The following is a 138,552-nucleotide window of genomic DNA, read 5'->3' as shown; positions in this document are numbered from 1 at the left end:
TTGGTTTCTGTGTCTTGGTCCGGCTTGCTTTGTGCTCTGTTTTCTCCATCTTTCAGATCGATTTGCGGCGAGACCGAGAAATATGTCTCGCAGGATGTAACGCTGTAACCTCTTTATGGAGGTTTGGTTTCTTCCTCCATCTTCTTCTTCAAGGCTCTGGTGTAATCTTACGCAGCTGTCAGATGCAGGAGAATATAGATTTTCATAGAGTTTTTTTTCTCAGTGCTAACAGTTTCCAGCTAAAAGCTTTTTATCTCAGAATTCATTATGTTGAGTCTTTTGAAATGTATGTATGTATGTATGTATGTATGTATGTATGTATTGTATTGCATTGCAGTTAATGAATGTAGCATATGTATACCGACTTGTGTTGCATAAAACTTAGGAACCAAGACAAAACATCCAAATCCAATCTGTTTCATGATGTTTTCATTTAATCTTTTTTAACCAAACCGCAGGCTGAAAAACATTTCCATTTGTCACCCACAAGAGAGTATTCAATGAGTTTAAATAGATTTAGCATACACATAAACAAAACATAATAAGTTCAGATTACATACTGTAGCTTTAAGAAAGATAAGTAAACAATAAACAGGAATAATAATAATAATATTCTTAACTTTTACATCAAATATGAATACATTCATAAGACTTGTCCATGTGCTTACTAAGTTTTCATTTTCCTTATTCTGTTTCACAAGTAGCACCTCCCCCAACACAACTGACTTTATTAACTAAGCCATGAATAGAAATCCAGTCCCGTCCTTCTTCTTCTTCTTCTTCCTCTCTCCTGGCTGTGTGACGGGCGGCCTCATGAAGACACTCTCCCTTTTTTTGTTTAGTTTTTCTTTCCTTCCCCTCTTGACTGGTGAGGTTGAGACGCTTTGATCTCAGGCACTTTCTGAAATCATGAGGTGGTCGACTGGCGAACACAAATGTAATACTTTACACATAATGTGGCCTGTTGTTGTCTATAGCCTTACACTACCTAAATACTGTACATCATAATGTAAAGGCAATCTCCCTTCTCTTATAACCTTTTAAAAGTTATTTGACAGCAATAAACATTTTGGGAAAGACTTTAAGTTGCTTTCTTGCTGAGAGTTTGCTGAAAAGACTGATATTGCTCTCGTTTAATATGAAGCTACAGCGAGGAGATGATGACTTTAAACATGATGCAAAACATTTAACTGTTGCACCTAAAAGAGTCAATTATAGAGGAGTTAACATAAATATAATGTGTACATAGCTCTAAGTTTAAAATGAACAGGTTATGGTTTTACAAGGTGTTATGTGCCAGACTATTTCTTGGCTGAGCACAATTACTTCTGACAGTCTCGTCATCACTGAGAGGTTTCCAGGTCACATTATTTCCCAAAATGTTGAACGATTCCTTTTATGCATTTTTAAATTAATCTATAAATGACATTACCAGAGAAGATTACAAGCAGATCATTTTGCAGGCCACTTGTACAAGAATAAATGAAAAACAGCAAGTTAATTTCAGTTGAGACTGTCACATGACCCAACCTGATTGGTACGAGCTGAAACATGCTAACGATCAACGTATGAGGAAATTATTATCACACTCTCTGAAAATGTTTTACCTTTAAGTACATAGATGTTGCCTTATTTCCAACCTAAATCAAATGTAGCTTATGTTTGAATCCTCTGCTAAAGAGACAAAGTCTAACAAATGACACATTGCAGTTAATTAGAGGGGAAAATAACAAAAGTTACTCAAAATATTCCTGTGATATTGTAAATTTCCCAACATCCACAGTGTGGTCCAGTGTGGCAAAACTCACTACTGTCTTACCCTATAGAGAAGGACAGAAATTAAGAAATGTTGGCCCAGGTCTGGAAATTATTCAAAGTCCACATTTCAGAGTCACAAATTAAGAACTTAAGAAAAGATTTTGCAGGGTACTTTAAGAAAATGACCCAGTAAATATTCTTTCATTAATAGAAACAGTATGACATTGGCATTTAATTATCTATACACACACACACACACACACACACACACACACACACACACACACACACACACACACACACACACAATATGCGAAACCTTTTACAAAGTAGTAATAACCTGATCATTAATACATCATGGAAATAGCCATTTCCTCATGTTTTAAGGCATACTGACATTATGCACAAATCTAAGTTTTGAATCAGTGGTGCAGAAACAGAGCTGGATGGCTGAAAAATGCAGTGTCCTAAATGATATGTACACTTATGGATAAAACGGTTGCAGTGTGATCACGCACAATGTGCATGTTGCTATTGTCCTGCATACTGAAATTCCTGGTAGAACTCAGTGTGAACCTTCGCAGCTGCATCTGGCTGAAACCTTTTTTTCTTAGTTCTTCTGAGAAGATGCTCCTCAGCTTCCACATCTTAGATTTTAACAAATATTCAAACAATTTCCCCATAAATGGATGCATCTTGTCTTGGTGTTGATGACCCCTCAAGTGACGCATTGAAAAAGGAGTAATATAATAATACATAGCCATTTTGTATTGTTTTGATCTCTCACCATTTTATGTCAAACAAAAATGTCAAGTGCTCCCATTTTAGCACTTCAAACTGACTTTATTCCCTTTCTGATGTTTGTTTCAATAAATGCACATTAAACAAATTGTGTGATTGTAACACCTGACATTGTCTCCAGGAGAATAAAACACCATCAAAAGTCAATTTTTACCGAAAACAGTGAGAAATACAGTATAAAAACAAACATTAGATCGAGCTGAATAACAATTGTCTTTACTATACTCTGTTTGAGTCTCATATGACTGTATGTTGTGTTTTACTGAGAGAATATTTGATTGCAGATACCTGTGTTTACCTTTTCTGTACATCCTCACATTTCATCCCATGGGAGAATTTCAGGTACTTTCCATTATTTCAGTTAATAAAAACATCTGAAACATATTTTCCCAGGAGTGTCCGCGTCCCTCTCTGAAGTCTTCAATGTCCACGTGGTTGAGAAAACTGCACCATCTGAGCATGTCTCGTCAGCGTCATGTATTTATGTACAAGTTAAACGTCACTAGGTATTCTGGATAATTCTACCCGTAAAGGAAAGAGGAAGTACATCGTCTCAGTTGTTTGAAGTGATGCAGGATGGATGCCACGCGGCGATCACATCGTCGTAGATCCAGTTCATCACTGAGGAGGTTCGGCCTTTTCCTTTCTCCTCCCGTCTTCCTCCAATCAGTCAACATATTTTTGCTGCAGCGACACAGATGAGCTCTGATCTGCCCGCTGATGAAGCAACGCGAGAGTTGGAGACCTACAAGGTGGTGTAGATATAGACGAAGATGATGACTACCAAGTTGAGAATGGTCCCAATGATGCCCAACATGGCCAAGATGCTCTCCTCCTTACTTTCCTTGTCTTGGATTCCCTTTTCCTCATCACTGTGGAGAGTGTTTACCATTTTCCCTGGAAAAGTCTGCAGTTTTCGTCTTAGACTAATCTGGAGTGAGCAGATAAGAGAGAAAAGAGAAACAATATGTAAGTTAGTTACTGCAACTGATTAACTGTCGTGCTTTTGAAGATGCTCTTTGCACTGTGCATGTTCCACAGCGATAATGCCAATTAAACAAAAACAAAATGTGTTGGTGAGGCAATAAAATATTTTAAAAGTAATTAACAAGGCTCATTTTTTCTTATTTCATCACTATGTTTATATGTGTTTAAAGAAAATACTTTGAACTTCAAATGTACTGCATTAATGCATGGTAAAAAAAACTACAAACACCAGTTTACTGTGGTTTTAATGACACAAAGGCCTTATAATACAGATTACCAGACTTATGAGCCAGTGATTGAAATGATAAATCAACAGCAGGGGTATATGATGCTTGTTGGTTTTTACCGAGTTCGGAGAAAGCTAGTGTTTGTGTGTGAAATACAGAAATGTGTTGTAATTCCAAGAAATATCTTAGTTTCGATGTAAAGTTCTGTTTCTGGTAAAATATTTAATGGGCAGATGTATCCCATATACACAAGCCACATACACACATAAGAATAATGTAAATATGTGAGTTTGCCTGTTCTGCTGCTCTCTGCACATTGCACCAAACGGCCGATACTTACGGTAATCTATTTTTCAGGTATAGTAGGCATTCTAAATTAGGATGTAAACCGTATACCCTGGATTATACTTCACATAAAACTTTACATGTGTCATGTAAACATGGCTGTGTTGTTCCTTTCTGCTTATTCTTATTAACACTAGTTTTCAAACATGCTGTTAACTTCATTTTATACCAGAATGTATGATGGCAAACATGAAAACAATCTAGGCCTACTTCCAAAAGCAGGCAGACGGAGGAATAGCTTTGGCAGCTCTTGGAGTAGAAAAACACAACAGAAATTCCTGCACTAGACTCTGTTGAGTCTCAGCTGTGTTACTTCTGCAACCGCTGCGTTCAAATTCAACTTTTGAGTGTGCTAGCTTGCGTGTGGGAGCGCGTGTGTGTGTGTGTGTGTGTGTGTGCGTGTATTGATTGGTGTAGCCCGGGGTGTATTATCAGAAACTAGCTGTATGTTTTCAGCCCGCGGGCGCAGCAGCTTGTGCAAGTTGGCCTCCAACTACCTCTCAGGAGAAAAGCGCTCCTTTTGCGGGTCAACGGTTTCATAAGCTGACTAGCAACAGCTTACATTAGCATGTAAGCTAATGCAGACTAAAAATAAACCTTACCAGGGAATTGTTCCTCTTAGTGAAAAGCAACGGCTTCTTTGACTTGTTTATAAAAAATACATACTACCTGGTTACACGGCATGCCTTTTTGGCTGATGTACTGACTTTCTGCAATACTAAAAAAACAAGCCTGCGCTGTCTTTTAAAGCTATAATGTCGTGACACTTCTCAGCTGGAACACCCTGCTAAAATGACAAGTCCAATGATAATCACTATTTGTTTGCTTTGGCATCGGCATTGCTTTCTGTTTACACACCTGAAGGGGACTCATCCATTAGGAAATGTGTGTCCACTCACATGATCCCAAATTCAAGTAAAAGAAAACATGAAATATTTGATTTTCCTGGCCATGAATCTAACTTCACACGGTTGTTTATAGTAATTAATCATGTGCTCATGTGCAGGCCGTCCTTTGCAATAATGGAAATGTATGTAACCTTTTGAAGGAGCTCTGCCAAAGTGGAGATTGTTACGTCTCCAGTTCGTTCTTTTGACTTGCTGATTATGTTCTTAGACAGTTTGGCAAAGAGGGGAAAGGTCTTCAGTTTCAGTGCATCAAAGTTTAGGTGTTGTCTGGTTTGGATGAATTAACAAAGATGGAGAATCTGAGAAGAATGAAGTCATCAATATCACAATAAGATGAAGCAAATCATTTCAATAAGCTCAACACAAGGCCATTGCCGCATTAAGTCCAAAAAATCCAGTCAACTTTAAAAAGACCACCAGCATATGTTTATGGATTCCTCTACATTTATATAAAAGGCCTTTCACGATGTTAAAGTCAAAGACCTTTTGTTCAGGCCCGTTTATATAAAGTTAAGAGCATGAAACTGATTGTCCTCACTGAAAGGCTAACATCCCACACGGTGACTCTGATTGATAGCACTGTCATATCACCAGCATGCATTGTACTCTTGACGCACATAAACACCCCATCAGGTTGTGTTTCTGTGTTAAAGTGCGCCCTCCTCCTCTGATCTGTGACTGTGGGCTTTGATTGCCTCTCCTGGGGAGCACTGTAGTCGGGGCTTCCCTCGACATGAATGGAGGTCCTTATGTGGCACGCTGGATGTGCCCTCATGCATGAAGACGCCTGCTCGGTGCTGATATAAACAAGCGCTCAGCGAAAAAAACAAACGGGGGGACATCCCTGTTGAGGGAGATGGAGAATGAGAAGGAGCAACGCTGGAAAATAACTAAGGACATTTACCGGACTAAGTACTGTACTGATGTACAGTTTAAAGGTATACTTGTACTTTACTTGAGTATTTCCATTTTCACCATGTTATACCGCTCCACTAACCTTACATGAAATAAATAGAGACGGGTTACTTTTCAAGATTTTGAATAAAACAGCAATGATGAGCATATCAAATAGTTTAAGATGAAGCCAGTTGTTCTCGACCTCTTATAAACCAACATGGTCAAGTTGGGGTCGCTTGTCATGCTTCAGAGAACACATGTACCCCTCCAAACATTTTTTTTTCTTTGTTTTTGATATATATCGTATTAAAAAATATAGTTTTTTCCTCTTACTTTTTCTCATTAATGTCTCAAGATGACTGAGATGTGTCTCTCGCTTGTGTAGATTGGCAACCACTGGACGAAACTTCCTAACTTCATACAAAGTAGTTACAACATTAAGACGCTCCTTACATATCAATGCATCCATAATAATGATCCAATAATATATCTTTACCGGAGAACATTTTACTGCAGAATAATCACCTTAACTTTTCATTTAACTACATATTACTGATCATATTTAGAAGAAGTATTTTAACCTTTCATGGAGTATGTCACCATTATTATTACACGAGAAGATGGAGGATGGGGGAGTAGGAAGGTCCAGGCTCTTCCAAAAACCTGGGTGCCTGGAAAACATCTCTACCACAGAGCTGTGCGTCACACAGCGAACCTTCTGGGCGCCTTCCAGTGCCTCCTCAACCAACGTCTCCAGTGCTCAACACAGAGCGTTTCCAAGTGGCAGCCGGTGCTGGCATCCTGCGATGTGCCATAATCGTTAACCGCCCATAATGACTCCCTGTGTCTGTGTAACACTCAGGACGAGCTGAGAGGAAAGTCACAAGAATATACTCACATACAGTGTGGCGTATCAATTGAAAGGCGTATTCATCCAGTCAAGATATAGTACACAGTCTCCACTTATCCACCTTTTTATTGATTAGTAATCTGACTGTGTGCTATTCTGTGGGATTTAGTTCTCTCAGTGTTGAGCTGTCACTCGAGAGCTCATTTCCAACACTTCTACGACTTAACTTCCTTGTCCTTGATAAATCTGAGCAGGTCAGGGCCACTCATGATCCAAATATGATACATGCAGCATCTCTGGACCAACAATTTCTCATTCAATTCTTTTTTAAAAAGCATCTCCTTGAGACGTTTTTCCTGGACAAGGCGAGCTCACACCTGGCTCTTTGCCAACAGCCAGAAGCGTATTCGTGTAAAAAGAGCAGACAGCGAGCGAAAAGGAGCAGTAGAAAAGGGGGCGATGCCATACCTGGGAAAACAAATCCGGACACTCCTGCTACACCTAGCAGAAGCTCACGTCCTCGGATCAGATCATTGGAGAGTGAAACCTTTTGCCACTTGAATAATCCTGAGCATGTCAAACGACATGTAGACGCTAACAGAGTATGACAGACCGGAGTCGCTTTTGGCATTGTTATAACATGGAATATAAGCAAACAGCTCCCTCCTGAGTGTTTACTCACACACACACACACACACACACACACAGCTGTGAACCACACGTTGACAAACACACTCACATATTGTGTAGTAACAATTCATATATTTAGAGAAATCCAAAAAAAAGAAGAAGAGGAAGAGAAGAAGTCTCATGAATTCACAGTTTCGTTGTGGAATCGGATGAGATTCTGCCAATTTTGAGTGTGACCCATTTTCCGTAACCTGAACTCATTGTTCTGTGAGTGAGACGGAAGTGACAGATCTATTTTGGATGGGACACGAATTGCATTCGCAGAGAACTTTGATCAAAACGATCCTGGTAAAGACTCCACAGAGAAGTTCAGACATGCAGGAATCTGCAGCTTGAATTGACGAACAAGGAATTTTAAATTTGACAAAAAAGGTTTACATTATATTAAAAAAATGTATCCATATGTTCCAAATGAGGATCGTGTAATAAGTCCATCAAAAAAGCTTTAATTGGAATTCAATTGAACTGTATATACAACACAATATATTGTATAATATATGCATCTTGCTGTTACATGAGAAGCATTTAAACTAGTTAGCAACATGCATGAGGAGCAACTCCCAGAGGGCCATGTGGATGTTTCTTTTCTGGACAAACACAGTATGCTAAGAATAAAGCAGGAAAGACACAAAGTGAATGGTTTGATTCAGGGTGTCTCTGCTGCCTTAATCAATGATTCACACAAAGACAACCGAGCCTGAACATATCCCACATTTATAAAGAATACATCACCATGTATAATACATTCATAGCTGCACTTTGTCATGACATTTTAAAAATATGTCAATATAATGTGTTGACACTGTCCAGCTGATCTTCAGATGGATAATGGATAATGGATTTAAGGAGGAAAAACGAAAGAAGAAAAAAAAAGCTCTGGATGTGTGATGACAGTATACAGACCTACCTTGCAAAGCATCAGGAATAACATAACATTGGACATGCTGGAGCGGGGCGCCTTTCCGTAGTGCACAGACATCCCTGGCAACTAAGGTGAAAGTCGACCCCTCTCATCCTTCGGCTGCGGAGGGGCACAGGGTCCAGAGAGGGCAGGCTCGGCTTCGAGGCGGTCCAATGTCAGGGCTCTCGTTGGATGTCGTACCCTGCAGCGCTCCAGCGTCTCCTCCCCGAATGTCATCTCACTATAGTGGCCAAGTTCGAGCTGCCGTCACTTTCTCCTCCTCAGTCTTGTGAGAGCTGAATCTGTGCTGCTGCTGCCCACCTCCTCTCGGCTCTTCCTCCTCTTCCTCTGTTTTCTTTTGCCTCGCCACCTCTTCTTCTCTGTTCTCCTCTTCTTCTCCTTCTGCTTCTTGTCTGCGAGGAGGAAGGACGGTGTCAAGTTGAAGAAATAAGTCAGCTGATGGGCATATTGGGGGCGGGAGGGTAACAAAGCGGTTTCATGTGAACATTTACCTCCTATTTTGTCTTTATTCCGCAAAGCTGAAGGAAAAAAAAAGTGATTTCAGTCTTGCCTCCTCCGCCAAGACATCCGTGTCAAAGCCTTAATAAAGGCTTCTATCCTCTTTTAAACTTGTATACATGCTCTGCAATGTAAAACATGTTGAGTTGATGTCTTGGCTTTTAAATATTTCATGCTGGAATAAAACAAAAATGCAATAAAAAAAAAGACGCCCCTGCTGAAGTGGTGGACGCTGCTTGCTCCACCGTGATGTCTAACCTGACGCACCTTTGCTTGCGCTCAAGTGGATGAGCGCGTGTCTCTAACGAATTGAGCAGAGAGAGAGAGAGAGAGAGAGAGAGAGAGAGAGAGAGAGAGAGAGAGAGAGAGAGAGGGGGGGGGGGGGGGGACCCGTCGCCTCACGCTGTCGCTCCACAGGGAAGAGGTAAAGAGGTATTTCCCCCGCTCTCTCTTTCTCCCGCGCATATTAATGCGGCCAACAGACACAGGTGAGTCACACAGAGCCTGACGACAAGAGGCCAGGAGGAGGGGCGAGGGTCTCCTCAGTTATAGCGTGCGTGTGCGTGTGCGTGTGTGTGTGTGAGAGAGAGAGAGAGAGAGAGAGAGAGAGAGAGAGAGAGAGAGAGAGAGAGAGAGAGAGAGAGAGAGAGTTTTTGAGTTGCTTTGTCTGTCTGGGTGCAGGTGAACTTTGACCTGCAAATCCACTCGATTGACCAATAAAAACTGTCTTGACAGTGTTTACTTTTCGGGGTCCATAAGGGAGGAAGCTTACGAGAGCTGTGTTGGACTGTTCACTTTTTAGTTTCTTTCTATGACAGTAAGACATATTCCACAAAATAAGCAATAGTTTGCTCACAGTTATGAGAGGAGTCAACTGCACAAATACATCCTGATCTCTGAGAGCAGAGAGCATTGTTTCCCTTCTTTAATACCAATTTATTGAACAAAAGGGTGTACAATGATTAACAAAGTGTCAGGGGCGAGGAAATAGAGCGATTAAGAGTATAGAAAAGCTTAGAACAGGCACAATGCCAGGATATCAATTTTGGATGGGAAAAAGTATTTATGGTTGCATGCGCCTTGTAATTACTGAAGTTAGTACTGTTTGAGTTCCTTTGTGCTAACGAGAACCCTGGAGGGTCTTTGACTCGTCCCAAAGTTTCACCCAAAGGTTCAACAGAGAACGCTTTCACCCAAAATCTTCTCTGAAGGTTCTATGAAGAACATGTCCACCTTCTAAGGGGGCAACCGAGATCCGCCAGGAAGCAAGGGTGCTATGTAGAACTGACTATGGGTTCCTTGCGAGGTAATACACTGACAAGGCTCTCTGGATCTTCACTGTCGTAGAGCGGCTGCCTCTTATGGTCCTACATGGATACCAGGCATCATGACAAACCTTATTAAAGAAAGGACATCGTATCACAGGTTGTACAGGTTATAAGAAGAAACAACACACCATAATAGAAGATAAAAAAGACAGATATGGGTTGTGATCAGTTTTATTGCTGCTGAATGAATCTCAGCATGAAGGTGTAATCAAATACGGCTTTAACTGCAGTCTGAGCTCTGAGGGGAGGAGAAGGAGGAGGAGGAGGAGGAGAAGAGATCAGTGCCGTCAGCAACAGCCTCTCCTCCTTCTCATCTTCCTCCTCCTTTTACTTCCCATTGACGATCAGTCTGATTTGCAAAACTTTTCAAGGACAGGTTCCCAATTATCTCAAGTCTGTCTTAAGACAATATTCAGGCGCTAATAGGAACATTGAAACAGGTTTTACTTCCTGTCATCACTCCTGCTGTTCATAATGGACTAAGCATCTCACGACGTTGTGACGACTAAGCTGATGGCTGATGGAGCTATTGATGCTAACAGCGCTAACAGTGGAAACAATGGCAACATGACTGCAATATGTATTTACATGGGCGATGTTTGTTTGGTGAGATATTAATGCTGTACACATCCAGTACAGATTAGCAGTGTGTTTTGTTTGTAAAATCTTAATCTGTAAAGTAACTGTCAAATAAATGTCCCTCTAAAATGTAACATAAAAAACAGCATGTTTTTTTTTCATACATTTTTTATTGATTTTCTGCATTAAGTGACAGTGATGGCCAGGGCAAAAAAAGGACAATGTCCACACAACCCTTTCTCGTTCCAGTGCGCACACAGGGAGAGATGAAGGGATTAATACACAAATCTGTCATTTATTCATCGCAACACCATCACAGCTCCATCCAGAAGGAGGATTAATCATCATAAATATCACAAGCCCAGTCAGAAGCGTAATGGGTGATGAATGTTGCCTTTTACTTGTCTTGTGTATTTGGTGAATTGAAAATATAATGTATTGATACATCTTCTCTCCGTGATTTTAGGAAGGGCCAGTTCAACAAGTGGCTAGTGGAGTTATGTCGATCTGAAGGAAGTCGCTCTTTCTCTGTGTGTGTTGTGATCCGTGCTTCTCCGTGCTGTGTTCACATTGGTGGGCCGGCTGCAGGTGTTTGTACGTGCACGTCAGTGCATGTGTGCGTGCCCTATTAGTAAGCCCACGGCTGCTGCTCCGCACTGAGTGCCGTCTCGAGTGAAGAAGTGTAGCACCCATCCTCCAGTTCCCCCTCAGGTAAACACTGTCAGTATCGTCTGCCACGTTGCTGCCGTTAGGGCTGCTAGCACATTCTTACAAACTGCGTTTCCTCGTCATGCACATTCATACACAGTACAGACCTTCTTTCTCTCTTGCTCAGAAATGTCTCACCCTGCAGTCCGGACCACATATAGTTGATCAAATGTGAATAACCTTCACAATATTTACTCTGCAATCCGGCACCAGGGCAAACCTTCCCCGAGTCAACCGTCCTGTCTCGGTCCTTTCCCTCCGATTCAGTGTTCTCACTTCACCTCTACCAGAGGGAAGGACGCAAGCTTTCAGTGTTTGAACTGCGAGCGAGAGACTTATCTCTCTGTCTTTTAGAAGAAATGACTCACCCAGGTCATGCCACCCATTTCTCATTTTTTTTTAAAAAAAGAAGCAGTTTCACTACTTGAATATTTATAGTTATTCATCAGTTGGGACTTTGGCTTTCTGCAAGGGATACATCTCTCTCATAAAGAGGACAGAATAAATGTTGCATCTTTAAATGTTTTGTTATGACTTTTGAGAGACCAGTTTTCTTGGGATTGCGTGAATGCGGACAATGAAAATGTTTTAGGTTCCTGTGTTTCTGTCAGCGTCTTTCAAGTCACTGATCCTTGACGAAATACATACAAAACTAGTGGGATTTCATGTTTAATGCTGAATGATGAGGTGTATATTAAAGCCATGCGCGGTGATTCTGTATAAGAGGTTTGGGAATTTAAATAAAACAGTTTGGAAATAGATTTTCCTAAACAATATTTAATTACGTGGATGGGTTCGGTTGCTGATGTAAATGTTTACAATGTGTAACAGCTGCCAACAAATTAGTTTAGGCTTAATGTTGCTTTGCACACGAAATGACCTGGAATAGACAGCAATAAAAATGGAAATGTAAAGGAAACATTCCCTTCGAAGTGAAACCACCGGTGTGCATAATTTTATTGCAGACTACCCATTCCTCTCTGCCTCAAGATTAACTAACTTGGACTGTTGCTGCCTGCGCGAGCATTTATAACAATTAATCAGGGTGTCCATTAAATGTATTCTGGTCATCTGGTAACCAAATCACAGAGTGTTTCCTCTTCTGCATGGTGATCATCCTTTAGCTCACATCAATTTCCATTCAATAAGCTCACATCAGTCTCAGAAGGCTCAGGCACTCGTATGCTCATCTCAATTGTTATCAAGCAAAGTGTGTCTTTACTCTTTATACTGACCACGGAGTGAACTGTGCTTTTCCCTACACTCACTTGAAGTCCCATAATTAAAACTGCACTCGATATTTATTATGTTAACAATAGATCAACAGACCATCTGAAAGGGGGCGTTTATAGTGACGAACGTGAAGAGAATTATCACTGTGCAGGTTTTACATCTACAAAACATATTATTTCAACCAATTGTTATAGTTCTACAACCCTGTATGTGTAACCAGCTTTTAGCTACACGTTAGCCAAGACTACTGACAAGAGGATGTTAATGTCAAACAATAATACACTTGTAGTTTTCAAGTTACACGACAAGATGATCAGTGTTTCAAGAGCAGAAAACCCCCTACACCATTTTCTCATGTTAAAACAACTGTGCAACTCTATTAAAAGTTTAACGTTTGACGTAATTATTGGTGTGTCTACTTATTACAAAAAGTCTTTCTGTATCTGTCACTCTCAAAATATATTTAAATAAATATAACACTAATTTATAACACAGTGGTCTAAGTGCCCACTTGAAATATTATGATGTTATGTGTAAAGCTCTAAATAAGTAATGTTAGAAATTTCTAAATATACTAGTTTCTGTTCATGGACCAGAGGCCCAAATAAAATATTGCGATGTAAAAGTAAAGATCCAAAACTGCAAATCTAATAAGAAGATGCGACAAACACAACAGACCGAAATGGTAAAATACTGGTTTCTGTGCCGAGATACTAATACAGAGAAAACTTCACAAAATGTTGTAAACATCCAGAATTTAAACTAGGGTGTGCAAGGTCCATGCAGTGCAATTTATTTAAAATGATGATCCAGTTCATAAAAAATGAAAAATAAACTTAGGGGGCCATTTAAAATACATTGAGCGGGCAGCAGTTGGCCCGCAGGCCATAGTTTGGCACCCCAAGGTTTACAGTTCGCTCCGCTGCTCCCTTTAAACATTTAAACAATCATGTAATTCAGTTTCAGCCTTGGTTTCAAAACACCTTGAGGTGAACTTGACAGAGGTCATTACAGAAATATATTTCTGAAGTCAAATTAAGATTTTTTAAGGAGCGCTGAGAAGGTGTCAGGTTTCAAATCTGAAAGCATTGAGTTTACTTTAATTAATTTCAAAGGGAAAGCTGCACGAGCACAGCTTTCATGAGGTACATCTAAGGACACAAAGGCGTTTACTGCAAATTGGTGTGAGAGAAAATCTCATCCACACAAATGCCAGGTATTAGTGTTTTGTTTTAGATTCAAGGGTAAAGCTAATGGAATCCGAGGGTCTTAGCGAAGAAGTAATCGTCAATTAATGCCTCTGGTTTTCCTCATCACATCTGCTCTCCGTAGTGTGTTTGTATTCGCTCGTTCAACCTGTGCTTTCTAATTTGTCCTTCAGAGAACGCAGCTCAGTAATGCCACCTCATTAATTATCGAGAAGCCAGAGAGTCGTGCCCCATACGATCAGAGTTAAACAAACACTGCACTCACCACGCTGGATACCGGCATCAAGGCTCGGGACTTCTGTTGGTTTCCGAAGAAACGTATGAAGTTGTGTCCGCTAAACCTTCTATTGGTGTCAGGAAACCTTGAAGAAACATCAAACACTGACCACAAAGTGTTGGTCTTGAAAGAAAGCTGTCTAGAAACATCCACAAGGCTTCAATCTCCACACAGGCGTTTTTCTTTCATTTTCTTTTTTTGTAGGGAAAAGAGACTTGTCTGAAAGTTAAGTGGGATCCTAAGAGAGGTTGTATGATGCTAAGGAGTAAGGCAGTGTCATGGCCGCCATTAATCCTGATTAGCAGAGAACATGACAGCAGCATATGGGTGTCCTCCAGTCAGAGCGCCAGGAGGCTACTCTCCCAATCCTGTTCCTGTCTCTAAGAGAGATGCCAAGACAAGGGAAATAAAAAAATTCAAACTTTGAAAGATGTTTTATTCTTTTCATTTCATTCTATCTGGGAAAGATGGATGTGTGAGGAGCAGAGGCTGGACAATGTAAAAGCATTCCTGTTGATCCTGTAGTAATGGGATCCTGTATAATCTAAAATTGGTGCTGTGTGTGTGGGCTCAATAATGTTTTCAAAAAAACAAACAAGAAAAGCTATTGAAGATTGATTTAAAAGTTTTGTTTCTGCAGCAGTGCTCTTGTGGCTTGAGGTCTGACAAAATAAAAAAAAATAAAAACGCTTGACCTACAGAAAAGGCAAAATCACTTCTGAAAAATAGTTGCAGTAATGCTTTTAGGCTTGATTGGTCAAAGCCTGTTGCGGGCCAACATAAGCCTTGGCTTCATATCGGCATTTTCATTCAATTATTTCATTGTGGATCTTCATAATCAAATAAGATACTATATGTTCATTGGAAGTCTGATTTGACCCCGACTTCAAGATTTTAGCAGTCTTCCATGTATGGCCTTGAAGAGATGTATGTATTCCATTCAAGATGATGGATGGGAGATAAATTGGTGGTCATATTGTGATTAAGAATGTAATTTTTCAAAATGAATGAAAGATTAATGTTTGAGCTGGAAGGCTGCCATAAAGTTAATGTATTTAGTTATTCCATGCATTTACATATTCAAATTGTGTTTTTGTCATAGATGTGGTTGCGGAGGGGGCAGGGTAAGATACTTTTAACATGTAATTTGGGATTTGAAGACATTTCTTCCCAGATAACTAGACGTAACAATAGTTATGTTAAGAGCCAGCACTATGGATAGACATTCTAGCCAAATGCTAGGAGCACCATCCATCCATCCATCCATCCATCCATATATCCATACATCAATACATCCAAAGGTGTGCCCCAAATTAGAGAAAAAAATATATTTTTAGTATTTCTTTTGCTAATACTGTACTAATACTGCCAACAACACCTGCAGCGCTTCTCATTGGATAAACAGTTTTAATTAGCACTTAGTTTCGAAAGCTGTTTTGGAGCTTTCGATGGGATCACATGATCTTTCTCAGTGAAATGAAAATCTGGAAATGGCATCAGTCAAGAAAGACTGACGTGATATTATCAAAAGCTTCACAAAAACTACATGATATAGTTTTCCCATTGTTACATTGTTGACAATTACAAAGGTCAAGATTTCCTTCTGCACGTGTGAGAATGGAGGGGATGACAGGAATTGAGCATATAAGTCTTATCTCTCAGAGAATGAAGCTTCTGAGGTACTCAGACTCGCTCTCTCTATTGTCTATTTCAGGGGAAGAGCCAAAAAAAGCAGCTTGCGAGAATACTAATGAGAGCTTTTAACACGAAGCGTTTGATTGTTCCCTATCTGTGGCAGAGAAGCTGTTTCTAAACTACACATCTCAAAGGATATCGTCTTTAAAAACATCAGACACCTGACACTCACACATTTATTTTCATTTCTCCTCCTCTTCTCTTTCTCTAAAGGCCAGCCCAGTATCCTCCGAGCCTAATCTCAGACTCTGCTACTTACATCAAAAGCCTGTCAGCCTGAGCATATGAAAGCCTATTTTTTTTTTTGAGAGTGGCTAGTTGTCCAACTGGAACACTCCACGCAGCTTTAATTTCCATCCCCCGAACAGTCCACAGAGAAGCGTATTGTGGGCGTCCATCCGGAGACGTCTGTGGGTCAGCACACATATAGTACACTTTATAAGTGCTTTCTTTCAAGGGAGGACATTCAAATGTATTCCTGTTTACATTGCTCCCGCCGCGTAAACTAGAAGGTCTAAACTTCTGCATCACAAACAAAGCCTCATCATCGGGAAGGCTGAAACTCGGGATAAAAAGGCGTGAGGCAATCAGCTTTGATGTTGAGCTCGTTCAATATTACTGTCACTTCCAAAGTCAGCTGTGCGGGCCATCTTTGTCTGCCAGCATGCATAGGATGCGTCTACACTCTGACTTCAATAGATACAGTAAACAACATCTTGCTTTGTAGGACTTTTTCACTTGACATTAATGCATTTGTGAAATATTGCACACATCTACTGACACAATACAAATTGATGTAGATTGTGCAATAAACAGCTTACTGAATCTTGTGGCTTGTGTTTGTTTTTGAGTATAAATGACATGAATAAATGGATGAGTGCATCAACATGATACAATTTTACATTTCCAGCATGCTGCAGGTAGAAAATAGCCTGCAAATTAATCAGACTCATCATTTTAAGCAGTTGATTAATAGAAAAAAAAAACTTGAAGAAAAGCAGTTTAAGTTTGCTGATGAGAGTTTCTCTAATAGCACGCTGTCTTCGGAGGATGATGGTATCACAGAAGGTGCAGTAATAAATCATGTGTTTCTTAGAAAAGCATCATAATAGCTCATTGGTGACTCAATATTGAGATGTCGACGTCTGAATCAGAATGTAGAGAACAGCCTTCAGTCTTCTCCCTCTGGTCTTTCCACACCATTTTTTTTGCACCTCTATTCGTCAACAAATGCATAGTGTTGCTCAATACAGCACTAACATATATAAATGCAATAATATTCTCCTCCTGAAGAAATGTAGCCTTAAGCTATTAAATAATAAGGGTGATAATCAAGGCCAAAGCAGCATTAGCAAGGCTAAGAAGCATCTTCTACATCAAATGATTATTTTTCTCTCCAACTTAGATAAGTAGGCTAAGTAGGACACGGTGGAACTGAAAAATAGATCATTATCTGGCTGGAAAAAAAGTATGTGTTGAGAAATGATTCTGGCAATTCAAACATACAAAAGCCTCTGTTATGTTTGGTCTTCTGGGTGGTGACAATGTAACGTTCATCCTCCACTGTGCAACCATCTTTTATGCTCCCAGAAAAATCTGGGGTAACTCACTGCTCCTGCTTATAATGCATTCTCTGTTCTCCCGATACACAAATATACGGATTTACTGTTGTATCGATGGTGAGTCGAGTGTCGAAAAACACACAGAGATTTAAAAAAAGGGCTGTTGATACATCTGTCTTTTCTGAAACGGTTGCAAGCCCATCTGCCAAGTCTGTCTGACGAATGATCCATTTGGTGGGAAACATTAACATATTGAACATGGGGAATATCGAGCCAAGGGATTACGGCAACACAATCCTGGATGGATCCGATCTGAAGGTATTAAAAATGAAATAAGAAATCTTGCAGCATCAGGCTGCTCTGTTCTGCTCCGCTCAATGCCGGTGATTTAGGAGGTTTAACAATAGTACTGATCCTGCTGGAAGATAAGTCTTCCTCTCTCTGACCGCTTTCTCTTCTTCACGTACATGCACACAAAGAAACACCAGCTCTCACTCAGACGTGAGAGATTACTGGTCGTACTTTTGGACTGAGTTCAAGCCTATTGCTGAGAACTTATTTTCTCTGAGGTGTCATATGTGACCGGGCTTGCTGCGTTTTGCCAGAGAATGTGAGGATGAGTCTGAGTGTTCAATTTATGGTTTGTAAATGATGCAGTTGGATGAGTCTCTGTCTTGTAAAGCGAAAGAAATAAACACGTTCCTCTCAGTGTTTCTCTAAATTCTCTCGAATAAAACAAGGAAAAAACACAAGTTTGATACATGACATTCATTTGAAAATCAAAGTATCGAAAGCAATAAAATCAGTGCATCTTACAACAGCTGCAGACTGTATTCTACTATATTGTAGGCTCATAGTAAGTGGCAATAGTTTCATTTTTTTTGCATTATTATATGACCATGATGTAAATGTCGAATACACAATCAACACTGCTTTCGTCACTTTCCTAATGAGGACAGTACATGCAGTAGCATGTAGATCTGAACACTAATTCATCCCCTTTAGCCTAAGAGGACCACTTTCTCACTACTAAAAACTCCCCCTGCATCCAAACTGTTCCTTAGTCATTAAGCTCTCAAGATGTATTATAAATTCTCAACGACTGCTGATAGCCGTGTTATTTCAGTTTCTTCACGAGAGGCGAAAAGCGAGCTCACCATTTGTTGGGCGCTCAGTGAAAAGGGCTGATATGGAACATGTCATTTCATAGATGATAAACTTGTTTAATTCCACTGTACTTGACACAGCGCGGAGAATATGCATGAGTGAGTATGCATTATTAAAACGGCCTGTTCAGGCAGTCCTGACGCAAGAAGGAGAGGGGTCCTCCGTGTTAATATTACAGCCGCTCCCTGCTGCTGACTGTACGTGTATCAAAAGTTGGAAGGCCATGTTCCAGGTCTTATTTCATAATCATGTGCAGCATTTGCATATTTTACAGAAGATTTTAGAAGAGGGGGAATCTCTCTCTCTCTCTTTCTCTCTTGCTCTCTATTTTTATATCCGTACATCTATAAAAGTGTTCATGACATTTTGGTTTGCGCGATGAACAGGAAATAAGTGCAATTCGATGCTAATGAGAAATTATGTTGAAGCGAAAATACAAAAAATTAGATACCGGTCACATCTAATGTCACATCACTTACACTGTTGAGTGAACGTCCACATAGTTTTGCAATATGGTAATGTATAAGTTCACGCAAACAGCAAATACATAAAGTTTGTCCAGCAGAGTGTAACAATTGAGATACAGTTTCATAAACATTAACATTAGTAAATCTGTATACTACCCCATTAGTTTTACAATATCAACAGCAGTGTCAGACAGGAAATGTAAAATTGAAATTGCAAACTATATCTTCTCTCCTTCTTGTGTTAAGTCTTGAGGCACTGCACGTTTTTAATGCGAAATAGATTTCATCAGCATATTTAGAGAATTTATAAGAATCAGTGAGAAACTTTGACTGTCAACGCCATCTCCAACAATTTTATAAAACCACATTAGAGGACTTTTTTTAATCTATTCCCCGCTTCAAGCTTGATTTATAATTCACTACGTTTTGATAGGAGCAACCTATTTCTGTGTCTGCTTCATTTATGTATTTGCTGTTATGGATGATGTTTCTTTTTTTTTTCACACGCAGAAAAGGGAAGTATGCTTAAAACTCAGGCGAGCACATTTTGATTTGTGAGATTAAGACTCTTTGTCATCCCAAGTGTGTTCATCAATCTTTTAACATCCACTGGAAATAGACTTACCACAGGCAAACGTGGACATCACAAAATGCCCCTGATAAACATTTATCTGAATTGCGATTGTCACCCCTCGTTAGTCGTCATTTCATTCAGCGAGCAGCTCAGTGTCAGCTTATCTCCACTTGCTGGAGCCACGGCACAGGCCCTCGTGTGGCCCCGGAGCCAGTCGAAGGAGCTGAAGAAAGCACCTGTCAATAACAGTAAGCCAATTAAAATCACTCTTCATTTAAGCTGTGATCTCTATCGATTTGCCTTTCAATTGTCATCCGTCAGACCAGAGGACTGCCCTGATGGATTGGAGGGATAGACTGTCTGACTGACTCCGTCTCTCAGCTTCCACTGTACCAACGACCAGCAGCTTTTCAGAAAAAAAAACACAAGGCAGGCTGGTTACATAAGCTACACAGAGCTTTTGGATTTGATTCTGACTAAAACGTCGACTGCATATCAAAGCAAACATGAGACACACAGTGAACCGAAATAATCTGAAATCAATATGGGCCCAGGTTATAAAACTGGACGTGAACTCAGGACCTTGTAGAGTGTAAAACCTAAACTGGAGGATGTGTGTGTGTGTGTGTGTGTGTGTGTGTGTGTGTGTGTGTGTGTGTGTGTGTGTGTGTGTGTGTGTGTGTGTGTGTGTGTGTGTGTGTGTGTGTGTGTGTGTGGGAGAAGGGTGGGGGTTAAGAGCAAATAAAAAAAGGTGTATTGCAGCACATTGTTAGTCAATGGCAGCTAATCTAGTGTTTAGTATGTCAAAAAGAATACAGCATTAGTTCAGGCAGAGCACTGATGTTGTGCTTTCGTTACTTAATTGCCGTCAGCTGTGTCACTCAAGCTGCGCAGTAATTGGCTCATTCAGCGTCTGTGTGGTTATCAGATAACTTCTAACATGCAGGTGTTTCTCATTGGTTCACTCGTTCTGAAGCTCCTTGTTGCCGCAGCTCCCTTCTCCAGAACCCTTTCTTTACGTGCTGTCTTTTGGTGTTGGTTCAAATAAGTATTTCTGGTCCCAGGAAAATGTGTCACCTCCTGGCTTTAGTCCACTGAATTTAGTGAATGCAACTTTTCTGAGACACCAAAGTACAAATTCACATGGCCACTCGAAGGCCTTGTCAGGTGACCATAAACGTAGGTGTTTTCAGGTATTTGAATAAACAGATGATGCTGTCTGTGATAATAATATCTCTATCTGTAGCTTTTACTAATCATTATCAACTGACACTTGTGTTTATTCTGGAAGCAAAGTCTCGCGGATTAATGATAAAACAACACAGTTAATTGCATCATTGTCCACCTCTGTTTAGATGAGCTCCGAACATGTTCTTTAATCGTGTCAAAAACCTGTTAAAGACCGTCTGCTTGATTATCAGCACTGGGTGAAGTCAAACAGAGGATGTGCATTGGCCCAGAGGCTCTTTTCTTCTTTTTGTTTCTTCCTCTGACACCGTCTCTCTCTCCCTCTCCAAAAGGCCTCGGGGGTCAAACAGCAGGGTGGAGCTGGTGACTTGACATGAATAAAAGTGTGGATGCGAGCGTCCATCTACATAGCATTGCTTCAGCCTCTCTAGTCTTTTCTCTTTTTTTTGCTTACTGTGATTTAATACTGTCTTGTAAGCATACCTAAATGTTAATAATTCCAGTGCTTGCAGATGCATTTCTACCGAGCGCCGTGTTTTCTTGCAGACTCAAAGGCCTTGAACTGTCAGTGTCTTCCCCCTCGAGCACAAACAGCACACTGTATAAACTTTCTGGTTCAGCAGCTTTGATAATAATCTGACCTCACCTGTTTGGTTGACTTGGGGAGTTATGATTTTCATTCTGTATGCTGTGTGAACACCGCAAAGTAGGAGGGAGTATTCATCGTGCCGCCTCAACCCTCCTTTTATTTTTCAAAGGTTATTTTGTGACAACAGACCTCCTCTAATGCAATGTCGTCTGAAGCAGCTTTGTCCTGGACTGAGGCCATTTTTTTTCACAAATCACTGCCAATTAACATTAAAAGCTGGCAAGCGATGGCGCCTCCATTTTCATTACTGTCCCCTGAAAAAAGTACCCACAAGAACACACAAGAACACGTTAAAAGGTCACTGTGACAAGGTGACAGGCCAGCGATAACTGTGAAAACAAAAGCTGAATGGATGTTGCTCTCAATTTAATGCAAAATTTGGGTGAAAAACTGGGCCTAAAAGCCCTATACGTTACATCTAACTCCAGAGCGAGGTTGCTCTTATGCTTTGGATTGATTCATGTCGGCGTTTCAGAGAATGTGTGTACAGCTGACAGACCTGAAGTAGGTTACTCTTACACTTAATACATCCGGAAATTCTGGGACACATCTGGTTTTCTTTCAGCCTTATTTCCTACCTGCAGGCTGTGTTTCCTTATCATGCCTTGTACACTATGTTTTACTGCCCTGACAATGCACTAGACAAGAGCTTGGAGTATTTGTTTGTTGTTGTTTTTTGACAAATTCTACTTTTTCTTCACCAGATTTGAAAAGAAGAAGAATTCCTCAGTATATTTTTCGTAGTTGACAACATGTACTTTTTATTCATATTTGTAGAATAATACTTATGCACAAAGAGAATTTTATTGATTAATATCCGTAGTTTGCCAAGAAAAGCGCAAATAACCTTCCATATTTTCCCAAACACAGGTCATTTTAGAATATTAGTCATGTGCGAGTTGGTAACTCTGTGATTTTAGCTTGGTATTTTCCCTGCCTCTTTCCCAAGAATTATGGAGGCTGCGTTGGTAACTATAAATGCAAGTTTTGACAGCATTTTGGTTGCAAATTCAGGCTCATCTCTCTAAACAGTATGAAGACCCATTCGCACAGGCACCAGAGTAAAGAGGCCTTTGCAAACGGTATCTTAACCTTGATAGGCTTATATTGTAATATTATGTATTTATTATCTAATATATATTCAATATGTTTGTATATATTTTAAATACAATTAATTATAATATTACATTTAATAGATCATCATATCTGGGGAATAATGTCAGTAATTTTGAGTTAATTGCATTGGTTTCAACATAGTCATTTCCATATAGTATAAATTATTTTAATTTCATTTACAGAAAACTTCTTCTTCATCTGAGAACTTCAGCACAAGTCTCCAAGCTGCAACAAAGATAACATTATGTATTATTAAATCTTGCAACATAATATCAGTAAACTGGATGTGGAATGTGGATTTCTTGAAAATACTTTCACAAGAGTTGTAGAATCCAGGAGTTAAAAACCTAAAGTATCAAGCGTTCCCATGAAAATAATGGTGTATTATTAGAATATTTGTCTAAGCCTTATCCTTCCAAGCTCTCCTCTTGTCATGGTTCACAATTTGTTAATCAGTGTTTTTGAAAAATGTTTTTCAGTTCCGGTTTCTGCCATTATTCGTGCAGTCGCGAGCAGTGAGTGTGAGAGTCTCGACCCTGCTCGCAGGTTCGAGTTACAGGTTGTGATGCCAACAGATGTCACAGTGGGATGATGTTCCCCGATGCTGCTGAGGCTTTGCCATGGCAACGGCTTTGCCTATCGCACCCTGCCGTGTGCCAACGAGTCCCCTGGCGGCACCCTCTCCCCTCCTCGGCACCGTGGCGGCCCCGGTGTTCCAGGCCACCACATTGTTTCGGCGATGATTAATTACCGCCCTGATGAAATGTGAAGGCTCTGGAAATGTCACAGGGATGACATGGGCTTGTCAGCGTGGGCCAGCAGGGAGGAGCGTGTTGCACACGGACATCTGGAACGACGTGGAGCACCAGCCGCACCGCACGCTGCCTTTTCAAGGGAAGAAGATGAGATAAGATAGAAAACTTTATTAATCCCCAGTGCGAGAAGTCATTTGCCAGGAGACAAAAACACAATACAAAACATTTACAAACCGAAACACACGAGTACTAAAAACACAGTTGACAAAGGGGACGGCGCCACAAAACACATCACACATTTAATAATTTGTTCGTCCTGCATTATATAACTTTTTTTTTTGGAACAACGTGTGCTCCTTGATTTCAAGCTGATATCTATTCTGATTAAATTAAATGTAAACCCAATTAAAGTCAAACCAATTTATCTTTGCAGTGTCAGAAAATGTGTTTACTCTCCTAACTCAACAATCGATAGCTCTCAAGTAAATGAGCAGTAAACACCTGATAATACAAATTAAAACCATCTGACCTCCGTACATGCTCTTATCTCTCCTCCTCTACGGTGTCAGCACACAATCACATCTTACACAGATGTGCTGTAGATTCAATATGTCTGCACGGAAAGTTTTTAATCCATTTGTGTTTGGGAAAATAGAGGGGGAAGGTATCGCTTGATGAAAAACACAAATGACATACCAAATTTCCCTGATGAATTGGTCCATTTACTGAAATAAATTGAATTGATGCAAAGGATCCCAGAGGAGCAGAAACTTGTTCCGCTATGGATGAAAACCCTCTTGGAGCTGCGGCACCTACAAGCAGCCACGCTTATTTGTATTACACATAAGACCCCTGTTTATCCCACTTAATATGAACACGTGTTGTATACTAATTAACTTGGGACAAAAACGGGAACAAACGCAATTATTTAAACGAAGGAATCTGATTTGCTTGCGTTATTACATGAAAGAGGCATGTGTTGAAATCTTATCGTTAAGTTTTCATTTACAGAATGGAGATTCTCTATTTCTTTACCTGTTATTTTTAGCCCATCTCTACGAGGTAAACCCTGTAGTAAAACATCAGGTGTCCATATGGTAAAGCAGATTGTTTCTTCATGTCTGGGCAGACATCAGTTCCTGATAAACTGTATGTTAAAAAATGATCAAGATGCAATTTCATGCTCTTTCATAGTTAAGTTTGAGCCTTTCAAAGTCACATTTGTAGATCTTTTTCTCCCCCGGTCACATATGTTCAAGACTATCATCAGAATCCATGGATTTTAATCTCATGTTGTATCATTTTGGCAATAGATCATCACGCATCCATCTCTCGACATCACTGCTTTAAGGTTGCAGAACATATGGCGAAATCAATAGACTGGCTGTGTGAGCAGATGTTATTGGTTAATTGAAATGCATTTGATCTTGAATGATTAGTGTCCATCGGAGCATTTCCTTGTTTGGTGTCCTAATGATTGGGCTGCTGTGACAGCGTGTTTCCTCATTCTGGTTTTATGGGCAACTTATCCACACACCATTACCAGTTCCAGATCACTGATGTCAGCGCTGTAGGTCAATTTATAATGTGTAGTGGGGTATTATCAACTCATCTGGATGCACAGAGAACAACATCATTAATTCAGCAACATTAGTATATACATCTTGTGTTTTACTGGATAGTAAACGGATGTATCTCACCAGATAGTTCAAACAAAAAGAAGAATCTGATTTATACAGTAGATATTTGTAACTGTTTGAATACAGTGCACACTCTCACCTTTCCTTGATCTACTCCTGTGCCCGCGGAGAAAATCAAAGGTCAGAGAGTTGAATTCCTTGGACCGAGATTGTCTCCTGAACCATCATAAAAGCCTCTGTTCATGCATGTTCATTGGTGAGCAGCAGTACAGTGTTTTAAAGCAGTACACTGAGGACTTTTTTTAATTCATATTTGATCTAATATGTGGAGACGCTGGCAGTAAATTCATCTCTGAGACTGACTGACTGTTTGTGAACTAGTCTGTTAAAATCAAAGACAAATCTGAACTTGCTCGGCTTGTGAAGGGAAAAATGTAACTTTGAAGATATATGGAAAGTCTTGACTGAATAAGCAAGATTTTTAAGTGGTGTTTATTCAGTCTCAACAGGAAGTTACAGAAATTAGATATATGCAGTCTTGGCTCATGAAGATTGAAATGTAGTTTTTAAATTGTTAAATCTGCACGCTAGCAAAAAAAACCCTAGCGAACTTCTTTCATTTGCATTCTCAGATTCAATAATACTAACATGAGGCAAAAGTTATTTCATTGTGCACAGCTGGATAACTAATCACAGACTTATTATTTTTATAAAGTTTCTGTTTCTCCATGCTGGATTACAAAGCTTCTAAAGGTGACACAATTCGCACTGGAGTTCTCGTTGGAAAGCTCCGATGGTGAAAGACTCTGTCTGGTGTAGGATTTGCTCATTAAGCCATTTATACATAAACAGCTTTCATGTGTTTTTTCTTCTTGCAAAGTTAGAAAGCAAAAATCGGTAATATATAATGTACAATAATAACAATTATTAGTCACAATCAACCTGTTAGGCTTGTTCGTCAAATATTTCCAATGAAAGTATGGACAGTAGCTTCACAATAAACAGTTTAAGTTATTCCTGCATGGAAGTCCTGCTTACAGCGCATAGCTGTAACATTTTAATCACTCTTACTTCAAACCCTTTCCCAACATCAAAGACGGTGTTTGGGGCAGAAGTCAGACAGTTACCCACCGATCACAATAATGTGAGCGCTGATTTACTGGAGAAATATTCCTGAATGGTAATTTGTTTTTTCAGCCCCGTATTGGCAGTGACCCTTTCTGCCTCCTGTGCTTTTGAAATGCTCGTCTGATCAGGAAGTCCATGCAGAAAGAAGCACAAATAGGGAACAAGCTCTTCAGAACACACACACGATTAAACCAGCTTCTTGTTTCATCTGCAAATGAGAGGGCTCACAGCGGAGTGTGGACGAGTTAACGTTTTCATTTAGACTACATTGTTTCTTTAAAAAAAGAGTTCAAACTGATCAAAATGATGACCACTGAATCACAGTGGTCATCAGCGCTTTGCTCATACTCACCTTGCATTTCTACATTGTGCGCTTAAAAAAAACATGTTGTAAACATAAAATTCCGACATGGTAGAATTCACAATAGAGTGCACCGCTAAAATGCATGAATAAGCAAACATCAACAAAGTTGCCTAAACAAAACCAACACCAATAGTCCTTGGGCTCGGTTCAGGCCGGGCAGAGGGGCAACCTAAAGACTCAGAAAGTGTGGAATGAGGATTTTACTACTCATGGGAACTGGAGGAAAACAGTGGTCCGCTGCCCTGGTGGCTTGTGCCGGGGATCAATGGTCATTAATCTTTCTGGAGAGGCTCCGGCTGCACTTTTTTAGGGGGTAGAAGTATTGCTGACCCAAGTACAGGACGTCTTTCTGGGTCCAACAGGCAAGGTTTTCTGTGTTTGGACGCCACAGCACTTCTCTGACGTTTTTTTTTCGAGCTCCGAGCAGAGCTCACTGGAGGTGGAGACTCAAGTGAAGAGCAGACACAAATCATTAAGCCGCAGCTTACACACTTGCGATTCTGCTGGAAAAGATTTAGTAAACTACTTTTGTCAGTGTTGGTGGAAGTACTCAGATCCTCTAGCTGAGTACAAGTACCCACACAGGAACGAAAAAGCTGCAAAAAAATGTATAAATGTATACTTAATGTCATACTGTCACACTTGCTTATGTGCTTATATAGAGTTGTACAAATTGGATGACAAGCTTTTTATGGGTTACAAGCTAAATCTGAGGTGTCATGAGACCTACACATGTTCCTGTGGGTTGGGGAAAAAAAATTTCTGCTCCACAAATTTCTATTGACTTTGTGGAATTTTCTTTACAGCCATCACAACCACCAGTACACACACTGCTGAGTACATTTTAGTTGCTGCTCTGCGGCTCACTCCTATTGTTTTTTTTTAAAGCATTTAAATACTGATAGTTTCTGTTAGATGCAATCACACCACACTGATATTTTCCTGATGTAAGGTAGGAAAGTTGCCCAATAAACCTATGGGCAAGGAAAGAGCAGACCTCCCTTCTGCTGTGATGAGGAGTTGGAGGGTACCTTTCACTCATGTGAAGTCATGAAACCTAATGCCATGAGTGTATGGTCGAATAGTTTAATGAACCTGCACATATAAACCTTGTGTGATTCTGCTGCCCACACAAAACATTCACCCAGAAGCTAATGTGGCGTTATAAAGAATTATAGGCCGTAGAGCTGTCTGTCATCACAAAAGATGTCATAACAATATTTCAAAGAGTCCTACCAATATTAATGCAATGTAACGTAGTGTATTATACTCATTGTACCATTAAAGTCAGCAGGCGGCCACATTCCTTTTCTTAATGTAAAAGCTACCTAAAAATATATATATTATAATTGTTGAGTACATCACTTTCTCACGCAGTCAACACAGTTTGAATAACTGAATATCATCCAGTCATGGAGGAGTTGGTATCATTCGTGCGCTGTGTAGAGCTGTGTTTTAGGAGCACAGACTGTAAATGCAACCGGGACTTCACCAGCAGGCACAGTGCTGCTTGACTGAAGTCAAGTGCACTTAGTGACATGATACTAATAGAGGTTGGCACATAGACAAAAAAAAGTACAAACACATTTTGAAAGGGCTTCAAGGATCTCATAGGGCAAAGTCATAACTCTTTACTCTCCAACAACAGCAGCAGAGCTTTTAAGGAAAAATATATTTTCAAAAGGAGCAATTCATCTTTGCATTTTACATCTTTTTCTTCTTCAATTGCGGTGCCCATTATGGTAAACTACTACTGTCTGCTATGCAGGACAGTACTACACACCAATCATCCTAATACAGCGGTTAATGCTTTTATCATTTTATACTCACAAAAAAATAACATTGTGTGACATTGGATGTCAATCATACTGCAACCTTGGAAAGATACTGCCGCTCAAATGCAAATTTTCTAAAATTGAACACTTTTTGCTTTTTCTGCTGTTTTTTTTTGTTGTCGGCCTCTTCCTTGGTTTCAGCCACATGGTGAAGTCCCAACATTGTTAATGTCAGCATGCTGACATTAACAAAGATACTGATGTTCAGCAGGCATAACATTCATCAGTTTCACTATCTTAGTTTAGCAGATGAGCACGATAACATTTAGCAATTCGCATTGTGCGTAAAGTACACCTGAGGCGGACCGGGAATGTCACTAAACTTGCAGGTATTTGGTTGTAAACCAAAGTATTGGATAGTATCTGATGATGGTGCTCAATAAAAAGTGAAGTGATCACCAGCGTTATGAATTCATCCTGAGAGGGACATGAATGTGTTTCTTGAGATAGTTCAGTCTGGAAAAAAAAGTGGTGTTGAAGTTCTTGAATTTCTGTCTCTTGTGGCTCTCAGCAGCCCCCAAGCGTCATGTTTCCATCTTTTTGTCTCTTTCTCCAGTCATTAAATACAAAGCAGGGGGCAGTTAAATGCCCCCTTGCATTCATTTTTGACACACTGGCAGATGGTGGTCCTGGTTATAGAACAGAGCTGACAAAAAAAAAAAAAAGTGAAAAAGCTAGAATGCCCATAAATCCCATCAATCGGACCGAATGGGAGATTAAAAAAAAAGGTTATTACAGCACATACAGGTGAACTTTTGACCCCTAAACTACGTGGTACGTGCATCACTACCTTTCCTTATCCAGTCCATTTATTTTTACTGTCTTCCTGCCAACATTTCTTTCCCTTTTGGTCAGTATGGCACCAAGAAAATATTTTATACATTCGTCTCATTATTCACTACGTCTAATTAATGCGAAACTCGAAAAAGGGAAAATGCAATTTTGCATCTCCTGCCTGTCCCAAGGGGAATCCATTTAGGTGCAATGTAAAATCCTCCCTTTGAAGTAGAAATATGTTTTCATTGGTTCTCAGAACTGTTGACAACAGCTGACCCTCTGTTTTATATCCCAAAAGGAATTAATTTTGCTGCAGCCCCTGTAGCTAGTCACGCTTTAAAATTTCAATTTCATTATATTTTTCTTGGGATTCATTGAATTTGTTTGCATCTGCTCTATCATGCATTCACTTACTCTTGTACCAGTTAATATACTGTATGTCTTGCATGGTGGAAAAATAAAGGATCCACTATTAGGAATAATAAAGCAATGTTTTGATAAAAAATTATATATATATATATATATTCAATTTCACTTCACATTTTTATGTTCAATGTCAGCTGATGCATCCTCTCTTCAGAAAAAAAGAGTATTGCAGTTTTTCAATTAGTGTCTTTTTTTCAAACGTATGAGCAAAAATAATAATAGAAAAATTAAGCTCTCCACTGCAAGATGAGGATAAGTAAGCATCCTTCTTGTTATTGCAAGAGCACAGCTTCGCCCCGCAGCAGGCTGTGGTGGTTTAATATTTAATGATCTTCTCTGAGTCCAGGAGCAAACCTTGGCAAACCACTTCTTTACTGTGAAGAACCTCCAATCATATTTATAAATGCAACGCAGTTTCAAACTGGACTCCTTTTTAAAAACTGTGTCACATGTAAGAAGTCGATATGAAGTAGTTCTTCGAGGTTAACAGCTGTTTCACATTCAAATTACAGATTGTGGGTTTTGAGTTTTTCTTTCCTGGCCCTCAGCCGTCCTGTGAAACACCCAGATGACCCAGATGAGGGCCAGTCGAGCTGAGCAGAACGCAAGGAATCTCATCTGTTTTCCAATGTTGACACATGAAGGACCTCAGCTGGCTCTGAGTTTACCACAGCATGCAATCACAGGATGGCCAAATACACTAAATAGTTACATAAAGAGTGACTTTCCCAAACTAGAGATCCACCATCATACAAAGCATTGTTTACTTTTTCAAAACGATGGTTGGCATCAAAGCAGGACACCCCGTGGAGGCGAGTAGCATCAGCAGATGTCTGCTGTCTACAGAAAAGTTAGATTTGTAAATGTGAGAATTTAATCAGCAGGTTATTGGCTGTACAATAGCAGAAAATGCAGGAAAGTGTGTGTGTGTGTGTGTGTGTGTGTGTGTGTGTGTGTGTGTGTGTGTGTGTGTGTGTGTGTGTGTGTGTGTGTGTGTGTGTGTAAGTAGATTGGTTGAGCCTTTGACTCTGTATATATGTATTTATGAGAATGAATTAGCATGTCTTAGGCTTTACAGTCTGTAAAATAGAGTTGATTTGTTGCCAGAATAACTTGGGTACATCTGCATTTTCTTGTATGGATGACTGTTTTGCTGTCATTTTGCTCTCCAAGAGAGTTAAAAAATCCCATTAAATCTCTTTCAACATCCTTTATGTTAATGTCTATGCCATATTGTAGGTCCTGCCCTAAATTCCTGACAGGCACTATTCCCAGTAATTAGGCTGACGCCAGCTCGGCTTTTCGAGATTCCCTGTGACAGAGTGGGAAAGAGTGTCAGGTATAAATTATATTTACAATAAACAAGCATTGGACCGTGTTTCTACCGCGTGCCTGCCCTTCAAACAACATCATTTAATGTTTCCTATGACTCAGAGCCACATGCAGCATCACCAAAGAAATGTTTTTTTTTTTGTTATTTTGTGTTTTTCAGCCGACATATCCTGACTTGAGCTTGTAGAAATGTGTCCACTAAAAGCAACTATAGTACCGACATACCTTAAATATTAGTATTAGTATGCTGAGACTTCTATTCCTGTCATTTTATTTGCAGTCTACTTGTTTTTTTGTTTGTATGGGTGCAGCAATTGAACTTTACCCTTGGTCACCAATAGGTAAAGCCTTAACGTCCCTGGATCCAATGTCGCCTGGTTGAACTCTGTGTTCTCAAGCAGAATAAAGAAGAATATATAGAACAAAGCATCTGAGAGCTGTCTCTTTCAAAACATTTGTCATCCAAACTAATCGTGGCGAGGCAGCTACATTCATTATCTCGCCTCAGATTTGTGCCCACTGGTATGCAGACTTCAAGCTCCATTATTGTTACGGGATAGCTCAGTGACATTTGGCTACCACTATGAATATTCATAATGCCCAGAGTGAGCTGTGAATGATCAGCAGGCCCGACATGCTCAATGTACCAACATCAATTGTGACTGTGGACTGAATTTGTGAACTTGAGTAAATCTTATTTTAGAATACCAAAGCATGTTGTTATTTCTAAAAGACTTTAACGATAGATGGTGTCTAATGGAGGTTCCCAGACGTTTTGTCTTGTGAGCCCTTACGCCAATGCTGGTCGCCACTCATCACTGGAACATGTGTCTGAATATCATGCAGCAAGATAGTTTTGGTTAATGGAGATAGGTAAAATTCACTCACTTTTTCACTTATGTTAAGAGATGTTCGAGACTGTTGCGTTATTTTGTATGCAATCACACAATAAAAGCTGTAGTTCACATTTTCTAAAAATGGAGGAGATGCTCGTCAGTCCAGACATGTTTCTCAGAGGATGACTTTCTAAATACTGCAGAATGTTTTGATGTAGGTGGGAAGTTGGAAAACAACAACTCCCCCCTGTTCTTGTTGTGAAGATGAAAGTAAGTGTCTCTGTCAAAATAAGAAGAGCGAGCCTGACGGTTTTCTTAATAAGAATAACTACAGGCGAGAGGCAAAAGATTAATGAGAGGACCCTGTCTGGAACGAATCAGTCAAGTTAAAGCTCAGTAATCACAGAAAGAATTTTACTGTTTTTCCTTTCAACACAACAGAGAAGAAGACAGACCCAATATTCAACGCAAACTACATGGCACAAGAATATACTGTACAAAACACGGGCCAAGACCTCATGATGTAACCTTGCATGCAATCAAATCATTGTGTGGTGATCGGTGTCATCCTGTGAAGTGACAGCAAAAGGTCAACCATGAAAGTACAAGACAGCATGCAATACTAAAAGGCTGCAATCACCTTCAGGCAGTGGCATTCTGGGAAGAGGAGAGTCGCGTTGTGATGTGGGGGTAATTGAAACACAGTGCTGTAATTAGTGGAGGTTCTTATTCGTGACTTCGTGACTTTCATAGTGAAAGGTCATAACAAAGCCAGGGTATTTCATTTTGATCTTGTGTCTTGCACTGCTGTCGCGCGCACTGTTGGCACAGGGGACAAAGACGGCCACAGAACAAGCTTAGATGAATGTAGTAGCCAATGAACCTATTTTTGAACATAAAATGAAACATCCATTATCACTTGAATTATCGCAGCAAATGTTTTTTCAAACCTTCGTGCTATCACAGTTTGAAGGATCAGCAGTTCACCGCTCGCTCCTTATCAAGCCATAATCGAATGCGGTCTGACTACACTGGTTCTTCTTCCCTCATGTCTTTTTGTAAGTATTCGCTTGTCCAGAGGCGAACACTATGAAATAAGATTAAAATGAAGGCAGAACCGTTTGCATTTTTTAGAAGGAGACACATTAGAAGTCTGAGATCAAATTATTCCAACTGTGAGCATTTGTTAGTGTTAGTCAATTAAAAGCTTGAATTAATGTGTGAACTTGCTGATGAGTAGATGATGTCTCATTTAGCCACTTTTTCTTTTTCAGGCATCCAACCAAAAACACATTTTTTAAAAATCCACAAACTTTGAGATGAGGTAACCGGAAATACTAAAAGCTAAAAAGTGAACTAGTTTGCTAACTGAACATTAGAGAGCTTGAAGAACTTAGGCATTATTTCAAAAGTCTACCAAGTGATCAGTTGTTACTTGGTCTGAATAAGTAGAGAGTAAAGTGTAGAATAAATCTCTTCACAGATATTTAGTACATGTTGTGTGACTGTCATTGAAATGGAAGTAAACTCTAACAAAATGTCCCAGTAATGCCAGACATACAATTTGATTGATGGTATCTTTTTTTGACATGACGGATATCAACCTTGCCCAAAACAATCTCACGATCAATGTTGAGGTTGCGACCTCTGCTTGAAAACACAACATTAGATTTTGGCCTAAAGAACAAAGACAGATGTTTTGTTTTTTTTGTCATTGTTAAATGTCCAACCAGAGAAATCTATACAAATCAAAGTCCAGATGAGTTGAACTACAACAGAAGGCCAGCTCGCTCTATTGCTGCTGCCGCTCGGGGTAATTGCCCTGCTCCAGTGCTGAAATGTCACGGCTGCTCTTATCCCAGGTGGGCTATTCCATCAACTAATAATTGCCATTGGCCCTCTCCCAGCACCGAAGAACCATAACATGATACGGCACAACACTTATAAAAATCAGTGGATGACGCACACCTCACAGCAGATGTAATTAGCAGCAGTTATCAACTCTAATTTGCCCGTCGCTAACGTTGGAACTTATTTTTAATGTGACGGGTGTTTTAGTGCTCTTCGTAATCTGATGGCTTTAAGGGCATTAACAGGATTGTAAATACGGCCGTTTACAAATGTTAATGTCTTCATTTGCTCGCTGCATGTTTCATTAAGAATATCGTTCAGGAAAATCTTGCAATAGACAGACGTTTAAGTAAACAACCACAATTGATTTCTGCCTGTTTATCACATGTTTCAACAAAGATGATGTTGCATAAAGAAGTGTAATTGTTTGGAGAAAAAAAAAAACATTAATTCAGGCAATCCAAGTCAATCTACTGTAAGACATAATTTCCTTCCACATGCAGACAAGCTGTCTCCAGCGCAGGACTATTTGGTAGTTGCTGGTTGAAATTAAAGCCAAAGACCTTATCTCATTTATATGGTAATAACACCTCTGAAGTCCGCTCCGGCTGTGCCGATCACGAGCTAAGCAGCGATGGCCTTTTATAGCCGGGGCTTGTTCACTTCATTCACCTGACTGCACCGAGCAGCAAAGGGAGGTCGGTGTCTGAGGCGATCAAGCCGCAGCTCCAGCCTTTGTGCGAGGAAAATTTAATTTACTGTGACATATTGTTGGGAGAACTTACAGAGTCATTTGTTTTGGGAGTAGCTTGACCTTCAGCTGGGTTTATTAGCAACAGGGATGTTGTTGTCCATTATGGCAAAACAACAGTGAAAATGACCAGTAAACCACAACAGACAAATGCTAAAAGTTGACAAAAGAAATTACACAATATTGGAATTGTTTTGTGATTCCTGAGGCATGAATGAAACCATACTTTCAATAGAGTGCTGCAGGGATGGCGCACAAATGTTTACAATACTTGCATGTTTTCTTCAGCAAGATAATCTTCACAGATGAACACCACCTTTATTTTACTTTCACTTTTGAGGTTCTTGTTAGAATGAGCATGCTTGGAACATTTAAAAGCCATGAGATGAGGTTTTCAGTCAAATCATGGCTCATTACAAGCTGTTAAAATCTGACGGTGACAGTTGTGGTTTCAGTTGTCTGTCATTTTGTTTTTGTTGGTCTGAAATCCATGAACGAATGATTAAAAAAATGACTATGAATTTCGAGTGGGGAATCTCAATTGTGAGCTTTACAGGCATAAAAACAGTAACGAAGGGGGGCGGGACTTGATCAACAACCCGTTCCTAATGTCGTCAATTAAAAAAGGAATGTCTTAAACATGTTTCTTATATGAACGTGAAAACTAAAAACATCACAGAAATCTACCATCTTGAAAGTCTGGCAGAAGGACGTTGATTACTCAGTTGATTACTAATTTCTCACTTCTAATCAGTATTCCATAAAAACATCTTGCAAGTGTTTTAGGAAAGAGTTTTTTTGGCAAATGAGGAGATAATTCTTTTCATTTTTGCCCCAAAGGGATTAACAGAAACTTGGCAGGGGGGGCACTCTGCATCTGAGGTGTGATCTGAATATTGACTTGAAGCAGAGATATCCATGTCAGACTGTGATAGCTGTTGCTGATGGAAGGTCAGCCAGAGGTTATTAAAAGGAAGTAGGACATGTGCCACAAACATGAGAGGTGAAAGGAATGAGATTGCCGAAATATATCTAAAAAACAAACTCAGTTTCTTAAACTTGTAGGTTAAAATAGCTCCTTTAAAAGGGGGAAATAATAAAGAATTGTTCCTCCTGTTATGTTTTTGTGGCAATATAGTGTTAGTGTTATTTACAGCAATAACATTGTTTTCTCTCCCGACTGCACGGACCTCTAATACTGACACCGAGTGCTCTCTCATTCCTTCAGTGTTCCCTGCATGTGGAAAGATCTGACCTGTCTTCTACACAGCAGTAGGACGACATTAATAAGAAGCACCATATTGATTTTCAATGAAAACACTGCACTGCTTTGTTGCGTTTCTTTAACCTTGCCTTCCCTGAACCGGAGGCTGCCCAATTCAATTTTTCTTAGTTGGATTTTTCATCTCCATCTCCCTCTCTCTCAAGGGGACATTTAATGTACTCTTTATTCCAGCGCTTGGCATCTGTTGCTCCACCCTTAGTTTACTTTAAAAAGGAAAACATGGGAAAAAAATCTATCTATTTTTTTTTTTTTTTATCAAACGGAAGTGCAATGCGTTTAGTAATACTTGCTTTTACAAATTTCAAAAAGGTTGTGTTCCAAAACATGATTATGTCTGTACTGTCACCTCTCAACAACTCTTGAATCTGGCGCTCGTGATGAGCAGACTCACTCACTCGCAGATCAACAGCCGGTGTTTCACGCTGCATTTTAAGCTGGTTTGGCCTCAACAGTATCGGCAGGTCAGAGAAGAGCTATGAGCACCGTCGGGCTTGTCACTGAGCTGAGCTTTCAGATGTTGGTGGTCTGCCTAACAGGCGTAACATTTCTCCTTGTCAGCCCGGCAGGTGGTTGAGCTAACACTGTGCCTCTGGAAGGAGCTCAAAGTTAAGTCCTGCTTGACTTCTGCAGCTGTGACTGTCATCTTTAGAATGATACTGATAGCGGAGGGCAAACCCCAAACATGTATTTAGAGCTCAATACATTTCAACTTTAAAATCCAAGACTGTCAACGGCTGATCTTGTGGAGTGGAGTTGCTGTTGTTTTTTTTAGACCAGGGTTTAGCCGAGGCGACAGGTCTGCGAGTCTCCAGCCCCCTGCCCAACCTGTAAACTCCTGACGTAAACTAGGTCGGTGCAATGAGTGAGTGAGAGAGGTTCTTTTGGGAGCGTTGAATTATTCAGTCTCGTCCGCTGAGCTCTGATAACACAAGCAGAACAACAGCAGCGGATAGCGCTGTGCAAGACCGCCAGAAAGCCAAATCAGATCTTTGGGGCAATATCTCGCACCCTGACTTGGCTTCATTCACTTTTTTAAATAGGAGATCTATGAAAAGAAGAAATGGCTGAGCATTTTGGTAGGTTGCATCGACTCTTGTGCTTTAAAAAATTTACCACCTTTGTGGGCAAGTTTGTTATAAAATCATATAAACATTTTTCTCCCCACATATTTCACAACAAATGCACTCTGTTACAAGCTTCCTCGCAGATTTACAGATAAGAGAATGTCGTAAAGTGAAGAAATGCTGAAATGTCAATCCCCTCCTGCTTCCCCCTCATCTAACCCCCATCGTAAGGCTTTGATCAGCATAACCCGCCATATGTCAGAGTATGTTTACTGCGTTTCTATTATATGCAGAGGTTGTTAACTTTTACAACCTTCTTTTGAATGACGGGGTAAGTGCATACGTCTTCACAAAAAATTGTTGAGGAAATCTCCTTTTTTTCCCCCATCATGGTCTTTCTGCCGTGTCTGCCAGATTCAAGTGAATTAGATGTGGATGCAGGCGTGCTCATAAATCTTACAAACACTGAGGTAACGTGTTTCAGACTTGCTTACCAGGTGTAATTTGTCAAGAACTGAGGATCTCTATTCACAAAGAGCCGAGCCTTCTGCTTCAGTAGCTCCCTGAAGCCGTTAGGGTTTGGTGTTCAGTGTGGCATCACTACATCAGGCCGTGACAGAATTGTTATCGAAATCGAGACAAGACAACACAAGATGTCTTCACTCAGAACCAACGCCAGTATTTTGTGTTATAATATCATGATCCTTGGAATCTGTACAATTTTACACCCGAATCCTAAACTTCAACTGTCTATTCCACAATACATACAGTATGCTTTCTATTGTAAACAGCTGACAGTGGCGGATTTAAATATATTTGTAACATTTTTACTTGTACTTGACTTGAGTATTCACATTGTAATCTTTTTTCTCTTCATACTGTACTATTGTACTTTCTACTCCACATTTGTTTGACAACTGTACTTTGTGAATCCATATTTAAATAGAAAATCTTATGAAGTGGAATATAAATATAGGTAAAAGTAAAATACATTAGATTTGCTTTACCTTGATAAGAATATATATTGTGGCTGTGATTTTTATGTATATAATATATGTAAAATTTATACATTCGATACTTCCATTAAGGAGAAGATTGGCTATTTATTCTTAATGCTAATTTTCCTGTCTGCCAAGGGAATACAGATGCAAATTAACTCAGAAAGTCTAATTTTATGTGGCAATGTTTCATTACAATCTGGAAAGTTTAAGATGGAATTATGTAATTATGTAAAGAACCCATGACCATAAGCAGCACTTCTATGTCCTTCACGCACTATAAATCAATTAGGAGACAAATAACTACCTAATATAACTCTGATCCTGTAATCAACACACCTTGCTAGCAACATTTTAGATATCTTATCTATAAAAATGTATTTCTTTTGACTGTATGGATGTTTGCCAGCTTGTCAAGGATATTGGAAATGTGCTGGGAGAAATCATCAGGGCTTATGGAGGCTGCAAATGAAAAGTAGGTCTTACTATTGACTTTAACTGCATATTAATTAGGGGAAACATGTATACAATAATGCTGCTCTAATCACACTTGAGTAGATTCCCTCCCGGGAGTCTGATCTGTAAGTAAGAGACACTTCTGAGGGAACAGAAGATAGCGCCACTTTAAACAAGGCATTGCACATCACAGCCAGATGCTGCTCTCTGATAGTAAACAGTGTGGAGTCGTGAGCTCCATGAGGTGGCTGAAGGCGCTGTGCCCATCTTAATATTTCAAGATGGGGCCTCATCAAAATGCAGAAGGAGCTTCATTGTATTGCAGAGTGAAGCTACGCTCGAGTATTATATTACAGTATTAAGAATAAGAATGCAATTGAAATGGTATTTAAGACTATACTATACTACTATAGAAGATATTATATTACTATAGAGGAACTTAATGGAGGTTTGATTTAACCCCTGAACAAGTTAGCCAATGATATTACTTAGGGAGCTTTACAGTTTATGCTCGAGCAGGCATACACAATCACTTTTTTGTCTCATGTTTCTGCTTTTGTAAAAGGCAAAGTCATGAGATACCGAGAATCGCTCTCATGCACTATGCATATCACTTCAAAATGTGGAGAAATCAGAAGCTTGACAGTTATGGTTTCAATGCCATGACTTGTTAATCAGGGGATGTTTAGGGGAGGGATTGGCACTCATAACGTTAACCTGCATGAAACTGTGTATGTCACATAATTAGCAGAAGATGAACCACAGTTTGAGGAAATATGCTGCAGAAAAGTGAAGTTTTCTTTGCAGGTGGCCCTTTGCAGCTGAGGTACCTTCACCTCCTCCGCTCCTCACCTCTGCCACTACTGCCTCAACACACACACACACACACACACACACACACACACACACACACACACACACACACAGACCCACACAACTCTCTTCTTTTCTTTCTACACGTTCTGGATCTTTCCTCCTCGGCCGCCCTCTCTGTCACACTGGCTGTGGACTGTCATAGAAACAGCGTGTGATCCAAACCCCTCTCCTGTTCCTTTCAGTTACATAAATGCCACATACTGTTGGAGTCCTAAAACATATTTTTAGACTGGCATGGACGGGGCCGATAATGATGCCAGCCATCAACAGTCCCATTATGTAACACAGAGAGGGGGGTGTGCACATACATGGCACTTTTTTGAACTGCACACTATACTTATTTCCATATCTGGCAGGCAGGTACAATCATTCACATACACAGTAAACACTGAGCTGTGTTTCTGGATGTCATGCAGTGCATCCATACTTGTTTTTGGAGGAAGAAGTACACTTTTTACAGCCCACCACATGCTCTGCTACAACAAAACCACTCCCGTATGGTTTGCATGAAATCCTTGGCGTACCCCAGGACTTTATCAATCAAATAATGAGGTATTTAGCACAATTGTCTATTCAGTGCCATCTGTGGCCTGTCAGCACCATGGACAGAATCGAAGTGGTGTCGCTTCTTCTTTTGGCCGCTCTGTATTTTCCTCCCCTTCAAAGGTTTTTGGAACCGAAATACCTAGAGAAGGTATCCGATCAAGTCTCATGTGCTTTGTGTTGTTCTGACAGTGTTCAGCAGCTGTTTGTCAGAGTAAAAACAGTAACCTTGCAGAAAAGTTTCTTACTTGGCCATATTTTGAGGACTTGCTGGCTTACTATATAACATGTTTTAACAGTTAGATGTATAGTGTATAGCTGGTAAAGTTAAGTTATTAAAAGCTTGTCTATTGCAATTTACCATGCTATCAACTAGGACAAAATTACTGTAGCGTTAATAATATTATTGTTGATCTGAAAGTAATGCTGAGGCTGATGGGAATGTAATTTGTTTTGCAGGTATTTGATCTATAAACAATTTTAGAAATGTTACATTTGACCTGATGCTGATACAGGAAGAGTGAATAACCAAAGGGGGCCATAAATGTACTAAATGTAATGGCAACACACAGTGTAATTGTTGCTATTGCTGGTGGCACTACAGGAAAAGACGGGTTCACTAAAGTCGGTAGGATTCATCTTCTGGGGATCATGACTCTTCAGGCCAATCCATTCAACAGGTGTTTTCACATTTCAGTCTGAACCAAAGTGATGAACTGACCAATACGTTCACTGAAATAAGCAAAACCTTCCAAAGCAAGTATATTTATCTGCTTAGTATGGACTTTGTGAGACTTCATGAAACTCTTCCTATCCACCCTTTAAGGCTTGGTTTTCCAAACTACTTTTAACACACAATTTAAAATGCACAAAGACCCACAATGCAACCTGGAAGAACACAACACAAAGGATTTCTGAGAAACAGCTGCAGTTTTACCTCGGTGTATTCTTTCCACATCAACATCGCTGGACTTGACTGAGCCAATGCTTCACACCAACTTGCTCTCATCGACATGACGTGTTTGCCAGAGGAGTTATTCTTGAGTAGAGGTAAATAACAAAAACCCACTAAACAAAAGGGAGCTATTTAAAATACTTGGTTGTGGAGGCAGAACCAGGTTTGTATGAGCCTGGGAGCAAACGGATAAAATGAGCTTATGGAATAAACCAGGACATACTTTACAAAGTATATCAGGTCAAAAGTTTACAGTGGAGTAGGTAAGAAGAGGAACATTTTAAATTAAATAAATGCAAGAAAGTGATATTGAAATAAAATGTAATTGAACTAAACCGACCTAACATGCTGACAAACAAGTCAAGTATGATGCAGAGATTGATTTCTGTGAGGTCATCTCCAAATAAAGCCTCTTTCTTAGTAGGTAATTAGTGAGCAGATGCTGGTATTGAGTGTTTTGAGCGCCTAAGAGAAGCAGTAATTGTTTTCTGTTGATTACATGGCCTTTTGAAAGAAAAGGGGTCACTGTCGTAGTGACAACAGACGATACTGGTGTGAGCAGACTACACGCTGTACAGAAGCATGGGAGAGTGAGTGGAAATCCAACCCCCCCAAAAAAGCTGTTTGTTTTATTTATTTATAATGTTTGTACATCCAAAACACAGAGTTGCATTTGTGCTAAAAAAAAAAAAAATGTAACGGATATTTTTCAAATGACAATGTGAAACAATATGAAAAGTGTCCTCCGTAGTAATAAACCTTCAGATAATTAACTGAATCCACAGTTCCCTTCTGCTTTCAGAGTTTCAGTTCATTGTTTAACTGCCCACAACTTTACTGTTTTGGTTCACTGCCCTCATAGCGGCCGTTTTAGCCACAGCAGGCAGCTATTTTTAGTGAAAAGGCTCTGCAAACCGACTGTACACTTCCTGCTCCACACCAAACAGCAGACAGACCCTGTTAGCGATTAGCTGTTGAACATTGTGGAGCATTTAGCAGCTAAATAGAGACCGATATTTCCCTCTGGAGTTTTAGAGACCATAGCAGATCTTAATAAGTGAATATTGGACTGACATTCATCAGGTCGGCAGGAACACAACTCCAATTTGCTTCGAAGAAACCTCATTTTGATTCGTAACTGCTGGTGATGAGCTTTGAACTCAATGCTGATATAGTACATTTTAAGTTGACACAAAGGTGTTGCTTGTTTCTGTTGCCCCCAAGTGGCCCAAACATTTTTTTTTGTAGTGACAACAATCAACTTTTGTTAAAAAAGTTAAATGCCACTCTTCCCCATGCACATTTAAGATTGAATTAATGATTAATCAAACACACCGTTGCTTAATTAATACAATCCAGGTTTGGCTGGTGTAGCCTCTCTGGTGTGACTGTGAGTTATGTTGGCACATGTTTTCTAAGGTTAGCAAACTTTAGATAGATACTGCTCTATAATAAACATTGCTTACTCTTTTCATGACTTAATGACTCTTCTCTACTTCCTGTTATTGTTATTTTGGTTACATACGCTGCATTCAAAATAAAATACTATGCATAGGATATTCATGCGGAAACAGAGTCTAATCTTTGCATACTGTAATAAATCACTAGAAACAGTCTTCGATTTGTGTACTATTGGTTTCATATGGTTTAAGACATGCCAGAAAATCTCATGAACTGTTTTAGTGTACGACATCGATATTAGTATGGAATTTCAGGAGCGAGTCACTTTAACATGTATAGTGCTTTGTTTGCCTCTAGTTTCACATTTTTCTCCTTGTCTTGATTGCCAGTTCTCAGTGGCAGCAGTTACAATGTTCTTCTTTTTAGAATATTGCTATCATGAATGAGTCCTTCTCTTGAACAAAGTCATGGAAAAAACATTTAACCTAAAGTTTTTCTTGCGTTACAATTCAAAATACTGACAAATTTGGGGCTCAAAATGTGTTGACAGTTTTGTTTCCTTTTCTTGATAAAATTCAAACCGACTCATTAAAGTTGTCCTTGCAGAGGCAGTGCCAGCCACCACAGTTCACCGAGCCTTCAGTGTCTTCACTGGTGGGACTCAGCAGAGGTAAACATGTGGTTTGCGTTTCCTGAACGCTGGCTCCATCTGCTGGTTATGAGCGTAACACTCTTTTCCCAATGTGCTGTTTGGGCTACGAGAACGGACCCTCTCTCCCACAGCACGCTGTCAACGAGAATGACACTGGCTGGCTAATTGTGTTGACTGGGAGGAAAAGATTTGCAAAGTGCAATGAAAAAGTTTCCCCGCAAACCTCCTGCAGAGGTCATAAATTCATCTCTGTGACGTACTTTCAGTGTCAACACAACGGCAAAAGCCTTCATTTACATTTGTGATTCAGACAATTAAGAGGGATTGCTCAAAGTTAAACAGGACGGCCCCCAGCTCTTTTACTGCAGTTGAACTGCATTGACTGTTGCTCTGACAACCTCATGTCACTGTGTCAGTACAATGTCCCTGTGTTGCAGCTTTGCTCATCAGTTCAGTTGATTATGTCTGTGCAGCGTCTCAATGGAAATAAGACGCTGTGGGAAATAAATACACATTTTGTTATATCATTTGAAAATAGTGACATAATGTCTGTAAAGAGGGAGGACATTTGCGATGAAGTTATTGAGGAAAGTTTTACATCTTCGGGTTTTGGTCTGAGTGGAGCCTCATGATATGCTGGTAAACAGGAGACCCTCTGAAATATATTGCTCCAGGATGTGGTGAGTGTTTATGTTGGTATTGAGTTGTTCTTGACCCTGACATGTTCATGTTTGTGTACCTGGCAGGGGGAAAAAGGCCCAGACCATTTTACGGGCATATCAGCAGGCAGCTGGCTTGTTAAATGCTCTCCAGAGATTTGGTTTCATCAGACATATGGCAGAGATTTGTCTTTGACTAAAACAAGACAACAAGAACTTTAAAGTTGAATTTGTTGCCCATCAAATGGAGCATTGGACTCACACTAATTGAAATTTCTGACACATTCTTTTTTGCTGTTGGAAGAGAGCAAAGAGCTTTTGTATATGTTAGAGTTGCAAAACACATTGTTTCGTTGCAGTCACAAAACCTTTTCAATTCACGCAGTTTTGGAAGATTCGAGACACAAAGCTGTGCAATTTCCAGAACAAGAGTTTCACAAAGGCTCAACATGCACTACTTCAAGTCATGGTCCATGGGAGGAGTATTCTCGAATGTCGGAGAAGTCAGAGAAGCCACAGTTATGCAGCGAGCAGGGCTGTGGCTTCCTTCTTGTGGCAGATCCTCCCCCTCGTCTGGAAGCTGTTGAGTTCTCTTCCAGATGTGGCCGCCTAATCTTTTTAATGATACACGGGTACAGGCAGAGCGTAACAGAAATAAAGGTTTCACCAACAAGGCTCCAAGAGATGCAGGGGTGTAAGTGTACAAACAAAAATTGGGACTTCTACTTTCACGTATGTCAATTTTCTTTGACTTTTGAAAAGCAAGAACTATAGTTTACATTTGTGCAGTCGTTGCACGATCAGAAGGATGATCCAGCTGAAGTGAAGCTCTTTCCCTTATAAGACAATCTCTGAGAAAATGTCAAATGCACAGCGATGGAGAAATGGTTTCAGATAGAAATTCATATTGAAATGGTTATAATCAGGATACCACAACGTGCCTTTCATGGAGACATTAACTGCTAGTGAGACAAGTCTTCAAACAAGCTACATGTCTACATCTTTCAGTAACATTTAAGTGAAGGAGCAACAGTAGATATTTCCCCAACAGCTTACATATGTTCCCTGAACAAAATCCAAAAGTAAAGTAGTCGATCGGACATCTGGTACATGCAGGAAGATTTGAATTTTTTTCTTCTCCTTCTCACATTCACAGTTTAGAAATACCAGTTGTTTAAAAGCAGGTGTCTTTGACTTGGTCATCCTCCAGAGAGAACAGGTTGCACAGCTGTCTGGCACACAAACACATATGTACACTGCGCACACAAGCAAGGAAAGAGAGAGAAAGAGACACTTAATGAAAGATAGCAAACAACTCCTTTACTCGGGTGAACTCTGGGTTCTCGTTGGACAGCTCTGGCTTGGGAGATGCTCCTGCTGTGTCTTTTGTATGTACAAGTGGATCAAACAAAAGCGTATTGAGGAATCTCTGGGAAGCCCAAGCTGTCGGAAAGGAATGCCCTCTTTTCTTGAGGCTCAGTGCTGAAGTCTTAATCAGTCACCAGAGGGGCTGTTGAGCTGGGGCCTCCTGGACACGGCGGGCGGACAGGAACTCACTCACTACTGACCTCACTTGCAGCAATAAAATCTATTAGCTGAACACAGGCGGGCCAAAGACTGGCCATTGTTGCAGTTGTGATGCATGTAAATCAAACTTCTGTTCGCCTGTTCAAATCCTTGTGAAGCGTCTTTCTGAACTTTGTCTAAGTTTTTTTTTTTTTTTTTTTTTTAATTTTTAGATGAAAAAGAAATTTCAAGTAGTTCTAGAGGTTCTGGAGTAAACGCGGAAGTTACTTTGGTCCAGTACAAATAATGGAAACATAAAGGGTGTGTGTTTGCCTCTACAAGAAGGCGGAGTTTTCTCCCTGGGGTCCTGAGCCAAACTGGGGTTACGTAACTGATACACAGCTCCTCATCCTGATGTGGACTTACAGAAGGTTTACAGGCAGCGCGTCTGTGAGCTTGCAGATTGGTGGCGGGGCATTTTTAAGAAAATGAGCCTTTTTTTATAGCTGTTTGTTAGCCAAATAAGTGTCCTACAGTCGTAAACCTAATTGAGAACTGACCGTAAACACTGCCAGGATCTTTGGTTGCTTAATGTTCAACTCTTGAAGCGACATGGTGTGCGTGGGGAATTTGGAAATGGGACTTTGCATTTAGGCTTTTGAAAGCAGAAGGACGGTCATGGGCAGCGGGACAAGCAGAGGGAAGAAAGTTGCACCTGCGTGTGTCAGCGAGTTGAACGTGACCAAAACAACTGCCGGTGTCACTTCCCCCAAACAGGACAGCCGTCCATTCAAGCCTCTCCAAATCCATACAGTGTTGCGCAACACGCGCAACCGTGCGCCACCGGACTGCCACAGCGAGGGACACGACTCTGACTTTTCGAGGGAGGACGATGACATCGAAGGAGAGATGGATACCTTTCAAACAGATTGCAAACAGCGAGGGGGAGCTCCCGGGAAGACGCATCGTCCGAAGAAGACGGTCATCCGATCCAAAACATACGGACTGTGTCATTTCACACAGGAGGAAGACGACGATCTCAGCTCAGCGACCGAGGAGCCACGTGGCTCTCACGGGGGACCAAGAGATGTAAACAAGAAGAGCGGGGACGCGTTAACACCTGCCTGCCCCAGTCAGCGCACCGTAAGGACTTTTACGTTGTACTATTTGATCATTATTGTTGATGGCGCAAGATTTATCTGTTGTTTTCAACAGTTTGGGATCGATCATTAACAGCGTCATTCTATTTGAATAACACAGAGTTAACCCATGAGTCCCGTTCTCTGTCCTCTGGTTTATGTCAGTCCTCCTCTCAGGGCTTTTTGACAAGAGGGGCTTTCTTGGAAGCTGTTCCCACATCAGAAAAACAATCGTAAGTGCACAGCTGTAATAAATAATGGATTTCCGAGCTCAGTGGAGTAGTAAAAACCGAGCAGGGCCAGATCAAATTCACCTAAAAGAGATCGAAATACCAACCTATTATTCCCAGGGCAGCTCAGAGTAGTCAGACGTCTGCAAGCAGGACAGAAACAAACAAGTGTCTGTCCGTCCCTGCTTTGTTTAAGGTTTGTGTGAAAACCAGTAGCTCGCCTAAAAACAACATATTTCCATAACATGCCTAAAGCACAACTTGACTGATATATTTCATACTGGCCCTTGAAGGCCTTTTGGTGAATCATATATTGGAAATCCATCAGTTGATTGTATGATGTTGTTGTGGCTTGATTTAATAATCTAGTGTGAAAATAACATGTTGAAAATATGAAGCATCGCCTGGAATTCCTGTTTTTATTATGTTTGTTGACACGTCTCTCCACTCTCCTCAGGACTTTTGGCAGCGGCCATAGCTCCTCTCTCACCACGCCAGTCATCCTGTACGATGGATCAGAAGAAGAGCTGATGGACACTATTGAAAAAGAGTTTAGTTGACCCCCAGCTGAGAGTGCAGCAGCAAAGCTGTCTTCCTTTGCAGCTGAACTCATGAAATACAGCAGTTTGCGAAGAAAATAATAAAAAAGAAATAGAAAAGGGAAGCCAGGTTTCTTTTGACAACATCCTGCTACTAAGGAAGGCTATGTTTATTGTATTTAAGCAGGATTTCCAATGTAATATGGTTTGTATTGAACACGAACTGCTGCAGTTAATGCCTCTGCATTTACCCAAGTCTTATTTACCAACGTGAAGCAGTGTAATCGCAGAGTTAAAACACCAACTTGAACAGGTGCCAGGAGGTCTTCCTCACAGGCCAGGTCTGACAGAAGCCTCCTCGGTTTGTTATCTGCAGTGGCACGGTGTCACTGTCACCCCCCCGCTGCATGGCCTCCCACAGAGAACACACACTTATTTGTTACCTATTACTTACTTGAACTTGGCTGTTAATAAGTTAAGGAGAGAGCACAGACATCTCCCTGGTTTCTAAAACTGAAATAGCAGTGGACGTACATTCTTGTGGCCATACTTTAACATTTTCCACCAGCAGTTTTGTGCATTTTGCGAAATGTATAGGGTATAGTTTTTCATAAGTGGACACCCTGCAAAGGTATGAGCCGGGGTCTATTTATTTAAGGTTTCCTTCCTGACCACAGTTCCTGCACTTTTCCACTCTTAAGAAGAAGGAATGCGTGAAACAGAAACGCTCTGTCAGGCTGTTTGGCCCAGCTGCGTTTCGTCCACATTCACTTAAAGGCTGCTGCCACTTAGTGGTGGAACATGGAAGTTGTGTATGAACACAGACTTGACCATTGATGTGGTTATTATATGTGTCAACAATCTGCATTTGTCACTGTTTAAGGGTAAATCCCAATGAAAAAGGTCAAAGACAAGTTTTGTAATTTTGTTTTATATTGGAAATAAAAATGTATTATTGCTGTATGTTTGATGATGTGTGAATTGCTGTGTGTTACCTTAGTTTAATGATACTTTAAATACCTCTCTAGTTCAATAATCCACATCAGGCAAAAACTGTTTTTCAGTGTGCCATTTTTATTCATTACTATCATCACAGGTTGTAAGTGTATCCAGCAGGCAGACTGTCCAAAATAAAAACTGCATCTCTAAAACCATAAAATAAAACACCATCAATATGTTTGAACAATATATTTAAAAAATGAAAACGCTGCCCCACAATGTGACTGGAATGTTCACACTGAAAGAAGTACAGTACTTAAATAAGAAATTGCATGATATTGCATTGTTTTTGGCTATAGCAATATTTGAACTATTCTTTCTTTGAAGGCCTGTAGAAAGTCATCCTCGTCTGTACTGCCGTCAGAAGTTTGGGAGGAAGGAGAGGAAGCTGATATCTGAGTGTCTCACAGTTCGTCAAATTCATTGCAATGTAATCCTCACAAATCCTGTCAGAAGAAAAAAGCCTTGAGTCATTTTCTCACTTCTATTTTAGGAAAAAGATCACATAAAAAAAGCAAAATGTAACCCTTGAATGAATTACAATCATACATCTAAAGGGATTTATCTTGATACAATATATCTATATTCAAAACATGACTTTAAAAAAAGGCAGATATTTTTAATAACCAGAACAGGAGAAGCACACATGAATCTAATATCGTTATTGATGACTACAATCTGTAAACCAACATGTAGATTATTGAGCTAACACACCTACATGTAATACATCCATCATTTAGTCCGAATGTCTATTTCTGCTATAAAATTATTAGAATGTTCTTTCTGTGGTTTGTATCTTATACTTTCAATACATACAGTTTCTTACCTGAAAAGAGGATATGGCTGCGTCTGGAAAACAAGTGCATCATTGCAGTGACCCTAAAAAGAAATATGCAAGATTTGTAAGAGTCCATTTTGAATATCATGCAGGTTTTCTGATGTTTTATTCCGTACAGGGACACTAAACAGCACCTGAACACATCTTCATTATGGAGCTGCTGAGAGTTACTTTACATGTCTCTACAGGTAGTTTCAGAGTTGCATCTGTGTGAATGTTAAATTACGATGCTTTTAGAGATTTGGTTCGTCATGTGATGATTTTGGGTCTGTAGAATTTGAATTTCACATCTCTTTTTCAACTTCTGCAATGTCTCTGTGATACTTACGGTATCAACAAGGAGGATATAATCACAGCTTCCACCAAACACAACGACATCTGAGTCTTTGCCTGCACTCGCTGTGTGCCACAATCTTGGACAGGGGGAAATCATTCTATTTAAAATATGTTTACAATATACAGTAACCCTGTTTAACTCTAACACAGAATAACAAATTAAAAACGGGTAATTTTTGGTTAAACATCTTATAAGCATTCATAAATTGCTACCTTGGCTTATTTTTAAAAGGATGCTCAATTTCTCTCCATTTCTTTGTTCCAACATCAAGCAACCACCCATCACCTGATTGAGAAAGCCATGTTATTGACCAAAAACAAACAATGAAAGAACCTAAATTGACCAAAGGAGAATAAAAGTGAAGACATGAGTACACTTTCTCACTCATTGGTTTGCAGTCTACACTGAGACCTCCAAACAGGAACAATGCGTCTGACACAGCTGTGAGCGTATGCCACGATCTGCCCACTGGAGAGGTGGATGCTGGGATTCTGTAAAACCGATTTTGCACAAAGATGTCAAAGACAAACCTATCAACAGATTATCCTGCCTTAAAATATAAATGCCAATGTTGAGATAGAAGTCTTGTGGGCACTTGTAGTCTCACATACGTACATTTCTGACCACGTCCATGTTTGAAAGTCCAGGCAGTGAACGTCATTCGTCCTGGTTTCCTGCATTTAAAAGAGGAGGCGATGAAGTTACTCATGCAGACTTTGATTTGACTTTCCGTGCTTGCTGCTACTGCTGACTTTTTGTTGATATGAATATATGAGAAAAACTAAATAGCATGTAAAACTCTCACCATGACTCTGCCTCCACAAACGTATCCTCTACAGCCGATTGCTGCACTGGCGTGGGCGGCCCTGGGGGCTGGAGCACGGCCCTGCACACAAAAACTGTCACTGCAAAATCATCTGAGAATTTTGAAATTGTCTCAATACTGCTACACATCCGTTATCGCTTGAATCTCACATCACTTTTCAGAATCTAGTCATTGCACTGACTGCATAAAAGCACAAATCCCACTCTGATTCCCGCGCTCACATGGGTCTGTGGTTCAATCCAACTGGCTTTCTTGGTGTCAAATATATGAACCTCATTGTTCCAGCCCCAGAAGACATCTTCCATCTGAAAACAAGTGTTTAGGATACAATTATTTGTATTTATATGAGGGTGTTTATAAGTATTATTGGTCAGTTGTGTGACAGGATGCTGAAATGTATCTCTTTCTGGCCTGACACATTTTAGAACAAAATCTTGTGAAACTAACAAAAGAAAACAGACCTTCAAATAAGTGATATCCTCGTTAAATTATTTTCACTGCCTGCCCTGTGCTGTTGGCATAGCACATGTGGAAACCAGTGACAGATTTATAGTCAATAAATATATTACCCATGATGCTTCATCAACAATGAAGCTTCTGTTGCTGTTATCTACATTAGTCAGCAGTTTGCGACCATATCCTCCAAAGTAGATGATCCTGGAGGACATTAATCAAAGATGAGCACAATTACTATCATGCAAGCACAGATTCTGGGTTCAGTTGGTAACGAAGTGATCAAAATCTCAAACAAGTAGCTCTTATTTCCATTTTACCATATAATTAGACCGTAAAGGCAAAAGGTATGCAGGTGGATGTTTAAGACAAAATAAGCTAAAAAAAGAGGGTTAAAATGATGTATTGTAAACTTACTGATAGTAAAATATATGATATTAAAATAACCCCAATGGGGTGCACGTCCCAACCCAGACAAAAACAGCAATAGAGGGGAAGGTGAGGCTGTCTGCACACTGCCATTTTCAAGCTCCTATGTTTTTATTAGTGCAATGTTTTGACTTGCAACAGCTCCAACTTCAGAGTTAATATGTATATGTTTATGGTTTCAAGGCGTACCTTTCATTGTAAACCCAGCAGGACAGTTTGTCTCGAGGTGAAGGAGCAGAACCCATCTCATGCATGATCTTCTTCCACATGTATTGACCATCTGTCAGGTTGACACAATAAATCTGTTTGAAGGCAAACAGTGGTCACTTCTTCATGTCAACTTGGCTCAGCCTAAAATGTGACATTTGAGTGATTCATTGTGTCAGTGTATTCACACCATAAAGGTGATTTTACACATAACATACTGTATGCAAAGCAATCCATATTTAAGGTGTCTTCAACTGTGTGGAGTATTAGTCATCAGCCTCACCTCATTGGTTTGTCCATTGTCATCACAACCTCCAAATATGTACAAGTGTCCATTCAGAGAGCAGCCGCAGGTCCCCGACATAGCGGGAGGGACTTCCCCGGGCATGTGAAATACCTCCCTTCAAAATAAGTGAAAAAGAATGTGGATAAACTACTTAAATTACGACAAATTCTTTCAACAACAGCAGACAGCGAATCATTCCAGGCAAGCGCTTATTATTCCAAACACATAATGTTATAATTGTGACATGCTTGTGCAGTATCAAAAAGAGGGAGAGAATAAGTGAATATTATTATTGTTTTGACCACTAAACAGCCACATTTTAATTTGTTTTGTATTCTTACCATGCACCTCGTTCTAAGTCGTATACCCAGATTTCATCGCTGGGGAGGAAAACTTCCTCATCAGCAATTGACTGTAGAGAATACAACATGTATTCATCACATAAATAGGTTCAGTGGAGATATGTCAATGCAATGATATCATCAATGTATAGTGAAAATAATTATGTGGAACGCGAAAGCAAGTAAGTTGTATTGTGTACTCAAAAGTCTAAACCATATTAGCATGCTGGTTTGCTCAATAAATATTTATTGTATAGAGTATGTGTGGATACTGTGGACGAAGTTGTCAGATCCTTCAATTGAGTCAATACTACATTATAAAAAATACTCTATGACAAAGGTTCTACATTTAAAATGTTTGAGTAAAAGCAAACATACATTAGTATTTTCTACAGAATATGATTAAAGTATAAACAAAAAAACTGTTACGCATGCAGTCTCAGTCATTTCACAATGTTATATTCTTACATCTATTACATTTTTTAATTATTATTATTGTATTATTAATTGTGCACCAACATGAAAACAGCATCTTAGCTGTAGTTTTATCTGAATCTATATGTCACAAGCTGATCATGTGCTGAAAAGTAAAACAGAGGAGGCAGGTGCTCACCTCATTCCATGTTGGAACAACTGGGAGGCCTACGACTAACTTCTGTGTGAGGTGTTTTATGCCGTCACGTTTGAATGTATGTGACATTTATTGTTTTCATGTACTTCAGACCTGCTTCCCTGCTGGGGTTGAAGGCAGTCGGTAGTGAAATAGATCAGTGTGTATTTCAATATTAGGTAATAATGTGGTTTTAATATTGTTATTATGTATTTATCTGCAGAGCACGGGTTGTCTGCCTGCCCCCCTCAGACAGATTGACAATAAACAATGATGTGCAAGTGGAGCTCTGGCACTGCTCTGTTAATACAGCTGGGACGTACACAGTGAACGGCTTAAGGTGGGAGAATATGAATTGCAAAGCTCGACATCTGTCATAAAAGCATCTTACTCTTTACCTCCTAAAGTGTCTTGTCATATGCTCGTAGTGGCTTGCAGTGGGACAGGGGCAATGACCCTGAACCTAAACATGCATTGAATATGACGCAGAACAAGCTGAAACGTGTTTGGTTTTGTTTTACTCACCATATAGCCCCCCCACACATAGAGCAGGTCCCCCTCCACCACAGCCGTGTGTCCGCTCCTCTCCCGGGCCACCAGCTCGGAGCAGTGCCTCTCAAAGGCGGCGTCCATGGCTGGCTGCTATTAATAGAAAGAGAAGCCTTTTGAGAAACATAGTTCTGTCTAAATATGTTATCTGTGTCAGGTTGTCAGCTGAGGTTGTAATAGTCAGGGAAGTAACGCCGAGCAGAGGCAGACAGACCAGGCTCCTCATGTTGTTCTCCTCGGTTTAAGATAACACGAGTTGGTTTACGTGGTATTTGTACAACATTGGAAGGAATTATGTCCGAAGGTCTATCCTTACATAATGGTGGGTAAAACAACAAACAAAATAAATTATATTTATGAAATATAATGGCCTATTTTTATGTTTTTTTCTCCGCACAATCGCTTGTAAACATACTCACACGCTACAGTTCGCTTTTAGTTGTCGTGACGTTTCTTCCTCATCTTGTGAAAAACACCCTCAGTCCAAAAACACAAATGTCTCGTTGCACTCCCATAAGCTGCGTCAAAACAGTTACAGAGTTAATGCATAGCTTCCGGTCTGTATGTACATGTCAAAATAAAAGCTTTCTGTTTGGGTCTCTGAATTCAAACTACGGTTTTGCAATGTTTACATGGTCGAGTTACACTGAGCTTCAGTCACAGCCTTTCGATGTGATTGCTGTTGTGTTTAACTACTTATATACACTTCATAGACACTACACTGCACATACTTTGCGTTTTTTGCACTTCTTCTATTAGTTTTATACGCTCTGTTTTGGTGTAATATATGGTCAGTTAAAATATGCAAAAGTCCCAGATATTACTTTCCATTGTGAATGTGAATCCTGCAATACAGTTTGACTTTGGGTGAGAAAGCAGAACTGATCTCACGTGTGATGCATGCATAAACGTAAGAGTGTATTTGGCGCCTATCAGGTAGAAACAATAGATCAGTTTGAAGTTAAACACTGATAACTTCAAGTCAACTTTGCTCAGTGATAGACTATCAACACTCAACAGTTTCACAGGTCATGATACCTTCACTGACCTCCTGAACTCAGTAAATGCAATAACCATTACTTTTATCTGGATCAACTTCTTCCTGTCACCGCGACAACACGTACAAGAAAAAATACCACTTCCGGTCTTTTTTTCTCCCCAAAATAAAAGTAGTTTATAATGACCGTTATAATTGTTATTCTTCTACAACACGCCAATAAATAATAATTGTGATGGTGTACATGTCAAATAAGGCAACATAAACTCAAAATGATGACACCTAATTGTAATAGTGAAACAGGAAACACCGTTTTAGTAAATTAGATGAGCAATACACAGATAAACATGAGATTCGAAACTCCGAAATGAAAAAAATACATATAGAAGGAGAGTTGAAAGCTTTACATTGAAGTAATTGAAGCTAAACATTTTATATATTTTTTTTAAAAACTCTCTCTCTTGCTAGTAGCGCGTGATTCTTCAGCGGAAGTGATGAAATACATGCGGAAGTTGATATTTAGCGCCAAATCTTGAGTTGGACAACAACAACCATGGATGTCCCTCGCCAAATCAAGACAAAAGTGTCCGCTGGCTTCAAGATGCGAGGACTTATGCTACGACCGTATGTATTTTAATAATAGCTGACCGTTGTTGTGATGTGTTTGCTCTTACTGGGCCGTTACTGCCCTTCACGAAGCAAGGAAAGATAAGACACCTCCAAAAGCGACAGTCCCGACGCGGTCCATACTTTCATCTTAAGTGAATGATAGCGCATGAAATAAGCAATAGTAAGCTAAGTTTGCAACATGAAGCAGATTGTGGTTTTCTGTTTTTAATGTTTGTTTTTGTATTTAATGTTGTCCAGTAGGTGCCTTTTAATCGCTTAACGTTATACATTATATGTCTATGGAACTGCTTTTAATCTCGCTCGCACTTTTAGTTTAAATGCCTGCAGTAAGGATCTGTTTTTATAGCCGTTTGACTATTAGAAATTGTGAAGTTATGAATATCAATATGTCATTGAAGCTGACTTCGAAGTCACTTTTCTCTGAAACTGTACAGTAAATTCTCATGGCCATGTACATGTGCATGGCAGAGTTCAACATGAACAAGTCTGCATTGTAAGGTTACTTTACAAATGTAAGGATCTATTTTTATAGCCGTTTGAATGTTGGAAATTGTGATATTATGAATATCATTATGTCATTGAAGCTAATTTTGAAGTCACTTTTCTCCAAAACTGTACAGTAAATACAAATTTAAGGATCTGTTTTATAGCTGTTTGAATATTGAGATATTGGGAAATTACCTTTGAATTACGTTTTTTGTGCTATGCGGCTCACTCGGATGAGGGCTCACTTGACCGTAGTAAACTAGCTATAACCAATTTCAGCACGAAAACATCACCTGGTTCCAGGGATTAACTGAAATTGCTTTTACTCCCTACACATACACTGAATTCTCAACTATTTCCAACTGAAAAAAAACATCAATGTAAATATGTAATATATAACAAACAAACAATGAACATTTGAAAAATGTTTTCGCCTGTTAGTTTCTCAAGTGTAAATATTAAAGATTACGTGTGAAATGTTTCCAGGGCATTTTTTAACATTGAAGCACACACAGGCGTCAAAAAGAAGAAAGTATAACAACATGCACATTTTCTTGTTTTGTCCCCCAGTGAGGCCAGCAGACACCTTGTTGAGGTCCTGGAGTCTGTCAATGCCTCTGAACTGGATGATATTATCGAAAAGGTTTTGGATGCAGTGGAGAAGCAACCATGTAAGAACAGTACTGTCTCTACGGATCACTGTTTAGTGCACAATCAGCTGTATGCAGGGCTTACTGAGTTTTCCTGAAGCGTGCTTGCAGGTTGTGACCACAGTGTGTTCTCCAACAGTGTCCTCTAATATGATAGAGCTGTGTGTGGTGGAGACTGCAGTTCAGGATTGCACTCAGTCTTGTGATGAAACCATGTAAGTGCAACCATAAAAACCATAGACTGTGCACCAAATTCTGCAAAATTAAATTATCTTAAGCTAAAAGTTGTCCAACTTTCTTCCAGAGATAATGTTTTTAACATTATTGGAGCCTTTGATGTGCCAAGATACATTTACAGCGTGGAGCGGAAGAAATTTGTACCGTGAGTGAAAGGACCATTTCTCGTTTTGTGTCAAAATCAACCGCAAATGATGTAAATTAGTATTGTTTTATTTTTGTTGGCGTTCTTCTATCAGCATTACCATGACGAGCCATTCAGTACCCAGTCTGTGTGGTTTGGCCAAAGACAAAGCTGAACTCTTCAGGGAGCGCTATACCATCTTACAACAGGTCAGTGACTTTCTGGTCGTTATTGAACGTCCAGACGGTTGGGGCTGATCCACTCCCTTCGCTGCTATTTACCAAATATGTAGCTTGTACTTACACAGACATGTTTTTTTGTAGCGTACCCATCGGCACCAGCTCTTCACCCCACCTGCAATAGGAGCTGCTGTTGACGAGGGTCAAAACAAATTTCAGGTAACAAATATTAAAACACTAATTGAAAACAAAATGCATCTTACTGTTTTTCAACACTAACAGATTGTTTTTTATTCATCTTTTTTTGTGTGTGTTTTCTAGCTCAAGACAATTGAAGCACTGCTTGGTAGCACATCTAAACTGGGAGAAGTGATTGTACTCGGGATGATCACACAGATGAAAGAGGTGAGTTAGTGAAGTTCTCGGAAGCTTTCCTGTATTTCACTCAATGTATTATCTAGTATCTGAAACGTATGTTAATTTTTGGTTTAGGGTAAATTTTACCTGGAGGACCCAAGTGGAACAGTACAGCTTGAAATGTCCAAAGCAATATCCTTTCATATGTTTGTGTGAGCTGGTCATCAAAAACTACTTTATATCATACAATACGTTGTTGCTTGTATATTGGATGTATTCCTTAACAAGGTTTTTACCAGTTTCATAATGGCCTGTACACAGAATCCTGCTTTGTACTAGCAGAGGGTAAGATAACTACAAATACTACTGCAGTAAAGATTTTTTTTTAAATGTAGTAAGATCATAACAAAGTATTATTACACATATATATATATTATTACAGTGACGGTTTTGTCCTGCAGGTTGGTACGAGGACTCTGTTTTCCACGTTAATGGCTTCGGGTTTCCACCAACAGAGTCGTCATCGGCCACAAGGTTCGTGGATTGGAAGAAAAGTGTTGAGACACATTTTCAAGCCAAAGTAGTGAAGCGTCAGTGTAGCGATAGATACAACCTGACATTAGAAATTGGAGGAAGTAAAATAGAGCAAAGATTTAGGTGGAATCTATTTTCATATGAAGTTTTTTTTAACTTTGTTGATGATATGCAAAGAACATATCATTGAAGTAAGATCCATGCAAATACCATCAGAGTATCAAGACTGTCTCCAATTTCAATATAGCATATTCATTTAAAAATATGATTTATTTCAGCTATAAGTTCAGCATTAAGTTACCTTTCCAGAAGGCTTAACTCTTGTATAGTGTGTACTGTATGAAGGACACAGTGACTGGCTGACGCGCCTTGCTTCATTGCCAGGGCATACTACGGCAATCTGAACTTCTTTGGTGGTCCATCCACCACTTCGGTGAAGGCTTCAGTCAAGCTGAAGCAGCTGGAGGAGGAGAATGAAGATGCCATGTTCGTAATTGTTTCTGACGTTTGGCTGGACAATGTTGAAGTGATGGAAAAGCTCAACACTATGTTCTCAGGTCTGGTATTAGATTTGGTGTATCTTTTATTGGTTCAGATTATGCATGATATGAGACACAAATCTCTTAAACTTTGCTTTGTTTCTTCTTGCAGGCTATGCATCGATGCCTCCTACCTGTTTCATTTTGTGTGGAAACTTCTCTTCTGCCCCGTATGGAAAAACACAGATCAAATCACTCAAAGGTGACACTTTGGGGTCCTCATCACTCATGACCTACTTTAGATTTTGAGATCTGTGTGTGTATTAGATGGATAAATGGACCGCATTTCAGACTCTAATAATTTGTTCTCCTTTTAGATTCATTGAAGGCACTTGCTGATGTTATATGTGCATACCCCAGCATTCACAGCAGGTAGGATCTGTTAGTTGTTACTGTAGTCTGTTTTATTCTTAAGGGTTCCCTGCTGATTGTTTCCCCTCTGGTAGCACTCTGGCGCTCCTGTTTTGTTTACTTAGCACGTGTGTGCATGCAGGTGACACAATACACTGCTGCCAATGGTTTCACATTCCACTGACCTGTGTGTAGCAGTAACGTACCAAGAAATATTGCAATGCTGGATTTAAAATACTTGAAATTTGTTTTGCAAATGTGGAAGCAAATGCATTGAACATGTTTGTTTGTGCTAAAGTGTTGAGCCACACTGAATGTCAATATTAGTTTTGTTTGTTAGTCAGGATACACCACAGGGCACCTTGAACTATTCGATATCAATGTATTTGACCTAAATGTGTTCACCCTTATCCTGCAGTTGTCGCTTTGTGTTTGTTCCTGGCCCCGAAGACCCCGGTCCAGGCACCATACTGCCACGGTAAACATTCAGAGACGAGTGCTTTTCAACATCATTTTGTGGGTTTAGTTTAAAAGTTATGACATATTTGAATTAATATGTTTTCCTTAGGCCTCCTTTGGCAGATCATATCACAGAGGAGTTCAGACAGAAGGTGCCATTTTCCGTGTTCACGACTAACCCATGCAGGTAAAACGTATGAGGCATTTAAAAAAGTATCACAAAGTATTTGTTTTGTAGAGTTATCAGAGTTCTGGTGTTTCGGCAGTGTTTCTGTTTTAGAAACTAAAAGTGACCTGCTTTGTTTTCCCTTTCAGGATCCAGTACTGCAGCCAAGAGATTGTCATTATCAGGGAAGACCTGGTCAACAAGATGTGCAGGAACTGTGTCCGGTTGCCCAATAACAATCTTGACATTCCAAACCATGTAAGTTTCAGCTTCTCTGAACAAACCTTCGTAATGGGGGAAATTCTTCTCACTAAACACATGTACAGCATTATTACTTGAGTTGTCAGAGATTTGAATTTCCTTTGTATGTAGTCATTTACGTTTTGGGCATTAATTCAAAGTGCTCCTTAATAGGCATGGGACAATATTAATATTACGATTCATGATGTTATCCAGATAATCATTCAAATGTGCCAAAAAAAATTTAAAAAAAAGTTTATTCCGCAATACACTCCTATATCGTCCCATACCTACTCCTTAAGCAATGAGTTTTTGCTGCAAAACTGTTTGGAAAATACTCAGCCTTGGTCTCACTCATGAAAAAACACAATTTGAAATGTCCTCCTCTTCTTCCCAGTTTGTTAAGACCATCTTATCCCAGGGTCACTTGACTCCACTACCTCTGTATGTCTGTCCTGTATTCTGGGCATACGACTACTCCCTGGGTGTCTACCCCGTCCCTGATGTCATAATCTTCGCAGACAAATATGACCCATTCAACATTAAAAACACAGACTGTCTCTGTGTCAACCCGGTAAGAAACAGAAGCCTAACATTTTTCTTAAAAAGAAATAAATCATTGTTTTTAATTTTCTGTCAAAGTTATATCATTGTCTTGTCTGAATATGCACTAATTTTGTATTTGTCTGTAATTTATTTTTACAGGGCTCATTCCCCAAAAGTGGCTTCACATTTAAGGTGTATTACCCATCCAGCAGAACTGTTGAGGACAGGTGAGATGTGTTCTTCAGGTTTCACTTTTCTCTCCACGTCATTCACTACAGATAACTGTAGTTTCAAATGTCATACTAATCAGTTATGTGTTTGTGTTTGCAGCAAACTTCAAGGACTCTAAAGAAAATCAAGGATCAAAAAGTGGATCCATGTCAATTGTTTTGTACATTGCTTATGTATGATACCGAATGTAAATATTGATTTGTAATCAAATTGCTGTTGTGGTTTATTTTTGTATGTCTCTATATCATGTATGTCTGTCGTGAATAATAAAGGTTTTATTCATTTCCAGAACATTCTGACGTTTGTGTATACACAACTATCAGCCCTTTATTGAGCAATCTTTGAAACGGTATAGTCTACCTTGTATTGCTTAAATGATAATCTATAGTTTTACTTTTGACTGGCATTTTGAATGTGGGTGGTTTTCTGTCTACCCATTTGTTGTTATTTTATTCAAGCAATGTGTGAACTAGGGTTGCACTCAGCATGAAAGTAGGATATTTTATTTTTCATATCTGCAAGCAATAGTCTATTAATGTAAACAAGGGTATTAATCAAGTCTGTTTGACAAAGGATTTTCAAAGTAAAGGTCATTTTTCGGAGGAGTCTTTGTGGAACACTTTACTGTGTAACTTAAACGTGTTCAATATAAGCACCGACGACCTGAGAGGCGTTAACCCCTTGAGCTAGAAAGGTAGATTACCACTCTGCTGTGTTTTTTTTTGATGAGGTTTACTTTTTGTTTTGCTCCGACCTCACCAAGATGGCGGATTTAGAAGGTCGACAACTTCCGGTCATGCACATTGAACGCTTCTTGTGATGACCTCAAACAAATGGCGTAGAATACTCTTTTTCAAATTTGCAGGAAAACCGAACATTTGACAACACAAGGTAACAACGGGTGCAATTCGTCTTTAACCCAATAACTGTAGCTAATTATACGCAGGTTATCTTCGACACCAACGCGACGAATATAATTGTAGAGAAATCCTTCCGCCGACTCGTTGGACTTCTTTGTAGAGTTCACAAACGTTGTGCAGCTAACGGCTTCAACCGAAGTAGTTTAGAGCACTTTAAATAATAGATACCAGTTAGTCTGGGCCTTCAGTGAGACGACGTCTGAACATCAAAGCGAAGCTAAGCAGTAACATTGATATAGTAAGCTAAATATTTAAGCAATTAAAGTAGGTCAGCAGCAGTCGTTATGCTAGCTAGCGATAGCTGTCGCGAATAAAGTGACTAAATAAAGGTGGAGCACAAAGTTAAAGGTGAGGATCTGATGTCTGTAGAAACTCTGTAACTTAGACACAAAGAACATTGTTTATTCTCATAAACTAACAGCTGACAAGTAAGCTCCTGCTATTTAAAGCTAGCGTTTTGAATGTGGGTGGTTTTCTGTTAACCCATTTGTTATTTTATTAGAGCAATCTGAACTGGGGTTTTATCGCCAACAACCAAAAAGATTCACTCTTGTTGTATTGTCCTGGCAGGAGACAAGAGAGACTGATATGGACAATAGAATGGAGGAGCCGGACGAAGATGAAGATGAGCGACTGTTTGGTTGGTTGGTCAATAACGAGATGGAGGAGGAGGAGGAGGAAGATGAGGAGGAGGAAGAGGTCGAGGATGAACAGCCCTTGGACACCGAAGCGTTAGAGTCGTTTGAGTTGGATACCCCAGCTGAGCGCAGCGGTCATATAGCAGTGATTGACAGAAACACCATGTATGTTTGGGGTGGATATAAGGTAAGCCTGTTTATTAGATACATGTCCAAAACTCGGCAATTGTCGCCATATATAATACTGCAATCTGCACATTTCCTTAAAAATACATTCTCCCTCTGCACAAGAATGCTCAAAACCACGGATTATTTGACTTGTATCTGCCGAGAAATGAGATCTGGATGTACAACATGGAGTCTGGAGTATGGTAATAGCTGTTATGTTTAAGTTGCATATTGATGCCATTGTTTTCAGCACTGGATTCACGGGATTTACATGCAAAGTAGACAACTTAAAACAAACACCTGAATGTTCACAGGACAAAGCATGTAGCTGGAGGCAACCTGCACACATCCATGTCAGGCAGCTGTGGGGTGTGTGTCGATGGAGTTCTCTACTTATTTGGAGGTCATCACGCCAGGGGAAACACTAACAGGGTACAGTCACCGTAAACACCTTTCTTTACACCCTCTGTTTTTCTTTTTTTCTAACATGATTGTTTCATATTTATGTCTCAGACCTTACAGACTTACTTTTTGCGATTTATATTTCAGAACGCCTGTGTTTTGTGTTGTGCTTTTCCAGATCTATCGCCTGCCCCTGAGAGCTCCCAGCCTTGTTTGGGAGGAAATGAGGGATCTTAAAGGACTTCCTCCATCCTGCAAGGACAAGCTTGGGTGCTGGGTTCAGAAAAATAGGTGAGGGATTGACAACCTGTTTTTCCCTGTGGATTTTGATGTTAAGTTATTATGTAAACATCATGCACACTTTTATCCCATCTCGGTATGGTCAGAGCATGTTAATGGGACTGTTAAGTTTAAGCCATTCGATCACACTAACCATAACATGGGTATAAATAAATGCACAAGAGTAGTCACTGACTTTTAGTCAGAATTGTCTGTATTGTTTCCACAGACTTATATTCTTCGGAGGCTACGGCGATGCCGCACAAGGAACTCATCAAGGGACTTTTGAATATGATGAATCGTCTTCACTTGTGGTCTGTAAACAAAAACTTGCATCGTTTGTCAGTGTTTATTTATAATCTTTTTTAGTTAAAATATAAGTATCTCCTTGGAAGTTAGACAAAAGAAAGCTGGAGTGTCTTATTTCCTGTAAAGACATGATGATGTATTTTTGTTTGCTGCTGCAGTGGGACAGCCCAGGACGTGGCTGGAACAACCACATCCACGTCCTGGACCTAGAGACATCTACATGGAGCCAGCCCACCACCAAGGTGAACGCATGCAAAACGCTAACAATTTCACCTCACGTAGCTTAAGCACGTTCTTATCATTATCCAGTCATAAGCTTTTTGCTTGAGGATGATTAGAATGAACACACCAACAATGTTTTGAAATGATCTATTCTCTCTCTGGTATGGTCGGATGTAGGGAAACACCCCGTCACCCAGAGCAGCTCATGCTTGCGCCACAGTTGGTAACAGAGGCTATGTGTTTGGGGGGCGGTACAAGGTAAGAAAATAAAAACTAGGATTTCAAGATATGGGTGTCATATGGTTGATATTACCTACCTGTTCACTGTGAAATGAATAAGTCCAACTCCCATCTCCTTTGGTCCACAGAACTACAGACTAAACGACCTGTACTACATTGACCTAGACACATGGGAGTGGCATGAAATGTAAGTGGTGTTTTTTTTTTTTACATCTTTCCTCTACCTGTTCTTTTTGAACATGCTCACCTTTGACCCTGTCGTAGGAGCGTTCCCCAGCAGGGTCCGGTAGGCCGTTCTTGGCACTCCTTCACTCCTGTGTCACCAGACCACATCTTCTTATTTGGAGGTTTCACCACAGACAGAGAGACACTGAGTGAGTCGGACACTTGTTAAGCAGTATCAAAAATAATCCCTCGCCACCTCAAAATAATGGCTTGTCTAACAGATTTCTGTTTTTCAGGTGATGCTTGGCTCTACTATGTGAGCAAAAATGAATGGAAGCATTTTAAACACAGTCACACAGAGAGCCCGAGGTAATCACATCTTAATCTACATGCAAACAAACATTAGTTTTTACGATAAGTTTCAGCGAAATGACCCTGGGGATGACCAGTCATTTGTGAGGAAACGTATTGTATGTGGACCATTCTTGACATTGTGCTGTGTGTATTTCAGACTGTGGCACACAGCGTGCTCTGGTCCTGATGGAGAGGTGTTTGTCTTTGGAGGCTGTGCCAACAACCTGTTATCTCATCACAGAGCTGTAAGCTGCAAGTCCTATCTTAATATATCACATACAGTAAATGTTTTTTTTTTACTGAATTGAACTAAACTTATTTTATTTGACAGGCTCACAGCAACGAGTTACTGGTTTTCAACGTTCAGCCCAAATCACTAGTTCGGTGAGTATGAATTTATTTTAAATCTGAAGCTGAGATGGTTTTCTTTCTTTGAACGATTTTGTTCTCATATTTTCCTTTCTCCATCTGCCAGTTTCTGTATGGAGGCCGTTTTGCAGCACAGGGAGCGTTTGTCTAGTTACTGGGACTGCTTGCCTAAACACCTCCTGCACAGCCTCAAACAGAGAATGGCACGCGTCAACACCCTGGGCTCTTAGACGTAGAGGAGGCCGTCAGTCTTGTCCAGAAGTTGACAGGAGAATATGTATGTATGTAAAGATGGTGTGAGTTTTGCTCTCAAAGCTGGTAGTCCTACTGAAGCATTAGTTTCATGTGTGTGTGGACCCATAAACAAAAATTTCGACGCTATAGTGAACAGCTGTGTGGCTGTTGGAAATGGGTCCTGACTTATAGTTGATCCTCAAAGGTGTTAATTTGTCATTTTATTAACTTACAGGCATCAAACTCTTGCAAAGCAAGTAGAACCTTTCATGGAGTGGCAGTGAGTTTGGGTTGGTTCATGTTCAGATTTCCTTGCTAAAATATTTTTTTAAGCAGGACTTCTTTCATTATTCCTTCTGAAAAGTTTAAATATAATATTTTTTTGGAATATCTGTGTTCTAAGATAAATTGATTCCTACTTCTGTACGGAATCAATTTATCTTACGTGCGACCAGATTCTACACACTGGACCTTTTTAGTGCCCACAACTATATAATAAATTTCATCTTTATTTCAGACAGTGCGCTAGCCAGTGCATTAGTATAAACCTGCTCAGAATATGGATAGAAAACCCCACTCACGATCAGCTTTGCATGACGACCACTGAAGGAAACCCTGTGAACATACAGTCTGGAAAGGGGACAGGGCTTCCTATTTCAAGTTTAAAGCACATCCCGTATAGTCCTTTAAAACAAACATATGGCACATATTTCACTTCTTGGAATTGTGGTTTTCATTGGTCATCTTCAAAAATGTATAAAATGAAGTCTAATGTCTTAACACTAAACACAGTGGTGCGAGGCTGAAACAGATTTCTTTTGTTAGGGTGCCTGTTACTGCAACGACTGCTATAACCTACGTTTGGCATGTTGTTTAATGCAGGTGTTTGCTAAATCGTCTATAGTAAAGTCCTCACAGACCTAAAACTAGTGCTTTGTTGCTTAGACTATCTCCTCTGAAGCTACAGAAATGTTAATTTGTATTTATATAAAATGTATTTATATATTTGTGGAAATGTGGGTTCTTTACTCTGAAAGAGGCTTTTGAAGCCTTTTAAAACTGTCATGAGTGGCTCCGGTAGCATTTTAATTTTGATTAATCAATAACTTAAATACGCCGAGTGTATTGGATGTTGAGCCACATTGCACTGAGATGCCTAATGTCGGTGGGCTTTGTTTGTATTTGCCTGGTTTGCACAATGTTCCCTTGGTGTTTTTTATTGTAGAATACAATGCATCATTTTCATTCTTACTCAAAGAATAAACACGTACCGTGAGTTCTGTTCAGTTAATGTTGTTCTGTTGTTAATTTACATGTTTTCATCTCAAACTAATTCAAGACCCACTAAGAGACAATCAATATTGATATCCTGACAAGGGAACTGTACTGTGATGATCAGATTTCTCATGCTGGAAATGTAGGTAAAGTCATCAAAGTCCCAGAGTTGTGTTAATTCATCTCTTATTTCTTTTTGGCAGCCAGCAGGTTTGGAGCAGACACTTTAACTTTGCCTGGCATGTTTCTGGATAGATCCGTGTCCTGCAACACAGAGTGACAGAGGGGAAACCGTTTGAATTGTAAAATAAAGAGAAACAAACTGAGTGACTTATTTTATCCAACACCCAAAGCTATTTTACATGCACTCACACAAAAGCTACAAATACATACATTTAATAAGCAAATAATCTTTTGATTAGCAAAAGTACAGATTCTTTTTTTAATTGTAAATCCACCAATAATTTCAGCATTTCCAATACTTGTTAACACTCAAATGAGAAATATCATGTAAAATGTATTTATAAAAACCGGTATGAGGGTTATACTAAACTTTTAAGAAAAAAAAAACATGCTATACTGTGAATTACATAAGAGATCGTAGTATAGTACTATGTGTCGTAAAGAATTGCAGTGAACTTCTTTACCTTGACACTGCGGAACAGGTCTTTCTCTCTAGTTGAGGAATCTCTGGCTTTCATGAAGCTAAAAACTGCAGTTCGTGCAGCTGGTACAAACAAAGAAAAATACATATTTTTTAAAAACAATTTCCCATGTAAAAAAACATTTAGCAAAAGCTTTCTGAATATTCGAATGGATCACTATTCTTACCTTTTCCTTTCTTCTGAGAACCTGGTGTCAACTTCACCTTATGTCTGTTAACAAGAAAACATTATTTAGCCCCTGCAAGGTTTCCTTTGTCTCCTGATCACTAGAAGATGAATTGCACATACTTGTAGTTGGTCAGGGCAGTGTACGGAGCACAGACTGGCACAGCGAACAACAGCACATCTTCAGGATGAGGCTGGCCCGACAGAGAGGTGAGCAGATTCTCTGCTTCCTGGGGCAGCACAAAGGCAAACCAAAGTTGAACTAATGCAGTCATAAACCTACTGGTGTATTAAAAAAACTGTGTAGCATTTTGGGGGATCTATTTGCAGGAATTGAATATCATATTCATAAATATGTTCACATCCTAACCACCTGAAACAAATGTGTTTTTGTTGCTTGAAAATGACCCCTTCTCATCGACATAGGGAGTGGCTCTTCAGAGTCTGCCGTGTTGCAGCATCTTGTTTAGATCAGAATAGACAAACCTAACATGTATGTTACCTTCAGGGCTCATAGTTCTCCAACACAAATGTGAGACTACTACAAATGTGAGCCGGTGTATTAACAGCAGCCATCTAAATTTGCATTCGGTGGCTCATGCTACCGCAGACTTGGAACGGGAGGAGGGCGCGAAGGGCTATTTGGCTGGTTGCAATGTACAACCACACCACCAGATACCACCAAATCCTGCACACTGTCCCTTAACTAACACTCATTAATCCCTCAAATGTTCTTTGAATTATTAAAATACTGTCCATACATGTTTCTTTCTATTAACTATAAGAATTATTTATCAAAGTTCACATTAAGAACCCACCTCTGCTCCGGGGTTGTCCTGGTCCACCTCATCTTCCTGAAGAAGAGAAGACCATTCAAGACATAGGAAACAAAGATGGCAGGCATCGCCACACACATAGTACATTTCAGACACTGGTATTGGCTCTTCATTGTGTCTCGTACCTTGTCCTCCTGTTCAGCAGGACCTCCCTCGCCAGGCGGTCTCTCCTCATCGCCCTCCACTGCTACTGCCTGCTCTGGTTTCTGTGCTGCAATCTCCTCAATACGAGGTTTCTGGGGTTGTTTCTGAGGGGCTGGTTTCCTGGCAGGTTCGTCTTTCCCCTTCCCTTTCCCCTTCTTTCCTTTCTTCCCCTTATCCTTCTCTTCCTTTGCGGAACCAGCTGACTACGGAAGGAAAGCGTTTTCACCATTATTCATTGTGTCAGTCTCCAGGACTGTGCACATGACAACTGTGTTGACTCGAGTTGCAGTTACTACTAAAATTGTTGCACTGGACAGAACATTGTAAAGATTGCACAGAGGGTAGTTTTCTACTCATCCTCACCCCAAGCAGCTGCATCCTCAGCTCCCTGTCCTCTTCATCCTGGTCTTTGTACTTCTCTTTGATCTTCTTTAACTTGTTCTGCAGTGACAACAAGGTAAGAATACGCACAAAAACGACACGGATTGAAGTATTTGATCAGTCACAGTTCAAAATTGAGTCACCAAATGAAAACACTGACATGCATCACAATAGGTACAGTGTGTTTTTAAAGAACTGATCACTGTCCCTTGTATCCCTTTTAAATGTATGTGTTAGTCTTTAAGTGTAATTTTCTCTTCTATGGTAAATTGCATCTCCATTGGAAAGACTTGCAAATTCATACTTGCTTTGTTGGAGTTGTATTACTTTGTTTTACATTTGATCCTAAGAACAGAACATCTTATCTTATCAAACTCCTCCCTTACCTTTTGACCTCTCTTCGGTGGCTGCTGGGAGGCAACTCCTCCACCTTTGGACCCCGGATCAGCTGCTGGTCCAGTAGACGAAATCTCAGTCTTCTCTTCAGTGTCGCAATCTTCCCTTTTCGGCTTCTTGTCTTCTCTAGTGGGAAAGACGAAAACACCTGACTGTATCACTGACTGGAAAATTACAGACATAGTAATTAAATAAAGTATTTTACATAACACAAGTTACATTTTCTTTCATAAACCAACCAATTGTCTTAACACTACCTGTTAATGAAAACTTTTCAAGTTAGTGGGAGAAGCTTAACATGAAGAAGTACATGTTGAATGTAAGATTGTCTTTTATTCCGTTCAATTACCTTCTTTGCTTGGCAGTCACGTGTTTCCTCCCCTGTGAGTCTACCTCAACCTGAAAAGAAATCAATTAATCAACACGAGTATGAACAAAACCCTGTACAATGGTTCAACCAGACAAAGATCCCTCTGAGCAACAGAAGAAATAAGGGGAAAAAGTATTACCACAAAACTGTTGGAGTCTGGATTATACTCATTTTGTTTTTTGTTAAATAGTCATTGAAAGAAAGAAGAAAAACCTCAATATAACAGATAGTCCCAAACTCATTGTGGCTAAGCCACAAATTACCTGAGTGCTCGGATCCTTTTTGAAACCAGGGTTCTGAGTATTTCTAGAAATAAGGAGAGACTCATTCAGTACCATCCATTGTTCTGTGCAATGATTGAACCATTAGGTTTGTAGAAAGGTGGGCAAGACCGCGTCATTTTTACAGTGTCAGCATTGAAGCGGTAACATTACCTGCTGGGCTGTAAATGAGACAGGGAGATGGTTGTATCTGGAAAGCTAAATTCTTCGCTCTCCTCATTTTTCATCTCCTTTTCCTCCCCGCTCTTCTCTGCCTCCATGTTGTCCTCTTCAGGAACAGCGGCCAGTTCTCCACTCGCACCATCCTCCCCCTCAAGCACCTTTCTAGTCATCTTTTTCATCCCTCCATCTCCTGCCGGTCTATCCTCCTCCGGATCTTCATTACTGCTGTCATCACCTGCGAGGCAACAGAGTTAGCTCCAACACCCGGTTGTAGTTGTTGCATATGCAGTGAATTAAGTCATTCCTTTTGTGTCTGCTACCTATCAGCTCTTCTTCCTCCTCCAACAGCTCGGCAGCTCTCGATGCGACGTCCTCCATGTCCTCCTCTATGGTCTTCACTTTTCTCTCCCCTCGGTGCCGAAACACACTCTGCTCATCGACCTGCACAGAGACGAGCGTGAAACCAAAATGTTTGAAGGCGAAGGATCAAACGTGTACTCACAGCTCAAGATGGTATTTACCTTGAAGAGAAATCCGAAGCCCATAATCAAATACGAAGGCGGCAGGAAGTTTTTCTTTCCTGGAGAGCAATATGTCGAATGTTAGGTCCTCCGTTAGATGCCGCCATTAGCAGTTACACTTCTTATATGTTCCTCTGGGGCTTCAGAAAATCTAGACACTTTAAATTTGCATATCATACCTCTGATCATGAAACTTCCAGTGGTCAGGTACTCTCCAGTGGGAGCCGTCTTAGACACCTAAACAAAGATAAAAGATATTACCGCTAATTAATGTAAAATAATGCCAACCGTTCTACTATATCAATGTTATGATTTAAGCATGTCGCTGCTTGTAGTCTATTTTAATCTCCCATGTCTGATAACACACTTTATAGCTGTAATGCAACTCTGCCCTGTGGAGTTTTTGCCACTAGTGTATGAACACCATAAGGAATGCAACAATAGACCATCAAAAGTAGGGAAAAAGATTACTTTTAAGGTTAAGGTGAGTCATGTTGCACATGTATTAAATATATTACAGAATAATTACAGTTTTACAATATGATGATTATAAAGAAACAGCAAACACATGAAAATATACTTCTGCTCTTGGCTTGTTAGCAGAAAACATGCTACTTTGTATGGAACATGTGATGGTAGAGTACATAATTCCCCATACATCATTTAATGATAATTGTATGAATGAACATTGTCACCTGATGGTGATGAACCCACCAAGCACTGGTGATGATCTTGGCATCCCAAGCCGCACTGTAGCACACAGACATAGTGCCAGCTTCTGTCAGGGTACGAGGAGGGATGGGGACACCTGCAGCCGGAAGATAGGAGGGCAGAGACAAAGTGGAAAAAGTGAAATCAAGTATGTTCACAAACTGAAAGCATAAGGTCAAATAGTGGATGGAAATGTGCAGGTTGACCTGAGGGGTTTTTGATGACACAGCTAGTCGCTCCATGGAGGTCGGCATGAACATAGATATCACCTGACACAGTAAAGGCACAAATGAGGGGATAAAACAGTTCTATTTTAAAAAGGAACTTACTTTTTCAAGGTAAGATAATGTATTATAAGTTTATGCATTACCTGCACGGAGGTAGCGTTTGACAATGATCTCGTTCTGCTGCTGATCTCTTCCTGCGATGATGAGATAATTCTCTGAGCTGATGAACCACAAAAACTTCTCAAACCTGCCAAGTGGGGAGAAATGGTTGACAGGATGAAAGGCTCCTCTGATACAGTATTTTATATATCTGAATATGTATTCGGCACATATGGTTGTATGTGTCTCACCAGTAGACTTTCCTGGCCTTCTGAATGGTGGTCACAGTCTGCACCTCTTTCAGTGTTTGCTGTGTTTTTTTCTCTGCAGATTTCATAGCCTTGAATGACAATGAAAGTAGAAGAACATTTAACAGTATACAAAAGTATGATGACTTACAAGTGGTTATAAATGATCTTTAGAAACACAAATACTTGTTTTGCTCTTAATGTGATGTTTTATGAGGTGATGCTTTGATCTGATGTTCCTTGCTGTCGCCATAACTTTTAAACTGCAATAAATCTTGAGTTTAAATAAAACAGCTGTCTTACCTTGCCTGCTGCTTCTATGGTTTTATGTTCTTTCTTTTCAGCACTGCGTTTGAAGTCATAGTACCTAAAAATCACAGTGACAGGGCCCATCAGTTATAAAAAACACCACCACATGAATGCTTAATTCTATGTCTAAAGGAATACATGTCCACTTACTTTTTGGCATTGGCATAAGCCGACAGGCCGAGATCCACATCTACTAACGTCGGCTTGTTCTTCTGCAACTTTTTCTGTCCTTTGTCTTTATTTTTGTTTTTCTTCCCCTTCTCCTCCACTACATCTTTTTTCTCTTCCTCTCCCTGGTCTTCCTCAGAAATATATGGATTCCTAGATAATAATAAAAAAAGACACACATGAGCCAAATGGTGAAACAATAATCAGAGCTGTGGGCGTTTAAGTTTCTGTCTCAGAAGTTCTCACTTTAAAAGCATGGTGATATGGTTGGTCTGCAGCTTCAGCTCCTTGATGGCGCAGGCCACCGGGTCACCAGCCACCTGTGCCTCTTTGACGATAGTGCCAATCTCAGTCCAGTCCACCTGATTGGCCAGTGCACTGCGCACCACCTGCAGCGCCCTCTCTACCACAGGCAGGTTCATCTCCACCAGCTCACCCTTTATTCTGTCCACCTCCTGCAATACATTACACAATACCTTATGAATTTCAGCAATGTGGAGATGAAATGGCTGAATGTCCTATTGCACATTTCTGTGTATTCTTAACACCAATATTCATGTTGCACAAATACATACAAATGGGTGAGTAGAAGTCATTCTGTGAAGCATTTACATCGGAAAAATGTTACGATTGGAAGTAATACTGACCTGTGTTTGGTGCAAGGCCACCAGCCTCTGCTCGTGGTCCCTCTTCACATTTTCCAACTTCTTCATAGCGTGTTTCTCCTGCTGCAAGGCCTTCATGTCAATCCTCTGACTCTCCATCTTAGAAAAGAACTCATCCACTGCCTGAGTGATAGGACAGCATTGGATTCAGATAATATTCGAGCCAGAAGTGTGAATTCACATACATAAATAAATAATAAATGAGCTGCCATGCCAATGTGTACCTTATCAAAAGTATCAAACTCCAAATACGGGTTCTTTGAATGCTGGGCAAAGAGGAATGGGTGGAATTCATCATATCTGAAAGTAGACATCACTGATGTAAATGACTACACAAATGGGTGGGTATAGGTACAAATTGTGCATTAAAAAAAACTAGACATACGTGAGCAGTTCTTCACTGGGTTTGTCAGGAGTTAGGCTTGGTTTCTTCTCACTCTTTTGAATGATGTATCCCTTGAATTATACAGAGCAGAGAGTTTGTAAATATAACCAATCTATTACAGAATTTCAAAGAACTAAAGAATGCTAATGTAAGATCCCTTACTTTGCCACTGAAGTTTTCTGTTTTTTCCATATAGGTTTCTGCAATCTGCAGGGCTTCCAGGATTTTAGGGGCAACTGAAAAAGCAGTCAGAAGAAATACTGTATTAAGAAAATCCATTACAAATTAAAGCAATCTATATCTACTGGTATGTTACGGCATTTAACCATAAACCAGTAACTTTTATTTCTCTACGTTACCTGCATCAACTTGACCATCAACTTTGACAGAGCCCGACAGTCCCACCTCTATCAAACTGTGTTCGATCAGAGTTGCTCCATACGCTGGTGGGGTGTTTGGAAAGGACACAAAACAAAGTTCAGTTTGTTTGTTTACATGGTGAAATAAATATAATACATTTAACCTCAAGTCTGTCTGCTTCAGTTTAACATTTCAGAACTGTTGCCTTGCAACTTACGAAGGTGAGGGTTCAGAACCCTTTTGACTTGATCTCCATTTGATGCTTTGCTGAGGATTTCAGTCAGTCTGCAAAAAAAGTTACAGGATATAATTATTTTTTTCACCGGTTAAGAGTGACACATGTTTATTGAATTCTGATGGAAGTCCACAAACACAACAAGTACAGGTAAAGCTGCTGTTACCGGTCTAAACTGAAGAGAGGTTCAGCGGGTCGGGCGTTCTCCACAGGGTACCGCTCTCTGACGGCAATCTTAACGTCTTCTGCGTCTGCTGTACGAAACCTCAGTAGGTTCAGGATGGTGTACTCAAAGTCTGTGAGAATGACGTTACCCTGAAGATGGATATGGACAAAACAGCAAAAGCACACATGTACACAAACACATGTATTAATGTCACGGCTCTGGGTCCAGGCTGAGAAGATTATAAGTTTGATATACAGATTTCACAATGTTTTCTTACCCTGTCATACAGTTCAATAATCAAGTGGTAGGCAGCCTCATCTGAGCCAAACTGGATGTCAACAACCCTGTCAATCCCGAGCTGCTTAACCTGGGTCAACCGCCGTGACTTCAGGTGTTTTCGACACTAAGGAGAAAGTTGCTTTAAACATTCAGTGTTATTACAACCAACACAGAAATACGTAAATACATGGAAATCACAATAACAAGAACCGTGTTCCGATATTGGCATATCACATTGGTTTATGGATATGAAAAAAAAACTGTAAAACTGTCTGGTTCATCACACTGGACTTCAAGGAAACAATAGTGTGTATGGGATCATCAGTGAAATCTGGACTTGAATCATGAAAGTCAAATTATACACAGTAATGATTTTTTAAAGTCTTACTTTCATTGCAAAGCCCGAAGGCATCATGTTTTTGGGCCATTCAAAGTCTGTGGAGTGAATCCGAGTCCCAGATTCTATCAGGAGAATAGCTTTGCTGTCTGGCCTGGGACAAAGATGTGACACAGAGTTATACAAAGTGACTGAAAGTGGTGGAATGTAATGAAGTAGAATTTTTGAGTTAATTTTTTAATTTGGAGGTGCTGTACTTCCGTTTCATGTCACATGATACTTCGCCTCCACCACATTACATTTATATGACAGCTATTGTTTAATTACATATGTAGAACAAAGCATATGGTTAGCTTATAAATGACTGGGCCACACTGCTACTTGCTTACTTAAAAGTGTGTTTTCAAAGAAATCCCAAACTTCAGGCCGTTTTTATATATGTAATAATGTGTATTTATAACGTGACAGTGCTACTTTACTGAAGAGCGTTAAGCCATTGGAAACACCATGACACTGAAACTTGTGGAGAAAGTTTTTCAAACTGTCCTTACTTTTGCAGACGGATGAGATACGTCTTGGTGTCGATATCATACACGTTGTTTACTCTCATGCCAATGTAGCTGTGAAAGAACAAACGCAAGATCAACATTTGTGGACACATCCATACTAACGGTGGTTAGCTTAGCCACTCGGCTAAGAGTAATAACACGTATCACCTACTTTGCAGTGATCTCGGCAATAACTGCCCTGATATCTACGGTGGTGAATCTTGTTTTCATGCTGACCAAAAGGTTGATTAGAATTAGAAACACTGGGGAATTCACATTTCTAGCAGCTACGCTACTTCAGCAGGGAAGACACGCAAGGGACTACTGAAAATGCGTACGAGTGACGAGTTTGTACGGAAGCCGAGGTGGAACAAAAATGTAAGCAGGTCCACGCCTTTTCCACACATCAGAAATGAGCGAATAGAATTCATTGATTGTGAATGGGAGACACTGGTGCTTGGTAACGCTGCGCTATGACATGAACGCAGTGGACCGGTGGACCGTTTCTACATTTCTTTACGCTCATGGTCGGCTTTTCAGCATTTAAAGTGCACGAATGATGCACTACTCAAACTGGCTTATTAGCCTGAAAAACAGGGCAAGCATACGAAATGCATGCAAAACACCACCTAACATCGATCGGAACAAAAGGGGCCCGCTAAATGTTGATATGCAGAACAACAATCCGCAGTCTAACGAAAAGACATCCGACCTGACGACCACGACCCACCTCTGGAAGAAAGGTAAGGCGGTAAATTGTGAAACTGTTAGAAACACCGTCGCCTCAAATATGTGGGCCTGCAGCGAATAAAAAGGCTTGATTGGCTTTATTTTTTTTTGTCATACATGGCAGGGCATTTTGTGATACGTTGTTGCTTTCTAACTTCCATTGCTTTAAGCGCTGTGACTGGAGAGAGTCAAACGTTCAACCGGAGTTTCCCGTTTCCTCCTCGGGTCAAAGCGGAGGGCGAAGGCGTGCTCCGTTACCAAGGCGACGGTCAGCTAACAGGGCTAGCCTAACAGCGCGAGGCTAGCGGAGCTAAGCTAGCACCCGGACGGAGAGTTTTGGGTCGTTTTTGACTCTTCGCTGCGCAAAAAAACCCCTAAAAATCCCTTGACATGTGCTGTCCAGATGCGCGTTGTGTGAATATACGACGTGCACGCAGCGGCTGAGACACAAAGGAATGAATTGTAAGTTGTGACTTAACGCGACCTATTCGGGGCGGAGGAGGCGATGGGCTGTCACACGTCAGACATCAAACCCACGTTGAGCTTTCTCTCCAAAGAGTTTCCTCTCGTGTTGTTTAACCTCTGGAGTCGCGAGCTGTGACTTAATTGTGTCTCTTAACCAAGGAACTGAAAACATACGTGGTTTTGACCATTGTCGTTGTGACCTTTGTTTTATGTTGTTGTTTTGCGCTTACTTTTTTCCATACTATTTTGCCGAAAATGGTTAACATGATCAACCATATGTCATAAATGTTAGCTTTGGCTTCTTGGAAAACAAGATAGTCATTTATTCATTATTTTATGACATTTTGAAGAGACTAAACAATCGATAAAATAGACACCAGATATTCAATATTAACATTTTAACTGCGTTTTCGGGCCTAATTTCACCATTGATCAGTCTGTTCACATTGTTTTATTCCTGCAGGCTACAAAACAGTCAAGAAAATTGGGGAAGGCACATTTTCAGAGGTGTTGAAAACTCAGAGCCTAAAAGATGGGAAGTACTATGCATGTAAAACCATGAAGCAGACTATTAACAGGTATGTATTCTGAAACTAAAAAACAACCTGTCCTGTGCATAGGCACTTATTGGTGCACTTGACCATACTCTATTGGACACATGTAACATGAGTCAGAAGATTAACTCTCGCTTAGTCTTAAGTATTCTACTAGATGACTTACTCCGCCTTTGAACTTGTAGTGATGCTGTAACAATAGATGTTTCTTAATGAAATTTGAGTTGTCGGTGCAATGGTTTTTAACATTATATTTTTCCTTTTAAAATAAGCTATGTATCTTATGTACGTTGTTACACTGTCCATTTACAGTACAGCAGTGATGCAATTATTTTACTATACTTTTAACAATAATACATGTTGATGCCTGTCAAATTAAAAGTGCAAATGTCATCTGTCATCAAGTCTAGAGCAGGCCAACAATCTGCAGGAAGTCCAGGCAATGAAGAGACTGAGCCCACATGCAAATATCATCCAGCTACATGAACTGATTTTGTGAGTACTCAAGTGTTGTCTATTATGAAGTTATTGTATTGCCTCTACCAAGTTTCATGTGGCGCGTTATATTAATCTAACACAATGTTTCAGTGACAAAGAAACTGGAACTGTGTCTTTGATTTGTGAGCTGATGGAGATGAACATCTATGAGTTCATACAAGGTAAGTCTGCCAATATCACATTGCAAGCATGTAATAAATAATAATAGGGATGAATGGCAACGTGAAGGTGTACAGTGGTCTTTCTAGAAACCTTTGGGTGAATGATGGTCTCATATCGCTTCGTTCTTTACAGGAAGACGCACGCCGCTGCCTGATAATACAGTGAAGAACTACATGTACCAGCTTTGCAAGTCACTTGAACACATGCATAGGTAGTTACAAAAACACCTTGGGTCACACGAAACAGTAAACAAAAAACAAATGAACTGTGTTGAGATCGTTTTTCTTTTCTTGTTTTTACAGCTGTGGGATCTTTCATAGAGATGTGAAGCCAGAAAACATTCTCATCAAAGTGAGCTGCATCATTATTACAATTTGCTTTGACATTGACCAAAAAAAAAGTTCATAAAAAAAAAATATTTGTACAAATTGCAGCATAACAGTCTGAAGCTTGGCGACTTTGGTTCATGTCGGAGCGTGTACTCCAAGCCTCCGCATACGGAGTACATCTCCACGCGCTGGTACAGAGCCCCTGAGTGCCTCCTCACTGATGGGTACTATGGCTTAAAGATGGACATGTGGAGTGCTGGTTGTGTCTTCTTTGAGATCATGAGGTACTTCTGCAAGGAAAGGGCACAACATCACATCTGTAACACGCATAGGTTTATGAGTTAATACCAATGAGGTCATACACATTCATCTCACAGAGTTGTCTTTGATCACATGCGCAAATACAATGTTACCAATGTCTGCATTCAGTTTTACTTCGCTTCATTTGATCGATCATGTCTGCTGACACAGGCTTAAACAAATGACAAACAAATGCTATGCAAATGAGTTTGTTGTGGCAGTCAGATACTTGTCTGTTTCAGTTTGAGGCCTCTCTTCCCTGGAACCAATGAGTTGGACCAGGTTGCCAAGATCCATGACGTTTTGGGGACACCAGATCCAAGTATTCTCCAAAAGTTAAAGCAGTAGGTGTTCATCTGAAATGGGTCGTTTGAAGGGTGTGCATCTTTGTGACAGGAATTGTGAAAAATATATATATATATATATACATATATATATATACATATATATATATATATATACATATATATATATATACATATATATATATATATATATAAATATAAATATATATAAATATAAATATAAATATATATATATATATATAAATATAAATATATATATATATATATATATATACATTTTCGCCCCACGAGTCTAAAACAGGTTAAGCAGTTTGGATAATGGAATAAAATATTTTCTATATATTTTTTATGTGCTTAGAAAAAAACAAAACTTTTCATGGTTTCTTGTTGTCTGTCAGGTCTCGAGCGATGCGTTTCAACTTCCCCCCTAAAAAAGGCAGCGGTATCTCAAAGTTGGTGCCTCACTGCCCGCCTCCAGCTCTGTCACTGCTCTATCAGATGCTCGCCTACGACCCAGATGAACGCATTACTGCTGAAACAGCTCTGCGGCACACATACTTTAGGGAAACCAGGTACACTTTGCAAAGAACAATCTCCTTGCGACATATTAAATCAAATGTAGATGATACAATTGCCATGTCTGCTGGTTAGACTAACTGGAGACAAAGAACTGTCATTTGTAATAGAAATCTTGCGTTTTTCCCCTCCCCCACCAGACAGGCAGAGAAGAAAGCCGAGATTTTACAGAGAGCATCTGAAACTATGGATGAAGAAGAGAGTGGCGGGACGCAGAACTCCTTAGACCACATCTGGCGCCCAGCCAGACTCGGCAAACAGCTGAGAGGAAGACACACAAGGCAAACCCCTTTAATAAACGTAAGTTAATGTTCTAGTCAACTGAAGTGAAATGTCTGAAGACAATAAGTCTGTATTAATCTGAATACAACTCGTTCCATCCGACTTTCTCCCTCTCCAGCACAACATGAAACATGTAGTGGAGCCCCTCATCCGACGTAACGTCATTCATAATCCAACAGAGCTACCCAAGCTCAATATGGTTGTGCCCGGATCACAGATGTCCTTCCCAGTCTCCACTATGCCGGCCTTTACCCACCGAGGCACTCTGCCGGCCTTTACCCATCGAGGCACTCTGCCGGCCTTTACCCACCGAGGCACTCTGCCAACCATCACGTCGAAAAAGTGCCAGTCACGATTGGCGAAGGTAAACACAGGAGCGCTACGCAGACGTCAGGCTTTTTACATGTTTGAATCATTTAGTCATTTAGGTCGAGTCACATCTGTCAAGGACATTGGGAAAGTTAAGTTAAAACAAAACTCAGGTTTGTCTTGCATATCAGATGTTTTAAAAAATGCAAAAGAAACACCACATTAATATAACTAAACAAGTGCTTTCATTCAGGGATTTGATTTGTCATTCAGGAGACTTTTCCTCTCTTCACAGCCCCGGGATGAGTCACACCGGGCAGCTTTCAAGACCTTCTACATTCCACCTCTGGATAGGAAACGGGGAGGCTTCTGAGAATCAAAAACACTTCCAACGTATTAATAAAAAAAGTCCTCCTAAAACTGGATAGACCTATACTGTTAAACAAATTGTGGGGAGGACAATGTTTGGACAGGCCAGATGTTGAAATCTATGAAGCAACACAAACATGACGAAAAATGCAACAAAGACCTCCATGCCTGTCATATACCCAGTTCTGACTGCTCACATCAAGCTGTTCAATGTACAATTCAATGTAATATCTTCACAAACAATATTAGTCTGTAATATTACAATGGATTGAGAATGTGTAGTTTAGTTATGACCTCAGTTTTACTTGACCTAGTCAGGTGTTACATGTTTACAAGTGTTAAGAAATATACTTCAATCTGAGCCTATTAGACAAGCTAAGCAATAAGATATGACACGTGAAGAGCCATTTACATGGGTGAATGGCATTTGGTATTGAAACAGATTAATCCACAGTTTTAATCCTGTTAGATATTTCTTTGATCCAGCACCCATTCTACCGGACACTGAATGTGTTTGTCTTTTTAAAAAAAATTCTGAATGAAATAGTGTAATATATTTGATGAGTAACTTGGTCAACTTGCTGTAAAATGGGGGACCTTTAGAAAGTTGTCACAAACCACGGACCTATTCCGGTTGTCTTGTTTTACAGCCTTGAACCACAAATGATCAAATAAATTAATAAATGATAAAAACATGACTACAAATGACACATTCAATTATGTGCTACTGTAAAACAGATGCTTGACAGCAGGTTTAAATAAATAACAATTTACAATAGCAATAAACATAAAAAACCAGGGGTGGGGTTGAATACTTTTTATAGGCATTGTATACTTGCGATAGTCTCTTTTCAAATGCTGCGATTTAACTCCTCGGGACAAAGGGCTTCAGATTTATTCTAAGCCACAACATTTCCTTTGGAGAAAAATATTTTAAAGGCACATTGAACTGTAATGTAAATAAATAGCCCCGTAGGGGCAGCAAGACAGAACAGTCAACAAAAAAAACAAACTTTTAGATCAATTATGTATGTGATCTTTAATGTATATGGCCTTAAGAAAGTCCTACATATTTGTATTTTATGTTTTGAATGTAGCTCCGCCAGTAGCTCTAATTGAAGCAATGTGGCTTAAATAAGTACAATTTAATTCAGAGCTGAGAACGAAAAAAAGAAAACCGGACTGTGACTCAGTCTGCACTGTATTATGTTGGTTATTGTGACACATTACCAGATTAAAGAAGTTACGGGTCATTTGTATGATGTCATTGTTAAGGTGCAACAGCCTCCTGATAAACATGTAAAGAGGAAAAGATTGATGAGAATCATGATTTCTTTTCTACAAACAATAAAGTGGAACATGTGAACTGGTATCCACTATAAAAACACATTTGCTTCACTAACTTACTGTCCGGCGTAAATGGTCACTAAAGTCTTCAAGGCATAACAAAATAATGGTCGTCACACAAAAAAGTATGTCTCAAATGGGAAAGACTCATTGACGTTTATCTGAATTCTTTCATTTTGCTTATTCTTAAATTTCTTTAAAGAAGGTCTGAGGCCTAATGCAAGCTTGTATCAAGTATTTTGAGATTCAATTGTTGTCATCCAGAGCTTCAAAGATGACATACTTGTCAGCTCCTTCCTTGCAGCTGTAGCACTTTTATGACAATGTAAGCAATTTCCAAGCCAGAAGCATTACAGTTTTGTTATGTAAATACAGTACATGTGGGTGAACGACAAAAAGGAACAGAAAACGGTGTATTCAAGATTATTTTAATATTATTAATATGTATACTTTAGGCTTTAGAAATATAACTATCAATGACAAAGCTTCCACTGGAGTAATGGTACTTTGCTTAGGGCCCCATCAAATCAATTAATTACAATATGCACATTATGATACAAAGCAGATTTTAAATCTGAAATAATATTAAAATAAATGCTCAAAAGATAAACTTTTAAATTTTTTTCTTTAATCATTTTTCTTTACCTATTGTTATTAGCCATCTGTGAGTTCTGAGCACACCCAAAATGTAAAGCCATTTGCTTCTAATAAACTAAATTAAGTGCAAACATATTTTTCTTTAAAAAGACTGATTGCAGCATCCAACTTTATAGTTTCAGAATTAAAGACTGAGGATGATAACGCCCAGTGAAACAAGGCAGTCCTCAACCTTTTTTTGTTCTGTTAGAGTAGTTATAAAAACAGACAACAGAATAACAAAATCAGTGCAAAGTTGTTGATGGTGAGATTCTCCTCAAAAAAAGACAGAAGGGTTGGTGGGTAAATGTGGATGGATGCAAAACTTTCAGATGCGTACGCACTTGGTGGAAAAAGGATAGTTCATCCAAAAATCCTATTTTAGTCAGTAACGTAACCCTGAGCCAAGACTGGGCCACACCACAAGGTAAAGAGAAAAAAAGAACACAGATTCTGAAAATTAAATGAACTACCCCTTTAACCTCAAGCCACAATTGTCTGGTTCGCATCTCTCAAAGCAAAGCTCTATTTCCAGAGGGGAAAACAGTCTGACGGTATTTGAAAAGAAAGATATTTTTTTCAAATCTAAAATGTGTTAGAAATCCAGAGACACTACATTAGCGCAAATAGTCCACAATTGCACCACACCTTTTCTTGCTTCATTTCTCCTCTAGGTCAAGTGAGTGATAAACGAAAAACAGAAAAAAGCCATTAACAAAATCCGGGGGAGCGTGTGGGATTATAAAAGAAAAAGGAAAACTTGCAATGCTTGCAGGGTGAAGAGCAGCATCAGACTCTGGGTTGCAGGGTTCTTTAGCAGCAGAAATATTGTGTCTATACTACTGTTCCACTGGGAGAGCTGGCTTGGTTTTGGGATGACAATAAACCCTGGAAAAAGGAAAACAAGGAGATTTGCATTGGGAAAGATGACACACTTTAGCAAAATAAAAAAAAATCAAGCAACAAATAGCTCATTAAAAATCAGCCTCTTCCTTCCACATCCCAGTCCCCTGCAGTTAAACGGCTGTGCAGCGCAGTCAAAGTGGATGCCAAGTAGGCAGTGTAAGACTCTTTGAAAGGTTTGCGTGATCAAGGCACTTCTAATGTACACAACAAGATAAATGTTTTTTCCAGGCACCTTTTATATCCTCTTGCTCCGACCTTCGAAGGCATTTTTTCCTTTTTCGTCCATTTTTTGCAAGCATTACATTTTATTGCACTTCTGCTATTACACACTTAATCCTTAAAAATAAACAATAATGTTTGTTTGAACTTATTTCCTCTTACTGAATTCTAACTGCACTTTTATTGTATTGTATTATGTATTTATTTATCCAAATTCCATCCCACTACTGTGTTGTGCCATCATTTACAGCTGCTGATGTACTTTTCAAGGGCATTCTCGCCTCAAACACTTTGTTAATGTAGTAACAATCTCAAAAGACTAACTGTATGTTCCAGCTCCAGACTATCGTGTGCCTTGTTCCGGCAAAGTCCGTCAAAACACAGACAAAAAGAGAAGTATATAGGGGAGTATACACATTAAGATGGACGCATGTGAGGAACTGCAGAGATTATTTTGGCAAATACAGAGAACAATTTGCATAAAAGCTGAAATGCAAAAGTGTATGCAGATGATTTTTTTTGGCTATGCATTGTGGGATGATTATGATGAACCAATGAATACACTTCATATGGATTAACGTCTTTCCCCCCCTCACAGGTCTACACAGAAAATCCTCCTTATCAGAATGTATTATATAACCGGACTAAGATTTTTATAGCATTGGTTAGATTTGAAACTTAGGCATAATGGTTCCTTCACTGTAAAGCAGATGTACATTAAACAAGTCTGATATGTTACTCGCCTGCCTGCAGAAATTGACAGTCTATCTTATAAAAGCTAAAAATGTTCCTCCAATGTCCTTACTTTTTTTTGCCTCCAGAATATTTCTTGCCTTAAGTTAGGGCCAATCAACTGATTTAAGGACAGTTCAAGATTGAAAGACACTTTCCCCCCACATTTCCTACATTAAAAAGAACTTACCACTTTGCCTGGCCTCGCCCATGTGCAAATAAATCCCTCCTGACAAGCAGTCACTAAACAGTCCTCTAAAAATATGAGTACAGTCAGTCTCTCGTGTGCTATCTTTTTACAGATGAGGGGCTCAAGGAGGGGCACATCCTCCATGCGCGGGCACAGCAGAGTGCCCAGAGTCTTAGCAGGGTCCGATTTGGTTTTGGTCAGCAGGTTGAGCTTGTCGCTGCTCTTGCTGCTGATGTGACCCATGCTGTGGTTGCGTTTGTGGTCCTTCTCGTGGTGGCGTTCCTTCCGATCGTGGAGTGACAACGTGGCAAACTTACTCACACCAGTAGCAATGGCACTGTCCATAATACCACTGCCGATGCCGCCACCGCTGCCAGTTTTGTTGGTATTGTTTGCGGTTGCTGTGGTGCTGGCTGAATGGGGCAGGCTGTTTGAGCGTGGTAATGTAGTAGAGAGGGAGTTAATGCCAGGAGTATTGGCACCACTGTTGTTTCCATTAGTAGTGTTACTAGAGGTGTTAGTGATTATTGTAGCACCCGCAGGGGGACTGGTAGCATTCATCACGTTAGTGTGTGTTCGTGTCCGTGAGAGCGGAAGATGGGGAAAAAGGATGTCCTCCGTGAGGTCCCATAGGCACAGCTGAGTGTCCTGGCCCACTGAGCCAAACCTGTATGTGACACTAACAGGCCGGCTGTCCGTGGAGTTGCGCTTGGAGAGTCGAGACTGCGTACTGTTGGCCCGGTCTCGTCCAAAGTGGATCATCTGATCCTGGAAGTCCTCGTCGCTGCCACTGAACTCCATTGGGTCACTCTCTTCCACGCTGGTGGTGTAATGGTCAAATGCTACCACGCTGACCCATGACTTGTGCCCGTGACCTCGGGCAATGACTCTGCAGTCCAAAAACGACCACACGGTCACTAAATCGTCCTCTCCACCTGCTACGATGTACTTTCCGTCAGGGCTCCAGCACACGCACAACAAGCCACCGAAGTAGCTCTTCATGGTGCCGTGAAGCTCGACTGCGTCAAAGTTGAAGACTCGTAGGAAGCCGTCTTGACTAACGCAGGCTAGGAGCTTCCCATCTGGAGAGAAGGCAAACTCATTCAAAGCCCCCTCGCCTACTGTCCATTTAAGGAGAGGGTTCCGTGTGGATTTACTCTTACAGGTGTGTACAGAATAGTTCTCTCCCTGTTTAAGCAGCTGGTAGTGTGGTGCTGTGGTGCCACACGTATGCTCCACATTGTACAGGTACATATTCCCACTGGCATGAGAGACCAGAAACAGGCTCTCAGAACCCGGCACCCATTTCACACATGTTACTCTGGACTTGTCTATTAGTCTCTGGCAGGACAGATGGGATGTTGAGGTTTGAGGAGCAGTTGGCAGGAGAGAGCAGAAGGAGAGAGTAAAAAAGAAATATCAGCACAGTATCATCAAAGTATCAATGTTTAAAATGTTATTTAATGCGCCCCTTTTGGTAATATTGTTTTAAAATGTGTGAGGCAGGGAAAATACAAATAGCAGCACAAAGGACAAGAAAGGCTATTGGAAATCCTTAGAATATAGACGACCTTTTGCCATACAGATGCTTTAAATCTTTATAAGAAGGTGGAACATCTGACAACAGTACTACAATAACTGACTTTGTGAAAAATGTTATATTGAAATCCACTGCCTCTCCCAATGTTTCCTCTTACACACACACACACGCAAAACTTGTATTAATCTAACCTCCGTCCCTCAGTCACCTACCTCCTCATTGAAGAGCTTGCTCGTCTCCTTCTTGATCGGATCAATGAGCTGTACCTGTCCAGCAGAAAAACCCACCAGCAAGGACACACTTTCTGCTGTGGCTGTGAGGTGGTTGAAGTCATGACAGGTGGGCTGCGTTCCCTTGTAGATGCGCTTGTCTATGGGCTTGCTCAGGTCAGCTGCCTGAGGAGCGAAAGAGGAAATGCACATGAAATAATGACAGGAAGCTTTAAATATCAAAAATGACTTCTCTTTGTTGCATGACAAAAGCTATTGTTGGTTGAAATGTCAGTTATAAACTATTGGAGCAGAGTGTGCGGTTACATTTCATCACACTGGCACAACATTTAGAGGAGATGAAGGAAAAATATTATTTAAAGTCGGCTTAAAGCTTTCTTAAGTCAAGTATCTTGCAGTGACAGAAGTGACAGCTAAACTCAATATTTCTGCATGACCTTTTGCAACACATTAAATCGGTAATCGGTGACAGTCACGGAGAAAAAAGAGGAAGGACTCAAGATTCTCTGCAGATTGTCAGAAGTTAGCGATCACTCTTTATGATTTACAGTTAGTGAGGAAAACATTATTTTTACTGCAATGAACAACACACCATGGGTATATACTGCAGATAACCAGTATAACAACAGTTTCATTGATTCAATGATTGACAGTTTACACTCCTGGAAGAATTTAAATTGGTTGAAGACGATGAATCAGTGGTTTCTCCACAAGTGTGAGAAATGTCAAACCATCTTTCAAACGGATTTTAAGTTGAAGATACTGCTCTTATGACAAATTAAACGACAGTACTTTGACGATTATCAATATCAGCACTAAGGCTAGACGATAAGCCTATGTCAAGAGTGGTGGAGGATACATTGAAGTAAGAAGATCAGAAATTGAACAGTTCAACGTGATCTGGTAGATTTGTTCACTGTGATTTTAAATTCAATTATATTTGTTTAGCCCAATGTCACAAAGAGGGCATTATAATCTGTACAACATATGACCAAAAAGAAAAAAAACACATAGCCATGTGTCTGCTCCACACAATGTTGTCTTTTTCTACAAACATACAAACTCTAATTCTTTTAAGTTATATTAGTTCCGCCTTTAACCAATGGAATGAGGAAACACATGACATGCACGTTTCAGTGCAAGTAATGTCATGACACATCGATTCAAGTTAGAAATCAGATGATCCCGTCAACTTATGATGTCAGCTGTTAACAAAGCTGAACCCACTTGATGTTGGGTTAGTGTCAAATATATACGGCTGCTTTGTGAATTTCTTTTCAAATGTAACTTAGGACTGCTGACCACATGTACCATGTGATCTCCGGTCGTTTTTCGCCTTCGTATTTCTTTTGGCATGTTTGTCATGACCCACCATCACCAAGAAGTATTTAATATTGAAATTACTTGTTTGCTAGCAACATGATGAACACATATTGTGCGATGATGGATCCTTTAAAGACGATGATCTCGAATTTGCATGTTATGATTTACTAAGCTGATTTAAAAAGCTCCGGCATATATGTTAATGTGACTAACGTTAGCATTTCCCTACGAGCAGAGCAAGTCAGCCTCGTCTGACGATACATCCCCATAGCTAAGAGTCACTGAATCGGCAGCATTGTGATTTTATCGACTCCTCTCATTCAAAACGGCGTCGACAGGTGTTTCGGGTGGAACCCGAAGGAACTGTCACTGTCACCACAAACTAACGTTAAAAAATTAACCGCCACGGCGGCCATGACAACACTGACAACTTGAGTCGAATCAATCGGTGGGTTTCACCCCGTCGACCATTGACCAAACACCCGAATCCTACCACCTAGCAACAAGTAAAACGGAGCGAGAGACCGGGGGACGGGGTTCCGCCCCCCGGCCTCGTAGTAAGTCAGCTGCCGCTAACGTTAGCTAGTTGCGTTAGCTCCAACGTAGCATCAAGCTAACTAGCTGCGAGCTAATTTCAAAGTCAAGCACCTGTCAGAGTTATTTAATGTCCAACACGAGCCCGGAGTTCAGCAACAGCGGGGGCAGCGGGGTCGCGGTTTGACGTGCAGTATCACGAACGTCCATTGACAATAGTCGCGTTAGCTCGCTACCTTTCTAACGCCTTTGTAGATGTAGAAGTAGAGCTCACGGCCCACATTGAAACAGATCCGGTCGCCGTTGCCCGACTGGTCGTTGACGTTGACGAAGGAGACCTTGACGGGGTTGGAGCCTTGCGAGTTGAAAGGCACCCTGTTGGGGCGGCTATATTCGGAGTGAGTGAGGAGTTTATAGACGCCTTCCCGAGTGGTAAACTGAGTTTTAATTTCGTTCATCTCCTTCCCTCCTCCCTCCGCCGCCATCTTTGAAATTAACATTCATCCCTTTCCCCCAGGCCGGATCTTACGCACGGGGAGGAGGAGCGGGGGCCATGGAGCGGGCATCCCGACTCCCGTTCCCCCCAATGGTTCACCGGAGAACTGAAGGGGGACACTGCTGGAGCTATTTTAGAATAACATTATTGCCACAGTATTGAACTTTTCTAAAACAAAACTTCAAATCCCCAAATTACTTACATTAACGCTACATGTGGGAAAAGAAAAGTTATACAACAATATGAGATATGTTTGCGTTCGTGGTAGGTTGATAGCTAGTTTAATGTATATATTTAGAAACTCTTTAATTACGATTTACAAAATACACATGTTAAAAAAAACAGACTTAGAAGGTAGACATGATGATATACATTGACATAAATGCATTAGTAGCAAAAGCAGCGAGGTCAATGCGGGTTTTATTTTGAAAAAGAATCACCGGACGGACGTATTATTTTGTTAAAATATTTTAATTAGCACACTAAGTGGCGTTTTGAACTCGTGCAAATGCTACCATCGCGTGTAGACCAACTGGTCACCCGTGGCCTTACATTGCTGCATCACATAAAAGCACCTGGCAATCTGCTAGTTGATTAATTTGCTTTTTACCTGACAACACAACAAATACACCGTAGTTTTACTTCATCACGATGCAAATAAGTTAGCGGCAAATGTCATGTCATATGGTGGAAGACGACAACTCTGAAGGCTACATCTCCAGGTATCAATTTATAAATATATATGTATTTATTGCAAAATTCAGAAACTTAGAATACTAACTTGAATTTACTTAAATTTGTAATATGTATTATGTTTTGAGTTTTTAAGTGCATTTTTGCACATGCATATTCTCCAATTAGATCACAGGGATAGACATGTGCCCAACAATATGGACCAGCTTGCTTTCAAATACATGGTGAGATATATCATCCAGCCACATTACCATATTGAGAGTGCTCTGTCCCTTGAACATATCAAAAATTAATTTAACTGTTGTCCTGCTTTGACATTTGCTAAATGTGGATGGAGTGACCTCTGTTTTCTTTAAGGAGCTGTGTTTAGTGGAGTCCAGCACTGATTCTGACTCAGAGATCAGTCCAAGGTGGTCGGACACCAGCACTATGGTATTCCTTTATTTCTGAATGTGACAATCACACATATAATAAGTACATATACAATTGGCAATATAAACTCATTGTATACATATAATTCACATGGCCTAAAGTTAGATTGCAACCAGTCCCAAACATAAGAACATTTTACTGTGGACATGTCAATGAATTCAGTTCTAAAATGAGATCAAATTGAGTTTCTTTCTCAGAAAATGACCACATGCTCTTTATCTTGGCACCAAACATACACACCTTTCTATGTCCACAGTTTTGTCTTTTGCGATCTCAGTAACATTGCTTAGCAGGGGAACACATTGAATGGGCTCCAGCAGGCTTGCAGTTTTTGATTTAAGAAATTAATCACTTGTCGATAGAAAAATCACTGAATAAACTCATTGTATACAGCAGGGATGTGTGAGCAGTACACCAGAGAGTGGGACTTTTCGGCGGACATTGCCATTAACACACACACCTGCTGGAAGGCATGGGTGTCATTCTTTGGTAAGCACTCTTCTTTGTCTAATCCGCCCCCTTTCTGTTACAAAAGCATCCTTCTGTTCTGTATTTTCATAAATGAATGCATGTGTGCTTTTGATTATAGTTTTTGGACCCATACGATGGGAGCTCAGAGGATTCTGACGAGTCAAAGTTTGATGTGGATGTCTCCAGAAGGCAAACAAGGCTGCAGGGAAAACGTGGAGGTGGCGGCTGTCGTTTTTTGGGTAGGAATAGGAGTAAGAGATTTATCCTTCATCACCCTCCTTCTGTTGCCCTCAAAGAAGGGGCAGAAAATGGGACGAGAGATCCCATAACTGAGCAGCAGCAACATCTTTTGGATGTCAAGATGAAATATGGGAGTGACTCTGAGCTGTGTGTCTGTGGCATCATGCCCTCCCATAGTGACAGAGGTGGTTGTAGAGATCGTACAGAGGAAATGGCCAATGATTCAACAATACACAGCCAAACCATGGATATAGAAATGCATTGTCAATTTAATGATGCAGGCTTACATGCTACAATGCCATCCACATCTCACTTACCTGGACCTGTAACCCTAGTGGAAGGGACTTCATCCCAGAGGCTGGATAGCTCCTCTGAGACGTCACCCGGCCCCTGTAACCTCCGATCGATTTACAAGAGAAAGCTGGGTTCCGCTGAAGCCGAAGATGGGCAAAGAAAGAGGCAGTGTGTTAACATGGATGACGAACAAAAAGAAAGGGACTCTGCATCTGAACCATGTTCGAGCCATCTAATAGTGGACTGACAGACCAAAGTACTGAAGTCATACTAAATGATGATGATTCAGGTAGAATGAAATATTATAGTTACTTGGCAATGCACTTTATTATGATTATGTATAGATAAAACGGTGTAAATCCCTGAGGGTTTGTATTTGTACCTTCAGTTATTTTGAGTGTCACATAATGTACCGATTGTCTTCAAGTAGTTGGGATTTATTTGTCCATAATAGACATCATATGCACTGGTGATGTAGAAACTGTGAAGGAGCTATTTACTGAAGTTTTATTTTATTCACAAGTAATATTGTTTAATTATAGTTGTTTGTTTATTTAGGTTAGATTTAGTTGATGTTTTAGGATAGTTTTTTCTTTTGATAGTAGTTTACTTAGTCTTTAAATTTGGTAATTGGGTAACTCTGTGGGCACTTGGTGTATTTAAAGGAGAAGGCAGGTACAGGACTGTGATGCACCTGGACAGGGCCTATGTGTTTTACGTTGAAATAAAACATCAGTAAAACCAGACTCCCGCATGGACCCTACATTCTTTTTAACTGCATAAATTACATACCTACAGTGCATCAGTGGCTTTTGATTTTGGTTTATTTTTGATTTATATTTACTTTCTTTTAATTTACGGGACAAATGGCCACTACAAACTGTAATTTCCCATCTTCCAATTAAAGAAATAAGTTAAGAGGATTCAAAATTATGTATCTTTTTTTTATGTCCACAAAAGCTAAACCAGTGTGTGCTATACTGAATAGTGAAGTTTGAGCACCTCCTGATAGGTGCCGCTACGTGCTGTGTCCCCATGTCCAGAGCTAAGGAAATTAACTGATCTGGTCTGGGCTAAAAGAAGAAGTCTTTATCTCCTCTGCAAATTCATGAAAATCATTGGGTACCTTCTGAGACATTGTCTACTACTTCAGTTTACTGAACATAAGCATACAGAAGAGTGGAATTTCCTTTCAAAGATCAGGCATAGTTTGATTTGGACAATCTGTTTCCCTTTTTGCATCAATGAGGAATAAAAGAGATGTCCCTTGTCATATCGAGGTACAACATGCACAATAAATTCTGCTCTTCACTTAGCAAAAGGCTAACTAGCTACAGCACGAACATAGAACATGAGGATTAATTTGTTTAATTGAGGTGTGTGCATGTCGGGAGTCATAGCAGCTTTGCTTTATGGGTGAGAATACGTATTGCTCAATTATTGGAATTTTTTTTAACACAGGACAGTTAAACAACTATTGTATATTGGCCACGTATTTGAGCATATATTAAAAATTTCAGTCAGATTAAGAGCTCCAGCTCCGTACACTCCATTCGTCCGGGGTGAGGGATCCTTCTCTGTTGATCTGCCTCAGGTTTCTTCCTTAAAAAAAGAACCCGTAAAAGGATTTTTACAGGTTCTTTATTTAGAAGAGTTTTTCCCTGATCTAATGGGAGGTCCCAAGACAGGGATGTCCAATGTCAAATTTGTTTTTATGATTTTGGGCTATATAAAATTGAATTGAAGTGAATCCTTATAACCCAGCATACAATTTCATTCATTACATTCATCAAGAAAGACCACTCTGAAATCATAATTGCATTTCAATTAATTCCAACAGACTTTATTCAATCTAAAACCATTCAGTTTCCTTCATAAAAACATCCTTTCCTTTGATCGTTTCCACATTTCATCTTCACCATCACCATCTAACATCCTCCTCTCAACCTTCATCAATACCTTCCAAAAACACTAAGACTGACTACAAGTAAATTACTGCTCCATGAATGTTGACAACTACTTTTTATATTGGAATGCAACAGGCTACAAACTACTTCTTAAATGGTTGGTAATAAGCAATGACTAAGTGATTATGTGTAGTTTAATAATCAAGGCTGTGGACCTCAAGGAATGACTAATGTTTCATCTACTCTGTGCAGAGGACAGCAACACCACGCTCATAGAAGCATCGCGGATCTTCCTTGGTGGCGATGTCAAAGTCAACGGTGAAGATGAGGTCAGACCTGGTGAAGTTCAGGTACACAGGGAGAGTCACCTGCAAGGACAAGAAACAAATGTAAGAAAACAGCCAAAATCATTACAAAAGCAGAAGTTAACAGCATAATATACCTTAAATCTTCTCACTGTAGAAATTATTTGTTAGAAAGATGAATTGTTTTATAAATTGTGTATACATATCTCGTTCATACCATGTGTCTCTTCTCAGCGTTGTCTTGCTTGATCCAGCGGAGCTGAGTCAGAGGCAGCTCAGTGGAGATGGCGGTGGACAGAGAGAGCTTGTTGTTGGCACAAGTAGCTCCCTGCAGTGTCAGACCTGAGACAAACCGTGAGCATGTTTCACATTAGAACCCTTGAAACTACATTTTACAAATATGTATTAGATCACAAAGTTCTATTAGTGACAACCAGCTGGATTCACATTTTCAAGAGCTATGCGAGTATTTGACTAGGGAGGCTACAGAATCAGTGTGAGCCTGCTTGTCTGACCTTTGATGCCGAAGCTGCAGGCATCCAGTGCGGCGCCCTGGGCGGTGGTGACATTGACCTCCAGACACAACTCTTCCAGAGACCAGCTGTTTGCCTGGGCCACATACTGGCGTGTTGCAGTAATGTAAGCCTCTGGCACAAACAGGCTGCCGATACACACATGGATGTTCTGGAGAAGGAGAAAAAACAAATTTCAGTATTGTGAGTGGCTTTGTCAATTTTCATGGATTTTAACATACTATTTAGGTACAGATTGTTTATTGCTCTACACAAATAGTTAACCAAAAAGTACCTTCAGTTCCTTTGCACCCCCACTGGCAGAACCCTGGGAGATCTGCTGCAGCTGTTTGATTCGCTCACTGAAGTCCGCCACCCACTGGATCACAGTCATGGCCGCTGGAACCGTGTACCGACACCAACCGCGAGGGAGGATGCCTGGGAAGCAAGAAAAACATGTGTAAACCCATTATTCCATCATAATATAAGCACATCTTGTTGGTCAAGGATGACACTGAAGAATTTTTTAAATGTGCAGTGATTTTCCAATATTTATTTATCCAGCCTCAAACATGTAAAAAAAAACAAATTAACAATGAGTCAAAGAGTAAGCTTTTACCTTTAACAAGGTCGCTGATGAGAGTGCGCAGATCATTAGTCTGCTTTTTCTTGCCCTCGCAAACTTGCGCCACATCGGCCAGATCCTGACGGACCTCCTGCAGCATCTTGGCACCCATCTTTACCTCACGCTCGAAGAACCGGAACAGTGGGTCCTGGTGTTTGTGTGTTTTAACAAAGACATTTAATCAAATACAGAAGGGTGTAATGAAAAGAAGGTACATATTTATCTACTAACATTCAAACCTGTGTTTTATTTAATTTTATTTCAGCTCATAAGTCTACATTAAGTCATAAAAAAAAACTAGAATTACCGACTGGACGGACAACCCCAAAACAGACGAGGTGGTATGTATAAAAAGAAACTGACTAACATAACAGAAATTCTCATTGATTTTGTACAGCTTCTTGTACAGAGCACACTATTATAGGTCTGTCTCTTGAAGTCTGCTTGCCAACCATCCTTCCTCATTTGTCTGCCATTACCTTGATGTTCTCCACTGTGCGTTTGAGTGGATTGACTGTTTGGGGTATGAGCTGCAGCCAGTTGCAGGCAGTGGTGTGGAGGATCCTCATCCAGGCTGGCTGGGCGTCAGATGTGGACGAAGTGCGCTCCTTTATCTCCGTATCGTAGGCAAGGTCATCCTCATCCTCCAACATCTGCATTTTCAGCATCTTACCCATCATGTCAGTGCCTGAGCAGCCGGGTGGAGGGAGGGAGCAAGTGAGTGGGGAGGTAGGTTGAAGACAAGGCCATGGTGGGAGGTAGGGGGAGAAGAAATTAATAGTGGAACAAAAACACCAACAGCTTTTCTTGAGAGTGTGTTAATAAAAGGTTTGTTCTATCAAAAGAAAGAGTTGTGCCAGACAGACAAACATAAGGACTATACTGGGTAGGACAATAAACACAAAAGGCTTCAGGCAATATTTCCATCAAATGTAAAATTCAACATAGTTCCCAAATTGTTAAATTAACCGCATTCTTGGCTGACTGGATCTGTAAAATAAATAAAGAGAATCTAAGGGGTAGGAATGAGGTTGAGGAAAGATGGGGGTCTAAGGGGTGGAATCTTTGGCAGCTGGGATTATGAAAGCTTGAAGAGGGTGTGCAAATCAAATCGGACAAAGCAGGTAGGCAAGGTATGATTGAGGGGATGGGAGGAGTGGGGTTGCTTTGAATCGTAATCAGAGGGTGGGGTGAGGATAATATTTCAGCAAAGCGACATGATGGCTGTGAAATACAGCTGCTGGAGGGTGAGGACACGCACACCCCTTCCTTTGGCACAGCACTTTTTAAATATGATGGCTATGATCACAGCTGGGCTACAACTACACAGCTATACTGTATGACTATGATCTACAATACTGATGCAAGGGGCTACTTGGGATACCATAGAAAACTAACTGGTGAAGTGGACCCATAAAAAGATGAAAAATTAGTAAAGATAGAACCTGTGACATTCTTTGCCACCACACTAAAAACACTAGAATAGAGAGAGACGGTTAATAATCTGCCCTGTGAAAATATGGAATATGAATGAATTGATTGAGCAAGAAGAACCAGGAAATGTTGTGGTCCTGTTATAATGACAGAACAACAGAGTTCAGATGACAAAAATGACCGGCTGTGGCATACCCTGAGTGGTGAGCAACACTTTCTCCGCATTGCTCGGCAAACCAAGCCATGCCGGAGTCTGGGTGTCGGGAAGCATTTCTACCCAGTGCATGAACTCCTCACGCCTGTGACATACAAATATTTGAACAGGATATGATCATCAAGAACACGTCCTTTTGATATCAATGAACCAAAGCGATATTAAAAAAGCCACTACTGACCGAATGCCGTCCGGCATTTTGATGTCATTGTGGCCGTCAACCTTGAGAGCCAGCTTGAATTCACTGTCGAAGCTTAGCTTGGTGAAGATGCGATCCATGAAGGTGTTGAGCAGACGCTGGTCAAACTCATTGTCAATGCGGCCACCATAGATGGATTGGGCCATCAGGGTTTTCAGAGCCGCCCAGGGGATCTTGTCTGGTGCAATGTTTTGACGACCCTGTGTTTGTGTGTGTTGGTAGAGGCAAAGTGTGACAAGGTCGATATCTCTTAACACACAAATGAATTACTCAAGTATTTTAGTTTTTAAAGTTTAAACTGTATGAATTTAGGGTTTTTGATACAAGTCTTTATTGGCAACAAATTATTCTTGTGCCGACACATCTAAAGCACTGTATACGATTCATGAAATGATCTCCCACCTTAGCAGTGTCGTCCAGCCAGGTGTCAATGGTGTCACAGGCAGAGCGGAGGTCAGACTCTCCAAACTCATATTTCTTGGACCAGCCCAGTGGTGCATAGCGCAGACGTTCCTGAATGACTGCATGGAACCAAGCCAGCAGGAAGTAGAGACGAGCTCGCTCATTGGGAGCCTGGAGAAACATGGGGGGTGAGGAGAGTATGTAAGTATGGGTGCATACAGCATTGACGGTAATAATTGAGCTTTGGTAGAAAAGTGTGAGTTTATGCATTGGTAGGTATGGATTAAATGACCTTGCACATGCGAGCCACAGGGATGCTGCTGAAGGTTCTGAGCATGTTGGCCTTGACACCAGGAGGCGGCTCAAACACAAAGATACGACCGGCACGAAGCAGATTCACTGGAACCTGCCGGGAAATGAAAGTAACAAGATTTTAGGGGTGAAAGACAACAATTATGATAGCTCACTGCTTCATTACAAAGATTATGAAATGTTAACATTTTTATGAGTGGCATGGTTTACCTTGGGGTTGATCTCCATTGTCAGGAAAAGCCTGAAGCTGGTATGAGGCTGCATGGAGTGAAGCTTCTTTTCCAGCTGCATCAGCCATCCGGGGGCCAAGTGAACATTTTCCAACATCACCCACCTGCAGGAAGAAAACAGTCAGGATACCGAGACAAGCAAACAAAGTGTACAAACCAAGAAAATACACATTACCCACCTGCCAGACTTGACAGCAGTGTTGATGTCTCTGTCAGCCTTATTGAAGCCTTCAGCCGAACCTGTGGACATTGTAAGACGACATTTACCAACAATATCCTAACTAAACATTTGACTTCAGGATATTCTTTGAGTGTCAACACTTATTTCTTCCTTACCAATCGAGATGGAGGTGATCTGTTTGTTCTCCTCAGCAGCCAGATCTCTCACCAGGCCGCTGGCATCATAACCTGGGACAGAACACATCAGCACTGGAGTGCTGGGCTTAACCTACAGACACAAGAGACGGAAAGTCAGCCACAGTTCTGTCAGATCAAACAGTTTGGAAGAGAAAATTATTGAAGAGATATTTGGTATTACCTCACTATCCACAACACTAGCCAGGTCAAGCGGCTGTTCGATGATGTTCATGAAGGTCTCTCCCAGCACCTTTGAGACAAAGATGTGCGACATAGCTAGCAGACGGTCGGGGCGGAAGGTCTGAATCAGCAACAACTGGTGCACTGCCTGGCCAATGGGAGCTGAACAGGCAGAGGTGTAGAGCGAAGGGCAGAGCAGAATATATATTTAATACATAATTAAATCAATGTCTGCTTGACATTAATGTTCATGCATCATATGACAAAGCTATATACACTCACTGGACTGCTTCTCCTCTGACCACAGATAAGGAACAGCCAGATCTGGAGTGTTGCTCTCAAGCCACATGAAGAATTGCTGAAGTGACAAAAGAAAGCAATAATGATCACTCAGGCAGTATGCATTGAGAAGAAAGTATAAAAGTAATCTAGAGATATGCTTGTTAAACAGCTACTGTTTAATTACTCACCTCATCAGCCTGAACCTTTTCCACCAAGTCGCTGAATGCTGGCAGGCGGCTGAGACGGACCATGTCCTCACTCTGTTCGGTGGTGAGACCCTTCACTTTGGGCAGCGACATGCCAGTCAGAACAATCTCCTTACCACGAAGGAAGTGCTGGAACTCAACATCATATGAGGGCTCACTGGAAAGAGATGGATAAAAATCATTAGGATTTATGTTGTTTGATAATAATGGAAAACCTTGTTTTAATGCGATATTACCACTGGTTGTACATAACTGTAATAGAGTGCATCTTACCTGGTAATGCCTTTAATGCTAATCTTAGCCAGCAGCATGGCAAAGGTGATGTGATCATGGTGCAGCATACCTCTGGCTGTTCTGTTGAACACCACCTAAAAACAAAAAAAACAAATTGACAAATTATGTTCATTACAATCATACTACGAAAGAAAAGGAGTCTCTTGTTTTCAAAATGTGTGGTTCAAACCTGGAATAGGTCCTTAGTGATGACATCGAGTCTCTGTGAATGATCACTGATGTTCTTGAGGTTGGAATTCTCATACAGCACCGTGTGGTAGGTATCCAGGAAAAAGTGAAGGGAGTACTGATACAGGAAGTGCATCTGGAACAAGATACAAAAAAGATTAGTTTAATAAAAGGCTGTTTGGCTCGTATACAAGTATTAGGCAGCGTAGCTTAGTGTGCATCCGTGTTTTAAGAAAAGCTAAATAAACAAAAAAAAAAAGGAGTGGGTGAAAGAGTAAGTAAGATGTGTCCAGACCTGGTTGAGAGACTCCATGGTGAAGTAGATGCTGCTGCAGGCAGAGGATAGAGACAGGTATTGCTGCGACACTGTCTCCACTTCTGCCATGACGATATCAGTTTCCTCCACCTTCCTTGTCACCTCAGCTGCCTCCTTCTTCAAGTTCTCCAATGTGGTGATGATGGTGTCATCATCAAGGATGCGTCCCTTTACCTCATTGAGGGCCTGAAGCAGGGACTTTTCCAGCTGACGCAGACGCAGTTGGAACTCTCCTACAAGAGACAGAAGGACCGTTGTAATTGTCTATCATTTCACTGAACTCTTCCTCTTGCATCTTCATCAGTCCTCATATGTCTCACCCTGCAGTTTGAGGAGGTCAGAGCGTTTTTCATCCACATCAGGCCTCTCAGCCTTTAAAACCTCGTTGAGACACTGACTCTGAAGGCTGCTGCGTGTCACAGTGAAGTTGACAAATGTAACACGAGAACACAAGTCTGGTGGGAACTCAACCTGCGTACACAAAAAAATATATTTACTTCCTCGTAGAATCAAATGAGCCATTTCACAAAAGCATTTTTTCTTCATGATAGACGTAGTTAATGGATGATTCTACACACCGTTGGGTCCCGTGTGGAAAGGAAGATGACAAAGGAAGGCGACAGATCGATGTCCTGGTCTCCTAGGGTGATGAGGACACGTCCTCCAGTCCTGCGCACCTCTCTGTTCAACACCGGGTTTAGGATAGGGTCGTAACTTTCTACATCCTTTAAAAAGGGCACAAAAAAAATAGAAATTACTAATTAATTAACAAATACACAAATCATTGATGAATACATAGGCCTTGGACAGTGGCAACTAAATGTTGGCACTAAAGTAATCGTTCATACCTGAACCAACAGTGGGTTTCCAAAACGCAGGGCACTCTCCAGGTTCTTCCTGAACGCATCATCCAGGAAACTGGTTCTGGTGATTTTGCGGTCTTTGTACTCGTTCATTATGAACTCTGTTGCTTGGCCTGATGGATCAATGATTAGCGGATACCTAGAAAAGGGGAATGGTATTGAATAGATCAATGCAGGAAGTGAGATCACATCAAGGCTAATTAATGTTACGGGATGTTCAGTATTCTACACAGTAATAAAACCTACAAACACTACCAGAAGAAGAGAATGACACTGACCTGTTGAACCGCTTGAGCATGATGGCGTTCTCAGTGCAGAGGTCATCAGCTGGGAGGGAGTTGGCTTGCCAGCGGAGCCTCTCGTCAGCGTTGGACAGGTACTCAGTTCTGGCAATATCAGTACGGAACTGGGGAGGACATTTGATGTCTTTAAGTTCGCACATAATCTATGTAATCATAATTTGAGTGAGGCTAAAATTTGGAGGCATGATGATCAAAAATGGTCTTGTGTATCAGAGCGTTAACTACCTGAATGTTTGCCTGCTGCAGGTGGTGAGACCAAGTAGTGAACAGGTTCTGCCTCATCTGTTGTTCAAAGTAGCCGGCATAGGAAATGAAAGCTGCAGAGAGCAGACAGTCTCCAGCGATGGTGGACATCTGGTTCTTGAAGGTCTCACTGGTCTTCTCCCAGCGGTCCCTTTCCGCTGACAGACTCTTCAGCAGGGCTGTGCTGCGATTCACCTGGGAGGAGAGCGCACAAGTTTAGAAAAATGCTGTAAGATACTTACGCATACTTACATAGGACACTCTTAACTGGATAGAAAGGAGGGAGGGTTTGGTGACCAGTTACCTTGGCCTCGACAGCAGCTAGGTCAGCCTTGATAGCCTGGGCCTCTGAGATAAGGACGGCATACTCCTCCTTGTAGCGAGCGATGCTAGCCTCCAGGTCTCTGATCATCTGCTCTACCTCTTCTGCCCTTGTCTGGTTGTCAGTGGCGTCATCCTCAAGCTTCTGCAGTTCGTTACGCAGAGGCTCCACACGCTTCAGCATGTCAGCATAATTAAGCTAGAGGGAGTGGCAGAACATGGTATACATTAAAAGATTACTATAAAAAAAAAAATCATTCATTTTCATGTTATTTAGGCTTCCTTACCTGAGCAATTGCCCATTTCACCATAGGTCCACAAGCCAAAGATGCCCTGTTGACTTGGTCATAGTTGTAGCTTGGATTGGACATGTAGTTCTTCTTCATCTTCTCACGGATGGAGTCACTAGATAAAATGTAAACAGTCCGAGAAGTTAGAATATAGCAGCACTTCACACAGTCGAATTCTTAAATGTGAAAGTGTGGAACGATGATCATGAATCATAGGAAATAAAATATTGCACAGAATCATTTTTTTTTTAAATTTAAGGGTGGAGAAGGGGGGGGGTATTCTATTATCTTCACTGTGTGAAGTGCAAAATCATGACCTCAACCATTGAAACAAGGATAGTGGTCGTTTTAACTATCTGCTTATTTTCTGATTTAGCTTAATCAACCACTAAGAAACCTAAAATCAAATTCTGATCACAGGTGCCACTTGATTAATAAACTGATTTAAATCATTTGTGCATCTATTTAAGACTCGACAGACATTCTGACACTGGTACCTCATTTCCTGAGAGGAAAAGTTGACTATGCTGCTGATGAAATTGTCCCTGATAATAACTTGTCTTATTTTTTTCCAGTCATTGGTCTCCTCGCCCAGCAAAAGGCAGATAGACTCCAGGGCCAGCTTGACTGCAGCTGGAGGATTGGTCATAGCCCGCACTTCTACTAGGTGATGCCGCTTAATAGAACTCACCGCTAGTTAGGTGGAAAAAGGAATGTTTTGAAAAAAATAGATCGTAAAAAGAAGAGGGGAAAGGGGGAGCATAGAGGGCAAAAGAAACAGACTCAGGGGTTGAAAAGTAAGAGGGAAGCGGAGACAGAAAGGAAGAGCGCTTTAGTGAACAATTACATCATACATTCTTTATTATTTCACCTGATCTCATCAGCTTCAAAGTTAACAATAGTGGGGATGAAGTTCTCCCTCATGATGATGGAACGGATCTGTTTCCAGTCAGTCGTGCTCTCTCCCAGGAGCAGACAGATGGACTCGAGGGCAAGCTTCACGGCCGCGGGTGGATTGGCCATGGAACGCACCTCCACCAGGTGCTGCTTCTTAATGGACTTAACAGCTATCGGCATCAGGTGAACAAGGATTGTGGATTATGACACGGAAGGGGCAGTGATGAAGGGAGGATGCAAGTACATATCAAGTAAGTGAGTATTTCATAACGTATGTCAGTGCTCCAGGAATGAGTCCAAAAACCTGGAAATAAGTTTGCAGGTTTGAAATAAGGTCTGTGGTTAACACACGCGCAAGAGATTTTAAGGTTTTGGTGTTACGGTATAAAGTGGAATATTGACGCTTTAAAAATAACGGCGTTGCTAACAAACGACTAAGGAATATTAAACATCACGCAGAGGACTAGTCTGCCTTCAGCTTAGTGGTGATAATGTGAAGTCTTGTGACTGTGGTGTAGTTCGTTTTTAACCTAACTTTAAGCTTTTTAATGAGGGAACTAGAGCAAAGCTAAGTAAAACAGTAGTATGGTACGTATTATAGAGAATTTATATAGTTCTACTGTTATGTAAACAGTACTACAATCCATCCTTGAAGCACAAGACTACAGTACGTGTTCTGTGACAACAGATCAAACGCACTATAAAGACAGCTGTAAGTAAATATACCACTGTACCATTCTGAGCCTCAATAACAGCAGGCTCCACTTGGTCCAAGTCCTCTTTGACACTCAGTTGTTTGTCCTTGATCACCTCCTGCTGCTTGTACACAGATTCCTGGATCTCCTGGCTCATCACCTGGAATCACAATAACAAAATAGTTTAGTCTGATTCAATCTATTGTGTTTTTCTTTTCTTTAAGTGATCTAAGAGCGAAATTTCTTCCCGTGTACCTTTTTCTTTTCCGCTTCCTGCTGGTCTTTGACCATCTTCTTCAGCTTGTCATTGGCAGCAGCGTTCTTTGCCTCCAACTCTTGGCTCTTGATTCTCAGATCACGACGAAGCTCCTCCACCTTGATGAGAAGGCACACGTACAAGCGGAGAGTCAGACAAGAGCAGCAGTTGACAAGCAGAAAAATACAACACCGGCCTTTTCAGGATTTGAGAATTAGGTGGCAAAAATGGGCACATAAAAAGGATTAAAATTCAGAGTTACTTTACCTGATCTACAGTCTCTTTGATTTTGCGGAGACCAACGTTGAGGTGCATCTGCTGCTCCTCCAACTCACTACGCTTCTCGTTGAACAGGTTGGCATACTGGTTGATAAAGTCCAGGTAGTGGCGAGGAGTGATGGCCATTGTGTGACCACCTCGCTTAGCCAGACGGTTGTTAGCCTGTGTACACAAAAACAGATGAAGTATACCACACAATCATCTCATTCACCACAAGTGCAATCTTGGAAACATTCCTACCTGGTGAAGGGTCTGGTGTACAAACACACAGCCATTGACAATAGCCTCGCGGTGAGATGGTGGCTGGGGCAGTTTGTCATAGACGGCGGGCATGTAGTCTGGCACCTTGTAATTTGGTTTCTCCAGATCCATCTTGCTGGTGAACTCCTTACCGACCTGATAAAGAGCCTCTGTGGACCAGTCTCCAAACCAATTCAGCACGCACCTAATTAAAAAAAAAACGTTGTGTTGTAATTTTAACATTATAATGGTGGTGTTAATAAATTCATGGTTAGTGTTCAGCAAGTGTCTCTGTACCTATTGAAGAGGGCAGGAGATGTGGCAGCTCTGTCCTTCAGGCCCTCTGATGAAGGGTTCATGGTGAAAACAACATGGAGGTTCCTGATAACCTGGCTGGTGAACCATTTATACAGCTCCTCGTGTGTGTCAAGCATCAGGCCTTCTTTCTGGGCTCCCTCCTTACATTGAGTCATCAAGGTGGCATACTCATCTCCCTCGAACAGCCCAGGAACCTAAAAAGATCAAGCAATGTTTCCATATCAGGAACTAGAAAATTATGTGAGCACAACCCAAATTGATATTTCATCTTAGAAATCTAAAGCTGGGGTTGTCATCGGTTATGATGGCAGCAAGTGGTAAACATACCTCTCCGTTGGCCAGCAGTGTGTTCATTCTCTCAAGGAAACCAGAATCCAACACGTTGGACTCATCCATGATGAAGGCAATCTTCTCGTTCTTGCAACCTGACCGACGCAGCACTGTACGCAGGTCCTCATCAAAGTCCTCTCCAGTATATTTCCTGTGTACCTGAAAACACACATGCAGAAATCAAATTAAATATAGACATGAAGATATTCGGAGCCATGTCAATACAACTGTATGTGCTGTACCAACCTTGATCTGGTAAACACTAAGTCCATTCATCCAGGCTACAAAGCGAGACAGAGTAGTCTTTCCTGCTCCACTCACACCGATCAACAGGAGATGGCCCTGAGGCTGACGGAAGATCCTGGTGGAGGAAATACAATGTTAAGATGACGTTCAAATTTCCTTCTAAAAAACCCCCGCATAGGTTCAAACTATCTATTTTTGCCCATTACGTCCATGACACCGCATCCTAACTGGTAGCGATAACTTTTCGTTGAATGCCCTGTTTTCATTCATTTCTGTCACTAGCTTTGAAAACACAGCAATGGGTGAGGAATGGCAAATGTATGAAGATGAAATGAGGAGTTATTGATGCAATTGAAGTTGTTACGCCTCCAGTCTGATCTTGAATGCATAGCTGATAGGTACATGGTTTGTTTACATGACTCAACGTAACGTTTGCCGTGCATGGTATGTAGAATATTTGATGAACCCCCTTCACCAACATAATGATTTCAGATATGGTATATTTCTCGACTAACACCAGATGAGAAGTCAATCACTTCAGACGCTGTTACTCACCGGTCAATTCTGAGAACGTGGTCAAGCACCTCATTGAAGAGCACCAGAGGGACGTCCAGCTCCTCTTCATAGAACACCTTCAGACGGGCCTTCACATAGTCCCTCAACTCCTCCTGCTCCACTGGGATGTAGTCCTGCGTCCACAAACAAGCAGTTAGATGTCCATTTGAACTGAGTTAATTAAGACATGAGGTCAGTTCTCAAAATGTCAGCATCATTACCGAAGCAGGAATATCACAGCATAGTCAACCCGTTTCTGGTTTACCTTGGAGAGCCAGTTGCTGTAGAGGATAGGCCGGTTAAGACCCTTCTCCTTATCAATGTTGGGGAAGTGTTTGAGAGCAACCACGTCGATGTTTTCATCTGTCCACCTTCTTTCTTCATCATCGACAAGTCTGGAAAAAGGTTTAAGATTATGATTATCTTGAAAATTAGCAAATGATCATCCTTTAAATACCTTTGCATTTCTTAGGTAGCAGTTTATCAGATTAATCAGACCATATTCAGACATGCCCATATAAATATACTCTACACTATACTGTTCACATCTAACAAATGTACTGTGAATCCCTTCAAACACTATCAGAATAGATAAGAATTTCCTATTCTTCAGCCTCTCAAAAATTTGCACTCACCTGTCCTGGAAGAGACGGAGAGCTTCATGGGCCCAGATGCGAATGAGCCCCTCCACAGGCAAAGTCTCAAGTGGCCGCAGGGCCTCGAAGATACCCCTCACCCAGCGGGTCATCTCTCTGGGAGAGTAGATGTAGTGAGGTTGTGTGTCCTGGGTGAATCGCTCCTGAGAGGATAAAAGGATAGAATAAAGACACAAAATTACTGAAATGTGATCGGTAAAACATTGTATTTATTTTTTTTGACCACCAGTTTACTTATGACATTATAACTATTTATTATATTTATTTAGGGATCTCCTACCTGAGACATGGTGTAGAATTCAACCATAGCAGCAGTAAGCGGCTCAGCATAGGTACGCAGAGACGGGATGAGGCGCAGCATGGCACGGTTGAAGGTTCCATAAATCTGAGTTAGAGAGGCTGGGCCTGGATAGTCCACATACACCACAGGAACATGACGCAGGAACCTGGAGACGGCACACATGACCACTGTTAGAGCTTGTCATTGGCAATGTTACTTTTTATAAGAAGTATTATTTCATTAGTTTTTCTGTTAATCATTGTATAAACTATATAATCATTCTGGTTACCGTACCTGTGTGTGAGAGGCTTTCTGCCAGGGTCAGTGGGAGGATTACAGGCTCCAACAAACTGGATTCTCTCCAATTTGACCCAAGTCTGGTCTGAGGTGCGGTAAAAGCCTCCATGTTCCACCATCTGCAAAGAAAAACACCACAGGGGAGCCTTTAACATACACAAAAGGGACACCACATTTTATTCTGCAACGATTTCAGTTTGCAAACCTGCAAAATGCAACAAGGGAGAATAAAAATAGCAGTTCGTAAACAATGAATCATACCTGTCTGATGAAAGAGATGACTCTCTGTGTGCCATACTTGTCCATGTCTGGAAGATTGATCTCATCACAGAACAACACCAGCCACTTGCCCAGCTGGACCGGGGCGAGGACCACACCGTTGGGGGTACGACGATACTCGCAGTAATGATCAAAGGTCTTCAGCAGCAGCTCTGGGGTGGTGGCACTGGAGAAGTTCAGACCCACAACCTGGCAGAGAATAGGCGGAACATTTGGAAATTACAAAATATTCTCCTAATTTTACACTCCAACATACATAAATATCATTATTTTAAAAAGGATATGCAAGAGCTTTCTGGTGAAATGAACAGCGATGTAAAAGTGTTACATCACGTCATCATTTTAACTGATTTCATCAGTAACAAGCTCAGATTAAACCGATTTTAAAGATATATAATTCATATTTATCCAGTCTCTCACCTCCATATCAGGCAAGGCTCTGAGGGCGCTGAACAAGGTCATAGTCTTTCCAGAGCCGGGAGGTCCACACAGTACCAGGGGTTTGTGCTCTGCCAGCCATGTGTAAAGCAGAGCCTCGTGACGAACAGTGTCCAGTGTGGGAACCACGACATCCGGGGACGCCACTTTGTGAGTCTCCACCTCAATCTGGGGCACCTTGCCCTGCCAGGACTGCCACTCACCAGAGATACACACCTGCACAAAACAAAAAAAATTATGTAATGGTCTTTCTAAAATTACAAGACTGCTGTAGTTTTGGTTTGCTTATATTGTCTTGCAGGAATAAAAAATCAAACATTTTCTTTGAGATTTACTCAAGAGAAGAACCAATATCTGTATGAACAGAAAGAGTATGTACCTCATAGTCAATGATGGGGACATTGGGAGCAGAGGGGAGTGGTACAGTGGTGATGCGACGGATATATTCTCCGAGCTCAGCCCTCATCTTCAATCGTCCGTCACCAGAAAAGGACCACAACACGGCGTAGATCAAATACCTCTGGATAGAGAAAATACGACAAAATGTATCAGTTGAAGAAAATGTTTATGCTTTTGCAGTGATTATGTTATTATAACAATAACATATTTTTGCTTCTTTTAGTTATATGGAGAGCAGAAAGCAGAATTACCTGCATGTATCTCTCCAACTGTTCAATGGGCATGGGGAAGTCAGGATGATTGTTGTTGTAGAGCGCCACATTACGGCAGGCCTGGTGCAACATTGAGAACAGAGAACCCATGCAGCGCAGGCGAGTGAAGTCCATGATGTGCTCCATCTTGGAGGCATGCTCTAAGGCTTTGATCACCAGGCCTGTAGAGGTGAAGTAAGGCTGCAGGACAGCTGCAGCATCACGCTGAATCTAGTGTAGAACATGCAACATTACATCAGTAAATAAGAAAAATCATACAATATTCTTCTTGAATGAATGCTGCCATTTTCCTTTTTTGAAAAAGGGTCATGCTTTTAGTTTTTTTTTCACCTGCAACATTGGTGATGCGGTCTCCTCCTCGTCTTCTGTGCCCTTCCTTTGGCGATGAGCTTCATCCTCTCCCTCGTCTAATGGAATGCTGCGAATGCGAGCCAGGAAGCGGTTGAAGATCATGTCGGTGCTAAGGACATCCTCACTGAACCAGACCATACCACAGCGAGACACAGTGGCCAGGGTGGCATACTTCAGGTTCTGTACTTCAAACATTACACGCACCTTGAGAGAGAGGGAAAAAAATGCTGGTCAATACAGGATGCTTGCACCAGTTTAGACTATAATAAAAATAGAAAACGTTTCAAGATTTGTGCCCTTACATTTGGTGGTAAGCTGAGACGCTCGCCATTGGGGAGGGTGAGCAGCTTGTTGTCATCCAGTACAGAGTTGAGATTTTCAACCCACTCAGGGTCAACATCACCATCAAAGATGATCCACTGACGCTTTTGCAGTTCACCTCGAACATTGTCAATGATTCTGAAATCGAAGGGGAAAATATTTTACACAAGGTATTTTTTTTTTTTTAAAGTCCTATTTACCAAGCTAGATATGAGCCAAGTTAATTTATACCGTTTTACAATAAAATGTGTGACAGAACTCACTTTCTGAGGATATGTGTGAACAGGCCATCGGTCCATTCACGGGTGTTGGGGTCCAGGGTTCCATACAGGTGGTCCTTGCTGATGGCCTTAGGGTCAATGATGTGGGCTACGCCCTCAACTCCCTCCAGCCTCTCGAGAGCCTTCAGCAGCACCCTCCATGCCATGGACTTCCCACTACCGGAGGGTCCCACCATCATCAAACCGTGGTTGATTTGTGTGATCTGGAACAGCTGGAGCACCTGGAAGAGGATGAATAAAAAAAAGTTTCAGAAAAAACTGACTGCTGTCATGCAGGGATCTGGACCTAGCTCTAATGGGGTCTTCTGTCTCTCAGAGATGGCAGGGCTGTATAACTTATTATTTGCAGGCACATTCAAGAAGATATATGTTGACAAAATGTAACTACATACCTTCTCCACCCACATGCTGCCCACATCGTCACCATCTCCATAGGTGAGGTACATCTCCGCGCAGACTTTCTTCAGCTCCTCCCTCAGAGCAGTCATTTCTCCACGCATGTACTGGACTCCAGGGAAGACATCTGACAGCAGGCTGAACAGAAGAGGGATGTCCTCCGCCACCAGCTTAGGAACCATGGTCTCGCACACACTCTGGATCAGAATCTACAGTAACAAGACAAACATTTTAGCCTCTTAACTTTCTAGCTGAATGATAAAAACAAATTTACCATATTGACAAAACAGAAACTTCACTTAAAATGTGTAATATCTATACCTCCTGTTCGGGAAGGTTCTCAGCGATTTCATTCTCATCAACCACCTCTCCACGCTCGAGCTTCTCCCTTTTGATCCTCTGGATGCGCTCACGCTTGACATTTCCAGCACTGATCAGCACACTCTTGAGAGCTCGGAGGCCAAAGTCGTAGTGACTCTGGGATGACAGCTGTTCATCACACAACCTGAAATTTTAATAATAACTTTATTTATTAAATAGTACCTTTTAAAACAAAGTAATGAAGTGCTTCATAAAAAAAAATTAAAAGCAAATAAGATGTAATTAGAGATCATGGTAGGAATTTAGAAACGGGAAGACCTGCCAAGTTCTCTCAATCTATGTTCATTCAGTACATACTTGAAGAAAGGCACAATCTTCTTGGCGAGGATCTCGGCAGTGCGGAAACCTTGAGAGTAGAGCATGACCTGAGCGATAAGCTGACGGTCGGGCTTGGTCATGGCCAAACTGCGGAACAGCTTCTTCAGATTGTCAGGCAGGTTGGATCGGCCAGCGTAGCCAGGGTTCATGGTGATGAAGATGGCCATGTCTGGGCTCACCTTCACCTGCTTGTTCAGGAGCTCTGTGGTGACTGGCACACCTGAGGGGTGACAGATGTGCATTTAGAATGCAGTTCTTGTTAAATTTTTTACAATATGCTGATACACTGCGTTGCTGTCCCAATATAAATTTCTCTCATTTGAGTACGAAGAAAGAAATGTTATTTAATCTTTCTTGGCAATACGTGCTCATACTACTGAAAGTAATCAGGACAGTCTCTTTCAAAGGACAAACTCTTTTCATCACACAAATCAAAGTTTCCACAAATTGTATACATACTCTTGTCTCTGTTGGAGTTGCTGTGCTCCCTCAAGGCCACCTGGATATACTGGACCTGCTGGGAGACAGCAGAAAGCATTCTCTCCTCCAGACGATTGAACTCGTCGAAGCAGCCCCATGCTCCCACCTGGCACAGACCTACAAAGATTCGACCCATGGCCTAAAAAAAGAAAAATGGCAATTAGGACATAAGTTTAATGAACAGTATAATACAGAAAAATCCTTATAATTATCACATGATGTGCAAATAGTTCATTGATCTCTCAATGCGTGTCGTTATTGTCTTGTCTATAAAAAAAAAAAAGCCGAAGATCGAATAATGTGGGTGCAGTTATGTACCTGGAAGTCAAATGTCTCATCACAGTTGAAGACTAGGACAAAGCGGCCCAGTTGGTGACCAAGAGCTTTCACTGACTCAGTCTTTCCTGTGCCAGCAGGACCTAGATAGAGGACAAACATAACGAAGTTGAACGTTTTTTTTAATATCTTTAATATCTTATAAATTCTAATGGGTAAAAAAAAAAAGCTTCTGTACCAAATGGTGAGCCTCCAAGGCGGGCCTCCAGAGCCTGAGTCATGGTGAGATAACAGCGATCTGTGAGAGGGGTCTGGACGAGCTTGTCCTGGACACCCAGGTACTCAAAGCCATAGTTGAACTTGGCATTGGCCATCTGAATAGACAGCTGTTGCAGGACATCGGTCTGCTTGGGGTCAAAATAGAAGCGCATCTGGCTGAGCCACTCAAAGGACTTGGGGTTGTCGATCTTGTTCTTGATCAGAGTCCTCGTCACATCCCGTTGGTGCACCAACTCGGTGATCTGAAAGAGAGCAGAAGAGGGAGTTCAGACACATTTTTCAGTTGACAACATTGTTTAAAACATATTTAAGAAAATGGCCTCTAACCAGATGCTCAAGTTTCCTCCTGCGGAGTGGAGGCTGCTCCATCAGAACGGTGTCGGCCAACACGTTGAGGGTGGCCTGTACATTTGACAGCACTACCTCCATGAGATTAAGGTCCCCACCAGTAGAGATGCTGGTCAAGGCAAACTCAATGTTCTCAGACCAGGCAATTTGAGTGGACAGGACCACCAGCTGAGCCTGTGAAGAGAGGAAACCGATTAAGTGAAATTACATTAACACATAGCGTGATTTCCAATATGTTGAATAACTGAAGCCTGATTTCCATTATGTTGAACAACTGTGTGAAGATAAAATGTATACCAACCTGATAATTATCAATCCAGGTGATGTACTGGCTCAGGTCAACGGCTGTGCCCTTGTTGAAGGATATGACCTCTGTTACGGACTCAGCTAAGAGTTTGGCCAGCGTCACCCTCATCTCCTTCTCCACTAGCGTCAGCCACTCATTGATTTTGGGGTGATCTGTAATGGAGACCGGTGTCTTGTAGACAATTTCTTCACCCTCACGGGAGCAGATTCCCAGCACCACAGTGCTATCTTCGTTGAGCAGGATGCTAGAAACACCAGCAAACATCTTCTTGAAGTGCTTCTGCAGTTTGGGCACATTCTTGCTGTTTCCGATGATTTCAAGCAGGTCCTCGTCTCCCACAAAGTAGAACCTGGGGAAAAAAGTTAAATGGATCAATTAAGGATAGTTAATAAATAAATGTATGAATAAATTAAATTGATTCCAAATGCTTAAAAATAAAACGTTCAGGGTAATGTCGCGTTAAAATGCACATTGACAACAATGTGCATCCACTATCTTTGTCTTACCTGGGGAATGAAGATCTCTCCCTCTCCAGGTATTCTCCGAGGGCTTTCTGGATTTTTCCCAGAAGGTCAGCTAGTCGCTCCAGTGACCTCTGCACACCTTGTATGCTTAACACGTCCATCACTAAAGGAGACTTTGTCACCTTCTTCATCAGTGCCAAGAACTCTGTGCTGATACTGTGGAAAAAACAAAGACATATTAGTCAATTATCATTGAAATAAATCATTTTAAATTAAAAAAGGGTACTTCTTTTACCTCTGGAATCTTTGGGTTTCTACAGGGAGCAGATGTTTGATGTCAGCACTGCCGGTGAAGATGCCTTCCAGATAGACCCAGCGACGCTGAACATCAATCCAAACGTCAAACAGAGCCATGATGCGATTCAGCTTGTCCTCCCAGCTCAGGGCATCTTCTTCAAACACCTGGGAGGAAAAAAAGTAGAAGAGCACGTTGTTGATGCAGTGAAAAACACTTTAACAAGAATTGTCTAAATGTAATAGTAAAGTAATTCTGTTGACCTTGTAGTATGGAGACAACTTCATGGCAGACACGCTGTTTATGTGTTCTTTGACCTTGTTGAAGAGGTCGTCCCAGCCTCTTATGAGACGACACTTGTTCTGATAGTTCACCAGGTCGAGCTCATATGAGTTCCACACCTCACGGATCTGAGGATGAAAAAACACAAAATAATTAGGAGTAGGACTACAAACCACAGTCATTTATAATCATAAACCTATGAGCATCACATATCTACATCTCTTTAGGGCCCTCTCTCTTCACCTGTTTGAGGAACTCCTCTAAAGCCATCTCTCCTTGGGCTACAAGGAGAACGTCCTTCACCACCATCTCATTCTTCTGCAGATCCACATCCCAAATGAGTCCCAGGGTCAGCTCTGACGGGACCCAGTTTACATGCAAACGCTTCATCAGTTGCTTCCAGTGGCGGTCCTTCAGAGCCTCCGATTTCAGCTCAATCACCAACATGTTAACCTGGTGAGAAAAGGAATAAGTAGAGAATTTAATAACTATTTTTTCACAATTTCTTGAAAGTCAAAATGTGTGCTTAGTGGGGAAATAAATATTTGCATTACCTTCAGGTATCCTTTAAGCAGCCTCTGGATAAACTCGTAGGAAGCGTACTGTCTCAGTCTTGCTTGGAAGTTCTTCAGCTGGTTCAGAAGACCATCCAGAGTCTGACGAAGCTACAAAACACAAAAAGAATACTTATAGTCTCAGTACTTCTTAAATAAACAGCAGATATTCAATGATCTGAACAATTATTGTGGATTTCTTTACCTTACGAGGCTGTACAGACACCCACGGCTGCTCTTTCATCTGGTCGATCTGCTCCCAGACCTTTGACAGCTCAGACCAAACTTCCTTTAGGTCATGTAGCTCCTCTAGTGCCACCTATAAGTCGCCACAAAGAAAGAAAAAAAGTCAAAAGAAAAAGTTTAGCCTGCCTGTTACTTCGTCTTTGATTGGTGTTTTAAAATGATTTTATGTGAATGTTTGCTGGCATTACCTGCACCCTCTCTTCACTGCCACTGAGCAGGCCCGTATCTGTGAGCTCCAGGGCTTCTTTGGCTCGGGCACACTTCTCCCTCTCAACCTTCAGACGGCCAAAGTTGCCCTCGTAGATAGTCAGAGACTGAAGAGCCTCCTCTGGACGTAGGTTACCCTGGTGAAACACATCAGTTAAACATTAAAAAGCTAATTCAAATGTATATTTTTCTAAATGTGATGAAGTATTTCAGTCACAACCGCCAATGCTTCAACAGTTGCAGTTTGTACGAAAAGTACAAAATAGGGTTGATTGCATGGTGTATTGTATTTTAAATGTAATATGATTATCTATTAGCTCTTACAGCAACTGGTTTGGTCTTCTCCCAGTCATTGAGCAAGTCAGTAGTGCGGTTTTCCACAGCTTTGTCCTCCTGGACGATCTTCAACTGCAGGTTGGCCACCTGCTGCTGGATAGCAGTATCCTTGCGCTTCATAATGTCACTGAAGGCACCCCATTCACCTTCGATGTTGTCGATGTAGAGCCAAGATGGAGGGAACTGGAATCTCTGCTTCTCTAACAAACGCTGTCCATTACGGAACAACTACAAGTGAAAGTAGGGAGAATTTGATGAGAACCCAAACTATATATTTCTTGCAGCATGCAATAATACAAAGAAGTAATAGGAAAGGCCACTGAACGTCTTTGAGGACTTACATCCACATTTTTCTCAAACTGTTTTATCTTGCGCTTCAAGGTCTGGACGTAAGTTATGAAGTTGACAGCATCTGAGGTGCTAGCTGTGTCCACAGAATGCTGCTCCAGTTCTTGACGGGACTTTTGAGGAAACAGAAAAATAAAAGATTATTAGAAAAGAAAATCGATTTCAGAGAATGATACTTCGTGTTTCTTGGTAATATATTTTACTAACCTGGTCAAAAGACATTTTATATGCATATTTTATGTTACCTTGGAGATCTGCGAATGGAAGTCCTGCATGTTCTGGCCAAGCATCTGGCCAAATTTGCTGAGCACCTCTTTGTGCCAGGAGTCGTACTTCAAGTTCACCTTGGACTGAACCTGTTAGCAGGAACAAAAAAAACAAAACATTTAATAAAATGCCAATTGACATACAAAATGATTATCTTTGTGACATTGTATAAGAGAATTGCATGAAACACATTTACACAAATAAGGGGGTTGATGTAAATACGGACATCATGCTTCTTTATATGATTGGAAACATTAGGTTTAAAACGTTTGTTTTTATAAGACTGTCTCACGTAACAGACTCTTAACATTTCCTAAGTTATTGTTGCTAAAGAAATAATTTTAAAATGAAGCATCTTTAACAGTCAATCATTATTACCTTGCCGTAGTCGATGACCACAGGTCCAAATTCTTTACGCGTCTCTGCGTTATCAAAGGTTCCACGTGCTTTGCGGATCTGGACCAGCAAGGCCTGCCACTTGGTGAGGTCCTCACCCAGACGATTGTAGATGTTCTCAGCTTGCATGTCCCACAAGCACTGGTACTGCAGCCACACCTGGACAGAGGTGGCAAAGAAAAGATAAGGATAATCACAAACTAATATACATGACAGTCTATATTATGCAGAAAGTACTAGTTTACAACTAGGAAACAGATATTTTGGCGTTTCATTTCTTTTAAGCCGTTCCTCAAACAAACAAAGTAACCAACTATCAGAAGGAAACCTTAAGTGTGATAACACACGGGAAAGGTCTCTTACCTTGACATACTGCTCCACCTCATTGACAATGTCTTCAACTGCATTATAGGCCTCCTCTAACGCTGCGGGACCATCTGGCATCCTCGTCAGGGCATTTCTGTAGAACTTCTCCTCCTCTGACAGCTCGTAGTGGACTCCCACCTGGTGGGAAAGCACAAGTGCAATAAGATTCCTATGTCCTTCCATATATAATATTTGAACTCAAATAAAATGTATTGTACTTTGGCAGAATAATGTAGTTTAATGTGGCTTGTCAATCTGAAGTTTACATACTACAGACAATTAGGCATTTTTAACATGACTTTCTGCAGCGGGAATCACAGCCCTACTACTCAAACCATTCAAACATCTCTACCTGGTATCTCTGGCTCTGAATCCTGGGAAGAGAAAGGATGACCATCTTCCAGGCAAACATCTCCTGGTAGAGCTTGTAGCGACAGTCTTCAATCGGTGGGTTCAGGTAGATCACCTGGTTAGTAATCCTCAACTCGTGGACAACATTCTGGGAATAGAAAATAACATAATTGTGTGTTATAATAGTGAGCAGTGACCAGGAATCCAAGGTTTCCCCCCCCAAAAAAACAGAATCAATCATCTATCAAAACAAAACATGACATAAGGTAACAGAGTCGCAATTGGTACCTTGATCCTGGGCTCCCCTCCAGGTTTGTGGCTCAATTGTGGAGTCTCTGTGTCCATATCGACATCCGCTTTGTCTTCTATCTGGCCACGGAGCACCTGGGTCCAGGCCTTAAGGCCAGCCTGCAGACGAACTCCCAGGATACGTTCAATCTATGAAAAAGATAAAGTTTAAAGTATTTCCATTGTGATTCAAAACAGTCCCAATCTAACTGAACAAAAAGAACAAATAATCCTTGTATTCTTTTAGTGCCAACCTCAATGTCGAGCTTGTTGACCCAGATGGGCAGGTTGGAATAGGAGTGGAGATTGAGGTCATCCACAGCCTTCTGGACTCGGTTAAGGATGTCCGAGAAGGTCTTGTTCTCGAACATGCAAGTCTCTAAAGAGCGGACCTCAAGATCAATTTTCTCCTCAATCAGTAAGAGGTCGTCCACCTGAAAACAAACCACAGAAAAAACAACATTAGAATTAATATTTGGGGCAGCTGAGGAGAGTCTGTACTGATATATGTAACCATCTTAGAGTGACACTGACCTTTTCCTGGAAGTTGAAGACTGTCTCAGCCAGCCTCTGAACATAGGGATCCAGCTTGTAGGATTCCCAGACCAGAGTTATGCCTTCAGTAACAAGTGCCTGAACCTCTTTCTTGAGCCCAGCCACCAGCAGGCAGATGGAGAACCTCTCCTCCACCTTCTCACAAGTGCGCTCATAGGTGCGCACGCTCTCGATCAAAGAGATGGCAAATGGGTACAGCTGGTTAGCTTGGTGGGCTTTGTTGACGATGGCCAAAGGAACACGAAAGCTCAACCACTTGAGGTTGCGGACCTCTTTGGACAAGGTGATGATCTCAGGGAGGAAGTTGACTTTAAGCTTGAGCATGTTTCCTGTACGTCCACGGGCACGAGTACTCTCAATTGTGAAGATGCGGCCAGACACGCCAAGGTTACGCTGCTGCACCTGATTTACAAAACAAAGGAGTGACACATATTAAAAAACAGAAGATGAGTGGACAAAACAAGGAAAACAGCACTGTCAGTAGCAAAAACTTTAACATTTAGTCAAATATTTGAGAAAGATGCTACATTATATTATTGTCTATGATCAGCTTCATACCTTGCGAGCCCAGTCATCGAATATCTCTTGAGTATTGAGCTTAGCCCTGAAGCTATCTCCATCCTGCTTCAGCTTCAACCCTTCCACATGGTTCTCCCACCCTTTTCCCAGAACATCCTCAACTCTCTTCATATAGGCAGTCAGCTGACGGTCAATCTGCTTGGCCCAGATGATGGAGCCAGACACAGGCGGCAGGTCTCGAACATGGCTCATCTTACAGGCCTGGCTCTGAGGGTACTGCACTTTGAATTTATCATGGAGTGACTCAATGTCATCTTTGACACGCTGGATGAGCTGCGTCTGGTACTCCCGGATGGCACCACGGATGTGGGGGCGCACAAAGAGAGCATTGAAGCGGGAGAAGATGCGGAACATCTCATTGGCGTTCTTGGCGGTTCCCAGCTGATCACGCAGGCGAGCAGTGATTCGGGTCTCAACGCGGTCGATACGTTCATCATAACGCTTCATTGCTGCTTCCCAGGCTTCCATGCCTTCCTTAGACACGTCCAGACCATCGACCTCTTTAACATTCTCATAAGCCAGGTTAACCTCCTCGATGGCATTGGCATCAGCAGCATCAAAGAGAACTCCAGCTACCTTCAAATCTTGAGGCTCAACTGTCTCTCCAGGGGCATGTTGTGGCACGGCAGAAACCTGGGGACAGAAATGTAAAAGAAAATCTTAATGAAATGTGGACATAACCAAATGTTATTCGTATGTTGTCATGCTCTACAGGAAAACAGTATTCAAATTGACATGGAACAAGTAAATGAGGGTCACTTCAAGAGTGGCCATTACAGATGCTGATGGTATTTTACCTGAGGCCTCAGCACACGGACAATGACAGCCCTCAACTGCTCGTGCTGCCGTCTAAAACGTCTCATGTGATCCAGACGTGATTGGAGCTTTCTGTGAGCTGGGCTCAGACGCCACACCATCTTCAGGTTTTCCTCTCTCTTTCTCTTCACAATGTCTCTCAAAAGAACCTGCAATTTCTCATACTCATCCTCCCAGGTCTGGAACACCTCGAAGCATGCCACCATTACCTGCACGCAGAAGTTAAAATGACATTTATAAAGATGTTGAAAGTTTTGAGTAGCTAAAGTAAGACTACTTCTGGGGGGGAGATATATATTACAACAGGTTTTAGTTTATGCTGGAGACCCAGCCACACCAACCTTTTCAAATTCCTCATAGGCGACATGCATGAGCTTTCTGGTGCCCAACACTTTGAGGAGCTGGGAGCTCAAGTCCCTAGAGATGGCCTCCACGAGACGCAGTGCTCTCTGGATTGGGTACTTGGTGTTCCTTATCTTTTTTAAGTGAGTGAAAATGGCCATTAGAGCCTGGCGGATCTTATCAAGCTCTGAAGCAGAGAGCAGGTCATTGAGAGGGAAGTCCTTCATCAGAGGATTGTAGTCATTGACGGTTTCCACAGCCTGTTTAAGACCTATAAGAAGCATAAAAATAATAAACAATTAAATCACACTGTATTTAATTAATGCCAGTAAAGAAAAACTGTCTGAACTGGTTGTCACTCACCAGTGTCTGTATCAAAGCTGACAGTGGCATGGAAACGTTTTCCGTGTTTAAGTATGTCCAGAGTAAGCAGAACCTCAGGGCTCTCTCTCTTCTCCTGGATCCTGTTGAGAGCTCTTTCCAGATTCAGCCAGAAACTGATCTCTTGCAGGGCTGTGCCTGAAGCTGGGTCACGATCAAGCTTTGTCACCTGATAAAAGGGTGGTTGGAGGAGAAGTTTAAGAGAAAACATTTATATATTTATGATGTAAAATTGTATAGGAAAGCCTCTTACCTTTTGGATCTCCCTGATCCAACGGTTGACCCCAGATTGCAGCTGGTTAAGAAAGGTTGGGTCCTCCACTTTGTCACCAAAGTCAGTGACCTTTGGCTTCTCCCCACGCTCATAGAACTGCTTGGCGATGTTTGAGATGTTGGGGTGGATGAGCAGGGTGATCTCAGGAATCTCAATGTTCTGCTGCAGATGGAGTAGACCCATCTCCAGCTCAGCAATCTTTTTCTCCACTGAGGGAGCCATCTTATCCCCATCTCTAGAAAGGTAGGACAGAGGTGATAGTGCACATTCATTTTTCATCATTGTTAAATTAATCCTCATTTTGGAGTACATGATTCAGTTTTTTAGATATTTCTTTAAAAATAAAAATATAAGCCATATTTTAGACTTATTTTAAAGATTACCTGTCTGCCTTGCCAGACTCACGGATGTAGGACTTGAAGAAAGGAGCAACAGCATTGCTGATGAAAGAGTGGAGTGTCTCATAGGGAGAATCCTCACTCAAAGTCAGAACTCGAACTTGGGTCGAAATGGGCTTGTCAGCATCAATCACGATCGCCCTCTTGATGAACGCTAAGCTGCAGAGGGGGAAAAAGAAGTTATCAGTTAACACACAGGGCCAAATCTTAAACTAGACTCTTTTTTTTTAATGTTTTTGTGCATTTTGTGTCTAGTTCAATAAAATAATGTAGAAACATTTCCTTACATAATTAATTGAAAAATAATTGTTTTATAGAAAGTAATAGTTATATTATAACCTGTTATGTTCAACAACATTATTGCAAATTGCAACCTATTCATATCAAACGGTCCCAATTCAGTGCATTAGATGCATCACTTACCTGTTGGACTTTATCCCATAATGTATGTCAGTGCTGATATTATAAGTGATGCATTCCTTCTCCTCTTCCCCTTCATCCCCAACATCCTCTGTGTGAAGAAAAGATCAAATGTAAGTCTCATCTGAACAAGCAAAATATTCTAATAATCTTGGTCAATGGTAAAAAAAGAAAGAAAAAAAAAGTAATTTTGCACATTGTAATCAAGTTAAAATCAATACATCATTCACCAAGCAGGAAGGATTGATTGTTTAGGGCCAACAACATAACTTTGCTTCGAATGGTAAAAATAAATTATTTGGATGGCAGACAGTAGTATAGTTAGTATAGTTAGGAGACAGTATACTAACTAAGCCATGTTACATTAGGATGACAGTGCAATCTGACATGCATCCGTCTATGTTCCCACCCTTCTTTACGAGTGAGGTCATTGCTTGTAGGAAAGGAAACTGCACCCTCTGCATTACAGCATCAGTAATGTTGGTGCAAGAAAATGGAAACCAAAACCTACAGGCTCAGAGTCAGTGACTGGGCATGTGCAGTACCAAGAGATCAAGGTTTAGCACTCATAAAACATTAGGGCGGGTTAATGGAGGGCGAGCTAAGGATTAATTCCCCTGGGGAAAACAGAAGATCTTGTGTTCATGGACACAAGCTGGTTCACGTGATAAAACCCCAAGATGCACACAACATGACTTGCAGTTCTTACAAAGGATTCATTATCTTTGAATTTTAGATGGTTTTGGTTCTTTTAAAAAAATAATCAAAACCTGTGTTATTAATGTCACAGTCACTTGACAACTATAATTTGCATGTAGTTCGCACAACTTACATTTCAACATTAACAAAAAAAGGTAACGTACATTCATTCCACATTACAAAAACATATTCATTAACTGAGACTTAAATTAACCAGTATCGCGCCTTACAATGATAACGTGAGCCAACATTGAACACACACACACACACACACACACACACACACACACACACACACACACACACACACACACACACACACACACAAATAGGCTCGATTATCTCTACCCCACCCATTGTGGCGGAGCTGCATTACAATTTAACAATGTTATAGATGAAGAACAATCAACCTACTTTAATGTCAGACTCCGGGTCCAGAGAAGACATCAGAGAAGACATCTATATATCTATATCTATATTGAAATAGATAGACCTACCAATGTGCCTTATAAAGAGACAGCTGTACCAATTTCTCCACAGCTGGAACTGGTAGTTAAACTTTATGTTTGATAAAACCAAGATGATTCATCCATCAAAAGTACCAGACGCGTTAATGTGACGTTAACGCATCACTGGACAACCGTTAGTTCGGTTTTTAAAATCAGCTCGCTGACCGCTAAATATAACGTCAACGTTACCTTTGAGTGTGGTTCTCTCGACCAGGATGGTGTGAACTTGGGGATCGGACAGAAATTTTTTCATCTGCTCCACGGCGCTCTTCTCCTCCAGGGCGGTTTCCAGGGTGGCCGGGGCCTCGCCGCCATCTTCCAGGAGCAGCGGTACCAATTTCCTCATATGCTTCTGCAGCACCGAAGTATCAGCGACCGTCTGAACGGCCGACACCTCCATGGTGCCGGAGTTTTCCTCCGTCCCCCCACCGTCGGACATCGTTTGAAGCGGGCAACAACGCCCGGTAGCGGCGTGAGAGTGAACAAAGAAACGACGCTTGAGTTGTGTTGTTAGCAGTGGTGTCAACCGAGCTGGTCAGACGCTAACTGCTGCTGTCAAACTGCCGCACCCGTGGCCGTCGGGTTTATTTGCGCAATGCATTGTGGTACTTATGGTTCAAGGGTTTGTGATTCCGATGGAATATACATGACGGAACTACTATACCCACAATGCAGTTGAATGAATCAATTCTTTTAGTTTTATTTTTCGTCGTGTATCTTGTGACAGATAGGGGAGAAAGGGAGTGACCTCCGATGATGCAGCTATAAATCAGAGCTACAAGACGTTTTTTACAAAACAGTTGGTGTAAGCAAAGTTATCAACATTTAAAAATGGAATTACTAATTCCGTGATGATACATAGTTGGATGTGAAATCAAGATTAGTATTAGTATTAGTATAGTATTACTTATTCATTGATTCATTTTTTTCAGACTCCTGCTTTCACGGTCCGTGTACATTTTTATCGTTTGTTTTCTCGTTTAGTTGAAAAAACGTAAAGTAAGGCAGGTAACCGGAAATACGAGTCTGTCAATATAAAAGCAACAGAAGGGTTGTATGCAAGTAATATAGTTTAATCAGTCATTTTTGTGTTGAGTAGTTTTCCACTAAATTGTGCAGTTTCTTGAGTGAACGCAGAGCAGAGGCCTGGATGAGTGTTTTCCTTTTTTCAGTAGATGGCTGTATTTAATCCATTTACTTGTATTTACCTGTGTCTTTATTAATCGGCTTGCTACTTGAGTTCGGTTTTCTTTTGCTATTCAGATGGACAAAACATGGTATTTCTGTATTTTCGACTAAACCATAAAACAAACGACCAGAACGTACACGGACCTATTACGGATGCACTACTCATGTGTTAATCTTTTTTTTTTTTTAAAAGATCAAATTCTCTATATTTTTTTATACAGCATGTTTTTTACAACATTGCCATGTTATGTTAAAAATTAACAAATTATGGCAATGTTACCTATAGAAACAAAATGTTATAATACAGACAGAGAGGCATAGTTTTGATGTTTTATTAAATAAATATCAACATGAAGTAAAGTGTCTAAAACCACAGTATGAATAAAACATGAGCTTGCTGTACAGCAGATCCCTGAGTTAATATGAATCATATTTTACAGCATTATTTCCAAGCTAAAAAACTACTCATCGCAAACTACACAGCTTAGTGAGCTCCCACAATCAAGTATAAATCATTGTCTAGTATCGTATGGCTTATCAAGTAGTCTATGGCTTGACATTATTACTGACCTAAATCGAGGAGATAGCTCATTTTGTGATGATGCATAACACACAGTTAAGAGACCGCTCTTACAGCTGTTTCATTAGCAATCAACAGTGACTTTGCTATGTTTTTGCACCAAGGAGAGCCTAATTTCCGAGATGTTGTACTCCTATTGTAAATCATCTTATTTTGCAGATATTGGAAAAAAACGTGTTAATAATATACATAATCCACTAGCAGAGTCAATGACTCAGTCTTCTTCGGGAAACTTGAATTTTGCATAGACAATGAGCATGACTATGGACATGATGATGCACATTGAACCAATCACAAGGTAGGCAATGCCCAGGAAGTTATTCTTGCCACCCATCCAGGACACATTGCTGAACACCACCTTCTTTCTTCCATTAAAGCTCAGAACAGGATAGTCTGGAGGACAAAAAGTTAAGGACATACAGCAAAAATGGATATGCATAAAAAGTGATCTTGTGCCAGTATGTTCACTAGCATTCAATGTACAAAACTACATTAAGATACTGTATTAAACAGCCAGCGGTTTTGCATGTTTTACCTATTTACAACTCATAGTAAAATCCGTTTGAAAGGATTTATTTAAGAGCATTGGCCTCCATTCATTTATGCAATATTAATATATCAGATAACAACTTTATTGAACTGCATAATACATCTTAGTGACATTATTTCCATTGACGTATTGCAGTGTAGATTTTCCAAAGCAATCAGTTTTTAAACTGCATTACCACTCAATGATAATGTAACTCTAAAATGTAAACTGTAGTCCACTCTGATAGATTAAACAACTGAACTAAAAGGTCAATATTTTATGAATAGATTTCCAATGTGTACAGAAGGCAATGGCTCTCTGAAACAGTAAGAAAATGTCAAACACAAATATATTGTGCTGAGAATGTACGTGTAGTTAATTGAGTTAAACTTGGAAACAATAATACAGAATCTAAATGTTTTTTAAATGTCTGAAGCCTATGCAAAAATACCTCAAAGATCATTTGCCTCGCAGATTTACGTAAATCGAAAAATTTGCTTATTTTTTTCTGAGCTCAAGAAACTTCTTAGTCATTGTGATCACTCTGCTCAGGTGTTGTGTTCACTCTGCTCAGGTAAAAACAGAGCCACACCCAACAGGTTAAACAAGTTAGTCTAATCTGCTGTTGCCGTAACGTAACTCAAAACATGCGGCCAATACAATGGCTGATCCTTTTATGTAGGTATGAAGCTTCGTAGCTTCAATGACCATGTACAGTCTCACATACATGGAATTTAATGCCGGTTTCTGCTTTTCATAAGTAGTACATATATATTATTGTGTAAAGCTCTCAAATAATAAGGTTCATTATCCAGATGCCATTTTTGAACAAGTAAAAAAAGTGTCCACTTCCACATTACTCCTGCAGCTTATCACCCATTGCTGTATAATTTTTCTCTAAATTGAATAGCTTCACCAAATTGGCAACTTTCTTGCCAGCAGGCAAGGTGAGAGGACATCAATTGGATGGTTTATGTATAAATGAGAATGAGTCAAGTTTTTGGGAATATTTTCAATGATACTTTGGCTGTTGTCTTGTGTTGTAGCTATACAGTGATTGTTTGTGTGATGGAAAGAAAAGATTACGGTGACCACTGTAATCTTTTGGCACTTTTGTTAAAATCAAACCAGAATCTGTAACTTGTACAAAAAGGATACTGTAGTGAATTTCAAGGGAGTAGTTTCCAGCTGGCAGACCCTGCTTATATTCACCCTGAGCGATTCGTCGATAGAGCTTTCTGAAATCTGGCAGAGCCGCCCTCCTCATCCACACCAGGAAATCTTGATTGATGAAGCCGTTATTATTCTTGTCTGTGGGGTCCAATTCGTAAGCAGGTTTGGGCCAAAATGGAGGCTTCACCGTATCTGGAAGTTAAAGTTTTAATCAGCTAATATGATTCATCAAAATTCACATTATTCAAAATATGACCCCCATACCGCCTTAAACGACCCCATGTTTACTGCATTAAACTAAATTTCTCCTTTCATCCAAAATGCAACTCCTTTCCCACTCCCTAAAATCTTATTGACAACACAATTAGTTTGGAGTCAACTGGAAACCCCTCATTACAAAACAATTCATATGCACCATAGCCCTCCTCAAACAGGACAGACCAGTTACAGCGAAGTAAGTTTCTACCTTTGAATGCGTCCTTAAGAGGTGTGACACTGGGGTTTCGGTATTTGACATTGTAATCTGTCCACCAAGCAATCCCTTTGCCATCGAAGGGCACCAGCTTCTTTGTCCCATTGATGATCTGACTCAGCACGAAGGTGTCTATTAAAAAAGGCAATAATTAATACTTACATAACAATGCAACTAATCTTAATTCCAGATAAATTTTAAATGTCCTTACGTACCATTAAACATGCTGTTTGCTATTGACCCACATGGTACAATTGGTGTGTTATTGTCAGTGTCATAGGGTGAACAGCTGTCACTAGGACTCTTCAAGAGAGACAAAGAAAAGTGTTTTAAATACTCAAATAAATAATCTGACATCGTTGTTTGTATTACAGATTGATAGGGGAATTAAGTAATGAACTAATGGAACTTTAGGTTCTGTACATTGTTCCCAAAATGTATACAGATGCAAATATAAACTGCACCCACATGTTTGACCAAGGTGAATCTCGATTTAGTTTTTCCTATGGAAGTTAAAACCAGAGCATGTTTTTCTTATGGTAACTTACCTCAAAGTAGTCCAAGTCTCCAGACAGCTGAGCATCATCTTTGGATGCACCGTACCTTCTGTAGTTCTGGAAGTAGTTGGACAAACCATAATAAAAGAACACGGGTCCCTGTGGAGGAAAACAGAACAAAGTCAGGGGTCAGTGGCAGGAGGAAAGTTCAACTTCATTACTATTTGTATGCGTGTGAACATGACTGTGGAAAGCTGCAATGTAACCTCGATTAGACTGTCAATGTTGAAGTCCAGCTGGCATACACAATTCGTTCTATCTGTGTCGGTGCACTTGAAGCATGCTGAGGTTGTTTCTGACCCAGTGTAGTCCATCTGTGTAGGAAAGAACAAGAAAGGCTATCAATTATTGTCTCCATCAGTGTCAAAGACACCACACCTCTTTATACTCAGTCCAATATTGCATACGAGTGGCAAGTCTGCAAGCAGATAGCAGTGTACAGTTTTGGACTGTATGACATTTATTTCATCTCAACACTGAAAACAGAGATTTAAAAAAAAAATATTGATTTAAGATTTGTTCACTTCAATCCAGTTTACTGTGTCTCCTTCTCGCTCTTTTTTTTTTTTTTAAATACAGTCATACCTCTAAAACCTGGATGCTCCGTGAAGTGACAAAGAGAGCAACGCCAATGCCAATGAATGCTAGGCCTATGAGGACAAATCCTGGGATGACAATGCCAGCTGAAAGCATTGGCTGCCATGCCGGAAGCCTCTGCTGGGTGAAGGCAGTGTTGTCAGGCCGATTGGCCAACAGTTGCTTCTCTTCCTTCACCATTGTTTTTTTCTGTTGGATAGATTCTTAATCAGATCACCAGTTTGTACGTGACAATAGTATATTTTATCTTAAAGTGTACAATAGCCATATCAAACATTGATAAACAAACAAACAAACAACACTCAGATTAGCCGAGAGCAGACTGACTCTCCGTAGCGTAGACTTTAAAACTAACTGGTAAAGTGAAAGGTTAAAGTGTTGCACAAAAATATATATTCAAGATTTGGATGTTAGTTACTTACACACAGTCGGCTCAAAATGGAGAATAAAGGAGTCAACAAAACGTCGGTATGCTTCCCCGAGTACTAGGCGCGACAGAGACGCTCACCTTTACCTGTCCAACCCCACCTTGCCTGCCCATCCCGTTCTTCTTCCAGACTGACGTCAGCTTGGTGTGCAGACGCAAAACGGGTTTGTTTGTCGTTTCTCCGCGAACGGAAGATGAAGAAGAGAAAGAAAACCACAACTAAATATTGTTCTCACTTTTATAGGTTACCTAAAAAACAATTGCGATATGTTTAGGAAACAAACTGTGCATTAATACGCTTAAACTTCCATCGTAGTAGTTTTTTTAGTATTAATTCCCTGCCCACTTTTTTGGATTGACAGTTATTTCGACCAATTATTCCGCTTCGTGGTGTTGGGTAACGTTTTCAATCTACCAATCACCAACGAGTTCATTGAACGAAGACCTACTACTGTGCCGTCTTTGTGTTGACATCTTAGGAGGACTGAGAGGTAATATTCACATTTCCACAGTTTAACGTTGTAAACTCTGGTCCGTGGAGCAGGGGAGCGTACCTAACACACGTCCACTTTATCAATTTCCACCCATTTGAAAGCGAGGCCGGTGCTTTCTGTTTCTAGGGGTCGCACCTGCTGCAGTTGGTGCTAACCAGTTCTCATTGTTAGCGCCGCTAACAAACTAGCATAGCATTGTCTCGTACTATACATGTGAAAGATAATAAAATCTGAAGTGATTTAATGTGTATTTGCAGCACAACTCCCGCAGCAATTTTTTGTCAGGAATATAACGTCGCATTTGCCTGCCCTTTTTGCGAGTAACGTTCGCTGTCAAGAACCGAGCTACTGTTAGCTACCGCAAGCTAACGTCGGTCCGCTGCTAGCTTTGCTTTGAACCGGCTTGCTAACGTTTCAAAAAGTCAACTTATTCAAGGTGGAGATCGGGAACTACTCGCGGTCTCGGTAAAATGAAGGTGTCTGTGTGCGACGAACGGCTGTTAAAATTATCAAATTGGGTATTACGGATTCAGGATGTCTGACTGTTAATCGTCATCAACCAGTGAGCTTCGATGAAACATTTTAGACTAGTGTCTTGTGCTATAACTACAGTGGCAATTTTTCAAACAAATGTTTTGCAAAATCTCGATGGATGTTATGTGAAAGGCCAACATTTCTTTTGTCCAGTTGAGCCTGTTCGTAACCATATTTCTGGTTCTGTCTTCATTTCTTAGTGTTTGAATGGATATTACCAGGTGCACGGAGAAATGGGTAAAACAAGAAAAGGTTATTGTCACCTTGGAGCCTTCATTTTCATAAACCATGCCATTCATGCACTACTAGCCAGCCTTCATCATGCAGTGATGTAGATGAGACATGCAGAGGTGACAGATGTGTATGGTGGTTGTTAGCCTTTTGTTGCAGGTGCCTTCACTGCCCGAAGCAGAAATGTGACCAGTTGACAAATGTTATTAACTATTATTTTCTGTTAATTTGTGTTAAAACCATTAGTACATTTACCATTGGCATGGATTTTGTACGTTTCTATATTTGATCTGTTGTAGACAAACACATTTGGGAATACTATAAGGTCACAAGAGGTTATTTTTGGTTGTTAGTTTTCAGCACACACAACCCACACATTATTTTCATCTTTTCTTTGAGGAATAATTTATATTTTTTTCATTGATCATACTATTTTGAGCAGTCAAATTTCAACATTTTCCCTTGTATGTTTCATTTTGATGACTTTCATCAAATGTCTGTACCCTCTTTGTTCAGGAGAGGCCTCCAACATCCTCCATGATGCTGTCTAGCAAGAAGTCAGATGCTGGCTCTTCCTCCTCCTCTACATCTTCTGCGGGAGCAGCGGGAGCGGATAGGCCCCCTGTTGCTGATGCCCAAAGTGGTCCATCAGCCTCAGCTGCAGGCCCTATGGATGTAAAGAAAAAGGAAAGGTCATCCCCAAGTGGGGAACCTGGAGGAGCCCCATTACCTCATCAAGCAGGCCCTGGTGGGGCAGACCAAGACGCAGCTGAAGTTCGCAGAACGAGTCGTCGCAAGCGAGCAAAAGTAAATATCTTCGGGTTGGGAATCCTCTTGCTCAGGGAGGGAAAGAAGCTGCCAAAACTGATATGAGTGAAAATTAGTTTATCGGTTACTGGCAATTCAGTGTATTTTCATGACCATTGCTTTCTTTTCAATAGAACTTTTGCAACTGCAATATTGCTTTCTATCTGAAGTCACAGGTTTTCAATTGCATATGCGCACTAGTGGAAATTAGCAACAGAGGTAATGTCTCATAATCTTTGTAGCGTGATGTTCTTAGTATTTGTTTCTTAGTACCAGAACGGTTTTGGCACTTCTACTCTAAGTGGCGTGGGAGCACACCAAATAATTCACCGTAATGCCGGTATTTATGTTGCTTTTATTGTGCCTAACACAGCAGGTGGAATACCGCGAAATGGACGAGAGCCTGGCTAATCTGTCAGAGGATGAATATTACTCTGAGGAGGAGAGGAATGCTAAGGCAGAGAAAGAGAGGAAGCAGGTCATCCCTCCACCACCTCCACCACCAGAGGAAGAGAATGACAGTGAACCAGAGGAGCCATCTGGTCAGTTTGTAACTTGATGTATCAGAACAAAGCAGTGAAATGAAACTTATGTTTTGGTTGAGGAAAGATTCTTAAAATGTTTAATAAAAAGCCTGATCTTTTCTTAAAGTGCAGAGATTTTTCTCTGCTAACTTGAAGGCAGTGTTGTTTACAGTCTGGTATTTTGCCCTGTGTTCAATCTCATTTTTGGCCTCATTGTACATGAATGCTCTTTGTTTTTGTCTTAAATTGATCCTAAATTACACTTATTGCTTTGAATAGAATATTGATATGTTTGTTTATTTTTAGGTGTCGAAGGAGCTGCTTTTCAAAGCCGTCTTCCTCATGACCGTATGACATCCCAAGAGGCCGCCTGCTTCCCTGACATCATCAGTGGTCCCCAGCAGACTCAGAAGGTCTTCCTCTACATCCGCAACCGTACGGTAAGTGCCAGCGTAGACACATTACTTTATATTCCAAAACTAAGGACGTCGGGATCATTGTTTTAAACATGTGTACTACTGTGTCTTAATTCATATTAACCCCATACAGCTCCAACTTTGGCTGGACAACCCTAAAATCCAGCTAACATTTGAGGCCACTGCACAGCAGCTTGAAGCTCCATATAACAGTGAGACATTAAATTAAACATTATATACATTGTGTTTGTCTACATCTTATTTATTCTATGATTTACTTTGCAGTGAAAACAATTGTAGTTGTGCAGAAGTTGAAGTTGTATGTGCTCTTTTTCTCTTTTTAGGTGATGCTGTGCTGGTTCACAGAATACACAGCTACTTAGAAAGGCATGGTCTCGTTAATTTTGGCATTTACAAGAGGGTCAAGCCTTTACCAAGTAAGTTCACTTCATTCACTGCACTGGTCAAATAACACTAGCCCTTTTCTGTAATTTATGTCCTATTCAAGCCCATTTTGATCGAATTGCAAAAATGTCTTTGATTTATATCCCGCTCAAAAATTTGGTGTACAGAAGTTATTGTCTGATGTTGGGATTTACTAGCTAATCTGGTTTGTGGACAAAATCAGACACTTACCTGGTAGTGTAAGGATACCTAGTTATGTGCTCCCTGTTTGTTGTTTCAGCAAAGAAGACCGGAAAGGTCATAGTCATTGGTGGAGGTGTGTCTGGTTTAGCTGCAGCCAGGCAGCTGCAAAGCTTCGGGATGGATGTTACCGTATTGGAGGCCAGGGTAGGTCATCAACAGGTTCTTTGTTATTTCTGGTATGTTTGTTTTGTCACATTTTCTTAACTAGTTGTTGGTGTCAACATTTTATGATAATAAACCATTTGCTGTATTTATTTATTTACTTTACAATCAATAGCATTTTGAAATTAGTGCCACTCTATGGGTTTAGATGATAACTAATCGAGTGACCTAAACTTACTTTGCTTTTTCCATGCAGGACCGTGTTGGAGGCAGAGTGGCCACTTTTAGGAAGGGCAACTATGTAGCTGATCTGGGAGCCATGGTGGTAACAGGGCTGGGTAAGATGCAGCTACAGTTTTTTATGTCAATACGGAAGTCAGTTGGAAGTTAGTGACAAGTCAAAGCATCCTATAAACCTTTAGTATTTAGTCATGGCACATTATCATCAACCTAGATTTGAGACAGTTGCTTTTGACAAACCCTGATAGATGTTCTCATAGAGATTCTACAGTTACAAAAAAATACCTGTAGATGGTGTTATTGTCCAGGCTTATGCTGTGTCATTGCCAATTGTGTGTGCATGTTCAGGTGGGAATCCAATGGCCGTGATCAGCAAGCAGGTTAACATGGAGCTGGCCAAGATCAAACAGAAGTGTCCACTGTATGAAGCCAATGGCCAAGCTGTGAGTATAATGACGTTACACAATCAGTAAATTGAGTTGCCTCTTGTTCATTATCCCCCCACAGCCAAGCTGGGTTTTCTTTTACAAATAAGTAGAATCCAGAGATAATTTAATAAAGCAGTTAAATGTGTAAAGTAGTTGTAAAGAGGCTTAATTCTTTTGTTTTATACTTTCAAAAATCCCAAGTTTACTCATAAAGCTGAGACATGATGTAACAATATGATAGATGGAAAAGGGTTAATGACAGCAGGGCCATGTGTGTTATTGGGTCCAATCAGCTGATTTCTAAAAAATATCTCCCTGCTTCTGTCATACTGACATGTTCAAACGGCTAACCTCTGGCTACAATGGCATTAGACATGTGTATCCAAATTATTTATTTTTAAACAAGGACCTTGTGTTGTTTACTTCATTCAACAGAATATGTTTACTTATGCACAAGAGTTCCCTCTTGGGATAAAAATGCTGTGTGTCTTGGTTTATAGCTGTTCTCCAAGCCCCCTTGTGTCCTGAGGCAGAGATCTGGTTTTCCATAAGCCACAAAAATACACTAAGAGGAGGATTCATTTAACTGCTTGAATGCGTTTCATCAACAACTGCTCCAGTTCCTTTCAGAGCAAAGCAGACCAGAAAACAGATATAGCCTAATGTCATTAAATTGGATACAAACAGTGTTTTTCCCCTTTCATTTTTTGTGCTGTCCGTCAAGTGGCAGCAACAGTAGTAGGATGTTTAGGTTCAAGTTCGGGGCACTTCTATTGAAGTAGATAGCAGCCGGCAGGGCTCTGGAAGCATCCACATCATGTGTAACTGGTTTCCTCCTGTGCAGGAAAAGGCAAATTAAATGACCATGTTTTATTTTTGTGGAAACCTGGTTGAGGTTAAACTTGTGTTTACTTCATATGTTCTTGTCTCTTCCCCTACCCTCTGTTCTCTTTTCTTCTCAACTTCCATGGTAATCTTTTGGTGGACTACTCAAGGGTGAACGATGCACAAGTGTATGTATTTATTTTTTACATCCCTTACCTTGTTTCTTCTGCTTTATTAGGGAAACTCGCCAAAGTATGAGAAAAATAGACAGTTACAAGTTGGATTTTGAAGTGATGTATAAATGCCATGAATTAAGTCAAAAAAACATCAACAGTTTTATATTGAAATTCTGCTTATTGTAACAGTTTTAATACTTTTTGTTCCTTCAGCTTTGCTTTGCTTTTTCTACATTTTATTTGACTATAATTTCCAACACTGCTGTCATTCTTGAGACTGATGTCCAATGGTGTCATTTTGTACCTAGGTGCCAAAAGAAAAAGATGAGATGGTGGAGCAAGAGTTCAACAGATTGCTGGAAGCCACCTCCTTCCTCAGCCACCAGCTGGACTTTAACTTCCTCAACAACAAACCTGTTTCTCTCGGACAAGCCTTGGAGGTGGTCATACAGTGAGTTTGGTGTACAATACATGAGCTCACATACAGGAGATGTGACAGGTGTGTCCTGCACATTTATATCCAAAATAAAGATGTATACACAAACACTTATTTTAAGTGTGCGTGCGTGTGTGTGTCTGCGTGTACAGGCTGCAGGAGAAGCATGTGAAAGATGAGCAGATAGAACACTGGAAGAAGATTGTAAAGACTCAGGAAGACCTCCGGGATCTTCTTAATAAAGTGAGTGCAAGTTTTTGCAAGTGAGTGGTATCGACCTTTTTGTCTAACTCTCGGAAAGACGGACAAATAAATGTATTTCCTGAAACAATTCACTGTTTATTCAGACGACTCAAAGAAAAATCTTGGTGGAGAACTTTTCATTTTCCGTTTAAATTGTTGGAAAAACTTGATCAGAAATTGAACGGTCAACAATTAATACTGCTCGAACTTTTAGCAATTGTTTTGTCGGTTATGTTTGTTTGTTCGATTCACTAATAGAGCCAATAGATGGAGTACACTTTAGTTACATTTGTGACAGCTCTTGCGGTCAAACAGTGCCATTACGGTAACAAAAGCAGGCTTTATGCTGGATCACTGCTGGTTTTATTTTGAGCTCTGATTACGGGGGGTTTAATTTAACAACATAACCAACCCACAGAGTTATTTTTTTCTTTCTTTCATCCACCATCATTTCATGACTTAATTCCCCATGCTCTTTTTTCCTCCTCCCTGCTTTTTAGATGGTGACCACTAAGGAACGGGTTAAGGAGCTCCATCAGCAGTATAAGGAGGCCAGTGAAGTTAAACCACCGAGAGATATCACAGCAGAGTTCCTGGTGAAGAGCAAGAACCGCGACCTCACCACGCTCTGCAAAGTAAGCAAAAACACTGTTTCAGAAAAATAAAGAGAAACGTGATCAGAAGAAAAAGTTTTTACATCATCATGTTGTCTAAAACTAAAAATGATGTAGTCATATCAGTTAGGACCTAACTTTTCCCAACTTTGTTTGTGGTGTTTTGCATAGGGGATTTTGCTGTAGTTTAAAGTATTGGATTTCCTTTGTTAATTATAGGTTGACCACCACAATTTGCCGGACGGAAACATTTATATTTGTTGTGAAGACCAAAACATTCGTAATGCTATTGAAATGCAGAAGTACGAACATAGACGCTGAATATTTTAGGGTGGATGTCTTGAGAATTTTCATACCGTGCTCTTTAAGTAAACCAGACAGGCTGTGTTTAAGTGGTTTAATGCCTCGGTTGGATGTATTATTAGTGTGAGCGCTGCCGTTTTATTTTTGCCTCAGATAAATCACCTTCGCTACTGCTATGTGTGTATTTTAGAAGGAGGTTTTAGTTGGTTTAAACACAGGTGGTGTTTGACTGCTACCCATCCGCTGTCTAAAAAAAAAAAACCCACTTCAAGACTTTGAATCATGGTCTGACTGTCTTTATGTCTACACACACACACACACACACACACACACACACACACACACACACACACACACACACACACTCTCTCTCTCTCAGCAAGACAGAATGAGCATTTGTGTGTGTGTGGTCATGACATGTGGGAATACACCTTATCACAAGATTTTAAGGTGTCAGGACATTTTTGCTGGGGTATTTCTCAGTATTCTTGCAATTTGTAGTATTTTCCCAGGTCGGCTTGTTAGCTTGTCAGGGTGATTTGGATGTAAAATGTTGTAGACTAGACTCCGTGCCGCTGTGTCCTGTCGTGGTAGGTGGTATTACCAGACGCTGATGAACAGGTTGAGTCAGCCCTTTCTGTCAAGACTGCTTGTTTTTTCTGCATGACCTGAAACCCTCTGGGTGTGTGTCTTGTAAGCACACACTCACACGGTTCTTCACCAGCTCCATAAATCTGGCAGAAATAAGTGTGAGAGTTATTTGTTATAATGTTCAGTGTGTAATGGTGAAATATTGTAAAAAGAAATGCACCTTTTAAATACATCTTAATTGTCAGCTGTAATGGGGAATTGTCACTGTACTTTTCTCATTTAAGTTGTAGGTCATTAGCTTTAATTGGAAATGTAATTGTGATAAATATTCATAATCAAATAAAAGAATTGTCATTGTTATCATCAGAATTGGTATTAGTATTTCCCTGCAGTGATACTAAATAGATGAAATTATGACATACGTCTCCTTCCTGTCTGCCTTGTCCCTGTGTAGGAGTATGATGACTTGGTGGAGATGCAGGTCAAGCTGGAGGAGAAGCTGCAGGAGCTGGAGGCCAACCCACCCAGGTAACCAATCCAGTTAACCAGTGGGTACTGATGAAGACGTAGTGGCCAGAATGAAATTGAGCTAGTCTCCATTTGTTCCCCCATCCTTGTTGAGCACCATCTTTTCTTTAATGGCTAAATCCCTCTGTTCCATCACACTGTATTATGACTAAATACCTTCACAGTATACATGCCATTATTATGCTGAACTATATTTGAGAACCTAAAGCAAAAATATCCCAGGGTATTAAATGGTTCAGTGTAATATATAATTACATGAAGCACTTATTTGAATCCAGCAAGGAACAAAGGCAGCAGCTTCTTGTTTGTCTGGATTGGATCAGTACATGAGTGTGACATGTTACTGTTGCAGAATTTTTGTTTAAAAAAAAAAAAAAAATAGTTTTAATCGGGAGCTATCCAAGATAAGTATGCTGGACTGGCTCTGTTGAAGCAATATTGTCTTAAGAGCTGTAGTGAACTTGAAGCAATATTGTCTTATGAGCTGTAGTGAACATGGTCTATCATTAATGGTAATAACAGATAATTGATGTTGGAGCCCTGAGGCCATTGGCAACAGATGTTTACCTGTGTGTATTATGGCAGTATGCCTATTTTTTTTAAGTTTCTCGTTAACGTATGTGTTCAAATATGTATTATGTTTTAAATCAAGCGTTTTCTGCTTTTGCATGAGTAAACATGTGCCTCTGATGCCTGAATAGCTGTCAGTCACATGTCTCTTTTCTTCCCTTCTTTCCCACAGTGATGTTTACCTGTCATCCAGGGATCGGCAGATCCTGGACTGGCACTTTGCCAACTTAGAGTTTGCTAATGCCACGCCCCTCTCCACCCTTTCTCTCAAGCATTGGGATCAGGTATAAACATGAAGCCATTTTAAAATGTTATAACGATGTAGTCCTGTCTTGCATTGTAAAGACCGAAAGTCCTTTTGCAAACCCATGTTCATAACAAGATATTGCTAGACTAACTATGGGATACCTCTGCCATCCTGTTTTATGATTTTAGGGATTTAATTGTGCTACTGTGTGACAAGTTATTACTTTATCCACAGGATGATGACTTTGAGTTCACTGGCAGCCACCTGACAGTAAGGAATGGTTATTCATGTGTTCCTGTGGCCCTGGCCGAAGGCTTGGACATCAAACTAAACACAGCAGTGCGCCAGGTCCGGTATACAGCTTCTGGTACGTGCACAGGACTGTGTGTGTTTGTGTGTGTGTTTTCGACCGCTTTTGGCCACACGTTCCTATAGTGATTGATGATCATGTGGATGTACATTGTTTGTTTAACGGTTCCTCATCTGTTGTTTTTCCAGGCTGTGAGGTGATAGCAGTCAACACCCGCTCCACGACCCAAACCTTTATATACAAGTGTGACGCTGTGCTGTGCACCTTGCCACTCGGCGTGCTGAAGCAGCAGCCCCCTGCGGTGCAGTTTGTTCCCCCGCTGCCTGAGTGGAAGACATCTGCTATACAGAGGATGGGCTTTGGCAACCTCAACAAGGTATGGAGTATTCATCAAACTGCCTTCTTTCCTCAAACAAACTGCATACTCTCATTTTCATTTGTCTAGATTCCAGTGGTACATCTTCAATGCAGTCAAGACGGTCCTGAGTAGTCTGATATTGGACAGTGGAAGGCCAGAGATGTTACCGCTAACCTCCCTCTTCACACGCGCACTACAGAAAAATGTGTGCCAAGTGTGGTCTGCCACATTTTGTGCGGACCAGTGCAAACTCTTTTGTCAAGAAATGAGTCACAATTTTCAAATCAGAGTTTGTGAGGTTTGAAATCATGTTGTGTGCTTTTGGAATGACTGGGACTGTTTCTTAGAGACCGCCTGCTTCTTTCTGCTGCAGTGTCCTTATGCTAGGAACTTGACCTTCAGTGGTAATGGGCTGTAGAATAAGTATTCAGGATTCCATTGTGTTCATTGCCTTGTTGATATTGCGTAATGTTGTTTACATTTGGGCTCAGACAGAATGCAGTGGGCTAAAAAGGGTGGCATGGCCAATGTGTAACGTATAGGACTGGAAAGGCAGTCGGAGCTTCATGGCGTGCAAATGAAAGGTGCTTTTTGACAGTGTGTTTGTAATCAGATCATTCTGCGTCACTCCTGGCCCACCAGCTCTTGCCCCCTCTCGCTCTCTCGCTCTCTCTCTCTCTCTCTCTCTCTCTCTGTTGCTGAGCATCATCTGCAGCAGAGTAGTTTACATCCTAATTCCACTGCAGCACAGAGGAGAATACTGCATTATTATGCAATCTGATCTGCTACTAACTCTGTCTCCAGCAGATGGCGCTCAACTATTCACACATTGATAACTATGTAGTGCTGAACCTGCGATGTGCCTCACAGCCCATGGAGCTTTTGATCAAAATAAGCTCATTGATTGATGTGTGTACTTTTTTTCTTATTTTGTGTTCCTCCCTCTCTGAAGGTGGTGTTGTGTTTTGACCGCGTGTTCTGGGATCCCAGTGTCAACCTGTTTGGTCATGTCGGCTCCACCACAGCAAGTCGCGGCGAACTCTTCCTTTTCTGGAACTTGTACAAAGGTAACGAGATGCTTTTAAGTTTCACGTAGGGATTTGGTATTGAGATATGTTCCCTGTCCATATGTATGTGTGTATGCATGCCCTTTGCTTTTCTTAATATATTCAAAAGGTCTCCGTAACAAATTGTGACTTTTCCCTTTTCAGCCCCGATCCTACTCGCTCTGATGGCCGGAGAGGCCGCTGGCATCATGGAGAACATCAGTGACGACGTGATTGTCGGGCGCTGCCTGGCCATTCTCAAAGGAATATTCGGAAGCAGCGCTGTCCCGCAGGTACACAATTAGGAATCATCAATGACAAAAACCCTTCCACTGTTATTTCTCTTAACCAATAATGTTCAGTTTGATATTTGCTTGATTTTCTTCATTTTGAGTTATTCTTGAACCCCGAGTCCACATACCAAATTGTTTATTCCCTTCAGACACAACATCCACACAATTCGACATGGCTGGCAGATTTGTTTAAATATGACTTCATCATTTTTGTTGTTTACAGAAACGTAGTGCTGGGTTTTACTTTTAAGCTCCATCATTAGTGTTTTCTCTGGTTTTTCCAGTACTTTGAGTGGAATGTCAAATCCGTTCCTGAATTGACCCCCATAACCACTTTACACAGCGAGCACATGTGAAAGGCACCGGAGTCTCATCCAAACCACATGTCATTATAAAATATAAATCATTTGCTTATGGTTTCAAATGGGGGTAAAATCATATGCATGGAGGCCAGCGTTGGAACTGTTCGCCATCCAACTGCTAACAGGTTCCTCTAACATCATCATGGAAACTCCTAAGAAGTATGTGTTGTTGTTTGTCGTCATGGCAGCCAAAGGAAACCGTGGTCACTCGTTGGCGTGCGGACCCGTGGGCTCGGGGCTCCTACTCGTACGTGGCAGCAGGTTCTTCGGGTAACGACTATGACCTCATGGCACAACCCATCACACCTGGCCCCGCCATACCAGGAGCCTCGCAGGTAAAGTACACAACGCAACGCTTCCTTCACTATGCCTCGGGTCAGGAAGGCGTTATCAGCGATGACTGACGTATCAGCGCAGTGGCAAGCAGCTAGCCAGTCGGGCACAACGGAGAGACTCTCACGCCCTACAAAGCGAGGAGAAGCTGGGTTTACAACAAAAGTGTAATCCTTCTCTGCTCCGTTAGACATTACTTCACCACATGTTAACATAGTAATTAGGTATTTGCTGCTATTAAAGCTTTTAATCCTGTATATAGCACCTTTTTTAAGTTGAGTCTGTTTGTGTGTGTGAGAAGGCATCCCAGCCTGCCCACAATACTTAACCAGAGCAGTTTATTCTCCAGATGTTTTTAGCTGATTTAGTCATATTTTAGTGTTGACTGATGTGTTCTGGCATTTTACTACCACACGTGTTTTTTTCCTGTTTCACCAATACCATATTTTCATTTAATTCCTTATTATATTGGAACAATCCAACATCAATGTGGTTTTTCTGTTTTCCTCTCAGCCTGTCCCTCGTCTCTTCTTCTCCGGGGAGCACACAATCAGGAATTACCCCGCTACAGTTCACGGCGCCCTGCTCAGCGGGCTCCGCGAAGCCGGACGCATTGCTGATCAGTTCCTGGGCGCCATGTACACGCTCCCCCGACAAGCCACTCCCACAGCTCCCAGCAACCCTCAACAGGCTCATCCCACCCCCAGTGTCTGATATCGCCTCACCCAGTCTCTGCCAACTCAGGACTGTGGGACCAACTAAAGCAGATAATGAGAAAATACTAAAGTTTTCCCCATATACTGTTGATATTTCTGAACGTGAAAGATCTTGGAAGTCCCTGACAACACTTTGCATCTTTGCCTTTACTCGAGTAATGACACCCACAGAATTCATTTTCTGACTTTAGGTATGATGTGATGTTGAGATTCTTTAAGTGGGGCATTACAGTTCCTACAGACTTATTTTGGGACATTATTGACTGTTCACATTTCCAGTAACATATGGAGGCGGATGTAACGTACTACGAGGACTGGGGGAAGAATACATCCCAATTTTGTTACATAGTAATGTGATAACTCCGCTCTAGAAATGTGATTTTCCCAGTCTTGAAAACAGAAGCATGGCATTATGTTTGGAGTGATAAAGTGCATTTGATTCCATGTGGAGCATGTCTGCAAAACACAACATCTATTTATGTGCCCTTGTTTAAATCCTCAAAGTACACAGAACCTAGAGCCAGATATCTTATAGGACCGACGACGAGCTCAGTGGCACAGTCTCAATCTCAAGGCCTCGTCTTGGATGTCTTAAAACATTGCTATGTACTGTAGCTGTATGCCTCTAAAGTTTACTTTCTATTATTTTCGGTTGCAGAGAGTAGTGGAAATAGTTTGTATCAAAAGCTAAAAAAAAAAAGATTAAAATAATTGTGAATGTTTTTGTTGCCATAGCAGTTTAAGTATTTTATTATGGTTGTCACCATACTTTTTTTATATTGACAATTGTTTTGTTATTAAAAAAAAAAAAAAGGGTCTTGAATTCAGCGTGTTCTTGAAAGTTATGTGGTGTGTGTGTATGTAAATCATGTATTTTTTCCAAAAACAGAACAATGTGCTTTCTGTTCTATCACCTGCAGTCGTGTAGTTTCTGTGCTTGTACATGCATGTACAACAGTAACATGGCTGCTTCTGCCTTGACCCCCTCGTGACCCTCCGTCCTCGGAGGCCTGGCTGGTTCCCAGGGTCTGTGGCACCCTGTGTGAGGAAGAGATGAGGGTCCCTGGCAGCAGCTCCACATAGTGGGGGATCTGATGAATGACGGGGTAAAATGGTCAACCGTGAGCTATGAGCTTTTCTGTGGAGTTGTGTTTCAGGGCTCTGTGCCCCTCTGTTTCCATGCACTGAAGTGTCGCAGGCCCGTTTTCCCCCCAGAGATGCGGTTATTATTATCGCGACCAAAGGAGGTGTAACGACAGTAATTTGAGCTGAGGTTTTGGACTGCGGCACTCGGGCATTTTCACCTCCCTGGTAAACCATCGGCTCGGAGCCGTGTGTAACTGAGGTTATTTTTCAAGATGGCCTCAAGCCCACAACTGGTTTGTTGATAGAGAGGCAGAGACACTGAACCTGTAATATGGAGTTACTAAAGTCCTTTGGATGAGAGTCCACAGCGCGTCTGAGCACATCTCATGGGATTTATAGGTGTGGGGTGGAATGCACACCGACACAGGTACAGACACCTCCCACATTCTGAGCATTTTGGACATCATCCACAATAATCAAATTTGAAATGAATCCAGAGATAGTGACAGATCGTTATCATAGTATTTGTTATTCCAGCAGCATGGCTTTTAGGGGTAATGTTGGTCGGTCCACCATTTTGGTCAAGACAAACTATTTGTCATGGCATTTTGGACGGATAATCATGGTCCCCAGATGATGAAACTTAGACTTTGCTGATCCCTTGACTTTCCAACCCATCAGTACTTTAGCTTCTGACACAAAAAAAAACTGCGAAACTAATGACAGTCCCTTCAGTACTAATACTTAGAAAATTACCTGAATCCCCATATAACGTGCACAATCATCACACTTAGTGTGACTTCCCAAGTTATTTAAAGCTGCAGGCTCGACCTCAACAACCCTTTGTGTGTATTCTCACAATGAAAATCCCCCTCAGTCTCTTCCATGACACTTGTTTTGGGCAGTGAAGCCTCTTCACTGCTTCCTCCATCTTCCAGCTCCTCCACCCGCCTGCAGTGCCACAGTCATTTCCATGGTTGACTTCACAGCACTAATTCAGGTCAGGCATCGGCGCTGAGCCTCAGGAGTACCAGGGTCTAAACAGGCACCGCTGTGTTAGGGTAGCGCCTCCCTGCATCTGAACTTGGGACAGATTAAACCACACAAGCAGGAGACAGCGTTAACCCCTGACTCTCAACCGTACTGACACACGTCAACCCACAAAGCTCTGATAAGTGATGACTTATTTTTTCTACTCTGAAGTGAAAGAAGCTTTGAGACGGCAAGCATCTGTGATTCAAACTGGCCTTTTTTTGCAGCAGACATATGAACTGGTCCCCGTAGGTAAAGCACAGTGTTGGCCTGTTCAAACATCCCCATTTATCAGGACCCTGAGACTGAAGCAGCAAACTGGAACTCAGCAGTCATTCATTTTATTTTCCTGTGACAGCAAAATGTCAAACGGGTGTTGTATGCAGAATTTAATATATA

General features: G+C 40.8%; 11 protein-coding genes and 1 long non-coding RNA gene across 23 annotated transcripts; 6 read left to right on the top strand and 6 right to left on the bottom strand.

Annotated features, from left to right (window-relative positions):
* Positions 1-446: 446 nt before the first annotated feature.
* On the bottom strand, positions 447-9,151 carry tunar (TCL1 upstream neural differentiation-associated RNA). 2 transcript variants are annotated; one of them, XM_068580519.1, is made up of 3 exons: positions 8,371-9,151; positions 3,400-3,490; positions 447-3,304 (listed from the first exon to the last, which is right to left on the bottom strand). In XM_068580519.1, the coding sequence occupies exons 1-3, from the start codon at positions 8,440-8,442 to the stop codon at positions 3,081-3,083; spliced, it is 387 nt and encodes a 128-aa protein (XP_068436620.1). In that variant the 5' UTR covers positions 8,443-9,151; the 3' UTR covers positions 447-3,080. The 2 variants fall into 2 exon arrangements, with proteins under 2 accessions (XP_068436620.1, XP_068436621.1); XM_068580520.1 differs by having other exon boundaries at positions 447-3,490.
* A 36,017-nt stretch (positions 9,152-45,168) lies between these two features.
* On the top strand, positions 45,169-47,565 carry LOC137788050 (uncharacterized). Its single transcript, XM_068580864.1, has 3 exons — positions 45,169-45,867; positions 46,029-46,096; positions 46,551-47,565. The coding sequence occupies exons 1-3, from the start codon at positions 45,403-45,405 to the stop codon at positions 46,651-46,653; spliced, it is 636 nt and encodes a 211-aa protein (XP_068436965.1). The 5' UTR covers positions 45,169-45,402; the 3' UTR covers positions 46,654-47,565.
* A 140-nt stretch (positions 47,566-47,705) lies between these two features.
* On the bottom strand, positions 47,706-53,622 carry LOC137788226 (kelch domain-containing protein 1). Of its 4 annotated transcripts, XM_068581099.1 has the most exons (15): positions 53,556-53,615; positions 52,927-53,025; positions 52,484-52,600; positions 51,349-51,419; positions 51,005-51,122; positions 50,704-50,816; positions 50,202-50,289; positions 49,854-49,937; positions 49,612-49,692; positions 49,422-49,480; positions 49,191-49,297; positions 49,019-49,091; positions 48,798-48,882; positions 48,458-48,510; positions 47,706-48,077 (listed from the first exon to the last, which is right to left on the bottom strand). In XM_068581099.1, exons 3-15 carry the CDS (start codon positions 52,589-52,591, stop codon positions 47,942-47,944), a joined length of 1,176 nt encoding a protein of 391 aa, XP_068437200.1. In that variant the 5' UTR covers positions 52,592-52,600; positions 52,927-53,025; positions 53,556-53,615; the 3' UTR covers positions 47,706-47,941. The 4 variants fall into 4 exon arrangements, with proteins under 4 accessions (XP_068437200.1, XP_068437199.1, XP_068437197.1 ...); XM_068581098.1 differs by having other exon boundaries at positions 49,019-49,297; positions 52,484-52,597; positions 53,556-53,622; XM_068581096.1 differs by having other exon boundaries at positions 49,019-49,297; positions 53,556-53,620.
* Positions 53,623-54,008: 386 nt separating this feature from the next.
* Positions 54,009-59,471, top strand: pole2 (polymerase (DNA directed), epsilon 2). Its single transcript, XM_068580656.1, has 19 exons — positions 54,009-54,128; positions 55,191-55,291; positions 55,410-55,485; positions 55,575-55,652; positions 55,747-55,840; positions 55,955-56,029; positions 56,132-56,215; positions 56,303-56,359; positions 56,464-56,512; positions 56,629-56,701; positions 57,086-57,258; positions 57,353-57,442; positions 57,558-57,612; positions 58,010-58,069; positions 58,160-58,237; positions 58,366-58,474; positions 58,854-59,030; positions 59,162-59,229; positions 59,333-59,471. The coding sequence occupies exons 1-19, from the start codon at positions 54,058-54,060 to the stop codon at positions 59,349-59,351; spliced, it is 1,587 nt and encodes a 528-aa protein (XP_068436757.1). The 5' UTR covers positions 54,009-54,057; the 3' UTR covers positions 59,352-59,471.
* A 457-nt stretch (positions 59,472-59,928) lies between these two features.
* Positions 59,929-65,134, top strand: klhdc2 (kelch domain containing 2). Of its 3 annotated transcripts, none has more exons than XR_011077665.1 (15): positions 60,165-60,501; positions 60,724-60,978; positions 61,083-61,162; positions 61,274-61,391; positions 61,540-61,652; positions 61,870-61,954; positions 62,108-62,191; positions 62,349-62,429; positions 62,540-62,598; positions 62,676-62,785; positions 62,873-62,945; positions 63,088-63,175; positions 63,262-63,314; positions 63,406-63,580; positions 65,012-65,134. XR_011077665.1 is itself a non-coding variant. In XM_068580248.1 (15 exons), exons 2-14 carry the CDS (start codon positions 60,742-60,744, stop codon positions 63,527-63,529), a joined length of 1,305 nt encoding a protein of 434 aa, XP_068436349.1. In that variant the 5' UTR covers positions 60,166-60,501; positions 60,724-60,741; the 3' UTR covers positions 63,530-63,576; positions 65,012-65,134. The 3 variants fall into 3 exon arrangements, 2 of the variants coding, with proteins under 2 accessions (XP_068436350.1, XP_068436349.1); XM_068580248.1 differs by having other exon boundaries at positions 60,166-60,501; positions 63,406-63,576; XM_068580249.1 differs by lacking the exons at positions 60,165-60,501; positions 65,012-65,134 and adding an exon at positions 59,929-60,124 and having other exon boundaries at positions 63,406-64,824.
* On the bottom strand, positions 63,759-73,820 carry LOC137787616 (ribosome quality control complex subunit NEMF). Its single transcript, XM_068580244.1, has 32 exons — positions 73,639-73,820; positions 73,470-73,538; positions 72,970-73,072; positions 72,580-72,705; positions 72,303-72,451; positions 72,119-72,186; positions 71,901-71,984; positions 71,704-71,777; positions 71,542-71,612; positions 71,381-71,456; positions 71,139-71,279; positions 70,738-70,946; positions 70,474-70,644; positions 70,318-70,381; positions 70,018-70,106; positions 69,811-69,914; positions 69,647-69,709; positions 69,425-69,537; positions 68,909-68,966; positions 68,730-68,788; positions 68,529-68,649; positions 68,200-68,443; positions 68,029-68,071; positions 67,745-67,794; positions 67,386-67,521; positions 66,982-67,059; positions 66,600-66,821; positions 66,457-66,492; positions 65,762-65,868; positions 65,640-65,683; positions 65,456-65,535; positions 63,759-65,072 (listed from the first exon to the last, which is right to left on the bottom strand). The coding sequence occupies exons 1-32, from the start codon at positions 73,695-73,697 to the stop codon at positions 64,995-64,997; spliced, it is 3,189 nt and encodes a 1,062-aa protein (XP_068436345.1). The 5' UTR covers positions 73,698-73,820; the 3' UTR covers positions 63,759-64,994.
* Positions 73,821-73,902: 82 nt separating this feature from the next.
* Positions 73,903-78,395, top strand: LOC137787618 (MAPK/MAK/MRK overlapping kinase-like). 2 transcript variants are annotated; one of them, XM_068580246.1, is made up of 12 exons: positions 73,903-74,209; positions 75,124-75,238; positions 75,620-75,709; positions 75,803-75,873; positions 76,007-76,085; positions 76,177-76,225; positions 76,309-76,487; positions 76,746-76,847; positions 77,207-77,380; positions 77,525-77,684; positions 77,785-78,030; positions 78,271-78,395. In XM_068580246.1, the coding sequence occupies exons 1-12, from the start codon at positions 74,023-74,025 to the stop codon at positions 78,346-78,348; spliced, it is 1,530 nt and encodes a 509-aa protein (XP_068436347.1). In that variant the 5' UTR covers positions 73,903-74,022; the 3' UTR covers positions 78,349-78,395. The 2 variants fall into 2 exon arrangements, with proteins under 2 accessions (XP_068436347.1, XP_068436348.1); XM_068580247.1 differs by lacking the exon at positions 73,903-74,209 and adding an exon at positions 74,422-74,657.
* Positions 78,396-80,105: 1,710 nt separating this feature from the next.
* On the bottom strand, positions 80,106-86,577 carry wdr20a (WD repeat domain 20a). Its single transcript, XM_068580245.1, has 4 exons — positions 86,238-86,577; positions 84,127-84,309; positions 82,375-83,715; positions 80,106-81,215 (listed from the first exon to the last, which is right to left on the bottom strand). Exons 1-4 carry the CDS (start codon positions 86,499-86,501, stop codon positions 81,162-81,164), a joined length of 1,842 nt encoding a protein of 613 aa, XP_068436346.1. The 5' UTR covers positions 86,502-86,577; the 3' UTR covers positions 80,106-81,161.
* Positions 85,925-89,302, top strand: LOC137787621 (uncharacterized). Of its 2 annotated transcripts, none has more exons than XR_011077667.1 (6): positions 85,925-86,433; positions 86,519-87,219; positions 87,359-87,414; positions 87,548-87,622; positions 88,019-88,111; positions 88,212-89,302. It is a non-coding gene; the product is annotated as an uncharacterized lncRNA (long non-coding RNA). The 2 variants fall into 2 exon arrangements; XR_011077666.1 differs by having other exon boundaries at positions 88,016-88,111.
* Positions 89,303-90,443: 1,141 nt separating this feature from the next.
* On the bottom strand, positions 90,444-118,713 carry dync1h1 (dynein, cytoplasmic 1, heavy chain 1). Of its 2 annotated transcripts, none has more exons than XM_068580374.1 (78): positions 118,327-118,713; positions 116,933-117,020; positions 116,495-116,668; positions 116,091-116,346; positions 115,820-116,006; positions 115,456-115,727; positions 115,096-115,323; positions 114,278-114,931; positions 113,699-114,121; positions 113,419-113,598; positions 113,165-113,314; positions 112,878-113,024; positions 112,523-112,663; positions 112,142-112,318; positions 111,742-111,852; positions 111,490-111,609; positions 111,137-111,376; positions 110,794-110,949; positions 110,565-110,678; positions 110,360-110,470; positions 110,049-110,258; positions 109,787-109,933; positions 109,524-109,690; positions 109,271-109,444; positions 108,759-109,113; positions 108,437-108,631; positions 108,069-108,351; positions 107,873-107,973; positions 107,534-107,693; positions 107,054-107,294; positions 106,697-106,880; positions 106,372-106,584; positions 105,962-106,200; positions 105,680-105,836; positions 105,357-105,581; positions 105,006-105,236; positions 104,735-104,875; positions 104,338-104,571; positions 103,900-104,106; positions 103,636-103,757; positions 103,342-103,507; positions 103,041-103,204; positions 102,671-102,800; positions 102,406-102,539; positions 101,851-101,965; positions 101,602-101,763; positions 101,254-101,468; positions 100,957-101,161; positions 100,705-100,878; positions 100,437-100,556; positions 100,221-100,341; positions 99,461-99,656; positions 98,587-98,704; positions 98,283-98,498; positions 97,961-98,173; positions 97,712-97,839; positions 97,419-97,572; positions 97,149-97,295; positions 96,891-97,041; positions 96,550-96,803; positions 96,256-96,390; positions 96,066-96,160; positions 95,775-95,949; positions 95,587-95,662; positions 95,306-95,466; positions 95,104-95,215; positions 94,947-95,007; positions 94,748-94,871; positions 94,518-94,631; positions 94,226-94,396; positions 93,806-94,023; positions 93,606-93,709; positions 92,456-92,664; positions 91,971-92,124; positions 91,647-91,789; positions 91,355-91,523; positions 91,057-91,181; positions 90,444-90,902 (listed from the first exon to the last, which is right to left on the bottom strand). In XM_068580374.1, exons 1-78 carry the CDS (start codon positions 118,574-118,576, stop codon positions 90,774-90,776), a joined length of 13,923 nt encoding a protein of 4,640 aa, XP_068436475.1. In that variant the 5' UTR covers positions 118,577-118,713; the 3' UTR covers positions 90,444-90,773. The 2 variants fall into 2 exon arrangements, with proteins under 2 accessions (XP_068436475.1, XP_068436476.1); XM_068580375.1 differs by lacking the exon at positions 99,461-99,656 and adding an exon at positions 99,087-99,282.
* Positions 118,714-119,696: 983 nt separating this feature from the next.
* Positions 119,697-123,780, bottom strand: tmem30b (transmembrane protein 30B). The gene is made up of 8 exons (XM_068580683.1): positions 123,656-123,780; positions 123,222-123,422; positions 122,843-122,950; positions 122,628-122,735; positions 122,295-122,382; positions 122,074-122,211; positions 121,593-121,799; positions 119,697-120,298 (listed from the first exon to the last, which is right to left on the bottom strand). The coding sequence occupies exons 2-8, from the start codon at positions 123,411-123,413 to the stop codon at positions 120,120-120,122; spliced, it is 1,020 nt and encodes a 339-aa protein (XP_068436784.1). The 5' UTR covers positions 123,414-123,422; positions 123,656-123,780; the 3' UTR covers positions 119,697-120,119.
* A 288-nt stretch (positions 123,781-124,068) lies between these two features.
* On the top strand, positions 124,069-136,818 carry kdm1a (lysine (K)-specific demethylase 1a). Of its 3 annotated transcripts, none has more exons than XM_068579794.1 (22): positions 124,074-124,151; positions 124,889-124,940; positions 125,436-125,726; positions 126,100-126,268; positions 126,557-126,690; positions 126,800-126,878; positions 127,011-127,103; positions 127,352-127,458; positions 127,673-127,754; positions 128,005-128,099; positions 129,080-129,097; positions 129,394-129,536; positions 129,674-129,764; positions 130,265-130,399; positions 131,727-131,800; positions 132,543-132,654; positions 132,852-132,984; positions 133,116-133,303; positions 134,238-134,352; positions 134,497-134,624; positions 135,175-135,321; positions 135,833-136,818. In XM_068579794.1, the coding sequence occupies exons 2-22, from the start codon at positions 124,896-124,898 to the stop codon at positions 136,031-136,033; spliced, it is 2,580 nt and encodes an 859-aa protein (XP_068435895.1). In that variant the 5' UTR covers positions 124,074-124,151; positions 124,889-124,895; the 3' UTR covers positions 136,034-136,818. The 3 variants fall into 3 exon arrangements, with proteins under 3 accessions (XP_068435897.1, XP_068435895.1, XP_068435896.1); XM_068579795.1 differs by having other exon boundaries at positions 124,111-124,151; positions 124,889-124,925; XM_068579796.1 differs by lacking the exon at positions 124,889-124,940 and having other exon boundaries at positions 124,069-124,151.
* The last annotated feature ends 1,734 nt before the right edge of the window (positions 136,819-138,552 follow it).

The sequence above is a fragment of the Clinocottus analis genome, unplaced genomic scaffold, assembly GCF_023055335.1.
Source record: "Clinocottus analis isolate CAN_PGR_092001 unplaced genomic scaffold, fCliAna1.0.p SCAF_17, whole genome shotgun sequence".
In the NCBI taxonomy this organism is placed as follows: domain Eukaryota; kingdom Metazoa; phylum Chordata; class Actinopteri; order Perciformes; family Cottidae; genus Clinocottus; species Clinocottus analis.
This window is presented reverse-complemented; position numbering and strand designations above follow the sequence as displayed.

What these genes read in the sequence shown, in the direction of transcription:
- tunar (XM_068580519.1), bottom strand. Translation starts at nt 8,442, where the DNA reads ATGTCTGTGCACTACGGAAAGGCGCCCCGCTCCAGCATGTCCAATGTT. An exon ending in TATTCCTGATGCTTTGCAAG is followed by an intron (nt 3,491 to 8,370) that starts GTAGGTCTGTAT and finishes TGCTCACTCCAG; the next exon opens with ATTAGTCTAAGACGAAAACT. An exon ending in GGGAATCCAAGACAAGGAAA is followed by an intron (nt 3,305 to 3,399) that starts GTAAGGAGGAGA and finishes ACCACCTTGTAG; the next exon opens with GTCTCCAACTCTCGCGTTGC.
- LOC137788050 (XM_068580864.1), top strand. Translation starts at nt 45,403, where the DNA reads ATGGGCAGCGGGACAAGCAGAGGGAAGAAAGTTGCACCTGCGTGTGTC. An exon ending in CCTGCCCCAGTCAGCGCACC is followed by an intron (nt 45,868 to 46,028) that starts GTAAGGACTTTT and finishes GGTTTATGTCAG; the next exon opens with TCCTCCTCTCAGGGCTTTTT. An exon ending in CCCACATCAGAAAAACAATC is followed by an intron (nt 46,097 to 46,550) that starts GTAAGTGCACAG and finishes CACTCTCCTCAG; the next exon opens with GACTTTTGGCAGCGGCCATA.
- LOC137788226 (XM_068581098.1), bottom strand. Translation starts at nt 52,591, where the DNA reads ATGGACGCCGCCTTTGAGAGGCACTGCTCCGAGCTGGTGGCCCGGGAG. An exon ending in CCTTTTAAAAATAAGCCAAG is followed by an intron (nt 48,883 to 49,018) that starts GTAGCAATTTAT and finishes CCCCTGTCCAAG; the next exon opens with ATTGTGGCACACAGCGAGTG. An exon ending in ATATCCTCCTTGTTGATACC is followed by an intron (nt 48,511 to 48,797) that starts GTAAGTATCACA and finishes ATTTCTTTTTAG; the next exon opens with GGTCACTGCAATGATGCACT.
- pole2 (XM_068580656.1), top strand. Translation starts at nt 54,058, where the DNA reads ATGGATGTCCCTCGCCAAATCAAGACAAAAGTGTCCGCTGGCTTCAAG. An exon ending in CCAGGCACCATACTGCCACG is followed by an intron (nt 58,070 to 58,159) that starts GTAAACATTCAG and finishes TGTTTTCCTTAG; the next exon opens with GCCTCCTTTGGCAGATCATA. An exon ending in ACTGTCTCTGTGTCAACCCG is followed by an intron (nt 59,031 to 59,161) that starts GTAAGAAACAGA and finishes TTATTTTTACAG; the next exon opens with GGCTCATTCCCCAAAAGTGG.
- klhdc2 (XM_068580248.1), top strand. Translation starts at nt 60,742, where the DNA reads ATGGACAATAGAATGGAGGAGCCGGACGAAGATGAAGATGAGCGACTG. An exon ending in CACAGACAGAGAGACACTGA is followed by an intron (nt 62,786 to 62,872) that starts GTGAGTCGGACA and finishes TCTGTTTTTCAG; the next exon opens with GTGATGCTTGGCTCTACTAT. An exon ending in AGTCACACAGAGAGCCCGAG is followed by an intron (nt 62,946 to 63,087) that starts GTAATCACATCT and finishes TGTGTATTTCAG; the next exon opens with ACTGTGGCACACAGCGTGCT.
- LOC137787616 (XM_068580244.1), bottom strand. Translation starts at nt 73,697, where the DNA reads ATGAAAACAAGATTCACCACCGTAGATATCAGGGCAGTTATTGCCGAG. An exon ending in CTTCGGGCTTTGCAATGAAA is followed by an intron (nt 72,706 to 72,969) that starts GTAAGACTTTAA and finishes CTTTCTCCTTAG; the next exon opens with TGTCGAAAACACCTGAAGTC. An exon ending in CCTCTCTTCAGTTTAGACCG is followed by an intron (nt 72,187 to 72,302) that starts GTAACAGCAGCT and finishes CTTTTTTTGCAG; the next exon opens with ACTGACTGAAATCCTCAGCA.
- LOC137787618 (XM_068580246.1), top strand. Translation starts at nt 74,023, where the DNA reads ATGATGCACTACTCAAACTGGCTTATTAGCCTGAAAAACAGGGCAAGC. An exon ending in CATCTATGAGTTCATACAAG is followed by an intron (nt 75,874 to 76,006) that starts GTAAGTCTGCCA and finishes CGTTCTTTACAG; the next exon opens with GAAGACGCACGCCGCTGCCT. An exon ending in TCACTTGAACACATGCATAG is followed by an intron (nt 76,086 to 76,176) that starts GTAGTTACAAAA and finishes TTGTTTTTACAG; the next exon opens with CTGTGGGATCTTTCATAGAG.
- wdr20a (XM_068580245.1), bottom strand. Translation starts at nt 86,501, where the DNA reads ATGTTAATTTCAAAGATGGCGGCGGAGGGAGGAGGGAAGGAGATGAAC. An exon ending in GCAAGCTCTTCAATGAGGAG is followed by an intron (nt 83,716 to 84,126) that starts GTAGGTGACTGA and finishes CTGTCCTGCCAG; the next exon opens with AGACTAATAGACAAGTCCAG. An exon ending in GGGCGAGGCCAGGCAAAGTG is followed by an intron (nt 81,216 to 82,374) that starts GTAAGTTCTTTT and finishes TCCTTTTTCCAG; the next exon opens with GGTTTATTGTCATCCCAAAA.
- dync1h1 (XM_068580374.1), bottom strand. Translation starts at nt 118,576, where the DNA reads ATGTCCGACGGTGGGGGGACGGAGGAAAACTCCGGCACCATGGAGGTG. An exon ending in TGCTTAAAGGATACCTGAAG is followed by an intron (nt 110,259 to 110,359) that starts GTAATGCAAATA and finishes TTTTCTCACCAG; the next exon opens with GTTAACATGTTGGTGATTGA. An exon ending in TTTGAAGCTGATGAGATCAG is followed by an intron (nt 98,705 to 99,460) that starts GTGAAATAATAA and finishes CATTTTATCTAG; the next exon opens with TGACTCCATCCGTGAGAAGA.
- tmem30b (XM_068580683.1), bottom strand. Translation starts at nt 123,413, where the DNA reads ATGGTGAAGGAAGAGAAGCAACTGTTGGCCAATCGGCCTGACAACACT. An exon ending in GAGACTTGGACTACTTTGAG is followed by an intron (nt 122,383 to 122,627) that starts GTAAGTTACCAT and finishes TCTCTCTTGAAG; the next exon opens with AGTCCTAGTGACAGCTGTTC. An exon ending in TCTTAAGGACGCATTCAAAG is followed by an intron (nt 121,800 to 122,073) that starts GTAGAAACTTAC and finishes TTTAACTTCCAG; the next exon opens with ATACGGTGAAGCCTCCATTT.
- kdm1a (XM_068579794.1), top strand. Translation starts at nt 124,896, where the DNA reads ATGGATATTACCAGGTGCACGGAGAAATGGGTAAAACAAGAAAAG. An exon ending in TGAACCAGAGGAGCCATCTG is followed by an intron (nt 126,269 to 126,556) that starts GTCAGTTTGTAA and finishes GTTTATTTTTAG; the next exon opens with GTGTCGAAGGAGCTGCTTTT. An exon ending in CATGGTGGTAACAGGGCTGG is followed by an intron (nt 127,755 to 128,004) that starts GTAAGATGCAGC and finishes GTGCATGTTCAG; the next exon opens with GTGGGAATCCAATGGCCGTG.